General features: G+C 38.0%; 17 protein-coding genes and 3 pseudogenes across 24 annotated transcripts; 8 read left to right on the top strand and 12 right to left on the bottom strand.

Annotated features, from left to right (window-relative positions):
• The first annotated feature begins 17,190 nt into the window (after positions 1-17,190).
• On the top strand, positions 17,191-20,495 carry LOC114757349 (carotenoid cleavage dioxygenase 8 homolog B, chloroplastic). The gene is made up of 6 exons (XM_028946369.1): positions 17,191-17,591; positions 18,398-19,141; positions 19,253-19,446; positions 19,556-19,745; positions 19,834-19,936; positions 20,034-20,495. Exons 1-6 carry the CDS (start codon positions 17,271-17,273, stop codon positions 20,174-20,176), a joined length of 1,695 nt encoding a protein of 564 aa, XP_028802202.1. The 5' UTR covers positions 17,191-17,270; the 3' UTR covers positions 20,177-20,495.
• Positions 20,496-20,911: 416 nt separating this feature from the next.
• LOC114757307 (probable transcriptional regulatory protein At2g25830) lies at positions 20,912-28,311 on the bottom strand. 2 transcript variants are annotated; one of them, XM_028946311.1, is made up of 7 exons: positions 24,978-25,256; positions 24,734-24,894; positions 23,914-23,975; positions 23,118-23,274; positions 22,738-23,015; positions 21,955-22,075; positions 20,912-21,333 (listed from the first exon to the last, which is right to left on the bottom strand). In XM_028946311.1, the coding sequence occupies exons 1-7, from the start codon at positions 25,054-25,056 to the stop codon at positions 21,241-21,243; spliced, it is 951 nt and encodes a 316-aa protein (XP_028802144.1). In that variant the 5' UTR covers positions 25,057-25,256; the 3' UTR covers positions 20,912-21,240. The 2 variants fall into 2 exon arrangements, with proteins under 2 accessions (XP_028802144.1, XP_028802145.1); XM_028946312.1 differs by lacking the exons at positions 24,734-24,894; positions 24,978-25,256 and adding an exon at positions 27,080-28,311.
• A 6,883-nt stretch (positions 28,312-35,194) lies between these two features.
• On the top strand, positions 35,195-40,516 carry LOC114757306 (protein unc-13 homolog). The gene is made up of 5 exons (XM_028946310.1): positions 35,195-35,863; positions 36,588-37,457; positions 37,826-38,281; positions 38,642-38,831; positions 38,944-40,516. The coding sequence occupies exons 1-5, from the start codon at positions 35,342-35,344 to the stop codon at positions 39,873-39,875; spliced, it is 2,970 nt and encodes a 989-aa protein (XP_028802143.1). The 5' UTR covers positions 35,195-35,341; the 3' UTR covers positions 39,876-40,516.
• A 785-nt stretch (positions 40,517-41,301) lies between these two features.
• Positions 41,302-44,877, bottom strand: LOC114757293 (ultraviolet-B receptor UVR8). The gene is made up of 5 exons (XM_028946293.1): positions 44,688-44,877; positions 44,203-44,376; positions 43,314-43,349; positions 43,041-43,189; positions 41,302-42,946 (listed from the first exon to the last, which is right to left on the bottom strand). The coding sequence occupies exons 1-5, from the start codon at positions 44,779-44,781 to the stop codon at positions 41,651-41,653; spliced, it is 1,749 nt and encodes a 582-aa protein (XP_028802126.1). The 5' UTR covers positions 44,782-44,877; the 3' UTR covers positions 41,302-41,650.
• An 818-nt stretch (positions 44,878-45,695) lies between these two features.
• Positions 45,696-46,533, bottom strand: LOC114757324 (mitogen-activated protein kinase kinase kinase 1-like; the record flags this gene model as incomplete). Its single annotated transcript, XM_028946330.1, has 1 exon — positions 45,696-46,533. A coding segment is annotated over one exon (720 nt), but the record flags the coding sequence as incomplete, so codon positions are not given.
• Positions 46,534-46,955: 422 nt separating this feature from the next.
• Positions 46,956-50,407, top strand: LOC114757295 (peptidyl-tRNA hydrolase 2, mitochondrial). The gene is made up of 8 exons (XM_028946296.1): positions 46,956-47,100; positions 47,630-47,833; positions 48,397-48,457; positions 48,618-48,654; positions 49,199-49,276; positions 49,363-49,435; positions 50,033-50,072; positions 50,169-50,407. Exons 1-8 carry the CDS (start codon positions 47,059-47,061, stop codon positions 50,216-50,218), a joined length of 585 nt encoding a protein of 194 aa, XP_028802129.1. The 5' UTR covers positions 46,956-47,058; the 3' UTR covers positions 50,219-50,407.
• Positions 50,408-50,995: 588 nt separating this feature from the next.
• LOC114757296 (uncharacterized) lies at positions 50,996-54,568 on the top strand. Of its 6 annotated transcripts, none has more exons than XM_028946297.1 (3): positions 50,996-51,323; positions 51,427-51,545; positions 52,561-53,232. In XM_028946297.1, the coding sequence occupies exons 1-3, from the start codon at positions 51,193-51,195 to the stop codon at positions 52,692-52,694; spliced, it is 384 nt and encodes a 127-aa protein (XP_028802130.1). In that variant the 5' UTR covers positions 50,996-51,192; the 3' UTR covers positions 52,695-53,232. The 6 variants fall into 6 exon arrangements, with proteins under 6 accessions (XP_028802130.1, XP_028802132.1, XP_028802131.1 ...); XM_028946299.1 differs by lacking the exon at positions 52,561-53,232 and adding an exon at positions 54,245-54,568 and having other exon boundaries at positions 51,000-51,323; XM_028946298.1 differs by having other exon boundaries at positions 51,000-51,323; positions 52,604-53,232.
• Positions 54,569-56,098: 1,530 nt separating this feature from the next.
• Positions 56,099-57,132, bottom strand: LOC114757294 (GATA transcription factor 12-like). Its single transcript, XM_028946294.1, has one exon. The coding sequence runs from the start codon at positions 56,933-56,935 to the stop codon at positions 56,210-56,212; it is 726 nt and encodes a 241-aa protein (XP_028802127.1). The 5' UTR covers positions 56,936-57,132; the 3' UTR covers positions 56,099-56,209.
• A 328-nt stretch (positions 57,133-57,460) lies between these two features.
• On the bottom strand, positions 57,461-57,840 carry LOC114757323 (uncharacterized). Its single transcript, XM_028946329.1, has one exon. The coding sequence runs from the start codon at positions 57,833-57,835 to the stop codon at positions 57,461-57,463; it is 375 nt and encodes a 124-aa protein (XP_028802162.1). The 5' UTR covers positions 57,836-57,840.
• A 2,282-nt stretch (positions 57,841-60,122) lies between these two features.
• On the top strand, positions 60,123-63,564 carry LOC114757297 (thioredoxin-related transmembrane protein 2-like; annotated as a pseudogene).
• Positions 63,565-69,154: 5,590 nt separating this feature from the next.
• Positions 69,155-75,372, top strand: LOC114757364 (homeobox-leucine zipper protein ATHB-8-like; annotated as a pseudogene).
• A 4,434-nt stretch (positions 75,373-79,806) lies between these two features.
• On the bottom strand, positions 79,807-83,372 carry LOC114757299 (probably inactive leucine-rich repeat receptor-like protein kinase At2g25790). The gene is made up of 3 exons (XM_028946303.1): positions 83,269-83,372; positions 80,509-83,114; positions 79,807-80,422 (listed from the first exon to the last, which is right to left on the bottom strand). The coding sequence occupies exons 2-3, from the start codon at positions 83,030-83,032 to the stop codon at positions 80,079-80,081; spliced, it is 2,868 nt and encodes a 955-aa protein (XP_028802136.1). The 5' UTR covers positions 83,033-83,114; positions 83,269-83,372; the 3' UTR covers positions 79,807-80,078.
• Positions 83,373-88,235: 4,863 nt separating this feature from the next.
• Positions 88,236-89,262, bottom strand: LOC114757302 (uncharacterized). The gene has a single exon (XM_028946306.1). The coding sequence runs from the start codon at positions 89,085-89,087 to the stop codon at positions 88,512-88,514; it is 576 nt and encodes a 191-aa protein (XP_028802139.1). The 5' UTR covers positions 89,088-89,262; the 3' UTR covers positions 88,236-88,511.
• A 5,523-nt stretch (positions 89,263-94,785) lies between these two features.
• Positions 94,786-98,966, top strand: LOC114757300 (monoglyceride lipase-like). The gene is made up of 7 exons (XM_028946304.1): positions 94,786-95,227; positions 96,150-96,188; positions 96,434-96,504; positions 96,768-96,832; positions 97,510-97,599; positions 97,693-97,785; positions 98,340-98,966. The coding sequence occupies exons 1-7, from the start codon at positions 94,848-94,850 to the stop codon at positions 98,748-98,750; spliced, it is 1,149 nt and encodes a 382-aa protein (XP_028802137.1). The 5' UTR covers positions 94,786-94,847; the 3' UTR covers positions 98,751-98,966.
• A 293-nt stretch (positions 98,967-99,259) lies between these two features.
• LOC114757304 (lachrymatory-factor synthase-like) lies at positions 99,260-100,315 on the bottom strand. The gene has a single exon (XM_028946308.1). It carries the CDS (start codon positions 100,145-100,147, stop codon positions 99,653-99,655), a length of 495 nt encoding a protein of 164 aa, XP_028802141.1. The 5' UTR covers positions 100,148-100,315; the 3' UTR covers positions 99,260-99,652.
• A 498-nt stretch (positions 100,316-100,813) lies between these two features.
• LOC114757303 (lachrymatory-factor synthase-like) lies at positions 100,814-101,345 on the bottom strand. The gene has a single exon (XM_028946307.1). The coding sequence runs from the start codon at positions 101,336-101,338 to the stop codon at positions 100,814-100,816; it is 525 nt and encodes a 174-aa protein (XP_028802140.1). The 5' UTR covers positions 101,339-101,345.
• A 614-nt stretch (positions 101,346-101,959) lies between these two features.
• On the bottom strand, positions 101,960-105,839 carry LOC114757301 (protein SAWADEE HOMEODOMAIN HOMOLOG 1-like; annotated as a pseudogene).
• A 1,273-nt stretch (positions 105,840-107,112) lies between these two features.
• On the top strand, positions 107,113-108,788 carry LOC114757288 (leucine-rich repeat receptor-like serine/threonine-protein kinase BAM1). The gene has a single exon (XM_028946289.1). It carries the CDS (start codon positions 107,134-107,136, stop codon positions 108,568-108,570), a length of 1,437 nt encoding a protein of 478 aa, XP_028802122.1. The 5' UTR covers positions 107,113-107,133; the 3' UTR covers positions 108,571-108,788.
• Positions 108,789-109,654: 866 nt separating this feature from the next.
• Positions 109,655-114,248, bottom strand: LOC114757365 (protein cereblon). Its single transcript, XM_028946392.1, has 10 exons — positions 113,765-114,248; positions 113,536-113,621; positions 113,372-113,449; positions 113,171-113,283; positions 113,010-113,075; positions 112,569-112,670; positions 111,886-112,453; positions 111,055-111,260; positions 110,714-110,877; positions 109,655-110,409 (listed from the first exon to the last, which is right to left on the bottom strand). The coding sequence occupies exons 1-10, from the start codon at positions 114,010-114,012 to the stop codon at positions 110,274-110,276; spliced, it is 1,767 nt and encodes a 588-aa protein (XP_028802225.1). The 5' UTR covers positions 114,013-114,248; the 3' UTR covers positions 109,655-110,273.
• Positions 114,249-117,430: 3,182 nt separating this feature from the next.
• On the bottom strand, positions 117,431-122,173 carry LOC114757263 (3-isopropylmalate dehydrogenase 2, chloroplastic-like). 2 transcript variants are annotated; one of them, XR_003741544.1, is made up of 12 exons: positions 121,855-122,173; positions 121,272-121,401; positions 121,062-121,173; positions 120,527-120,602; positions 120,241-120,329; positions 119,367-119,453; positions 119,007-119,123; positions 118,773-118,880; positions 118,617-118,670; positions 118,383-118,535; positions 117,941-118,160; positions 117,431-117,774 (listed from the first exon to the last, which is right to left on the bottom strand). XR_003741544.1 is itself a non-coding variant. In XM_028946256.1 (11 exons), exons 1-11 carry the CDS (start codon positions 122,075-122,077, stop codon positions 118,086-118,088), a joined length of 1,224 nt encoding a protein of 407 aa, XP_028802089.1. In that variant the 5' UTR covers positions 122,078-122,173; the 3' UTR covers positions 117,431-118,085. The 2 variants fall into 2 exon arrangements, 1 of the variants encoding a protein (XP_028802089.1); XM_028946256.1 differs by having other exon boundaries at positions 117,431-118,160.
• Between the last annotated feature and the right edge of the window lie 2,388 nt (positions 122,174-124,561).

Below are 124,561 nucleotides of genomic sequence, written 5' to 3'. Positions count from 1 at the left end.
ATAGAGAGAGAGGTCAATTATTTACAGACATGTCAATCAGACAACACACAGTATAGAGGACAAGCTCGGGGGGGGGGGGGGCATAGGGTTTTGAAAACATGTGGCGGGTTGAAATTTGTAAGGTGTTACTTTCAGTATGCCAAGGGAAAGCCGAACAGTGGAGAGACAACTGCACAATGAAAGGAGGAGAAAATTTATGAACGAGGAGCCAGCCATACATATATGTTGAAAGTCAAGGAAATATAGAGAGGGAGGCCCCTATATAGCTAGCCCTACCTGGGGGGTGGATGAAGTTAATGAGTGAATAATTGGGAGAAAATATGCACTTTGAGTATATATGTACGTAGGGATATATAGAGAGATAAGTATGGTGTTATCTATAGAATAGTAAAACAAGAAGCGGATGTTGGGGAAGAGAAGGGTGATTTTTGAGGACATGTTTGGCAGGGCACCCACACTAATGGGGTCCGTACGTACAGTGTTTCAAGACCTGCACTGTTCTCTCCTACGTTCTGTTATTTTCACATATTTTATTGCATGCACATTGCTTCCCCTGTTACTTCATCTGTTATCATACATGCTATTCTAACCAAAACCCATTTCCTGAATTTAACTGCTGTTTTGCTGGAGGCGAAAAATTACTGGCTTTCGTAAAAATTAATTACGGTTTTAGTGAATTTGAACGTAAATCATATACACGACGGTACTACACTATTAATTAACTCATTCGTGTTTGTTATTACGCCATGCATGCGCGAGTAGTACATATATATACGTGCTATTTTCAGGAACATGGGGTTTGTTGAATGAGGATGGTAGGTTCCAGAGATCGGCGGTATTCACACGCGCGGTATGGTTTTAAATATCTTTCAATATTTGTGCCTCTAAAAATTACCACTAGCTGATCAGTGGCTTCATATATAAGCTGATTCCTGACTGAGAAAATTGGCTGGTTTGATGTTGTGTTTTGTACTAGATGATCTGCGGTATTCATTGTTCTGGTTGGCACCCGGCCGGTAAAGACGTGGTTTTTCCAATATAATCAATTCAGCTGATTGATGTTTCTTTTTCTGGGTTGGTCCTGAAGGGCTCGTACAGTGTTTTGACAGATCATTGACAGTTTCGCAATTTCGATGATGCGTACATTTGATATTTCTCCTCTCGATTAAGGATTCATGTTCTGTAAATTTTGATATTTCTCCTCTCAATGATGCAATATATATGTGTATATATAAATATCATGTACTCAATTCAAACGTGTTCATCATCAGGCGATCTATTTATTTTACTGTTTAATTGTTCAACGGAAAAGCACAAACTTAATTGCTGTTAATTTTTTATGGTTTTATTGCTCATTAATAAACAGAATGCTATCCCCTTCGGAGAAAATTAAAGCCATGGCTGTTGCTGGGCTCCATTTTATTATAGGCCACCCAACTTCAAGTTTCCTATGCAGATCATTCAAGTCCCAATTATTATGGCTGGACCTTTTAGTAGTTTGGCAACTTTTCACAGGATTCTTACATGCACACACACACATGTGAATTTAATAAGGATATTTATTATGTTCTGATTTTGCTGTGAACATAATGCCCAAATACTGACTGCTGAGTGCCAGAGCGTCGGAAGAAAACGGCTTAGCTTCAATATTACTGCCAATTAAAAAATCTGTTAGTAGTATTAATTAGTTCTATCTAATTATGATCTCAAGTTTAAGGGAGCGAGAGGTTAGGAAGCTAGCTAGTGCGATGGATTTACGATTGCGTGGCTCCGCATCAAAACTCTCTTAACGCTGCTGTGTTTGGCTCGATGGAGGGAAGGGGAGGGGAGGGATTTTAATCAAGGGAAGGGGAGGGGAGAAAAGGGGAGGGTAGCTACAAAGGGGAGGGGAGGGAGGGGGAAGGAAGGGAAGGGATTTTAATGATCTCCTGTTTGGATTGAATTGAGGGGAGGGGAGGGAACAGTTTTAATAATACCTTATTTTGTTCTAATAAAAAATTGACTATTTTAGCCTCATAAAATTTAAATGAATTTTCTCACTTTTTTATTTTGTTAAGATATAACTATATATATAATACAATTCACCAATTTTGATTTACAAGACATAGTCACACACTTATAGAATATCAAGATAAAAAGTCACGAGTGATAGATTTCAATCAGAGAAAAGACCTTGAAGGTAAAAGAAAATACCAACAACCTCTTGGAATTAGAAGAAGAGAAAAAAAAAAGTTTACAAATGCTCACTAATTTTGGAGACAATTATCTTAATAACCTCTTGTTAGATGCTCAAAAAAACTCTCTTATGTAGAAATGTTTACGACTGATTAGAGATTAACAAATCAAAAAGGTATATAAGGAATTGAAATATTATCTCTCATCTCCCCTCCAAAAAACCCCACTTTTGGAGGGGAGGCTAGAAGGGAAGGGGAGGGGAGAAGAATCCCTCCTCTCTTTAAAAAACATCTTAACCAAACGAGGGAAGGGGAGGGGCTCCCCTCCCCTCCTAAAAAATTACACCAACCAAACAAGGGGAGGGAAGCAACTCCCCTCCCCTCCCCTCCAAAAATCCCGTACCAAACATAGCGTAAGAGTCCATAACACTCTGTTGTCTTTGTGTTTTAGGTTGTATTTACAATTCACTAAACCTTGGTGTTAGATGTATAATCTTTTTTTAAATATAGTACAGCCAATACTAAAAGATACTCCTCCAATCCTTGGTTTAAAACCTAATTTGAGAGTTGATGTTGATTCTGTATATACAATATATCTCACATGTTTATCAAGTTTTCCAAAATTAACCTTATTCCCTAACAACAATCAAGTAGGAGAGGAAAGAAGGGAATGAAGAAATTAAGATGATTATGATGTTTTTAAACAAACTATATCACATTAACTAGTTTAAATAATATCTTTAATCTATTTAAATTAGTTAACTATATCTTACATTAAAGGCCATAAAAGTATAAAATTTAATTTATAATTCAACGCAGTGTTTATACATGCCATTTTCAATTAAATTTCTTAGCTAGACATGTGTTGTATTGGTTGTAAACCTTTAAAAAAATAAATAAATAATAGTACTCCTCCTGTCTTTAATACAAGACATAATTATTGAGTTGATTTTAGTTATAAATATAAGACTTATTTATTATATTTGTCAATTTTTATACTCTTTTGACACTCTTTCATCAAGTAGAAAATAGAAGGAGAATATTAAGAAAGATGAATATAGTATTTTTTTTAAACAAAAAAATTATATTTTTTATAATTAATTAACTCATTTAATTTTTTTAATTAAATTAAATTAGTTAAATAAGTCTTATATTAAAAAACGGGAAATATCTAATTACATTATCAGTTATAAACTACAATTGATGCACAATTGTATCGCACACCCAATTACGATGATGGCAGTTGCAACTATGACTGTATGCCTATTAAACATTTTTTACCAACGAAGGCCACTCACTTATCTATATGTGTGTTGAATAATTTGAAAGTTCCAAATAAAACTGGCAGGAATAGTGGTTTAACTTGGGTTGAGAATTGTGATCAACTCTACAAAGCATTAAAGGCTCAACTCACAACATATAAAAACAACCGTTGATGCCTTTATTATTACATTTCCGGTTCTTAATATAAGATTTACTTAACTAATTTAATTAAATTAAGGAAGTTAGGTAAATTAATTAATTATAAAAAATATGACATGTTTTCCTAAAATACCATAACCATCTTTTTTAATATCCTTTCTTCCTTTTTTACTTAATTATAGTTGAGAGAGTATCTATAAGGGTAATTTAGAAAAAATTAATAAATTTGAAAAATAGGTGTTATATTTAGGAACAAAAATTAATTCAATAATTAGGTCTTATATTAAGGATAAAGGAGTATTATTACATGCCCAATAAGAGAACACTGTACTGGGCTGTGTAGAAATTAGTTAATTTATAATCAAATACAGTGTCATTGTATTTGCATTCTTATCGCGTTCATTTTTCATAAATTTTTACTCCAATATTTACGTAATGAAATGTCGGCATATTCGTCTAAACTGGTGCACCCCAACAAATTTGGATGCATCCAATGGATACTTGATGAAAAATTATTAAGTAGCTATAAGAAGATAAATATTTTATAGTACTGATGATTCGTGCAATTATTTAAAAAATCATAGAACTCTTAATTTGTAAATTGGATAGTTGTAATCCAACCAAAATTTTTATTCTGGCACAACAAAAACGAAGTAGGCGCCCCTTGGGCTCGGAATAATAAGCTGGATTGATTCGTTTAGAGTGAACAATTTATTATGTAACACTAGTAACTCCTGTTCTTAATATAACATCTTGTTTGATTTTTATTTTGATCTTAGATATAAGATTCCAATTCATTTTATTTTTCATATTTATGTGTCTTTTTTTCTAAAATAGTCATTGTAATAATGGTAGTTGTAGCCAACACACTTGATTAGTAAGTATATTTTAAGAAAGATAACACTTATTTATTACAAATAACTAACTTATTAGTTTTATTAATTTACTCAAATTAATTAACTAGCTCTTATATTAAAGATTAGAGGTAGTATATATTTATATATATATATATATACTTGAACGACAAAAATTACAGAAAGTGTGCGGATAAAATGGTTGGGAAAAAGGGACACATGGATGAGAAGAAGAACAAGAAGGTTCGTTGGCCAATTAAAAAAAAAAAAAAAAGGAGTGAGTACACACGGATTATTAGAATTACTCATAAATATCGATTTTTTTTTTATCACAACGCTTAGAAAGTTATGAAGGGTCCAGATTTACTTTTTATCCGGTCTGTGTATGACCGGGGCGGTTGACCCATTAATCTCCTATTTTCCCCCCCTACGTTGAGGATTTTTGTTCCACTAAATTTTAGAAGTCACTCGCATGTTGAATTAGGGATACCGTAGCTTATAAAAATTTATATCACTTTTTATCTTAATTATAAAAACTCATTTATAATTTATAAATAAAATTTTATAACTACAACCGGACACAGTATATATATATATATATATATATAAATTTCTTCTCCTACCTAACAGAAAGCCAGCGGACCCAATGAATTCATATTTGTCGTATGCATTGAATATTTACATATTCATAATTGCAAGAAAAATTGTAGTACTATTTGCATTTAAAATATAAAAAATTCAGTGATATTTTGTTAATGGGGAGTTGAATGATTGTGGTTGGTGGTCACTGTTTAGGTTGAAAGCGACTGTCGGCATCACATGGGATAGCCACGTGTCCCGCTCGATCACCCCACCCCCAGTCTTTCCCCGGTGGCTCGGGCGTAGCACATTTCTAGCTTTAGGATCTTCTAAATAGCAAATACTGAGAGGTTAATAATATGGTTGCGCTGTCAATCTGGGTAAGTGAAGTTTAAACTTATAAGAATTAATATAATCTTTAATTTTTTTATTTAAAATTATTCTCATTTTGATTTTAATTCTTAAAATTTCAAATTATAAGTTTTCGTCTTCTAAAAAATAAAATAGTCCAAATTTTTATTGGATTATAGAAATAAATATTTTAAATAAAAATAAATTTGAGAGAATAAAATATATGATATAAAATTTAAAAGATCAAAATCAAAGTAAAAATAAATTTAAAAGATTAAAATTTATATTAACACATCTTACGAGAAATTTTTTTTTGGCTGGAGCAAAACAAGCACCTACTATTACGAGTAATGCGCGGGTGGCTAAGCCAAAGTCGCTTCCCTATCTTCCGAATTGTACACTTTGATACGTGCAAAATGGGGGCAGGGACCCGCATTTGAGTTATTTTTATTTTAATTGTATGAGTGCTGTAAATTTAGAATTAGGCGAAATGCTAAGCATGCTAAGTGTGAATAAAGCTAAAGTTATTTATTAAATATTCTGGCTGTTTCGTATAATAAGAACTTACTAACTAATTCATACGTATTAATAAAAACAAAGAAAATTGAAATAATTTTAATATTACATCTAATTTAACGTGATATTGATTTATATTCTCTTGCTGGTTTAACTAAATACTAACAAGGGGAAGGAGGAAGCAGCGCTGGATTTGGAGGGGTGTGAATGAACAATACTGAAGTGAGTGTGAAGTGTTGAAAATGACGTGTACAAACATGATGTTCATCTCAAGGGATTATTCCATTGATTGGGCATTAATCAAATATTTGATTGGTTGGTTTGAGGTGGCGGAAGAAAAATACAATGACCCGTGGTCTGGCGGATTAGGATTATGCGGGCATGAGAGAGAGAGAGTAGAAGGCCGACACTCGATGATGAAATATGGTGAGTTAATCAGGCGAAGGAAAAGAGATAAGGCTGAGGAATTATGCATAACACATGTAGGGCCGTAGGGGTGACAGCATAAAACACCCCTGTGCCTGAGGCTCGAGGCTAGAGCGAGAGAGGGGGTTAAATCCCAAAAGCGTAAAGCCCATGGGCCCCATCCTTCCGTTGCTTTGTTGTTAGTTGACGACGTCACAATCTTCCACAGAGTCTACCCGGACGCCAGGCGCAACCCCATTGTGTTGTCTCCTGCTTCTTCGCTCCATATCCAAACACTACCTAGGGAAGCTTAACAGGGTGATTGGGCCTGAGGCCCAATTGGGCCCACTGCAAGCGCGGAATGCCCATGCCCCGTTGTTGGCCGCTCTCCGCCACCGTGTTATCATCTCGTCTCTGGTGATCATGACGCAGTCCACCTCCCAGTCGTGTGTTATCATTTCCCCCATTCACCAGAACCCCTCCTTCTATTGAATCGATTTGTCTGATGATTTAAAAAAGGAATGAAGGGCAGAATAACAGAATGAATAACGAGACGAGACGATAAAACTTAAGAGAGAGAAGAAAGTAGTGGGTAGGATGCGTGGGGAGAGCAAAGAAGCGTGCAGGTCACGGTAGATGTAGAAGGTCGCATTCCCAAACATAAATAAGCCCTCCTCCCTCCCGCAATGATGTCACTTGTGTTCCAATATCACTGCAATCATCATTTTCCGAGATTTCGCGTTCTTTTGAAACAAATTACTTTTCTGATTTATGAAGCACAACTTTTCTTGTATAACTTCACATATGAGCCAAAGCACTGTTTGATTGGAAATCATACTATAATTTGAAAAATAGTTTTATGATGTATAGGAAAAAGAGGTTTTCTTTTTCCCCTCGGCTTTTCTAATTCTACCCTAACAAACAGGAGATTGGGTGGGGGGTGTTAGGACGACAGAAAGGGGGTGAGGTCAGCGCTGCAGAGGAGAGGAAAACGACAAAAATGAAAGAGTAGCTTTAAACGTTGGCACCACTCTCCAACGCAACACCAACGTAGATCACGATGCACATCCCGACAACGATGTCTTCTCCTCTCTCCGCCGCTCCTCTCCATCTCGTCTTATCTCCTCTCTCTCTCTCTCTGCGCTTAGCTTTCATCTCCTGTGTCAACCACTTCAGTCCTGAATCTCTTTTTTTTTTTCCAGCCCAAAATTTACACGCTTCCATATAACTCATTTTACATGATATTTTGTTTTCTTTTACTTATTTAATGCTTTTTTTTTCAGAAATAATCTTTTAGCTTTTATTTCGACGCGTTGGTCAAAACCCCGCGACACTTGAGAAACAGAGACAAAAATCAAAAAGTAGTAGGCTCCACCACGTAATATTCCAGACCGCCACTGTGCTTTTCCCTCAAAAAACTCCTATTTATAAAAGTGGACGCCCAATCTTCCCGAGCTCTTGTTTCATCAGTTACCGACATCAGCTCTCTCTGGAAGTGAACAGCTGTGGAAAATCAATCTCATCCGGTGCCCATAAACTTGGATGTGAGTGGCGAACCCAAATCAGCTCCTTGCATGCATTAGTGTATGCTTTAAGAACTTTACAGCTTATTGTTTTCTTTAATTAAAGATTAAGAAGGATTCTACGCGTATCATAAATCATTAATTCCATTACTAATCCTTTCATCGCTTCGCTTTCATGTCACTGCACTTTCAAGTGATTTTCTCCTGCACCTAATACAGGAAACTTATGGCACCCGAGTCCCCCCCAGTCTATACTGACATTGCATTGTCATGATTTTTAATTAGCACATTTTTTATATGTGTGTTTCGTATATATTCAATATTTTTTGGCACATAAGAGCCTAAACCCAAAACAAAACTAAGTGGGATTAAATCCAAAGCAATCTTTTTACACCGGACTTCTCATATTAGTCGGACAGGTATGAAGATCGGAGGGAGACAGATTCGACTAGCGCATCAGCAACTTCACTTGCATGCCTTGCAATGTAGCGAAGCTTGATGTCCCAGTCATACTTCAACAAATCATGTATCTGCGTTATCAAAAGGCTACAGCAATAACTGGGATTAGTCTCTGCAAAATTATAATCAATCAAATTCTTTGCATCACATTCAGAATGATCTGCTTCAAACCAAAATCGCAGGCTAACTTCAAGCCCTATGTACACAACTTACACACACACACACTCTGCTATATCTATTTAGGTTTTGGCATTTAATTTCGCAAGCCCGCGCTTGTATTGTTTGGGCCTAATTTACGGAACCCTTTATCCCTCGCCTCGCTCGACCCTGGATGTACAAGTGTGTGTGTGTGTGTGTGGGGATTTTGGACACCTTCGTGGCATTATTATGTCTTCCGGAAAACTATGAAGAAGATGCCCCTAAATGGGAAGTCTCGATAAAACACACACACTGATGTTGAGTTGTAGTTTGGAGTATTTCAGGATATATATTACGGAACAATTGATTCCCTTTGCCCACCGTTTAATATTATTTAATCCCGTCTTCGGCTTAAGCCCACCGCTTCACCAACCCTTGTACACACACATACACACATCACTCACAGAACTAATCGTACCAATTCAACGTTTCTTCTTCTCTGCCAATCAAACTCAGCACTGTTGAATCCACTGGGCCTCTCTCTCTTCTTCGTCTACTCTCTCCATTTAAAATAAAATCGCCTCCTTGTCGGCTGCTTTTGACTTCTAACCTTTTATTATTAAGAAAACTGCGTGACACTCACAAATTATAGTTAAAATAATGGCATCACTAGATGAATAAATAATCATTTTTGTTTATCATCTTGCCTCTCTTCATCAGAATATTCTTCCATATATACTTTTCGACTTTCGTAGTGATGACGAGTCCATCGATTAACACGTGGACATGCTTATCAGCTTCAAATAATTTGTGTATGCTATACAGTCTAATTTGTCAGCATCTCTTACACAATAACTACCAGCAAACATGTGGAAACTGAAGAAATCAATATTTTACGAGTTAATGATGAAGATATTTCACGGAAGCAATAGACAGAAAAATTATTTAAGCCAACTGCGGTCTGTTGTTAATTAATTCCATGCACAAGCTAGTAAACGCAGAGATAAATAATCAATGGTGGAGGAGATATCAGATCAGATCCCACATACGATGAAGTTAAATTGGAGTATATTTTTCTGTGACTTTGAAACTGGAAGTCTGTAATGGATTGGTGGAGGGAAAGGCTTCAAGAAGTTGGTCATTAATTCTATTCCTCATAAACTTTCCGACCAGGATGTATGATTGGCCATATAAATATACAATACACTAATTAAATTATATTAATCACTTAGCCATTTATAGGCTATAATTGCCTAACCTTTAGCCCAGTATAGATCTGAAGGGCAAGTCAGGGATGACCCACTCATGCTGTTTCAAATTAAATGATAAATTTGATGAATAATAAAATAAGGAAGATATAAAAATTTGTCATTATCGAATTCGAATCCCACAAGATGTCAACCAGAAAGACACTCGAAAGCATTTTGGAAAGATCAACAGAATGTTGGAAGGTGGCATCTGCTGGTATTAGGTATAAGAGGCACTTGAACGTAAAATAATTCCCAACAATTCCCACATTCAAAACCATTCATTATTAGAAGGCCATATACTAGTAAGCACTTTTGTTTTGTTTAAGAATTTCCATATCTCTCCCCACTTCCATTTGTTCTGCGTCTACCACAGGGACCAGTAGTGGCTTTATTGACTCTCGCTTCCAGTATAAGGATATATTTACATATATATATATATATGTATATATATCCCTTGTTAGAAGATACAATCCGCGTCTTACAGTAATTATATATGCAGATTGATTAATCAGAAAATCCCATTTATTACCTTAAACAACTAATTAAAGGGCTTGAGATTGTGCTAAGTCAGTGCGCATCAGCACCGCCCCCATGTTTGTTTATTGGTTTATGGACGACCTCCACTAATACGTTAACTAGTTGTCTAGTTTAATTGAACCATAATTAAGAAAGGTGTAATTTAATTAATTACAAAGATTAACTGTTCCCCTTTGTGGGAAAACCCTAATTGTGTCTGCCACATTGAATCGAAATTGTACATCCTGCGATTGACAGTTGTAGGAATCAAAGAGGGCATGAAGCGACGCAGGCAATTACAGAGGCCTTCGTTTTCTCTCAGTGCAAAACGACTACATAGAACAAGTAATTATTAACTATATATATGTTCCACTTAAGAATCTGTGAGTGTATTACCATTATTATTTTCGAGAATATTTCAAGTACAGAAACGTAAGACTTGGTAAGAGGAGAGTTTAATTTTGGGCGGGTCGAGGGGCAGTGAAAAATGAAATTGAAGAAGAAAGAAAGTTAATTTTCGAAGCTAAGTGGGAAGCATGAGGACCCAGAGATGGGGGAGGCACAACAATATTAAATACTAAATAGAGGTGGTTTCTTCTTGCGAAGAGGCAAGTGGCAGCAATGCAGTTTCCCACTTTCCCAAAATGGGAATGAACTAAGAAGTAAGAAAACCAAATATTTAAAATATATATATGTAAACACAAATCATTAAAAGTGGTATTCGACCTATAAAAATGTGAAATGGCTTCGTGGAAAACATCATTATTTGCCTTGATATAATTCAAATGCTCCAACCAAGGTCACCTCTTTTGTTTTTTTTCCCTCCACTTTCGACGGCAATGTATATATTCCTTCATTTTCACCTCTCGTCTTCTTCCCCTCATATTTCTTTGTTTGCTTGTTTGTTTTCTCACCCTTAGCAAACCTCTCTCGAATTTAAATTTGTTTTGACTCTATTCCATCAGCCACATGTAGAGAGAATATAATTCCAAGTAGTTAAGAATATTGTGTGCTGTATTTTGGGGGGGGGGGGGACGTACGAAACGATTATTTTGAGGCTTCCAGAGTGGAGGCAGTAGCCGACAAGGGCAAGAAAATGTAATTTTGGAGTTAAGTAAAGTGAGGTTTGTGACGTCAAATTTTCTTCAAATGTTGGGAGCATAAACATAATGATATGTTTGATTTTGAAAGACTATACTGTGATTTTAAATCAACAAATGAAGACAAAATTCGTGGGTTATTGGTACGATCATATTGAATTGAAGGTCAAATGGGGCATTGATGTGCATTACATATGCAGAATCCTAGTTGATTTCTCGTGAAATCAATTTGCTAATTATATGATTTTAATTAATCAACCGTATTTAGACCCCAAAAAACAAATCAAACCCTGACACACACGCACACACACGTGTGTGTGTGTGTGTCTAGTGTATGTTCGTTTTCATAATTTGTATCAAGGTATTTTTCTTTTTATCATAATACAGATGTTTTGGCGCGTTGCGAGAATGATTTAAGCTTCCGTGACTCTAAATAAAGAGTTAATATATACCAGCTCATGTCCTTAATATAAGACTTCGTTTGACTTTTATTTTGATTCTAATTATAAGACCCCAATCCACTTTGCTTTTCACGTTTATGCATTTTTTTAAGATAGTCCCTCTAATAATAGTAACTATAACTAATAAACTTGATTAGCAAGGATATTTTAGGAAAGACAACACCTATTTATTACAAATAACTAACTTAACTTTTTTTGTTAATCTTCTCAAATTAATCAACTAGCTCTTATAATTAGGACTGGAGGTAGTAACATTTAGTATTTATAATTTATTCTCATTTTAATTTTAGTCTAACTTTTTTTTTTGCCAAGGTCCCCATAGTTTTAAGAAAAAATTGCAAATAAAGACCCCCAATATGTAAAATCACTATTTGGGATCCTGAATTTGGAAAATAGCAAATAAGAACCCGATCTCACTTTTGCAAATATGAAACCATGGTAAAATATCTAAAATGTCTCTCAGCCAAATGACAAGTTGACTATAGGAAATGACAAGTTCACTTTAACGAGTGACAATTTCAATAGACTAAATCACAACTTGACTGAGAGTATGCCAAATGACAAGTTGGCTATGGGAAATAACAAATTCACTTTAGCGAATGACAACTTCAATAAACTAAATCACAAATTAGCTGAGGAACATTTCAGACATTTCACTCGCATTTCATAGTTGCAAAAGTAGGACTCAGTCCTTATTTGTTATTTTTCAAATTCAAAATCTCAAATTGCAATTTTACATATTGGGGTCTTTATTTGTAATTTTTCCTAGTTTTGAATTAAACCATGATCCTTTGAGAATAAAACGGTCCTAGTTCTTATTAAAATATAAGAATTAGCATTTTAAATGAAAATAAACCTAAGATCAAAACTATAATAAATTGATACTTTGACAGATATCTATGAGAAAGGGGGGCAATATAATTAGCTTCGTAATTAATTTCTACACAACAATTCATGAGGCCCCAATATTTTAAGTTGCATTTATAGAATAATGTAAATTGTAAACATTAATCGATTCATGAACACGAGGTCAAAATCGATTCATTAACAGTGTGTTCATATGAGATTAATTTATTTCATCGATCTGCACTAGTACTGCACATGAATGTCACAGTATTATTTTTCCCCCCTAATCAAATGATGACACTTCAGGAACAAAAAGGCCATTTTAATTTCAGTTTCAAATAAAAAAATTGGAATGTCAAAATAGTTCACCAAAAAAAAAAGATCAAAGTGATTGATTCGTAAAAATTCAATGTGTTACTTTATCTTCTTCTTTTTTTTCGTGAATGTGTTATATTTATCTAGTTATAAGAGTTTCACATTTTTTTTAGCTAAAGTATATATTTGGTCCTTTAACTTTGTATAAGATTTCAATTTGGTCCATTAACTTTAAAAAATATACTTTTAGTCCTTTAACTCTAAATTTTTTTGAAAAAATAATGACATTAAAATCTTAAATGTTGATAAAATATTCTCAAATGCCAATATATTGAGTTTAATTTTTGAAACATCTATGATTATTACAAAAAATCATCATTAGAGCCTAATGATTTTAGGGTTAAAGGACCAAATGTATGCTTTTTAAAATTAAGAGACCAAATTAAAATCTTGTACAAAGTTAAAATACTAAATGTATACTTTAGCCTCAGCTCAAAAAAAAAAATGTATACTTTAGCCTTTCTTTTTCTGGCGGGCATAAGAGTTTCACATTTATGTTTCGAATTTTCACCTTAACCGTAAAATGATTTGCAATGGATCGATATTCCAACCTTTAACAATTAAAAAAAAAAAAGATGTGCTAATTTATTCAAACTAGTTACAAGAGTTTGTCACTATCTTTTTCAAATTAGATATTAACTATAAATTCATTTACCTGTAACTTATGTTCCATATTTCAACAAAAATATTAAAAAAAATTTCCCGATGCTAGCTTCCTTGTCAAATTAAATTTGGGTAACGTCAAATTTCAGAAGACGGACATCAAGCAAAATTATTGAAATTTTACATTGGGAAAATGACGCAGTGACCTTTAGGTCCTGATTGAACTTTCAAATCGTTTTGGCATCAAGCTGATATTAAATTGATCTATTGATCTCAAATACCGATATTTCCCAGTCAATATATTCTTAGCTTGAATTAAATATTAAAAAACACAAAAAGCAATCCTTTAAAAAGCTTAAATTATTATCCAGGTCAAAAGAAAATAAATTAGCACACATTATTTAAATATCATATGAAAAGAGTATTTAAAATTAAAATCTCAGTCACCTGGCTAGTTAAGATAATAAGAGTGTAGAATCATTGTTGAATTGCTAAATTAGTAAAGCCGTGACCACCTTATAAGGCTAATTCAAGTAATAATAAGTGAGTTATAGCATAAGCAATGTCTAAAAGCCAATACTCCTAATTAATAAAAATATGCATGTGGGCCATCCATAATTTCAATTAACTGAAATACAATTCATATTGTATTTTTCGTAAAAACGAAACCTATAATGCACCCAACTGATTTCTGATATGTATACCGGACACCAAAGACTCGAGGAGGGAGGTTAAGCACTTCATTAAACTTCCCCAAAACTAAAATAATTATAGTCGCTTGATTGGAAAAAATTATGAACCTTCTGGAAGTTTATTTTCTAAAACTATGATTGATTGAACCAATATATCTTTCTCAGTAGGATAGTATGCGTGTGTGTGCATGTGTGTGTGTGCCACTAGCAGCCTTAACACTACAAAAAAAATTGATTTTCATCAGTGACTGAAAGTGAAAAAGCCCCACTGAAAGTTTTTAGCAGTAACAGTCAAGTCATTGCTGAAGCGATTGTCGCTGAAACTTATTAGTGGCGACAAAAAGAGTCACCACTGAAAGTATAGTTTCAGCGACGACTTCTTTTAATGGTGACACAAAAGTTGCAATTAAAGACGCGTTCAGCAATGACAATTGAAAGTGTCATTGGAGAAAATAGGACCATCGTCTGTCGTCGTCATATCACTCGCCACCTTGACACGCCATATCACCAATTGGATAATATCACCATAAATATGGCCTTTTTATGGTTCAAACTCCTGACCTCCTCTTTCTGCATCCCTTCTTCTTGCCATTGAATTAGAATGAACTTGATAATAATAATTGTAAAATCAAATATATATATGATAATAATAAAATAATAAAATAGACTTTTAGTAGTGACTTTACCCTTTAGTAGCAATCAAAAATGTTGTCGCTAAAGGTATAGTTTTAGCAGTGACTTCTTTTAACGGTGACACAAAAGTTGTTGTTAAAGACGCTTTCAGCGACAACAATTGAAAGTGTCACCAGAAAAAATAGAACCATCGTCGGCTGCGGCCAAATCATTACCGGCCCATCGCCATGTCGTTCACCACCTCGACGTGCCATATCTCAATTGGATATTATCACTATTTCATGGTTCGAACTCCTGACCTCCTCTTTTTGTGTCCCTTCTTTTTACCATTGAATTGGAATGAATTTAGTAATGATTATTGTAAAATCAAATATATATAATAAAATATTAAAATGGATTTTTAATAGTGACTTTACCCTTTAGCGGTGATAAAAATATCGTCGCTAAAAGTGTCTTTCGAGGCTGTTATATTAAATATTGTTAAATAATAATACTATTATTAAATATTTATATTTAATTTTCTTATTTGATTAAAATATTTATTTATAATAACCATTTTTTATAAAAAAAATATTTGTTATATTTTTTATTTTTAATTATTTAAGATATTATATTATTTCTTTTAATATTTATATTTATAATTATGAAATATGAAAATAGTATATAAAAATAATAAAATTTAATTATAAATTTTATCATGATTATTTAACTGTCACTTACACATAATTATAATATCTCACTTTCATACACACACTCATTCCTTCATCTTCCCCTCTCTTATTCTCACACACACACCATATTATCTTTCTAACCCTCTCTTTCTCTCTCTCTAACATAACAAGGTGTAAAAATTCTTTATTTTATCACAACAAATCATATTAATGAACAAAATTATTGTTTAAATATGATTTTTTTTATAAAAAAGTTAAAATAATAATAAAAAGTTAAAATAGATTTTCAGCAGGGACAAAAAGTTGCCGTTGGAATTACCTTTTAGCAGTGACTGAAAACGTAACCAATAAAAGGTGCTTTCAGTGGTGATATATTGAGTAGCCACTAAAAGTTTAAAGCGAACTCTTTCATTTTGAATTCTTTTAATTCGAAATGAATCAAATATTTCCAAGTAGGATTCGAACCTACAACTAGTTGGTACCATTCTACTACTGAGCTACTGAGGAACAACAAGAAATTAGATATCATAAAATTCAATTCCTATTCTCAACCCATGACCAATATGAGCTAGAAGCTTCCTTTGTAACTCGCAGAACTTTGCCACTGAAAGTCTTACTTTTAAAAATTAACTTCAATGGTGATCCTAAAAAATCATTGCTAAAAGTCTACTTTCATTGGCAATATTTATAGTCGCCGCTGAAAGTAAGATTTTCAGAAAGACAAAAACGTAGCCGATTGTGAATCTAATTAAGTGATAATTACCTCAAGCAAAACATAAATTTTAACTATTGAAAAAGTTATTTGTTACTTTCAGCGGCGACTCTTAATGTCACTGCTGAAAATCTTTTCGTTTTTTTGCACCGTAACAAATAACTTTTTCAATAGTTAAAATTTATGTTTCACTTGAGGTAATTATCACTTAATTAGATTCACAATCGGCTACGTTTTTGTCTTTCTGATTTATTAAACTACATGTTTGCCCTTATTTAGTTATTTTAGATTACATCCTTCATTTGGAGCGCCCAAAAACCAAATGGCCTACTCTCTAATTTGAAGAACTCTCTCTCTCTCTCTCTCTCTCTCTCTATATATATATATATATATATATAACACTCTAAACAATCAGCTTTTCTCCCTGTTATCCTCAAGAATCACACGGTTAAAGTTCACTGAAAAATCAACCTTCACGCTTGAAGTAGATTTTTGTTAGCAATGTCTTTTTAATAATACAAACTTCTGTAAAGTTCAGCACCTCATAAAATTGTTTATTCGGCCTATATTATGATATTAATATTTAAAATATACAATATTTTTGGCCTATGTATACAGGTATATAATATTTGCTCCCCACCAGGTACCTGCAACTAAAGTTGCCCCGCTAAGTAAAATACTAAGAATAAGGAATTATTAATACACAAAGGTATAATGAAGTAATTTTATATATATATATATATATATATATATGACATTTAGTATGGCAAGCAAAAAAAAAAAAATTGTGTCTGGTAGTGAAACGATATCCACCAATAAAGATTCCTCCAAGACACCGCATAGTTTGCTTTTCATTCTCAGATCAATGATATGCGTTCATCCATCCCTGAGCTGCTCTTATAAATACCTGACTCACACTCCCCCACTTCGTACTCAACCACGCTTACTCCTTCCTAGATCATCTTCCCTCGCTCCTTCAGAAACAATTTCATGACTTTCGCAAACTTCACTACTCCCATCAAAAACTCCATTCCATGGCCAACAATGGCGGTTTCCGATGGCAGCAAAAAGGGTGGGTTTCCGTTGTTTCCGGGAAACAAGGGCTTCTTCAGAACTCAACGCAGTTTCCTACCAGACTTGACTGTCACTAATGTTGCCAGTCCATCGCCTCCGGTTGCTCCGCCGCCACTGACGACGCCAACTGAGAGATCGGAGACCACCGGCGATCGCCAGCATCCTGCATGGACTAGCATCCCTCAAGAGAGATGGGAAGGGGAACTCCACGTCCAAGGACGGATACCATCATGGCTGGTATGCACGCTTATATATACACATATATAGACACACACCCCTTAAACTGCCTGGTCATCTCTATCTCTTTCTCTCTCTCAAAAAACCATTCAACAGATATGTGCGCAGAAGAAATTCTAAATACTTAAAACTTTGAAGATGTCATGCAGTGAATTTTAAATTTTAATTAACCTGAGAATTTAGATCTATCGTCAAGGGGTACAAATGAAACGCATAGTGAAGAGAATCGTCCTTGTCATCATCAAGAAACCTTGTTTTCTCCTGTGGCTTTTATACGTTCAACAGAGTTGATAGTGATTCACGTAATACGTGGGAATCGCATCGATTTCCCGGCCAGTTAATTTGTCCTCATTCTGTGTCATCAGGGAAGCCGACAAAGTTTTCTCCTAAATAATTATATTAGTTTAGTTCTACAAGATCAAGCAAACTGTTAACATATACTTTCATATATTCCTTACTTATTCTTTTTCTGCAGATCGTCTTCAGTTGTGTTATTTTAACACTCCATGATCCGTATGATTCTTCATAATATATAAATTCTCAAAATAATACTTTCAGCAATTACTTTAATAGATAAGTTTTAAATATGATATTTTATTGTTTTAAATTAACACAAAAAATCAAAATGTAATTTTGACGAGTCACGTAATTAACGTAACATGCAAGGGCAACAATTTAAGAAAAATGATAGAAACTAAAGGGGTTACTTTGTCTTTTAAATTCATAATCATTGTATTGACAATACAGAAATAAACCTGTCCTTTTGGATGTATCTGTATTATTAATCGTATTAAAATAACATGCAGAAAGGAACGTACCTGAGGAATGGTCCAGGGTTGTGGCACATAGGGGACTACAACTTCAGGCACCTTTTTGACGGCTACGCCACTCTGGTCAAGCTTCAGTTTGACAATGGCCGGTTGGTCGCCGGCCACCGCCAAGTGGAATCCCAGGCCTATCGAGCTGCTAAAAAGAACCAAAAGCTTTGTTATCGTGAATTCTCCGAAGTCCCAAAGACTGACAATTTCTTAGCCTACGTGGGTGAGCTTGCTAATCTCTTCTCAGGCGCTTCGCTCACAGATAACGCAAACACCGGCGTCGTGAAGCTCGGTGACGGACGTGTGGTTTGCCTGACGGAGACCCAGAAAGGTTCCATCGTGATAGACCCAAACACATTGGAGACGCTGGGGAGATTTGATTACAGTGACACTCTGGGGGGTTTGATCCACTCAGCACACCCTATTGTGACCGACGAAGAATTCCTGACGTTACTACCAGACCTGATTAACCCTGGGTATCTGGTGGCGAGGATGGAAGCCGGGTCGAATGAACGGAAAGTGATAGGACGGGTTAATTGTCGGGGCGGACCGGCACCAGGTTGGGTCCACTCGTTTCCGGTGACTGAGCACTACGTTATTGTGCCTGAAATGCCACTGAGATACTGTGCCCAGAATTTGCTGAGAGCTGAACCCACGCCATTGTACAAGTTCGAGTGGCACCCTAAATCCAAAGCTTTTATTCATGTTATGTGCAGGACTAGTGGAAAAATAGTAAGTTGATTATGTGTGTGTGTGTGTGTGTGTATAAATTGTCTGTTTCATCTAGTTTCATGGTGAAGGATTAGTTCTCACAGTGCATTGATGTTGATGACGACTTGGAAGGTGACAAGCGTAGAAGTGCCATTGTTCGTGACGTTCCATTTCATAAATGCATACGAAGAAGAAGATGAAGATGGAAGAGTGAGGGGCATTATTGCAGATTGCTGTGAGCATAACTCTGACACCGCCATTCTCGACAGGCTCAGGCTTCAGAACCTCCGCTCCTTCATCGGCCAAGATGTACTGCCGGATGCCAGGTGTGTCTGTGTGTCTCTAAATAAAGATATATATTGATTTAATACACACACACACACACACACACATATATGTGAGATTGTATTAAAGGAGAGGGATTTGAAATGACAGGGTAGGAAGGTTCAGAATACCTCTGGACGGGAGTGAATATGGGACATTAGAGGCAGCATTAGAGGCAGATGAGCACGGGAGAGGAATGGACATGTGCAGTATCAACCCTAATTATTTGGGCAAGAAATACAGATATGCTTACGCGTGTGGAGCCAAGCGCCCTTGTAACTTCCCCAACACCCTCACCAAGGTTGGTTTGCTTCTGTACTGTTTGATTTATTAAGGTGAGCACGCTCATGAGTTATAGCAACAGAATATGTAACAAATAACTAATGCAGCTTGACTTCGTGGAGAAGAAGGCAAAGAATTGGTACGAGGAAGGCGCTGTTCCGTCAGAACCCTTCTTCGTGGCTCGACCTGGAGCTACAGAAGAAGACGATGGTAACATCCTCGACAGCGATCGTCGTGTTTCTAATATTTATGTCTTAGATTGTGAATATATAACCTCTAACATCATGAATGAAATAAACCATGGCAGGCGTGGTTGTCTCCATTGTAAGTGGAAGAAACGGAGAGGGATATGCGTTGTTGTTAGATGGTTCCAGCTTTGAAGAGATTGCCAGGGCCAAGTTCCCTTACGCACTGCCATACGGACTGCATGGATGCTGGGTTCCTTCCTAGTAAACACTGAACCCTTCAACTTCCTCAAAGTCCTATATATAACACAATATGAATGCGCCAAGATCACTCCCACCTCCACGCTTCAATCTATGTATTGTGTAGCTGTGACCATAATGACTAGCATATGCTTAAATTAAGTGTGTACGATACAAGTGGCGATTAGGGATTCTTCTTCCCCATATAGGATAGCACTTTCTTACCACGTACCCTGTGTCATTATGGTGTCTCGGGGTATAAAAATCATGTACGCATGTGTTATATATTTTATCTTCCCCTAGAAGAATGTAATCAGAAATATGAAAGGAAGGTTGTCACTGCATGCTCAACTAGGCTCAACAGATGCCATATGGGATGTTTGGACTTCAAATAAAGAGTTAAGAAACCTTTCCAAACATAATAATCCCCACATACAATAATGGTTTGATATAAGCATCGACGGACCATTCTCCCGACTCCAGCAACGGATAGAATCGCACCGGTTGGCTTGATTAATTTTCATATGAATATATACACATCATACCTACCAAACAGGTGATCGACATTACTGAAAATATCTTAGCTTCTCGGTTTACCGATTGACAAATACAGACATTAATTATTCTTTAAAACATTTAATATATTTGGTCGACAATGCCACGACACATTTCGCAAACATCTTCAAGCAAACGAAACAGTGGACTGAAATCCAAGCAGCCAGCGGCAAAGAAAAAGTGGCTGAATATAATGAAATGCATAAAGAATGAAGAATAACATTTATTAATATATTATCATATAAACAACATTTTGTCATTCAAGATCACAATTGCTCAGTCTGAGCTTTAACTCAGTTGTGAGGTCCTGGGAAAGAATAACCAATGGCCCCCTCCCCCACCACAAAATGACCACCAAAAAAATGTGGAAGCCAACCAAAAAAAAAAGAAAAAGAAATTAAGGAGCATGCATGTGAGATCCCCGCATAAAGCAAGAACTCAAGAGAGTACCTAATGGTTTGCTAATGAAACATGTATGATTTCCCAATGTCAAAACTTGACTGAGTTGAGCAGCTTTAAAAAGCTAAGAGATGGCTATTTCTGGTCTGTATAAACAGCATCAACATCATCAAGCTCAAGTAACTTGCTCATAAGTTCCTTGTTCAATTCCATAGCCTCGTCATCTACCTGAAAACCAACAATAATTGAATGGTCAGCTTCTTTCTTCATTTCTTTCTGGAGAAGGAATAGGTAAACAAAAATTTCAAGGGGTAGATTTTACTTCAAAGTTAAATAGAGATACAGAAGACCATAAAATAATGGTTCAAATGAAAAAAAGAAAAAAAGGGAAAAAAATCCTTATTATATAGTTGATAAGACTAACAGTCTCGGTTCTTTTTTTATTAATGACTACTAGTTAGCCAGTTTTCATGTACGAAGGGAAAGCTGCTGGAGCTCTCCACAGCCACTTATCCCAAATGGATCGGTCCAATATTTATTGATATAGTTTTTCCCTCTGGGTTACTGAACGGTTCTTTATAATTTCAATAATTTGTAGTACCGCTAACAACATAAATTTGTAGCAAATTCGAAGTTAATAATCTTTATTATAGAAATCAGCCTGAGCAGAAAACACAATAGGGCTTGTGACTCAAAATGGAAAAAAAGTAATTAACTGATAGCAAGTCTATTATGTAGCCCCCAAGAAAGCTTCTTAAAAGACGATGCACTGGAAAATAGATCAAAGGGCAAAGGATAAAAGCGAAACTAAACCCAAAGGAAACAAATAGCGTATGCACTGAGACAAACCTCAATGGTGGTAATCGGTAGAAGCTCAGATCCGTTATCAGGCTCAAAATTTAGGCCTTCCTCTCGCAATCTTGATAGTATAGCTGAGTAGTTCTCTGATGAGCCCACAATTTTATAATACCTGTCAGGAGAAACAAACATTGCATCATGCATTCTTGGAGATCCAAATTTCACTGATCTCCAGTTGTATACCAAAAAAACAGCAGCGGCTATATCCCAACCACTGAAATAGGAATAGTCATAAAAAGGAGAGGGCCTACAATCTACATAGTCAACAGTCAACATATATCATGTCTTAGAGATCTTCAGATCAGCTATTGACTTGTTCAGTTTTTCCTCAGTCAATCAACAAATTCGTGCTATGCCGTTACTCATAAATATGAGATGAGAATACCCATAAACCATAGGGAGTGGATAAGAAATCATTGATTCACAAGCGAAAACATGGAGTTTCAAGGCAGCCTACCTGCCTCTATCTCCATGCATCTTAAATTTCATTATCCGTCATTTAATGAGACTAGACAGCTTTTTCTTCACTAAATGGAAGAAAAAATTTCTAAGCTGATAGGTGCAATCTCCAGAAGTGTAGATGTAAACGTCACTTGTACTTGGGTTGAAAATTCAATAACCTAAATGTCTGACCTCAGCATGGCTGATGTCTCTAGCAGTCTAGCTCCAAGTCCATGAGTTTGACCTACCATCTTCCAGGCAGAGCGGAGAACCCAGAAGAGAATATAAGAGCAGCTTATCTATATATTGCCCGGAATCACTAACAAGGATTACCTGTCCAACCTATCTTCCTCAGTATCATCTTCAGAAGTTGGAGGTTCAATCACATCCTCAGCCCCAGCATCTAAAGCAATCGCAAGGAGCTGATCTTTGTCAGCATCAGTGACTTTTATACTCACCACCCGAGCACGTTTAAACTTGAACATGACAGATCCAGAATCTGCCATCTTTCCTCCATAGTCCTTCACCACTTCTCTAATCTTTGCCACTGAACGATTTATTTTATCAGTAGAGACTTCAACTACCATACTAACTCCACCATAACCATATACCTGAAGCATAAAAGAAGCAAGTCACGAGGTTAAATAACATTCCCTGTATAAAATCACCAAATGCAAACCCCCTAACACCAAATCATGAATAATTTTAATAACCTCATATATTTTCTCAATGTATGTTTCTTGTCCCTTCTCAGAAGCTTTTTTGATGTTGCGCTCAACAATATCTTTTGGCACATCAAGTTCCTTGGCTTTCTCAAGTACAGCAGCCAAAACTGAATTTGATGTTGGATTTGGACCACCTTTCTTCACCCTGGCATTCAGTATGATGAAAATTGTGCCGAGTGGTATCCAAATCAATAAAGTAAATTAGGACACTGCAGAACCCTCTAGTTAGAACTTGAAACCATTATAAACTACTCACCCTGATCCTAATTATATGGTATAGTTAACTAACTTCACGGTTCTTAAGGAATGGTAGGTAATATCCTTAGACTTGTAGGAAAATATGTAACTTTTCAATTTTACCCTTCGATGATATAAATAACTACAACACAGTATTTCTAGAAATTAAAAAGCATGCTAATAATAACTTTGTTCAATTAACGAAGCACAATATGGGGAAAAAAATTAACTACTACATCTTTGCCTTATCATTAGGACCAAATAGGGTTTTAGAACCTTGCCCTATAATTAGGATGGAAGGGAGTACATAATAAATGTTGATCTACTGACAGAAAGGGTCCTGCACACAGTTAAGCAAAATCTAAAGAAGATAAAAAGATGACCAAATAAGCTACTTTACATCTATATGTACATTGCTTAGACCTGGCTGTTTAATGAAGAATGATTTGATAAATACCTCACTCATAAAATTTTTGCGCCTATAACAACATAATAAAGTTCACCATCTTGGCCAACTGAACCACATGTGAGTTGAAGAATGACTTACGCAGACACAACTTCCTTTCCAATCCGTGAATATAACTTTGCTTTCTTAGCATCTTGAGCTTCCTGCATACAAGGCAAATATGGTATTTCGTAAGTAGAAGATTTCAAAGAATGTTTTTGCAGATTAGCAGATCAAAATCACAGAAAAGTGTGCACTAAGCGCCAACTGCATCCTAAAAAAAGAAAATTAAGGGCACAAAGCAGCCATAAGTACATTTCCCGGAATAATTACAATCACTTATTCTTCCATTACAAAGTTCACCACTTTTATATGATTATTCGTCGAAAGTTACACAAATATCTTTATTTTTCCCCTCTTATGATGAACACAAATTCAGTTAACCAAGACCTAAGGGAGAAAATCACATATTTTTCTAATACAATACAATACAGTGAATCCCCCCCCGCGGGGGGGGGGGGGGATAAATTGTAAGACCAGGCCTCCAGCCTCCCTTGAAGCGTTATGAAAACTTCAACGATGTCATTTGTCTGAATTATCTTTTTTGGTGAACGAATCTACGACGAAAGAATTATTTAAGAATTAAGACAGTAAAATTGTGGCTTCAAGTAATACATAATGTCATAGGATTTTTATCAAACACATAGCGTACACAGAAAAAACGGGTCAGGTATGGCCAGCTTATTCCAAAATGAGTCAAGACGAAGAGGAAGCCAGAAAAGTATTTGCTAACTTTGCGGTGGAGACATCTATAATCAGCTGAATAAGCGGAACATCAAGTCGTAGGAGTAGGAGGAGTTTCTCCACTCATAAAAATGCGTTTGAGGCCAGGGGTAGGCATAGACAGAGAGATTAGAGCGACCTTTCTGCCAGCAATTTTGCTGGAACGTCTGCCCATACAGACGGGAGGGAATGTCCATATCGTTCTAGATTGAAAGTTGTTATTACAATTCACTTCTTGGATCGCATCCACCGATGACAAAGAAGATGCAGACGATAAACCTCTGCTCAGCAAATTAGTCCCTGAATCACAAAGGTCTCTAAATATGTTTCGGGAATCGCCATCTAATACAAAAAGCTCAGAGAAGAAGAGGCGCAGAGAATACTGTGCAGAAAGAAGGCATTGTTGCGTCTGGACAAGACGCCAATTGAGAAGCTGTGAAGCACCGCTCCAATTGCTCTCATGGTAAGGGATGAACCAAATTTATTTCCCGCCCTGGAAGGTCGTTGCTTAATCCCTGCGATTCAACAGAAAGCGGGACTGTGGGTGGGTGCAAGCGCCGTTCAAATTTATGCAAGATTTTGCTTACTTTCGTTTTGTAATTTTTATATTCGAGTTCTTTCACTTTATCAAGAGAAAATGACAGCCTCACTCTCAGCTGCCCCGGCGAACAATGGCTTAGCGCATTGTCGATTATTTCTTCTTTTTTTCCAAAAAAAAAAAAAAAATCCACATGGAAGGAATTTATGCTAATGTACAAGATGGCTGACCCCAAATTAGAAGAAAACTAGACAAATGGGGATTAAATCCAGACAACTGATGGTCCATTTTTTTTATTTTTTTTCTTTCTACCTTTTTTTTTTTGGTTCAGATTCTCCAGCTTCTTGTGATTAGATGGTGCCAAACCATGCATGCAAACTACAGATTAGAAATTGAGAACCCCCAGAAGATTTTGGCTAATGCCCGGAACAAAATAACCTAAATCCATGAGTAAACTGGAAATGAAGCGGATAATCATCTCAAACCTTCGTAAAGCCCTTGTCCCTAGAGCCGGTAATATGGGTTGAACCCGCGGGTCCAACCCGCCAACCCGCCACTACCTTGAAAAACATAACCCGCACCGCCATAACCCTAACCCGTGGTGGGTTGGCCCGCCAACCCGCGGGCCAACCCGCGGGTTAACCCACCTATTTTTTTTTTATAAAAAAAATAGATAACAAAGACAAAAGTAAAGCAAATTTTTACTTCAAACTTTATTGTCATTAGAAATAATTAGATAAAGAAGATTATTCAGTATTGCTCATTGGTTTCATTGAAAAAAAATGTGTGAACTTGTGTATTATCATGTTGGAAAATTGGACAATCATATACTATTTGTATTTTATTGTGTTGTAATTTTTATTTGGATGCTTATAATATTTTATATCATTTCTAGTATTTTTATTTTGTATTATATATAATTGCTAACATTTAAAAAAATAAGAAAAATTTTAAAAAAAAGGCAAGAAAAAAAAAATAAAAATTCTGGCGGGTTGGTGGGTTGGCCCGCCAACCCACCTTGGCGGGTTAGGGTTGGCAAAATGCCAATCCGCCAGAAAACGGGCCTTTTGAACCCGCACCGTATAACCCACAACCCGCCACGGGCCAACCCGCAACCCGCGGGTTGGCCCGTTTTACCAGCTCTACTTGTCCCTGTATGTTCTATTGGGTTGGTGGTGAACTGAAGCTGGTAAAGGGCCACTGCGATGGTGGAGGTGCCAGCTTCAGGTGTGCTTGTTTGGGCTTATGGAGTTGAATGACCCAGATGGACATTGATGAGTCCTTTTCAGTTTTTTTTTTTTTTACTTGAATAACGGTGAGGCTTAACTATTTGAAAATTCAAAATTCATAACATTACATCCCATCAAGGTGCTGCTGGATCTGTGCGATGATGGCTTGATTAATAATTTAGAATCAGAACTCAGAATGCCCTCACATGCAGAGAAAGACGTCAATCGTTAAGAAGTCACTTCAGCGTGAGGTATCGAAGTCAAATACTTCCTGAATTAAGCGTGGCAGTGAAATATCGTACTGACGCCTCTAAGTCTCTAATCATCGTCATCCATATAGTCTAGTTAACACTTTCACCCTCATACAGCTTTACATGACATATACACATGAACCTACATCGTTATCTACTAAAATAGATTTCACATATACCATGATCCAACATGTTCATTCATGTGACTGGAAACGCAGTTAAGGCACCCAAGTATAGAACAGCTCATAATGCGCGCGCACACTCGAGTACTCTAACTATCTAAGAGCTTTAACACAACCTTCACGTGTTGAAAAAAGGCCATGGAATCCACCTTCTAAGTAAGCAGTGCGAAGCGCCAAGAGAAGAAAGCGCAAGGTATCTGCTTCGCCGCCTTAGGCAGAATGACTCAACGAAATTGAAATGAACTATGCAAAAAGGTACCCATCATTTTTTCCTTATCCTTTTACCCTTTGAGAATTCATCTCCAATGCAACTCGCAGAATCTGCTAATATTGTCTTGCGTGGTGGCTGGGATCCACATTCTAAGTCCTTTATCAAGCACAATATATCTCAGTGACTTGCACCTGACAACCGTGTGCTCTAGATCATCTGCACACATGTTGTAGCAAGAAGCTAAAACTAGAACTTCCAAACTTCCATGGTTGGCAAAAGCACGAATGCCAGCTCCGGTTATCAATTCGCATCCTGTGAAATCGACGGCCAACAAGTTCTTGCTGTTCTCTGCCAGTGCAATCACTGTTCCATCTGATACGTTAACCATCCACAACAGATTCAACTTCCTTAGAGTTTGGATTTCCGCTATTGCAGAGCATCCTGTGTCTGTCACCTTAGGCCCACATTCTGCTAAGTTTAGCTCCTCCAAATGATGACTTTTCTGCAGAAGACACACGCCGGAGTCCGTGATTCGATCGCATTCTGCCAGAATCAACTTTTTCAGGGACTTAGATGAAGATCCCGATGCTAAATATGTTAACCCACGATCCGTGATCAGGGAACAGCCTTGCAGATTCAGAACAGTAATGCATGTCGCCCCAGAAATTGCTTCGAGGGCTTCGTCCGTAATTAAATTGCACCAACCCAAGTCCAAATGCCCCAGATGCTTCGCTGAATTACAAATTGAAATAACTCCGTCGTTCCCAATGCTCCTTCTTCTCCTGAGCAGAACTTCGGACAACCCGCTACACCCAGCGGCCAAAGCGCGCGCACCGTCGTCTCCGACGTATTTGAAACACGATGGTTCGTCCGAATAATCAGTAATTCCGTGTTGCTTTAAAATTGAGATTAATTACCTCGAGTCTGGGGCAAGATTGGGCTAAAATTTGTAGGTGATGGTCGGTGACTAACTTTGAAGATTCGAATTTGCGAAGATTAGGGAATCTGGGCAAGATGGTCGGCAGTGAGTCGGGTTCAAGTATCCGTAAGGAGGAACGGGTCAGACCTTCCAGACGCGGCCAGTGCTTGCAGACTTGGGAAAAGGACTTCCTGTCGTTTCCGTCACAAACCCATTTCAGCATCAAACCTAATTCGTCGTCACCCAAAGGAGACATCAGCCGCCTGCGTTCTTCGGCCACCGATCCCTTCCGCACAGAAGCTTGCTGTAAAATAAAAATATATGACCTTTTTTCGAGTGAAAAAATATATGACTTCTATGGACATGGCTAATTAAAAACAAGACGGTCAAAACACACACCATATGAATCAACGAGAAACTATTATAACCCTGCAGGAATGCCTGGGGTTAAGGAAAGCAATTTTTTTTTAAAATCATTTTTAGGCCAATTAAATTTATAATTTAGAATGTGGCGATATAGTATACTTGTGATTTATGATTTTACTTTTGGTGAATGTACATGAACGTTTGGAAGCAAAAAAACAGATATAGGTAATACAGAAATGAAAAAAAGAAAGAAAAAAAAAATCTCTCCATTGTTATGTTGTTAGCGTGCATTCGATGCCAAGGGGGAAAAGCGAATAAGCGATGACGTGTTTATGTTTAATGACAAAACTTTCAGTTGAAGGAAAGGTTAAAGTGCAGATATTGCCATTTAACTTCATGAAAAAACTTGATGTTTATCTTGAGAGCAGGGGACCCGCGATAATGATCGTGATAATCATGATTATATAATCAACCACTGCAATTCAACTAGCCAGCTCGGTTCATATGTACCGTAGAAAAAAAATTGGCTAAAAGCAATATAAAGCAGTACAAATCATACGGGCTTAAAACATGTTTGGTGGGAATCTTGGATTTTCCGAAAGCAAAAGTGATAAAGATGATTATGATAATGCGTGTTTCCAAGCTATAGCGCATTAACCAATTAACCTAATAAATTTACCAAAAAATAAATAAATAAATAAAGATACGATTGGGCACGTCATTTGATATCTGTATGGTAGATGAATTGTCTTTCTGATGAATGAGATATTTGCGCACACCTGAAGCCATTAACATTCACACTCCACCTAATTTCCTTACCATTCTCCGGTACTGCTGCGTATATATGTGTATTGCCCACCTAATGGGCAAAAACTCTGCATATGATACAAGGTACTAATCGCTAGAAAATTGTTAATTTCTGTAATTAAACTCACTTTAAGGTCTGTGTAAATGCCTTTCTTCACTCTTGAACTTGAACGCTATAAGCTTGTCATAACTTTTTCCCACTCAAGACTGAATATTACGTGAGGATATTAGCAGCAGTAATTCAACTAGTGTAAAGGGAATTTCTTTGCGTTGAAGTACAGTGCGGATATAATTTCATATGTTTTATCGGGGGAAATATAACATAGCTAGAATTATTTTAAATTGTATCACGTGATGAATAAAACCATTTTCTAAGATAAAGACGGCAGCCCGTTGTCCTTGGCGCACCCAACTTATTTCTCCTCATCAACAAGCTAAGGAGTCGTTTTAAATTAAAGCATATAGTGTTTTTATTTAAGTATGCATTTTCAATTTTCTGCGCTGTCATTTAGGATGAGTATCGTCGTATACGTACTTACCGATGAGGAAACAACGGGTTAAAAAGTAGAGTATGTGCAAGTTCGTGGCCGTTATGTAAAACATAATAAATGATTTTCTTCACAAGTTAATTTTTATTGCGAATTACTTTTGTTACGGAGGCAACAGAGGGGTTGATTTCCCTTCTACATTTGCCCTCTTGCTTGGTGAAACAGAAGATTAATTGATGAGTTACTGATACAAAAGAATTTCAGGCCAAAAAAAATAATGCAAAATAACGGGTCTTTGCAAATATTAAAAATTGATCATCCTTCACATCTTCAGTCCTGCAATTTAGGAGCATCGATTTGTCTCGGTAGAGCGAGAGTGATATATGGGTGGGTGGGTGTTTCAAGTTACATACTACACACATACATGAATACATGATTAAATTAAGGAGGTGATTCACTGAACATGTCTGGTTCCTGAAGAAAAACGAGCCAGCGTAGTTAAGGAGCTTAACTGAGGAGGCCATTAGCAGATTATGCTCTTTAGTACTACTTCTAGTCCTATTTATAATAACTAATTAACTAATTTAAAGAGATTAAGAAAATAAGTTAAGTTAGTTATTTGTAATAAATAAATATTGTCTTTCTTAAAATATCCTTACTAATCAAGTATTTTGGCTAAAACTATTATTGTTAGAAGAACTATCTTTAGAAAAATGTATAAATTAGATTAAGATCTTATAGTTATTATTAAAATAAGAATCAAATAAAGTCTTATATTAAAAATAAGAGATACTATTAAATAGACGCATAGAATGACTGATAAATAAAATCAGCAAAATGACTAAGGAGAGGAGAGGAGAGGAGAGGGCGACAAAAATGGGGCGATGGGGTGGGCACATGAAAGGTCCCCACCAGCCGCCCTATCTCCAGCGCATCTCACTCGTTGTATGACGCGCCCTCCTTTGTCCACTTTTCTTTTCCATGTCTCGAATCTGAACAATAACAAAACGTTCCCACTAAAAACTATTCCTCCGATCCTAATTATAAGACCCAATTAATTTATTTGAGGAGATTAAGGAAGTAAGTTAAGTTAGTTATTTATAATAAATAAGTGTTGTTATTCCTAAAATATCCTTGCTAATTAAGTATATTAGCTAAAACTATCATTATTAGAAGGATTATCTTGGAAAAAATGCATAAATATAAAAGAGAAAATGGATTGGGTCTTATAATTATGACCAAATAAAAAGTCAAATTGGGTCTTATAATAAGGACCGGAGGAGTATTATTTAACATAATTTATATAAGAGTTAGTTTAATTTTTATTTTTGTCATAAATAGAAAACTGCAGTTTATTTTGTTTCTCATACTTATTTATTTTTTAAGATAATAATAATAATAATAATTATAGCTAATACACTTGATTGATAAGGATATTTTAAAAAAGACGATACTTATTTATTATAAATAACTAACTTAATTAATTTTTTTTAATCTCGTCAAATTTGTTAACTAATCCTTATGCATAGGTAGTAATACCTATTATTAATTTATTATAGTTGTTATATTTTATATAATAATTTCCTGTATTCTCTGCATCATGCTTTTGCATGAGTCACTGCACCACTCGATTAATGTTCCAAGCAGGGTCGAGTGAATATAATATTTTTTTCCCATTGTTTGTTATTTTCATTGACAATACCAACTAATAAAATATAGGTGGGTTACCTTAATGGGTGTGAGGGATATACGAGGTCTGTGTTGCGGTCACTGTTTTTTTTAAATCCCTTTCTTTTCCCCTTTTGGAGGAGTGAGAGGTAATATATTTTTCGTTTCATAATATGTCGTCATGTGCGCACGTAAACATACGGCCATGTATTTGAACAATAAACCAGAAGAAACTTCAGTAGTAATCTGACCCCAGTGATATATTATACATTCATTCCCGTTAAAATAGTAGTATATTAAAAGTAATCTCTTCTTTTTTGGTACTAGATGGTTTAATTAAGCGATAATCAAGAAGCTTCGGTATTTGATTTATTCAAATTAGAATACTTGTAACCCTTTTAAATCACAGTCACATCAAATTATACTATAGTACTGTTGGTCGTAGCAACAATCCCAAATGTGGTTGTTGCTTCATCCTAAACTTTATTTCAAAGAAGGAAACGACATACGAAATAGAGCAGGGTGGAAGAAGCTGTGTACTGCCGACCAAAGCCGACACCCTGTGATCGCTTCATTTTTGACTTTGTCGCTTGTTGTAAGCTTAGATTTTCAGCACTGTGTATAAGGTAATACTTTCTATCTTTAATAAAGAGATTTAAAAAGTTAGTTATTTATTATAAATAGGTATTATTTTTTAAAAAAATATTCTTATTAATCATATATATTAGTTAAAATTACTACTTGATGAAACCTTAAACAGGTATACGTATTATAGAAAATGTTTTAAAATAAATAAATATAAAAAATAAAATAAAAAAAGATCTTATATTTAGTACTAAGTTGAAAATTTAACGATCCTTGTGTTAAGGGCAGGCGGTAGTAAAAGACAACAAAACTGTGCAAAGGGAAATAAATAAAACGCACATTCACGAGTACTCAATTTATTCGCCATCCATCGATAATTTTAGAAATTGAAACCTCTGCCCGCCTCCAAACACGGGACGGTGGCCATTTCACGATAGAAAGCGGGGGATTAAAATCTAGTGGTTGTTATTTTTTGTCTTAAAAATCATAAAATTAAAATACAAAACTGCCCTATTTCATGGTTGAAAAACACCATAATGACTCTTGTTTTATCTGCATGCCGATAGTAAAAAAGTTACTTGTCAAAGAATACCCAAAAGAAAGAAAAGAAAAAGAGAGAGATGTCCAAAGAGGGGCAGGAGACGTGATTTAACCAGCATAGCTGAGACAAGAGGACGAAGTAAAATAATAGTTCAATCCATCTTATAAATACGAAATATTTGTCTATTTCACTTCCCTGCTATTTTCATTCCGTGTAATCAAGAAACATAGTACAGTTAGTTAATTTACCCTCTTTATTTCTCATCTGTCTATGCAAGCCAGCGTCCGCATAAAATAATTCTTAAAATAAAATGTATCTCCCTAGTCAGATATTTTTAATTTTGCTGACATTTTTATATTTCATTTCATATCCCAGCCACAAGAAAATTTTTTTCTCCGAGACTCAAAAAGAGGACCCCCCCCCCCCCCCCACAAATCCACGAGAGAAGATATAGCGCCTTGCGGCAAGAAAAATAAGCTTTACAGATATTTTTTAATTTCTTAAAATATGAGCATATATACCCACAACGACATGTATAAAGCTGCCATTGACCTTCCCAAAACAACGTCGCATTCATCAGGCATTCAAATTCTCGCGATTTACACATACATGCTTTTACAAGGTCCAACAACTTTTAAATAATTACGTTAGTTGCTATCCTAATTTAATTTTGACCCCCCAAGATGCTGCTCTACTGTAATTGAATCATTCAATCCCTTACCTAAATTATGTGACTCTTGCGTGTTTCACAGCTGTGTAATTTACATCCTCTGCCCACTGGTTTCCATATCATCCCTGGACCCCCCCCACATGCTATAAATATTTATTTATTAATTAATATTCATATTAATCCATGGTGTTTGTTCGGAGCACCGCAAACAACCATTTTATACTTTTATACGTTCTGTCGTGTCCACACATATTACGACGCGCCTCACTGATTTTTCGGTAAATTTAAATAAGAAAGATATAAATTTAGGTCCCCACCATAAACTTTAACGTCAAATAACTTAATCTTTGTATTTTTTTTTTTTCAAACCAGAAGTAGTTCAATTCCTGTAGTTTTGCTTATCATTTCTTTGAATAGCATTTTACTAATTTGATATATTTGACCTGTATTGGGCAATCCCTTCGTTTACTCTAAGTTTTTGTCATGTTGTTTATTATTTGTTAAATTTAATAATAGGTGACTCAAAGTTTCTCGAATTTTGTACAAATTGCATGGCCTCGCTTATGGATGTATCAAAACGTATCAATCTTTATTTTCTTTTTTTGCTATTATTTCTTGCACTGGTCCTTATCAGTGTCATGACGATTATATTAATCCATTTGTCAATTTTAGTGCAGGGGTCAATTGAGAGGGAGAAAACCATTTTTTGATATTTAATTTAAATCCCACCTAAAATACGTGAGAAGAAAATAAAAGAATAAAGATCCCTGCACTTGCTTGTGAATAAGTGAGCGTGCCTATAGCTTGTGAATAAGGCACTTCCTCGAAAAAGAAAAGCATATCCTATGAATTGTATACTTTATACTACATCTAGTGATTAAACGCCACTCAATCAATTAATTCAGACAGATTTAAAAAAATTATTAAATTATTTTAAAGTATTTATATTTATTGCTTTTTAAACTAATTTGCTTCACTTATAAATTGATATATAATCTAATAATCTATTACCTATAGTCCTTAATAGAAGAGCTCGTTTAACTTTTATTTTTGTCTTAAATATAAGATCTCAATTCACCTTGTCTATCACATTTATCTATTTTTTCCTCAAAGTAACCGTTCTAATAATAGTAGTTCTAACCAGTACATTTAATTAGAAATGATATTTTAGGAAAAACAACACCTATTTATTACAAATAATTAATTTAATTAGTTTTCTTAATCGATTCAAATTAGTCAACTAGCTCTTATATTAAGGATCAGAGGTAGTACTTAATTATAATATATGTCACGTGATCGTTAGTTATTTGTAATAAATAAGTGTTATCTTTCATAAAATATCCTTACTAATCAAATGTATTGACTAGAATTATTATTATTATAAGGACTGCATTAAAAAAATGAATAAATATGAGAGATAAAGTGGATTAAAATCTTATATTTAGAATTAAAATAAAAGTCAAATGAACTCTTTTATTAAGGATCGGAAGTAGTAATTTAGTAACTTTCTTACTATCTCTAAATTAATTAACTAGATATAATATTAAAGAGCGGAATTAGTACTACCTCCAGTCCTAAATATAAAAGCCAGTTAACTAATTTGAGTAGATTAAGGAAATAAATTAAGTTAGTTGTTTGTAATAAATATATGTTATCTTTCCTAAAATATCCTTGCTAATCAAGTATATTGCCTAGAACTATTATTATTAAAAAGATTACATTGAAAAAAAAGTATAAATATGAAAGACAAAGGGAATTGGAGTCTTATAATTATGATTAAAATAAAAGTCAAATAAAATCTTATATTAAGGAGGTAGTATTTCTTATCGTTTTATAAATGCCAACTGCAATTCCGTTAAATTTAGTTTCTCTTTTTTTTTTAACTCCATGCCAATTCAAGAAGTAATTCTAAGATTCTGAATTGTGGAAGTGATTTTTTTTTTTGACCAGCAATTGTGGAAGTGATTTATAGTTGATAATAATAACCGAACAAAAATAAAATTCAAATACACTGTCCACCGTAATATTATTGGTTGAGGGCAGAATTCCTTGTAGGATATACTTTATATATACTACATCTTACGGAGACTAATTTCGTGAAAAGAAAACTCCTTACGAGTTTCGGAGATAGGATAGAGAGACAGAAGGAAAGAAAGTAATGAAGGGTGAAAAATCTCACTAATCCAAGAATGTTCTCTCGCTCTAACCATTAACCGTGTTTGTAATGTGTATGTAGTTTCTATTGCTTGACTTTCTCCTCCATTCTCCCTCCTCCTTTCCTTTCTCCCGGCGATGGCTCACCTCTTCCGAGACCTATCATTGGGCCACTCCAAGAGAGAGGCATCACCACCGACAATCACCGTCAGTAAATCAGCCATGGTCGCCGATGACCTTCCCTCGCCGCTGGGTCAGCTTGCCTCTAAGCTCACTGATGCCGAACTCAGGCTAACCGCTTTCGAGATCTTCGTCGCTGCTTGCCGCACTTCCTCCGGTAAGCCACTCAGCAACGGTTCTAACTCGTCCACTAACCATTCCGACTCTCCGAGCCACCACTCCACCAACTCCCCGAACTCCTCTGCCTTGCAGCGATCTCTAACTTCCACCGCCGCCAGCAAGGTCAAGAAGGCATTCGGCTTAAAATCACCTGGCTCGGGATCCAAGAAGAGCCCTGGCTCCGCCTCGAGTCCGGGCTCAGGTCAGCAGAAGTCTAAGCGACCATTGACGGTTGGGGAGCTCATGAGGAATCAGATGAGGGTTTCGGAGGCGATGGACTCGCGCGTTAGGAGAGCGCTACTCAGAATTTCTGCTGGACAGGTCTTTTTCAATTAATTCTATAGCAACTTCTTTGCCAATGCACTTCACACTTGTGCACCTATCCTCACAGATGCGCATTTTTGTGTGTATGCATGTAAGTTTATATGGAAGATGGCGTTTGATCTGGGTTTCTCGGTTGATTTTCTTCCCAATCTTCATTTAAATTAATTTTCCCATTTACTTTCGCTTACGAAAAAGGGCAATTACGTGGAGCTCAAGTTTCAGAATGGTCCTTCGGACATTTTAACTTATTCGATCTGCCATCGCGTTCTTCAAATTCTGTGAATTGAAGATTTTGACAACTCTTCCATTCGATAGAAATGATGATGCATATGACTGACTTTCGTTATTCTTATTGTTATACAAAGCTACATGACTTTTCTATACTCTCTTCAATTTTGAAATTATTTACATCTCGGCACTTGGATCGTAGTCTTTCCATGTGGACAATATTTGAGTTGTCATCATATATCAAATAATGATTATCAGGAAAAATTCTCAAATTATCCTGTCCAAGAACATGGCGAAATGTAAATACAATGAGGTTCTCATTTAAGCCCGTAAATTGTTTCATGTAGATAGATACACACTATTGCTTATGCTTTTAATTGCTTGCATGCATTTTTTTCTGAGAGGACGGGTATTTACATTGAAAACATAAAGCCAGAAAGAAATCAACTAAGTTAAAATAATCACGGCTAAGCTATTTGTTGATGTATTACAGGTTGGAAGAAGGATTGAATCTGTTGTAGTTCCACTAGAATTACTGCAGCAGCTTAAGCTCTCAGATTTTCCTGATCCACAAGAGCATGAGGAATGGCTGAAGAGAACGCTGAAGGTTCTAGAGGCTGGTCTACTTTTGCATCCTCATATGCCTCTAGATAAGTCAAATTCTTCTGCACATAGATTGCGACAGATTATTCATGGGGCTTTAGACAGGCCTATAGAGACTGGGAAGAATAATGAATCCATGCAGATTCTCCGCAGTGCTGTCATGTCTCTTGCATGTAGATCCTATGATGGGTCTTCCACTGATTCCTGCCACTGGGCAGATGGAATCCCTTTCAACCTTCGGCTTTATGAAATGCTCCTGCAGTCCTGCTTTGATGCTAACGATGAATCCTCACTTATTGACGAATTTGATGAGCTGATGGAACAAATCAAGAAGACCTGGGGGATTCTTGGATTGAACCAAACTCTTCATAATCTCTGCTTTACGTGGGTTTTATTCCACCAATTTGTTGCAACTGGACAGATGGACCTGGATCTACTGTCTGCTGCTGACGGTATGCTAGTAGAAGTTTCAAATGATGCAAAGACAACAAAGGATACAGAGTATTCCAAAATTTTGAGTTCTACATTAAGTTCTATATTGGGGTGGGCAGAGAAAAGGCTCCTTGCGTATCATGAAACTTTTGATCTTGGAAATGTTGAAACAATGCAGGGCATTGTTTCTTTAGGGGTGGCAGCTGCGAAGATTTTGGTTGAGGATATATCTAATGAGTATCGACGAAGGAGAAGAAATGAAGTCAATGTTGCCCGTGAAAGAATTGATACCTACATCAGGTCATCACTACGTACTGCTTTTGCTCAGGTAAGTTATCCTTATCTACAGTATTGGCTGCTTCCTCTAGTAGAAGGTGGTAGAATTGAGATAAATCTTTTCCTGGTCCAGCTGCTGTGGACATGGCAGTGTAGCCTTGTACGCTTCATGTGAGAGATTGAATATTATGTCTTAAGATAAATCTTTACCTTTCCTTTGTTTAATTTAACCTAAACGTGGATCAAGTTTCAGTTAGGACAATAGATTTTTCAAGATAAATCTCAAGAGATTTAATAGCTAAAATATTGTGATTCTCTGTACAGTCATGGCAATAGTTGTCTTGAATCACTATTCTGTCACTCTCTTTCTACAATTTACCAGACACATATTTGCTGAAATATGTTTTTTATGCTTGATAGATAATGGAGAAGGCAGACTCAAGCAGGAGAGCATCCAAAAATCAGCCAAATGCTCTTCCTCTCCTTGCGATTCTTGCCAAGGATGTCGGTAGCCTGGCAGTTAATGAGAAGCGAGTGTTCAGTCCAATACTTAAGAGGTGGCATCCTTTGTCAGCGGGTGTTGCTGTGGCCACTCTTCACGCATGCTATGGAAATGAATTGAAACAGTTCATCTCGGGCATAACAGAACTGACACCTGATGCAGTACAAGTTTTGAGAGCGGCAGATAAGTTGGAGAAAGACCTTGTACAAATAGCTGTAGAAGATTCAGTAGAGAGTGATGATGGTGGCAAAGCAATAATCCGTGAGATGCCTCCTTTTGAGGCTGAAGCTGCTATTGCCAATATGGTGAAAACATGGATTAAGACTAGACTAGACAGACTTAAAGAGTGGGTTGATAGGAATGTGCAACAAGAGGTTTGCATTCATCATCCTTTTGTATTTTGCTTCCTTTTGATGAATTTTCATCACCACTTATTACCAGGGCAAGGTCTTTATAGAATATAAATAAAGACATCATGATGTTATTGTTAAATATTTTTGTTTTACTGTCTTCTCTGTGGTAATGTAACGGGAGTAAACCAGCAATAAGATTTCAGTTCAGGCGCTTGGATTTACGTTGCATGAATTCTAGAGTTGGTTGCTAACTTGAAATCCTGCACGAACTGCAAGATTCTAAACCATAATCGCCTTTATTTAGTATATTATGTGAGTTTATGTATACTTCAATTGTTTACCTAATATCTTCAAAGTAATATAGTTTATTGTGATGATTAGGTCTGGAGTCCACAGACAAGTCAGGATGGTTATGCCCCTTCTGCTGTCGAAGTATTGCGAATCATAAATGAAACTTTGGATGCATACTTTCAGCTTCCAATACCAATGCATCCTGCATTGCTTCCTGAACTGATGAATGGCCTTGACAGATGCCTGCAATACTATGTTACCAAAGCAAAATCTGGCTGTGGTAAATCATGTTGAATTTGATAGTTGAGCTTTGATATTTAGTATACATAACAATTGGGTTTCTTTTTTGACCCCAAAAAAATAACTGGGTTAATTTTTCTTGATATATTCAGGATCACGAAATACGTATCTTCCAACAATGCCAGCATTGACCAGATGTTCTATTGGATCAAAATTTCAAGGCTTTGGGAAGAAGAAAGAAAAATCTCCTAATGTTCAGAAGAGAAACTCTCAGGTTGCAACCAATGGGGATGCCTCTTTTGGGGTACCACAACTTTGTGCTCGCATAAACACTTTGCAATGGATCCGGGGTGAATTTGATGTTCTGGAGAAAAGAATTATTACCCTTCTACGAAACTCTGAGTCTGCTGATGTGGAAGATTTTTCAAATGGATTGGCAAAGAAGTTTGAATTATCTCCAGCTGCATGTGTTGAAGGAATTCAACAACTTTGTGAGGCAGTGGCATACAGAATCATATTCCATGATCTAAGCCATGTTTTATGGGATGGTTTATACGTTGGAGATACATCATCTTCCAGGATTGAACCATTTCTGCAAGAACTTGAGCGAAACTTGATGATCATTTCTGATACAATCCATGAAAGAATTCGCACACGGATTCTTACTGATATAATGAGAGCTTCCTTTGAGGGATTCTTGCTGGTCTTGCTTGCTGGAGGACCCTCACGTGCATTTTCCCGGCAGGACTCTCAGATCATAGAGGATGATTTCAAATCCCTTAAGGATCTCTTCTGGGCAAATGGGGATGGCTTGCCTTCTGAATTAATAGATAAGTTTTCAACTACAGCAAGGTCTGTCCTCCCCCTCTTCCGAACTGATACAGATAGCCTCATTGAGCGGTTTAGAAGGGCAACCCTGGAGACGTTTGGCTCCTCTGCTAGATCTAGACTTCCTTTACCTCCAACTTCCGGACAGTGGAATCCATCTGAACCTAACACACTACTACGTGTTTTGTGCTATAGGAACGATGAATCAGCTTCTAAGTTTCTTAAAAAGGCATATAATCTACCTAAGAAACTGTAAGAATCTTGGGAACCTGTACGCAGAATGGAAACCAAGATATCATCGCTGGAAATGGCATTATGCTTATATTTCTGGTTCTGCTTGTATTTGGAGCAATATTGCTCAGCAGGTAACATTATCTGCATTGGCGAGCTAAGTTTACCACAGGGTGCAGCTGTCTTGTATAGTGTATTTTGTTCAAATTGGTGGTGGTTCTACTTCCATATCCAATGGGTCTGGAGAAGGGCAGCATGTGTGGTGGCCTTCAGTGTTCCTTGGGCAGAGGCTTTATTTGCGAAGATAGTTGAATATTCTTTCTGATTCGTTAATCATTTGAAGGTAGGATCATCTTAGTATTTCTGGACTCTGGTGCTTTCTTTCTCGGGTAGCCCTTTTCAACTTCTCTTCTGCGAGTTCTTTATATATGAAAAATTCTTTTGTTGAATTCCCTTGGAGTGGCTTGTCACATTTTTACTAGTAAGAAACAAAAGCAATGTATAGCATATGTTTATTGAAGTTGATGTCATTATTTATCATCATGTAAGTTGGGATCAATCTGTGTATGCGAATGCTTATGTTACACCTAACAAGTTGAACACATTCTAATGTTTGTATTTTTTTTTTTCCTGGTTGAGAATATGTATATATGATGCATCAGTGTATATTAGAAGCAGCAAAACGATGACAAACACTGAAATTAACCTTCTCATGCCATCAGTATTAGCATAATGTACATTGTGCCCTTACATTTTAACTTTTCTTGCGTAAGTTTTTAAAATATACATGGAGAAGTATACAGGGATCTATATCCCTTCAACTGAGGCTTCCCTAATGAAACCTCAATTGAGAAATAGTAGTCAATAGATTGTGATCTGACCTGATTTTATTGAGAGAATGAGTTACAAATTTTTTTTTTTTTTTTAAAAAGAAGTCTTTAATTACGGCTTTTTTTTGACATTGTTAGATCACAATTTAATATTATTTTCAGTTCTTAATATAAAAGTTAGATAATTAATTTGAGAATATTAAATAACTTAAGTTAATTATTTGTCACATTTAGAAATTATCCTTCTTGGTGAAAAAATTTCTTACAATTAATGTGTATATTTTGAAAAATATGAAAGACAAAGTTGACTCAGATTTTGTATTAAGAATAAAATTTACTCCCAACTAGCTTTATATCGAGTGAGGGAGTAGTTAATAACTTTGAATTGATAATTTAAGAGGAACAAAGCCAGCATCTAGTGCGTATGAGAAGGATAAAGCATAAAAAGAAGTATCCAGTGCAACGCAATAACTTCTAGCATGTTTGAACATCAGGATGTGCGCGTATTGATGATGATAATGCAAACATGGGCGGCGCCACAATGCAAACTTAAGCGATACCGGCGAAAAGGTTCTTGGGCGCGAAAAAGCACGTGGTGGCCACAATGTCCGAACTAGGAGATTTGACAATATTTTGCATATTTTAAAAAATCAAATTAAATGAGTTTTACAAGCAGGGCCAGATATACGGGGATTCTTCTTTATAAAAACAATAATAAAATAATCTCCACCCAGGATCATGTCTCGAACTACAAGTGAAATTTAACCTTGAATGAAGCTTAAGGCCTTGATCCAAGATACCCAACTATGGAACGTACCGGATTAGAATTGCCTGAAAATCGGAAGGTATGGAAGCTTAAGGTCTGTTCTGCTAAGAGTATATACTGAAAGGGCATGAGAAAACGTATGGGTGCATGATGTTTATTACGTTGTAAAGTGCAATCTCCTGTGCAGAATATGATGCAGCTTAGTTACTCGGGGTTCAGTTTTGGAAATTCTGAAGACTGAAGGCATTCCTTTATAATCTCCTTGATCCTTCTTTTCATTAGTTTATCTTTCACGCCAGCAAGCATGTTTTTGTAGAACATTTCCAACCTAATTAGCTTACTGCGATCTGCTTCCTCTAACATGCTCTCCCATTCCTTTGCAATGTCGAATACACCTGAGTTCTTCAATGACGCTGGGATATCACGCTCATCAAAAGGTTTTCCAAATATTGAACCATGAAGTATACTGGCATATCTCTCCATCACAGAAAGCCTTGTCTGAAGCAGCTTCAGTTCATTCAATGCTGAGGCTAATTTTTCATCCATTTCTGTGACCGCTTCAGCCTCTTTTTCTGTCATCTTATCTTGGTCTCCAGTACTCTTCTGGTCCTCTTGCTTGAAATCCTCTATCAGCGGAGGCCATAACACTAGTGTGGGAGTGTAAAAATCCACTGCCTTACCATTTCCGAGAACCCCACTCCTTCCCCTACCCCAAGACCAAATCTTATATCCCTCCTGTGCAACAACAACAGTATGCGCCGCCCCACAAGCAACTTGTATTGGTTCTGGAAACCGAGGCTGATGTGGTGTACATGAGATGAGAAGGGGAGAGAGTGCATCCCCAGAATCAGTTCCAGCAAAACTAGCATCAGGGCACAGACCAAGACCCTTCTCCATGCCCCATGACCACACATCCCCAGCTGATGAAATAACACTAGTATGAAACAAGCCACAGTCAACAGAAATTAGATGAACATGCTGTGGCAATTCTTTGACAGGCATAGGAAGCAGTTCGCTTTGCGTGGTTCCATGCCCAAGTTGCCCATTATCCCCAAGGCCAAACGTCCAGCACATGCTTGCTGATGTGTCACTGGGGCTTTTTTTGTGAGTGAGTAAAGCAGTGTGAAAGGCACCACAAGCTACCTCATAAATTGCCCAGGGGGACTCCTGGTCAAATGCTTTTACAACTTCTGGATGTGGCCTGCTCTCCCTATCCCCCAAGCCTAATTGACCATGGCTGTTATTACCCCAAGAGTAGCACACGAGGTCTTCACCTACGTATGATTCTCCTGCAGTAACTAGTGCCACAACATGCTCATTTCCACATGCAACCTTGACAACAGTATGGCCGTGAAAATCCCATACTGGTGTGGGAACGAAACTGCTCACAAGAGAGAACCCTCCTTCGTTGCTTTTCTGTGGGCAATTTCCCCACATCCATAGGGCCCCTAGGTTATCAATAGCCAGAGACATCATTCCCCCTGCTTTGACAGAACATATCTGAAAAAATAGGACGCACAAAAGCAACTTAATGGCTATCTCACATTTGGCTGTTTGTATATCAGCGAACAGAATGTATGCAGTTACGAAATACCTTTAGTGATGCCTTACTCTCTTCTTCTGGTGGATCTGTTGAAGAATCAGGAGGGTGCAACTCAAGGAACTTGTTTAATAGGCAGGGAATTAGAGACTTATCTCCGCTAGAGCCATAGGAGTCCTCTTCGTTGAGACCGAGTTGACCATCCATACAGTAGTCAAGGACATAGTTGAATAACACAAACCAACAAATATACAGAACAATAGAAGTAGAAACTAGTAATTTTTTGTATCCGACTTTCCCGAGGCAATACAATTATGTCAAGGATACAGATATTGTAACCCCAGCACCAGACTGATCCATCATCTGTCAACACACACAGCAGCAGAAATTAAACTGGAGGAATGTCCTTCAAATTTCAGTTTCATGAAGCAGCCTTAAGTTTGCCTTAGAGACATACTCAGTGTTATTATCAGACTGCAGTCTACTAGATATTGCATGTGTTTCATATCTCTTTTTTCCCCATCTCTATTCTGACATATAGAAGCGTGACATATACAAAATAAATTTACAAAATATTTACCCTAAAGGGGACCAATAAAGAATCTCTTGCAAGCAGGTAACAATTAAACATACATTGCACCGAAAGGCCGAATGTCGAGAAATTTTGGCCAACAATCCAACATGGTGAACTGTCATGCTTAAAAGTGAGCGTGCATGTATATTCAGAGGATCCTATATTCCGAGGATTTTACTTAGTATCATGCAGCAAAAGATGACGAACTTAGAAAATCGACCAAAACTTGGGAAGGGGCTGATGGGGCAGATGAAATACGGGCGATGGAAAATAAACCAACTGAAAATTCGGTTAGTAAACCACATCACACTTGTTTGTTTCCGGGAAAGATGAAGGACATTTGAAACTGAAATACATCTTTTTTTTCCCCAAAAAAAAAAAAAATTTGCTTACGGACTTCTTCCCATCTGGGATAATCATATTTGAAACAGGTTTGGCTCTAAACGTGGGAACCTCTTCCATCTTTCATCCACCTATAAACTCCTAGAAATAATAACCAAAATCTTCCCCTCTCCACTTATCTTCTTTTCCAACCTCGCATTTTTCTCGTTTTCCCACCACATCGAGTTCAACACCAACAAAATAATAAGCCACAGGAGAGGAGGAATAAAGAACAAATTCAAAGGTTAAAATTCTTACAACCTGCAAGAGCAAGACTATGATAGGCACCAGCGGCAATTCCCACAATTTTGATAGTGTCTCCTGATGAACTGGGGTTCTCAAACTTGACCTGAACAGGAAAAAACTCGTCCTCTTCTGAGCCTCGGCCAAGTCGCCCCAGTATTCCTCTTCCCCAAGAATATACACACCCATCCCCTACAGTCAGAAACATAAAAGTTCCCCAACATTCGTCAATGCAAGATGTCTCTAAAAGAAGTGTTAAAAATTACAGAATTAAAGATACGATTCCCTCCCGTAGCCATCATAATGGCAAAGCAAGAAACTTTCCAGTGGCGCCCAACTCAATGATCACAAAAGCTGGTTGGGCACCCCTAGATAAACATGGGCCGCCATTTTTATTTCAGCAAGAGATTCTGATTCTCCGGAACATATCTCACAGGACAATAAGGATCCGCCATATAATTGATAGCCCAAAACACTGTTTCGAAAAATTTGACAAGTCTTACCGGTTGAAGCAAGAGTATGTGCTTCGCCGGCAGCGACGGCGACTACTTTGCTAGATAAATTGCCGGAGTTAGGAAAATTCGCAGCGTCCTCCATTATCTCCTGCTACTCAATATTTATGTAGCAATGCCTGGCTTATGTTTGTGAATGCATAGAAGCTCTTTATATATTGAGCTTACAACAGCCGTCAAGTTGTAATGGCAGGCATAGTGGAGGAAAGAGACAAGATCGAGTTCATAAGAAAATAGACTTTATCCTTTTCCCCATCCCTATATAATAATATATATTCCTTCAGTTCCGCACCAAATAAAAATTTAAAAATAAAAAATCTACCCCTTAAATTTGATTGTTTGATTGTTGACTACATACGTGTTTAACTTTCTCGATTAGCGAATTAGGCAAGCCAATTGCTTCTTAAGCAGTGATTTGTATCCTTTCATTATCATATTACGATAAGCAAATCGCTTCTCTTTATTCAAGTTAGGGTAGTACCAAACCAAAATAACAATGATCGTCTATGCTGGGTTCAAAGAGAAGAGCGTCACGTATCTGTCTTTTGGTAATTTATACTTGTCGGCCTCCATCCTTATCCTTCTAACCCAAAGATTAAATGAAAATAAAAAAAGATGGGGGGAGGATTGTCTCATCCCCGGGTCTTATTCAAAAAAATTGATAGATTATAGTTGATGAAAACTTTATTTCTCGTGAGGCTTGATCGTCAAATACGACATTGGAAATTCGGGAATTGGTCGCCGGAAGTCGGATTACTCAAGCATATTAGGTTATATGCGGTGTTGAGTGGGGATTTAAGATAGTTCGCTAGAATTATGAAGGCGGGAATATGATTCGGATAAGGCATCGGATTAAAAATATATTCCTCCCACGGGTTCGTTACGTCGTGTGCTTACCATCGTACATCGTGCTTTCAACCGAAGCATTCTAGTCTGCATCAATCGAAAATAAGCTTGCAACCAAAATCCGTGGATCAAAATAACTAATTGCAAATCAACTAGAAACAATTTCTCGTCTTTCTTACAGTTTACATTGATCATGAATTTAAGAATGAGTTATCCTACAAATCTGCATTTTCACCATCTAACACAGGCATGAACAAAGCAATATACAGAATTAACCAGTGCAGGGACCTCCACTGGTCTCGGCCATATTGTTCTGACTAATGTAAGCAGAGAGATTTAGATACTGATCTTGATCATTCATGCCCCTCCATCTTGCCCTGCAAATCACACAACTAGCCGTTCTCCTTCCCCTGCTTCTCTTCCACTTCACCAAACACTCCTCATGAATTGGATTCCGACACGTTCCACAGGCGACGACCTTGTCATCCTTCCCCATTTCCTCCAGACAAATCGGACAAGTGGTCCCATCCTCCACCTCTATACGGGGTTCCTGTCTTCCACTGAAGAAAAGCTGGTGAAATCTCTCGCGAAGTGCGGCCCCGGCAAGGGAGTCCGGAGAGGTAGGGAGGTCGAGGAGGCGGCGGAGTTGGGAGGGGCGGATAGTTCGGCGGCGAAGGCAGAAGTGATCGAGGGGGAGGCCGAGAACCCGAATGAGGACGAAAAGAATGTGCTTGCAAGGGGTGGTGCGGTCGGGACAGGTGCAGGAGGGGAGGGAGGAGAGAGTGACGGTGTAGACATTGGCGGTGGCGCCCAATATGAAGAAGGAGGCATGGGAACGGTGGAGGAGGAGGAGAGGGTGGCGGAGAGCGCGGAGTATTCGATCGGAGAAGGGTTGGGAGGGGGAGAAGCGAGGATCGGGGGATACAGAATCCATGGACGATGAAGGCTGGAGAGAAGGTGAGAGATTAATGGTTATGTAAAAAGACAAGCGTTATGGATTCCTGGCGGAGAATTGAGGGGCACGTGAAGGATAGACGAAGAAGCAGGGAATCAATTCCGTAACCGAAACCGGTAACTTGCGCGCTTCTCACCTATTTGCATTTTGCAACGCTTCTCACACTTAACACAAATCGCAATGCTCATTTTAGTACCCACCAATGATCCTTTGCCTTCAGTTGACTAGATTGGCCTTAAAGGTAATTATATTTTCTGTTGCTTTAGCAGGATTAAAATGTGAAAATGAGAGAATCCTGTGAATGGACTGGAAATTAATTTAAAGGAGGGTCTGGTGAAATTACAAAATGCAAATTAATAAAAAGAGGTTTTTTGTGTGGGTTAAATATTTTTTGACACGCTGGATGGGGGTTCTCTGAGGGCGAAAGCGAACTTCCACTTCATTTATCTCTTCAATATCCTTTTCCTGCAGAGAAGGGGAGCCAAGTGTGGCACTCCAAAAATTTCATCTTTCTCCATTGTACGGCCCTCCCCTGGCTTTTGTACACCAAAGAGCCACTCGATGTTCCCTTCCTTCCAAAAAAATAGCCAACCGCGGGACCAGGTAATTTCCATCGCCCTTCTCTTCTTAAAACTATTTCCTCAACATGCTTTTGCCCAACTCCATGGTTGCTGGTAGATGAATTAAAGGGCTTTGGGCTTACTTGGTTTAGCAATCTACTGAGCCGACGATTCCTAGTTTCTTACCTTTTCTACGTAATTGAAAGAAATCGAATTGGTGGCAGTCGTTGATAAATGTTTCTAAGAAGCTGGAAATTGCTCCTTTTTCTTCCATTAGGCTCTCCTTTTTTATGAAACGGAGACTCCCAGCATGAATTAATATATTTTCTACTGATATACACTCACTTTATTTAGCTCTGTTTAATGCATTACACTTCCCGATTATCTCTGTTCTGACGTTTCCGAGAACTCTCTGAAAAGAGGACTTCCGAAAATTTTGTATATCGACTCACTTTCTTGACCCCATTGTAAAATTGAACATGTTTCTACTTTTATGATTTGATAAGATGTTGACTTTTGTTATGTGTTTTGTTTCGTTCTCAATATTTTCATTTGCCTGTCTGTGCACCCAGCAACAAAAGCAAGAAAGAGAGTGGTTAGGAGTAAGTTTCAAGCCAGAAAACTTCATTCCAGGTCTTGTCATCGGCTTCATTATTGGGTTGTTGTTTGATTTGTCAAAGCCCGGTAAAAATTACTCAACAAACAAAACCTTATCATCGGGCAAGATCCAACGGCAACTGTCAGTCCCAAGCAATGGTGATCAAGAGCTTAAAATGGTTTGTTACTTTGTTCTGTCACCGCTTTCTCATGTTGTGGGGTCTTTACATCGTTTTTTCCATTCCTTTCGTGCTTCTTCGGTAGATTAATTTTACCTCGTGTAAATAAGGCATTTTAGTTTGATGGTCATATGTACATAACTCAACTTGTGTCTATGCCGTCAAAGCCATTGAGAAGACAAGGTTGTGAGATGAGCACAACTTTATGACGCATTAATACAGTACAAAATGCTTTAATCATTTTACATGGGGCAGCTTTCATTGAACTTTTAGGGATCAATTACATGCACTGAAGCAAACGATACAGCATAAAATCCATGGCTGTAGCTGGAATGCCTATGAAATATGAAACATTTCCTAGTAATCGTGTTTCATTTATTTTTTGTTGCAGTTGATTGATCATTCAATTGCAAATGTAATAGAACCCCTATTTTTGTTTTGAAATTATGTTTGATGAGGTTAATTTGACCGTGAATGCATTAAATTTAATCTTATTGAAGCAAACTTCTTTTACCGGATCGCTGAGATATTTCTGGTTTCAACGTTTGAACTCTCTGCGCCAGGTTCTGGTAGTTAGACAAGACCTAAAGATGAAATCAGGAAAGATAGCATCCCAGTGTGCTCGTAAGATGCCTAACCATTCTTAAATTTGAGGATTTGCACTTCATCCTGATATTTCAAATTCAATCCTCTTTGTTATTATGTGCCGTATGAGCTTGATTATCCCCTCAGGCTTTGCCTTATCAGTTCATATCCTTTTTGTCTACATTTACTATTTTTACAGATGCTGCCACTGGAATGTATGCTGAACTAATGCACAGGTATTTTGAAGTGTATTTTTGAGCCTTGAGATTTCCCGGTTTTCATATGGAACTCGCCAACCCGGTCAATCCACTGACCTGCAACCCTTACACACTTTTGCCTTTAATACTCTGGAAACCAAATGCTTTTGCTTGTTGAATTTGAAAATTGAAACTGTAACAGTTGCTGATCTGCGTGGCCACTGTATGATTATTAATGTTTTCTGAAAATTTGGTGTCTTAGTTGGTGATAGTTCACTTTTTGTTATTCTTCGGGGAGCAAGGGGGAAGGAGGAAGGCAAGGGGAAAGTTCTTGTTGATATTTATAATGTCATAAGTTGGGCAGGTAGGTGGGGGCTTTGTGTGTGCATTCATTTATCAAACTTGTTATCTCAAACACGGAGATGTTGATCATTCAGCAAGGATTGTTATATCATACTCAAGAACATAGACATCACAATTTATTTTTTGAAGTGAATTTCATTTCAAGGTTCATATAAGCTGTTATATTCTCTTCTTTCACTTTTGCTGATGTGGTAAGCTCCACCAATGACTTCTTTTGCAGCCATCGATCCCTTTTGAGACAATGGGAGCAGTGTGGCCAACCCAAAATTGTTGTGACTTGCAGGAATCAACAAGAAATGTAAGCAGTCTTTTTATTGTCAATACTGTATTGTCGGTTTCCAGTCTAGTACATGGATTTATCCCCTCACTTTCCCTACAAAACAGGAATAAGCTGAAGGAAGCAGCTGAGAGTATTGGCCTTCCTACTTTTGTTGTTGCTGATGCTGGACGAACGCAGGTAACACTTTGCACTGTGGCATGATACTGGAATTTCTATTACCACAAAAACTACCTTGTTTGCAGATAGTAAGGAGTGAAACACCTCGTGAAATTTCATATAGTTTGTATTCTTAGGAAATGAAGGCGTTGAAGTTCAAGAATGAAGTTTCTGCTCTTTGCAGCCTTTGGTGCAAAAGCATAGAACGGTTGCAATGAATTGAGGCTTTGATGGGATACAAGGGCTAACTCGCAAATGCTTGATTTTTGTTTCTTGGTTTATTTACTCAGTTACTCTCACGTCATTTGGAGTGTGCTTAAAATCTGAGATTTTTGAGGATCAGATGATTGTTGTGTAGCATGAGAGAACCACCATATGTGTCTTGTACGTGATAAATAATGAGACACCAAAATCTGACGCGCATAGCACAAAAATTATTGTTTTATACATGCTGCTATGAATCAACGAGTTACTCACGTCAACTAAACTTCACATGTAACATGGGAGAGTGAGTTATCCTAGAATTTAGTTTTGCCTGGATGAGTTTGGATACTTTGTGATTGTTCTCTGCGAGTTCCAGGTTAAGGTCTGTTCTCCTGATGATTTTTGCTATTTCAGGTTATGGCAGGATCGAAGACCGTTCTTGCAGTTGGACCTGGTAAGCTTGTAATTTGATGCTTTTGTTTTGTTTTCAGAGAGAAACTGAATATGGGGTGTATTGGATCTGATACATGTGATTGTGAAATTGGAAAAGGTCCAAAAGCATATGTGGATTCGGTGACTGGGAAGTTGGCCCTGCTTTGACAACTTATGAGTTAATAATCACTTCAGCCTTCAAATTCATACTGCTCTGAGACCTTTCAAGCCATTTGCTGGTTAAGGTGGTTCGCTTCGCTGTCCCAAGGATTCAATTTTTCTTTCTGGTTCACTGTCTAACACAGAACAAACGCTCACCCAACTCTCTCTCTAGGATTTGATTATTTGTATGCCAATTTCTTTTTATGCCAATTTCTTTGAACTCTATTCACTTTTGTTTTTGTAGTTGTGTCAGTGGCCAAACTTATTAACTCCACACGCTGTTGGTGGACATTTTATTAATGACGCGCAGCAACAATGTCTTCTTTGGTCCCTCCTTTACTGCCATTTTCAGATGCTCGCCTCAAAAGAAAATGAGAAGATTAGTCCATTAAGGGGGGAAGAAAGGAAAGAAACATTATTATTAATTAATTAAAATTGTGGAACGCATCACTATTAATTATGAAACTTACATATAATTTTTTGTGACTTTACAATCGGGCTATTTAATATGGATATAATATTTAAAAAGTTTATAAAAACACTCAATCTTAAAGATCATTTTTAAAAATAAAAAAAAGCTGCTCATAAATTTATTAATATAGAAATATAAATATGCAGAAAAAAAAGTGTGAAGGATTTATTTATTTGAACAATGGAATAAAGGTGCGTGTGGATGAAAATTAAATTATAATTTTAAAAATAATTTTACAATATATAAAGTAAATATATAAAAGAATTTGTTTTGATTTATAAAAAATATTTTTAAAAAATATTTTTCTGAGAATATCTAAACATCCTCCTAAATAATAATCTCATGAGGTGGAAAACCTTCAAATGATCCGATTCTTATTACTTAAAAGTGAAAAATAATAATAAAAGCCTAAACCTTGGTAAAACCCTAGCTCCCTCTCTGGATTCTCTCCACACGGGCTCTCTCTGAAAAGGCTCTAATCCTCGGGGATTTTGGTGCTGGTGTTCAAATGGCCTCTCGTTGTAGATCTCTGTCGCAACCAGCATTCTCTCTCATACGATCTACGATTTCGAAACCATCAAGCAAGCCCAAGTCCTCAGCTTTTCTCAACCACACTCGTTCGTCTGCTACATTGCCGAGGCAAGAACATCTTCTTATTTCTGTGCTTTCCCATCATAAATTCCTTTTCGCCTTGTTGCCTTCCTTGCTGTGGTTTTAAAGAATTTCTGACTTCGAATTGCAGGGCGGTTCCTCATCTTGGTTGCGTGCAGTCCTTGCTTCCCCTCCACTCAGCAATCTCCTCAGCTCGCCTCACCTCTTGTCTTGGTATAGATTCAAGGAACTCCAGGTCGTTGACTCAGGGTATGCTCTGCAGTGCCAACCCCGGAGTTTGATATCTCGAATATTTTTTATTTGGTATTTGTAAGCAACTTTTACTCTATATAAGTGTTATACTTCTGTCTTTATTTTTAGTAAATTCTTTTATTTTCTCCTTCCTTGGTATTAAAAAGAGCTTATAGCAATTTAGAATTGTCTCGTGAGTTACTGTCTGTGGTCATTTCGCGTAGGAATTTTGTTATCGAATGTTCGTCATTCCTGTTACGTATAGAGATGCTTTAGATATTTGCGAACATTATCTAGTCATACATTTGCTTGCCACAAAAATTTTAGAGAAATAAAGATAAGGTGAAGAAAAAATAAAAACTTGAGCTAGTTGATACAAAGTCGACTACTTTAGTTGAAAAGTTTAAATCCCCCCCCCCCCTCTGTTCGAGGGGGTGAACCAGGAATTATACTTTAATCTTCTTATGTTTTTCCCATGTGTCAAAGTGTTTTCAAACTCACGCTGCCATCTTTTCAGCTGCGAAACGTTTTATCCATTTTAAGAGCTTTGTGTTTTCTGGTTGGCTATGATTGCATGTGGCCTCTTTCTGTTGATGATATAGGTTAAAAACGTTTTATCACTTCTTAGTAATCAAGATGCATATAATCAAAGTTGTTTGGTGGTTAATTCAAGAGTAGCATCTTGGGCTGCGTTATATAAAATCTGTGGAAATGGAGCTATTACTTGAATGACTCTTTGGTCATGTTTGTGGCATGAATTGTTTGTTATTTGTCAACGCTATAAATACTTTCAAACTTTAAATTCCTCTGCTTCTTCTTTGCCAAGATGTATTAGCTGTGTTCTTAACAACTAGGTCTTCTATATCCCTATTAAAAATACTACAAGAACTTAGGAATTGTATTGGAATGGATGCCTGGTGTGAAGATAATTTGTGGTATAACTATTATGTTGCATAGTTTTTAAAGTGTAAGAAAATCAAAGCATATTCTTACTTTTGTAGATTTAGTTATGTAGTTTTTTTTATCAAAACAGGAAAGTGCATCTACGTTGTCTTCTTTCTAATAGAAGGTTGCAGGTTTTGCTTACATTGTGGCCTGGCATCGGGAAGTATTGCATCACCCGTTCCTTTTTGCAATTTTTCCGCTTTAGAAATTGCAAGGACTTAGAGTCAGAGTCCATGTCTATTAGGTCCCTAATATTTTATTTTATGTTCTTCAGTTGTTTTAGTAATTTAAAATGTCTTACAATGCAAATGGTCAAAAGTCCCAAGTGTCAATGTCATTTTTTGTGAGCCATGCATTGGCAGGCCGTGATTTTTGCATGATTAGCCATCTATGCAGTCTGGATCATTTGCAGGGATGGCGTTACAATAAATGTTTGCAACTGCAATTCGAATGAGAAACTGTGTTTTGTGACCAGTTTTATTAGCTTAATGCTTTGATGTTATGAGGGATACAACTTAATCTTGCATTTGCTTGCTATTTTTTAACTTTGGATTCATGATGATACATTTTATGGTAGTCATTCTTAAAATTGCAAGTCTTTATGTTTATGTTTGAAGAGATGCTACGAGTTTCACTTGAGAATCATGCTGGTTGATTGAGCGGAAACTATATCACTTGCCTTGTTTAGGTTATTCTATTGTACAAGGATATTTTGCTTGTGTAAACAGATGCTTAAATAGTGTTTTTACCCCCCTATTTTCCACAGAAATGGGCCTCAGCACACCTCGATAAGAGTTTTAGAAGACCAATGATTGATGAGCTATAGTCATCAGTCCCGCTGCTGGGATGCTTTTTGCAGTGAACTGTTTAATTTTTGTTGAACATTTCAGTACAACGGGTGCATAGTTGGAAGAATCCTTCCATATTCCTGTAACTATGGCCGTGGATCCCTGAAAATTCTTATTCAATCCAGGTTCAATTGTTTTTAAGAGATTGACTTCAGCTGATCAGTAACAAATAAAGAATGCGTTCATGCACTTGACCATTGTTTTAAGCACCCTGTTCGGGAATACCCTAGCGGGAAAATCAGCACATATCCTCTGTTTGTTTCCATCTCATGGATAAGTGAGTTGTATTTGTTTTCGGCTTGCGCTGGTAGGTTAGGCAAAGGTAATATTTTAGTCACTGTGCGAAGTATGGAGTAGATATCATTTGCATAGAAAATCTTTCTAGGGTTATATGTGGTGCACGTGGGAAGGTGGATCCGGAAGAGAGTGGTGACCATGTCTCCGATTTTTTGTTCATGAACAGCCTTGATGGCAGACTTTGTGTCTCTCTCATCACAATACATCAGCATGTGGGACTCTGGATTAGATGCCGAGGGCCATGTGTTGGCGCTCTGTTTGACAGTAAGTACCGTGAGCTTTCATAAAAAAGGTGAAGTATGATCTAAAGTAACCCGGCCCTGGCATTGCAGTCGCTTCCCCCCCCCCCCCCCCCAAACCATGAAAAGGTTTCAATGGAACTTTGTATGCTTTAAATAACGGGCTGCTTCATCGGGAGGGAGGTTTCCTTGTAGCCCTGGCTGTGAGAGGCAAATACAGACATTTCGCCAACGTGGGGCTGAAAGAAAAAAACAATTGCAACTTCGTGAATCAAGTTAAGCCTAATTATGATTATACAAGTACTTATAAGCATATTATTTTGCGTAACTCTAGACATAACTCATCTTGTATTCTCTAATTCACGATTCAAAAGTTGTTTCTTTATAGGATGCGTTTGTTCTTTTCTTGGAAGTGTTTTCACGTTTTGTAATAAAGATGGAAGCAGCGGCAGCTAGGCAACATTTTCTTTCCACGTTGATGTTAAGCGGCGCGTCCATCTGAAATTCCAAAGATAGTTTGATTTCTTTTGTTCCCCAAGTAAAAAGTAATGCCACAACACATGTTGCAGTTCTTCAGCTTTGATTTGCATTGAAGCTTTAGGTTTGAGGGGTGCGTTATGTGCTCGCAGTTAAGAAAAATGGCGCAGGTAAATTATCCTATGTTTGACCTTCGTGTTATAACGCATCAGAAGTCAACGTCAGCGATCACTAACCTTTTCCCTCTCGTTCTGTGATACTACCAGTCACCGCATCATGAAACCATGTAAGAGTTTTCATGTGACCACCGCAATCTTGGCTTACCGCCCTGCCCCTACTCTGTTTCTCCCTACTTCTAGCTATTTTATTTAATGCTCTAATTTCCACTTTATTCCATCACCTATCCTCTTTAGTTTTTATAATACTCGTGCATCCTTTAATTAATGGGGAGACGTGTTATCTTCAGCTAAAAGAAATCGAACAGAAGCGTCCGACTCAGTGACTTCACGTATAATTCTGTCATGATAATACAAATAACTTGGGAAGACAGACGCCACCTGCTGTGTATATTATTAAATTAATAGTCCTAAGGATCTGCGTTGCTGCCTCGGGCCATACTTGCAATATTGTATTACAGTACAGATATTATAATATATATTCGTTCTGTTTGAAATTTATCTCCATCTTCTTCTTATTTAAATTTAATTTAATGCCAGAAAATAAAAATCTCAATATTGACTCACATGCCTGGGGTGGTGGGAAACTGAAAGCTTTCAATTTTCCGCTGCAACCTCACATGTTCCGTTAAGTTCATTCGGGACGCTTCAATGATTCTTTCACGTGCTTTCAGATCAATTCTCAGTACTTAACGGAGAAAACATAAATATAAACCCCCACCCAAAAAGGAAAAAAAGAAAGAAACTCGATCACTCTGAAACAGTGAACCAGAAGCAACAGAAGAGTTCGTAAATTAATCAGTAGTATTTCTTTCGTAATCGTAAACGTGGACTAACGTATATGTACTCCGAAACAGTGAAGAAATTAATGAAAGAGAAGGATTAGAAAAAGGATATATAGCATATCACAGCCTCGGGGATACAGAAGTGAAGAGACAATTATGCATGATGCTTAAAATGTGTTTAAGGAGATTCACTTTTCCTTTTTCTACCAACATTCTCTGTTACCCTATTTCCCTAATTAACCCAGCCAGTCCCTACATGCTTACTCTAACTCATCCACATTTTGATTATTCCGTTTTGGGATCTATGCCTGAGAAAAAGAAACTCCACAGATATGGAGGCACAAAAGGGCGAGTTCAACAATTAAAAAAAAATGGCGTTTAATTGCCGTCCAAGTTAACCATTAATCATTAGATAACAAATCGCACGTCTTATTATCAGAGATTATGACGCCAATTAAATACAGGACGTTAAGCTGTTTATGTATTATGAGTAATCATGTATATTGTAACCTAAGAGATGAAGTGTGATGATTTTGGCCAAGGTTTTGGATAAGGTTCTTATATATTGTACAGATCGCCACTTGAACAAACGGCCGCGCTGGTGCCATGCAAATTAAAGGAGAAGAAAGAGAACAAATTTGAAACATTCATGATTCGTGTGAAAAATAAACTGAATTAGAAAATTTTGAATTTGGATGGAGGGTTATGCCAATTTTGGCCTAAATAACGACTCCAAGAGGAACATTAAACATTAATTAGATGAAACTAGAGAAACTCAGAAAAAGAAAACGGAAAGAGGCCGGGTGTTGGGGAAAATAAATGAAAATCCCTATGAAAATTAGGAACGAAAGGGTCTAAAAAAATTGAAGATGTTTGCTAATTAATTCTCTCATAAGCTCTCTAGCTAGCAAACTACTAAATGAGCTGCCTGAAGTCAGGTCCGAGGTGTTGATGAATCAAGTAATCGTCCCCATTGGACACATGAAACTCAAACATCATATTCGGATGTTGCAGAAACTGATGATGCTGCTGCTGCTGCTGCATTTCCTTCTGGCGTCGGAGTTCCATCACCTTCCGGTGTGAGTTTGAATGCTTGGTCAGCACGAACGTTGGGCTCGCCGCCGGCCGGTATTCTGGCACCAGCCGCCCTGACTTGTACCTCACCCCGCACGCGTTGCAAAGCGTTTTGGGGCCCATGGGCCCGGTCCGCCATTGCGGCGTCTTATCTGTGGCACAATGCAGGCACTTGCGGCCCTCGCCGCCGCTGTCCTTCCTCCTTGGCGCGGCCTTCCCTGGTTTCTTTGCGGTGGAAAGGATGGCGTCGGGATCTGAGGAAGATGAGGTGGAGGATAGTGATGGCGATGGAGATGGGGACGGAGAAAGGAGGAAGAGGCGAGAGGTCCAGTTGCATGGAGAGCCACGTGAGCGCTTGCTGCGAGCTTTGGCCGGAACCGAGACTTCTGTGTTGAATATGGGGCTGTTGACGACGCTCCGGTTGGTTTCGGCCTGGAATTCCTGAATGATTTCGGATGTTTCGACGTCGTTACGGGCTTTTATACCAGATATCAGCTGCAGTTTCTGCAGGTCCTCGCTTGAAAATGATTCATCCACCACCGTCGAAAGCCATTCCAGCTCTGCCATATCATCATACTGTGTCTCTCAAGATTAATCAAAACCCACCAACAAAGCATGTATTAGTTTCATATATAACTGTGTTCGCATATCTCCTTTTTCTAACCTTTTCATTTTGTGTCATCGGCATCACCATGTGCGTGAGCAATTCCAAGTTTCATTTTTTGTTTGGTGGCAAACGCAATCACAGCAAGAAGGAAGAAAAAAAATTAAGCAAAAATAACGAAACAAACCTCGACAGATCAAGGTCAACCTTCTAATGTAATAATCCTAGTTTTATTATATGCACACACCGACACACGTATAGCCTTGGACATGTATTAGGAATTGAAACAAGCCGGAAATCATGATCAAGTGTATGGACGAAGTGAGAGAAGAACTGCAGTAGATTATACATATGGTGTGAATTGCATATACGCATCATTGTGTTTATGAAAAGGTGTGAGAGAAGCATATATATACCGGCACGGGACGCAGAGATCGCCGGAAAAATGGGGGTCGTGGAAATTGCGGGTGTCAATATCGGAGACAACATTAGGTTGGCTGCCGGGGAGGCATCAACGGCGGTGACGGTGGAAGAATTGGTTTATGAAAAGGTGTGAGAGAAGCATATATATACCGGCACGGGACGCAGAGATCGCCGGAAAAATGGGGGTCGTGGAAATTGCGGGTGTCAATATCGGAGACAACATTAGGTTGGCTAGCCGGGGAGGCATCAACGGCGGTGACGGTGGAAGAATTGGTTGAGTTGCCGGGAAGGGAAGGGAGGGAAGCGTCGTCGGGGAGGAGAGTTTCATCGTCGACGTTGGAGAAGTTAAGGAGGTCGTCGACAACAAAGGAGTCGGCGGAGGCCATGTTGTTGTCGGAGGTGGAGAGCTGAGGATTCTGCAAGAAGTCGGGAGCTTCCATGGGAGAGAGGAGAGGAGAGGAGAGGAGAGTAGTGAGGAAGTAGTGAGAGAAAGCAAGAGGAAGTTGGGGACAATGTGTGACAAAGTAGTGGCTTTGAATGGAGAGAGAAATGGAGAAAGGGGGGTTTTATTGCGTTGGAAGGGGACAAGGGGACTCCTATTTTGGACCATCTTTCTTTCTCTCTCCCTCTCCACCATGTAAATCCATTTTCCAGCCTCCTCAATTTTTTAAAATCAAAACAAAAGCTTCCCTTTCGCTTTAATTCCAACATGGACACTTTCTTATTTCCCCGCCATCTGCTCTGCTACCCACAGTAAAATAACAAGCTACCCCAAAAAACTCTGATCATTTTTCCTCAGTTTAATCCTAAAAAGAAACAGAGGAAAATGTGGAACAAGTTCACTTTGGTTCCCGTTTTGCCTTTTGCCGCTGCTCTTTTAATTATCCTTACATTGCATTTTCCCTTGGCATTGCAGGTGGTATAAACAATGGTCCATGCATGGAGTTAGTTTTAATTCTCTCTGGTGGCATCAAAATCACTTTTTTTTTTTAACCATAAAATCATTAAACCTCTGGACGAAAATAAATCGAGGCCCTTGTAACTGAAGTATATATACTATAGTAGTCCACTAATTCAGAATTGAACAGTTGATTACAAGTTGTCCGGTAAAAATTCAGAATCGCGTTTTGTTTTTAATATATCTCCAGAAATTGGTTTATTGGAAATGGATAAAGAGAGTGGGAGTAAAATGAATGACATTATGAGAGGAGAGTAAGTAGAAAACGATGAATTATTCTTTCCATTTATAATAAACCAGATCAAAAGTCAGTTTAAGGAAAAAAAGAGAGTTAAAATTTTCTTTAACCCTTCTTCATTTTTGCTTATATGGCAACAAATACCATATTGATGGAAGGATTCAATTGGCATTGCATGTGAAAATAAAATAAAAATGTAGCAATCAACATTGCTAAAAGCGAGCTTCGAATTCGGGCTCCCCCAACCTTCTTTGTCGCCTATTTTTGGATGATCCCTGTCTTTCTACAACACATGGCCGTTAACCCATCTCACAACATCAGACGTGAAGTGTTAGTTTGGTTCAAAGAATTATAAGAAATGTAATATAAAAAATGTAATGTCAGAAAACTGGTTTAGCATGCCATTCAGAAATTGTAGAATAAATTTATATTATATTTAAGAAATAAAATAAACATGAAATGATTTTTTAACTCGTCAAGGCTAAATTTGAGAGTATAAATGTCCAAATATTTGATTTACAGAAGATACAGATGTTCATATATCTTAATTTATAAAGTTCAATTCTATAGCTAAAGTTAATTACTGTCATTTACTGCAGAAGTCCTTGGTGTTGAATTGAATGAATGGGCCTTGGTTTTGTTGTATCACCTGCAAGCCAATATATCCTTGGGTATCCTCTTGGGCCTTCTTGCTGGGTTCTTTCTTCCACTACGGCTATCAAGTAGCCCAGGTTTGTCGTGGAAGCCCAAAAGAAACTCAGGTTGTCACCCAGCGATCATCATGTTAAAATAGAAGGAGAAAATTTGAGTTCCCCCCGAAAACGAAAAAAAAGAAAGAAAAGTACACTTGATCTTTCTTTTTTATGTTAATTTCAAGACATGAAATGATTTTTTAACTCGTCAAGGATAAATTTGAGAGTATAAATGTCCAAATATTTGATTTACAGAAGATACAGATGTTCATATATATCTTAATTTATAAAGTTCAATTCTATAGCTAAAGTTAATTACTGTCATTTACTGCAGAAGTCCTTGGTGTTGAATTGAATGAATGGGCCTTGGTTTTGTTGTATCACCTGCAAGCCAAGATATCCTTGGGTATCCTCTTGGGCCTTCTTGCTGGGTTCTTTCTTCCACTACGGCTATCAAGTAGCCCAGGTTTGTCGTGGAAGCCCAAAGAAACTCAGGTTTGTCACCCAGCGATCATCATGTTAAAATAGAAGGAGAAAATTTGAGTTCCCCCCGAAAACGAAAAGAAAAGAAAAGTACACTTGATCTTTCTTTTTTATGTTAATTTCAAGAGCATGCGATAATCTTGGGGTCTCCAAAGGGGGTTGTAAGATGACATTTTAGCTGATCGGCATTATTTAGAATGTGGAATTTATCCTTTATAAGAGGACATTTATGTATTGACTGATTAGATTCTTGCAAGACGAGCGTCCGCATTCCGTGCTCATCAGGCTGATGAGCACGGAATGCGATCCCTGCAAGACGATGGACAGAAAGAAAAGGACGTACGACACAGCAGAACGTAGAGATCGAAGTAGAAGAGGAATACTGAGATCGAATGAGGAAGGAGCTGAATTAGCATTGCAGTTGAAAGTAGCTTGCCATTTGTCCAGCTTTACAGGTGTTCGAGCAGCTCTCTGGCTCGGAATGGGGAAGGAGAGTCTTAATCCTGGGAAATGGTTGAATCTCCTTGTTTCAGAGCCCTACTATTTGTTCCATTTCTTGACTTTCTTCTCGTATTTCGTAATTCGTAGCTCCGCAGCTCATGCCCTTGCTCCTCACCTCGCTCATCATCTACTTCGTTGCGTAACGCTCTTTCTCTCCGTGCTTGTCTTGCGTATTTTCTTTCCGTTCCTTGCTTTCCCTTTCTAATGCGCTTGCTTTTGCAGGAAATCCAGACGCTGTTAGTCTTTGCCCTTTTGGCCTTCATCAAGGTACTGCTTCTTCGCCCCACGTATTCGACTGGTTTCATCCTCTTCTGATTGAAAGCTAACCAAATCTGTTGTCTTCTCACTTTAATTTAAACCCCTCTATCACATATATTATACTCTTGATGCGTCTTAGATAGACCCAAAGATCATCAGTTGAGGATCATGATATCAGTCATTCGCAGTCTATATGGAGAAAATTGCACCGAATAGTTCACATATTATTTGCTTATGTTAGTGTTCCAAAGCTAAAAATTATTAGACATTCATTATGAAGGATCACTGTATTACTCTGACTCTGGTGTATGTAAGCAACTTGATAACTTCCACTGACTCTGACATACTTTGCTGTGTCACTTTATAAAGGGTACCTAATTGACGAAATCTCGATTAATACACTCTAGCAACAACTAGTTTTACTGCCTATTTTTAGGAAAAAAGCATTTGGAACCACGAATCTTCAAACCTCTATCGGCTGTATTTTTTCTGGCATTGCTTTCATGATAGAATGTACCATCATTCTTGGTACTTGAACTTAAAAATTAATTCCGGTTTTGTTGCTGATTTTTGTTTGCAATTTGATTCCCTATGTACATGAAGAGGCTATTCATTTTGTTGACATCCACGGCGGTAAACCATTACTCACTTCCCTCTTTGCATATTTGTATGGACGTTTCTTAATTCTAGCATTTCTCTGTCAGGGAGTGAAAGAAGAACCATGGGAGGCTTTCATTCCTGATGCACTTTTTGCCAAGGTGATCAGTTTGACGCATTTATATTTTTTTCTCCTCAAAAAGTATTAATTGCTTCGGTCTCATTAAACGCCTATTAAAACATCCTGTGTTGGTTTTCTTTATTGTTACTGATTTGTTCTTAACTTCTTGTAATTGAACGCCTTCCTAGGACATGCAATCAATGAAATATTTCACGTGTTAAATTCCTTTCTCCATGCACATGACCTGTGATTCAGACGATAATTTCCTTTCTGTGTTTATTTGCTCTTGTTAGCATTTCCCTGTCTTAATGAACATTTTTCAGATTTGCCTTTTTGCCGTTGCCTATACAATGGATCGCTGCTTAGCTGTCTGGTATATTCTTGTGTTTTTAGGTGGGTGATTTTATCTTGTAATATGCTCTTTAACTGATCCACAGGTTTAGGCACGGGAGGATTGCTGGGTGGTGATTTTCTTTGGATAATGTTTCTCTTCTTTTTTTTGAAACACTAGTCGGTCTTAATTTGGAACCTTTTTTTAAAAAAAAAACAAAAGATATTTATCAGATATTTTCTTTACTTTTATTATATCCAGATATTCATTTAATCTTGGGAAACTAATTATCTTTTCATTACATTATGCTAATAGTCCAGGTAATACATTGCATATTTTGTGGATGTCAATCACATTAAAAACAAATTTATCGTGCTAAAATAACATTCATGTTTATATTATTGCTCTGTGATACAGTGTTGCATATGCTTACCCAGCAACCACCATTTGAAGAATCAGGTAGAATTGCTTGTTTTTGTTTCGATTGCTTTTATGTATGAGTAATGATTCTTCTAGCTTTTTATGGTTGATATTTGAGAATGCGAGTGCTACAAGAATTGTAAGAATACATTGCTTTAGAATCTGATCAACTGATAGATTCTGTTTCTGTTGAATTTATTCTTCAAGGTACTTCAAACAAGTTAACACCATTGCAACTGGAGAGCTTGCTGACAGAAGGGAAAACTTCAAGATTTTGGCTGGTAAATTGAACAGAAGTTCTTTCCGAATCTTTTATACTTGTTATTCAGATATCTGAATATGTGGGTTTTGGCCTTTGGGTGTGAAACCGACGAGTTAGTAGTAAATAAACCAGAAGATGAAAAGAAATTACCTGTTCCTCGTGTTGTGATGGCGAGACCATTTTAAACTTGTTCCTCATACTCGTGTTACAGAAGAGCCTGAGACTTGGTTGCTATGCCCTTCTAGTTTGTTTGGTGGATGCATTTGCAAATATATCAGCACCTAACATTCTTTTACTATTGAGACTTCTTTTTACTTGGTTGTGTGAGTTTGCAGGTGGGTTCCGTGCCTCATATTCATCTGCTTGCATTCGGTCAAGCCGATGCTTTTCTGAGCTCTCAATCACGTAAGTTTCTTCTTTCTTTTCATATTGAAGCTCCTTTCTGTTTTCTTACTCACCACACAAATTCAAGTATTTGCACTCTCTCTGGTTATTTTTGCGAGTACTTGTCCTCAGTTTCAAACTTCAAAATTTGTCAGTTGGCTTCCAAGTGCTGATGGTCTGCACTAAAATGCAATTCAATCTTTCTTGTTCTTCTATTTTGCTTGAATACGTCTAAATCAACATCAAAATAGCAAGGAAATGAGAGTGAAAAATCTGCTCTTTTGTGCATGGAACTAGTGTTGGAGGTATACTGATGCGGCCAAGATCTTACAACTATTTCTGGTTCATATTGCTGCATGGCAGATATTCAAACAAATTTGTCTTTTGGAATCGTTGATCTCGGACTCTTCCCTAATGCTGCAGAAAAGTTTGGAATCTCTCTAAGCGGTATGTTACATGAGACTACAGCCTTGTCAAATTGGTTTGTGACTTTTATTTCTATTTTTTTAGTTCTTTTTGTTATCACACTCTTTTTACAGTTGATGTGATGACTCGTCTCTCTCAGGAAGCATGAGCCAGCTTCCGACGTTTATCTTATTTGACAATGCCACTGAGGTCACCCGTTACCCAGAGTTGGACTTCGAAGGAAAGTACTTTCAACCTACCATTACGAAGGTACGATATAACGTAGAAGTAGGGCTGTTTCGCAATCAGATGAATGTCTTGAAATAAGGGTTGCATGTTTATACTCTTATAATTTCATGCATCTTTCCACTAATCAAGTATCTTAAGTTATAATCATGGATTTTTTGGATTTCAGGGACTTCTTGCTCGGCATTTCGAGCTTGATCGGCACCTGCTTGACTATGTGAATGGAAAATAGCCATAGGCCATTGCTAGGATGTTTGTCACACTCTAGATTTTCGGTTAAAATCTCTATGATCTTCCTGTTTTTGTAATTTCGGTAGCATACAAAAATGCATTATAAGCCCACTAAGAGCAAGCCTGAATTAGCGAGTTTCCTGGAAGCCACGCCATAGCCACGCCGCGCCAGCATGTGGGAGGGTGTTTCTTCATGGGGTCCAACTTCATTCAAATACCCTGAACAGTATTCCAACTTCATTCTTCATGGAGGTGCCCAAAGTTCAGAGAACCCATAGTTTGTTCCCATTATGCCCTAGTCCCCCGACTGTTTCAAATTCAGTGCCTCCTAGAGCGTGACGTTCATCGTGGTTCAGTGTTGGAAGACCACCCCAAATTGAGAGGCTGTGTCTTCCGCCACGCTTGCTTCTTTGATCGGCAGCCAATATTTGCTGATGGGTTCTGTTTAATTTAGATTTTAGGGGATGTTTGGGTTATTTCAGAAGTGATTTTACAGTTACGAAACAAACATGTGAAAGAATTTATCTTGATTTACAGAAACAAAATACTTCTGGGTGTTTCCAAACATCCCTTTATATTGCAGAAATTGATTCTGCTGTGTTGAGTTTGTTGATGTTTCTGCTGTGTTTGAGTTTGTTGATGTTGGTGCCTGTATCTCATTGAAAATATGGTATGATGTCCGAAGGGAGTGGGGCGGCCGGAATCATGGGTCGCGGAGGCCAAACCGGGCACGAGACATGAGGCGAGGCTTCCCAGAAGATGTTTGGGAATTTTTGTTTTTCAATTTTCGAGGGCGGTAGCAGGTGTGAAGCTCAAGTTCTGATGCGGGGCCCACCATTAGAAAACGACACGGCACGGCCACGTCATAGCCGCATGATGATTGATGGGCTGTCCTGCTGCTTTGCTCCCGAATATTCTTTTCTAGGATCTCGTTACTTCAATATTCTAAATGCCAACCTTACTTTACTTTTTCGGCTCCTTTTGACATTTAGTAAATTTTATTTTAATGTAAATCAGATGCATAAAATTGGTGAGCAGAATGTCTCGAGATAAAAGTGGGAGACTTTCGAACCCAAACATCCTCCATATTTTACATAAGAATAGAATATAATTGACATGAAAATATCACATGTTTTGTTTTTTACGCATAGAGAAAGAAGAAGAGATGAAGCCAGTATTTACGGAAATCAAACTAAATTTGAATATAACTTTTTGCCAAAAACTTGAATATAACATATCATATAAAGTTAAAGAGATAATGAGTTGTATATAACTGATTAGGATGTCTTGGCCCGCCCTGAGGGGGAAATTATAGAGTAACTGAGTAATATATTTGTTCAGGGAAAATTAAAAAAAAAAAAACCAAAGATGAGGAAAATAAATAGCGGAGGAAGGAAGGCGGAGAAGAGAGACGGCGCGTGGGGAGGCGATGCGAGTGGGAGCAAGTGATTGAAAATGGGGGGAGGAGACACAGAATGACATGCTCTGTCTGATGTGATATGAAATGTCTTCCTCGTTCACCGTGATTGCCTCCTTATGTTCTTACTCCATCCCTCTCACTCCCCCTACGGCTTATTATATTATTATTATTATTATTCATTTTTAATTTTTTTTATGTCTCTTATATTTTAAATATATATATAAGATATAAAAACTTTAAATTTTTTGCGGCGATAAAATTTTATTTTATTTACTTAGATTATAAACTCTGGCCTCATACTTTATCTTTTTAAGTTTAATCTTGTTTGTTATTAAATGTTTTATAAACATATACTCCTCCGGTCCTTAATATAGGACCCAATTAAAAGGGTACGATGAGAGAAGCCAGTGAATTGACAATTAAAAGAATATTTATTTTTAATCTAATTTTTAAAAAATATGATTAAATAAAATTAGATTACACAATATAATTTGTGTTTAGATTGGTTTTTATAAATTAATTTGTAAAATAAAAATATGTTTTAATTATCATTGAATAAATAAGTTTAGTTTTTAGAATGATCAAAATAAATGATTTTTTAATAATTAAAATAATTAAAATTATGAACTTAGAAAATATAATTTTAAATTCTTATAATGTGAAAAATTATATTTAATAAATAAATATATTTAAATTAAAAATAATAGTAATACGAAATTTTTTAAGCAAAAATAATATTAGTAGTTAATTGGATAATATGCTATGTATAATTTATGTAAGTAGTAAATAAAAAATAATATTAAAGATTCAAAAACTTCTTAAAAATTGTTTAAAATGATTTTTATTTAGAGAATATTAAAATTAAAATTAAACCTAATTGAGAAGTATAAGGGATATACAGAGAGAAGTATAAGAACAACGTAATCATAAAGATAAAAAATATCTTTTAACTCTAAAAAGTTATTTTTACATAAGTTATAAGTTTTAGGTGTTTTTATAATCACATTTGAAAAACAGAATTTTTGACTCAAATTAAATTAGCTAAAATTTATGATAAATAACTTTCAAATTTCAAATTTGTAAATAGACTTATCATGCCTGCAAACTATTTTTTTTCCTCTCAAAACGGATTGTTGGACGAGGGTCGCCCCAAGCAAACCTTTTGCATTTTTATTATTGGCACCGTTGATCTAATCTTGCGCATTTCAATTTGACACGTGTTGAAACTCACTCTGTGTGAAGGGTTACTAGCCGCACCCCGCACGGAATCCACACTCGCAGAAGGTGGGGTCACGCGTGCAGTGTGCAGCCCCACCCTCCCATGTGCTCTCTGCCATATGGAAGCTTGTTCTATGCAACAGGTCATCCCCACACCCCCGCTTGGGCCCCACCTTAAAAAAAAAATTCTCAAAAACGATCGTGGGTGTTTTCAAAAAATTGAGGTTATCAGTGTAATGACTATTTTTTAAATCTGCGGAATAATTTTAAAAAACAAAATTGAAAAACAAGAAAGGAGGTGGGGGCGCCAGATCGTTGAGGTGACATGCAAATGCTGCCACCTTATCTTGCAAGTTATGCAATTTCAAATTGCTTTTTCATCAGTGGCCCTCTTTTGCTCTGTTTAATTAATTCTATTCTGTCGGTATCAAATATATAAAATCAACCTTTTCGTCCTGGACTCTTTCACCCAAAACCACATTATTGTTCATATCTTTCAAAAGTGCCATCTTTAGCTGCCTTTGTGTGCATTTTGATCACCCTCCCTTGTTTGATACGGCAATTAATTAAGATTCATATCAATCATTTAGTGGACCAATCAATACCAATTCAAGTTGGGTTGGGTGGATTGAGGAAAAAAAACACTCCCATTGTTTTTTTTTTAACAAGTGACTAATTAAGATAAAATCAATTGTTTCGTCTTATTACAAATATTCTGTTCGTTTTACAATGTAAGTTATTTTAACTAATTTATCAAAATTACAAAATGGTAGTTGATTCATTATATCAAATCAATTTTTTTTCCCAACGTTACTCATACTAAATGAGATTGTGAGGAAGGGAAGACAAATATAAAAAATTATATTTGAGCATTAATTTTAGAGATAAAATTAACAATCAATCATTAACTACTACTCCCCAAGTAACTTACATTTTGAATCGGTCATTATTCTAAAAACAACTTATATTATGCGCCCGATGGAATATAAGATCTACTAGGAAGTTTTGATTTAATCTTAAATGCAAAATCTATTTATATTATACTAATAATTTAATAAAATACATTAAATATGATGACCTATACATGCTAATTTTATTACTTTAATGTAATTATCTGTTTATTTTACTAATAATTTTTTATTAAAAAAAAAAAACCCCAGACCCTGGTTTGAGTCTAACTATCTAGAGATGCGGAGTGTTGAAGAATGGAGGTCCACTTGGAGTGGTTTGCCATTAATGCCGCATTTGAGCCGCTCACTTTTGGCCGGCCGTGACCTTCTTCCATACTCTCTCGCTATCTCACTCTCTTTCCCTTTAATCCATGTTGGACAAGTTTGCCAAACAAGCAAAATCCACCATAACCCACATTATGTTCTTCCTCCATCCCCTTTTTTGAAAAAGCAAAATTGACCTTAACACATTCATTAATTTTTATTTTTTTTTTTGGACTCAACATTCATTAATTTAATGGCAGCAACCGGCGGAATTCTTAGGCACGTATATTAGTTACGATTAGAGAGATCCATTCATTTGCTTGCTTGCTTTGACTATTGACTCATGTTTCATTCCTTAATTCTCACTACATTCCAATGCCGTAATCTTCAGCGTGCCTTCCTTTGTATAAATTAGACTTTTGATCTCTTTGCCAAATTCTAATAATATACTACATCTGACCTTAATTATAAGAGCTAGTTGACTAATTTGAGAAGATCAAGAAAATAAATTAAGTTCGTTATTTATAATAAATAGGTGTTATTTTTTTAAAACATCCTTACTAATCAAGTGTATTGGATAAAACTATCATTATTAGAAAAACTATCTTAAAAAAATGTATAAATATAAGAGACAAGTGGATTAGGATCTTATATTTAAAATTAAAATAAAAGTCAAACAAGATCTTATATTAAAGGCCTGAGGTAGTATTTGATTATAGGAACACAATATCCGGCTGACAAAAAGTTTCTTTTTTTTTTTCTTTCTTCCTTCAATATATATATATATATATATATATATATATATATATATAACGTGTTAGGGAATGAAGAGAAATTTTCAATACAATGGGCGCAGCGAGTCATACGAAATTCATTCCAGCCCGCATGCGAGCAACCCAATTATGCTGTCTTCTCTTTTCTTTCTCCCTCATACCCCCAAAAGAAAAACAATTAGTAAAATGAGCTGGTTTTATAAAAACTGTGAAATGGACAATTCTTAACAGTGCGTGTCTCTATGACTTGAACCACACATGGCACAAACTCCTCGAAACGCACCCGAAGATGAAGTTTTGTTGATCAAATATAACGAATGCGTCACAAATTTGCATGATTTTGGATAATATATTAAACCCAGTCCCATTGCTTGTGTTGCACTTCAAATTCTCATCATATCCCCGCGTTGCATCTCTCTACTTTTTTTTTTTTTTGTTTCCCGCAATTTCTCATGTTGGCTCCAAAAAAATTTTTATTTGCCCATTTTCAACTAATGACTGTCAATTCACTGTACTGAACCTGTTTTCTGTGATACTCTCGTTACAAAATGGGGATCACATTCGAACTCAAATCAAACCACTTGGATCAAAACGTAAATGATATGAATGTTGGAACTCAAAGCGAACAAACACATAAAACAGAAGTAATTCCCAGACAACAAGGGACCAAAGCAGAGGGAGGCCAATCATGTGAGAGACATTTTTTAGTGTCTCGCCAGAAATGAGGTGAAAGCGAAAGAAGCAAATAGTCCACCACGATGGCTTGTCTGTGTGGGGAGCAACACTTTACACAACGCACGCGTCGTGAGTGCGAGTGTGGGTCGCAATTACCCACTCTGATTACAAGCTCGAAGGAGCCAAAACAAAACAGAGGAGTGCATTAAAAGCAACGAGAAAAGCGAAGCGGCACAAACAGCTAAAAGGAGGTAAAAGAATGACGTGAAAACAAGTATGGTGGCTTATTCTTATTCTCCTGTCTGGTATTTGGGGTTTCTCCTATAACCAAAATCCCAATCCCGATATACCCAACGCTGCTTTTCCTATTCACTCCTCTGCCCGGCCCTATATCTCATTATTCATATCCAACTATTCCCCAGACATACTCTGAGCCCTTCTTTAAACTCTGCAGTTTTATTCCCTTTGCATGCCTGCTGGTGATCTCATGCTTAGTTAACAAAAGGCCACAGGTAGGCTCTCCTGGCTATTTCCCCATTAAAAATGTCAGGCTCTCATCAGTTTTTGAATTTCATGATATAATGAAAATGTTGGTTGGGTTCTGAGAAGAAGGATGATGGCTGTGAGTTCTGGGTGTAAGGAGGGAAGCAAGGTGGGGATGGACAACGGAAAGTATGTGAGGTACACGCCAGAGCAGGTTGAAGCTCTGGAGAGGCTTTATCACGAATGCCCCAAGCCCAGCTCCATGCGTCGCCAGCAGCTCATCAGAGAATGCCCCATTCTCTCTAATATCGAGCCCAAGCAGATCAAAGTTTGGTTCCAGAATCGAAGGTATCCCTTTCGACTTTTCACATGAGTTTCCCGCTAAAACGTCAATTTCTCTTCAATATTCGACTTGCTTGAGTGAATTTAGTTTGTGAAACTAGAGAAAGTGATGTGTTTTGACTCTTGCGTTTCCATTACTTTCTCTTAAGATCCCATCAAACTGATTTTAAAGCGAAATCATTATAAGTGAAGATTCGGCTGTGCCTGACTCGTTACAGACTTGCAGTAAATATTTTCCACTCCTCCTCACCTCTCTTGTTTTCTTTTCTTTTTTTTTTTTCTTCTTTTCCTTCCTGCAACCATTCGAGATATATTTCCGTAGTATTTAGCTTTGCATCAGAGGACGAATACATTGATTCTTCTTCATCTTCTTCTTATCCTCCGTTGTTTGAGTGATAAATGGAGCATTTTGCATAGTTCCCCAACTGTACTGATCGTTACATATGAACTTTTTTTTCACCAATGGCTCGATGAAATCATTTCTGATAGAAGGAAGGGTGCGGGTTTGATTTTCGCCTGGGCCGGGCGGGGTGTGTGTGTCTGTTTGACTTTTTGTAACAAAAAAGTTGAATTTTTTTTTTATTATGTTGACTATAATTGCAGATGTAGAGAGAAGCAGCGGAAGGAATCGTCACGCCTGCAAGCCGTAAACAGGAAACTGACGGCCATGAATAAACTACTGATGGAGGAAAATGAAAGATTGCAGAAACAAGTGTCACGGCTGGTTTATGAAAACAGCTTTTTCCGCCAGCAGCCGCAGAATGTAATGCTTCTCTTCCTTCTTTACCTCTTTTATGTTTTGATTCATTTCCGAGTTAGTTTGGTTACGTAACGATAAAGATTGTTGAACAGACGACCCTTGCTGCGACGGACACAAGCTGTGAGTCGGTGGTAACCAGCGGTCAGCACCATGTGACGCCTCAGCATCCACCAAGGGATGCCAGCCCTGCTGGGTCAGTTGAAATAATCTTCGTTTCTTGGCTTGATTCCTAATTTCCTATTCTTCGCCTGAGTTATTCTCTGTGGCTTAATCGGGTTGTCTCTATTGTGTGTAGACTTTGTCCATTGCAGAGGAGACCTTAGCAGACTTTCTTTCAAAGGCCACTGGAACTGCTGTGGAGTGGGTCCAAATGCCTGGGATGAAGGTTTACCCCTCACCTCTTGTCATCATCGGAATCTGTTCACGCGAGTACACTGCATTATTCTTTTCCTTTTCAGTATATGAACAATATTCAATTAAATAAAGTACATCATCAGCCTTACTAACATTCTAGGCAACTTGCACAATACATGATCCGAATCACTAAGCAGTGATACATTATCAATTCATCATCTTACCCTTATTTTCTGTATTAAGCTCATTTTAACGATCCAGTAATTTCGAGCCATTCAGGAAAAAAAAACAGTCCAGTAATGCTAGACTATTGGTATCTGTTTTTTCTTTTTTTGGTGTTATTCAGTAATATATATATATATATATATATATATATATATATATATAAGTTCCGTGTTTTTGCATGCGCGCAGCCTGGTCCGGATTCCATTGGAATCGTTGCTATTTCTCATGATTGCCCTGGAGTGGCAGCACGAGCCTGCGGCCTTGTGGGTCTGGAACCTACGAGGGTAAGTTCCCCTCGGCATGTCTGAGCATGTTAAAAGTAGAGGGAGATTTTTCTGTTTTTTCTTCTGAAATGGAGACACATTGATTGAAAATGTATGTACAGGTTGCGGAAATACTCAAAGATAGGCCCTCGTGGTTTCGTGATTGCCGAGCCTTGGATATTCTGAATGTGATGCCCACTGGAAATGGGGGAACAATTGAAATGCTTTACATGCAGGTACCACTACTAACCATAGATGATATGTTCTCCGCCGCTTGTTTTGTATATTTGGAAGTTTACTTAATGTTTTTTAAACATTTCCCACCTGGGCTAGTTGTATTCGCCGACAACTTTGGCTCCTGCTCGTGACTTCTGGCTGCTGCGCTACACATCTGTTTTGGAGGACGGCAGTCTAGTGGTATGTACCCCTGATTCCTCCAAGTGAATTCCCCACTTTCTTCCTTTTCTGTCCTTATGACATTTACTTGGGTTGCTTTTTAAAAATAAATAAATAAATATTTATGATATATTTTCAGGTATGTGAAAGATCGCTTAACAACACCCAGAATGGACCTACAGTGCCTCCAGTGCAGCCCTTTGTTAGGGCAGACATGCTGCCTAGCGGGTATCTGATCAGACCTTGTGAAGGAGGTGGATCCATTATTCATATTGTTGACCATATGGATTTAGAGGTAGGCACCCTTGCTCTATAAATTGAATCAAACGCATTATAACTCATTAATTTGACTCGTTGGTTGTTTGAATTTAGCCCTGGAGTGTTCCTGAAGTGTTGCGCCCACTTTATGGGTCATCAACGCTGCATGCGCAGAAGACAACAATGGCGGTACGCCTCATGTTTCTATCTGATGGCTTACGCTATAACCTTTACATTGGTGTTAAGGGCTGATAGTTCCTTATATGGGAATTTTGCTTTAAAGAACTCATGCTTCACGTAGTAACCTTTTGATTGTCATTCAGGCCTTACGTCATTTGAGGCAGATCTCTCAAGAATCTTCTCAACCAAATGTCTCCGGATGGGGGAGAAGGCCTGCAGCTCTACGTGCACTTAGTCAGCGATTGAGCAAGTTTGTCTCATTCTCCTGTTCATTGTTACTACTACAAATAATTGACTGTGGTAGTCAAACTTATTCTTCTGTTTTTGGCAGGGGATTCAATGAAGCAGTCAATGGGTTTGCAGACGATGGCTGGTCCATGTTAGAAAGTGATGGCATTGATGATGTTACCCTTCTGGTGAATTCATCTCCCAACAAGATGATGGGAGTGAATTTTGTCCAGAGCAATGGTTTTCCTTATTTGAGCAGTTCCGTGCTATGTGCCAAAGCATCAATGCTCTTACAGGTATACTTTGTGATGCTTCGCTAAGTTGTATACGCATTTTGATCTCGGACCTTGTTTATTAACAGTTTACTTTGAATTAAAATGTATAATTTGAATTCCCGATCAATGTTGGTGGCAATTTCTATTTATTTGTTGTTATTTCGTAATTTTCTGCTTATGCTCTCTTCCTATCTTTTGTAGAATGTCCCTCCAGCAATTCTTCTCAGATTCTTGCGGGAGCATCGATCAGAGTGGGCAGATAGCAGTATCGATGCTTACTCAGCTGCTGCAATCAAAGCTAGTCCCTGTAGTTTGCCTATAGCCCGAACAGGAAGTTTTGGGGGTCAGGTTATTCTGCCTCTGGCTCACACTATTGAGCATGAAGAGGCAAGTTATATGCCAATACTCTTGAATTAACCACGCATATTGCCGTTTACCCTTTCTTTCCTTTAATCTTCATTAAACATTAATTATTCTTGCCTTCAATTCATATGGAGAGTATCGTTCTCTTGATTTGCTTACTTTTTCTATACATTGTGAACTAAAATGCATTTTGTTTTCAAACAGTTCATGGAGGTCATCAAGCTTGAAACATGGGTTACTATAGGGATGACATGACTATACCTGAGGATGTTTTCCTCTTGCAAGTGAGTACTTCAATTAGTTGCGAGGATGATGAGATCTGCGTATAGTTATACAAGGTTCTTTTCAACCATACCTATAAAACTAACAATTATTTTGGCTGCACTTGTCCACTTGTCCCCAGCTCTGTAATGGAGCAGATGAGCATGCAAATGGTACCTATGCAGAACTCATCTTTGCTCCTATTGATGCTTCTTTCTCTGATGATGCACCTATTTTACCTTCTGGTTTTCGTATCATAGCTCTCAACTCTAACACAGTAAGTCTTTAGAATAACATAAAGTTTGATTGCGCTGGTTTTGAAGTTTGTTTCCCCTGCTCCCTGTCGTTCTTTGAGCAAGGCCTGTGACATTTTCTTCCTAAATATGGCGTAGGATGCTGCCAGTACAAATCGTACACTTGATCTTGCTTCTGCTCTTGAAGTGAAAACCACAGCAAACAAAGCAGGCAGTGACAACAACGGTAACACAAAATCGGTGATGACCATGGCATTCCAGTTTGCATTTGAAGTCCACCTTCAGGATAGTGTAGCCTCTATGGCCCGGCAGTATGTCCGCAGTATTATTGCATCTGTTCAAAGGGTTGCCTTAGCACTCTCCCCTTTACATTTTGGTTCTCGTAATGGTTTGCATGCCCCGCCTGGTCCTCCTGAGGCACAAACACTTGCTCGTTGGATCTGTCAAAGCCATAGGTGTGTTCTTAACTCCTGTTCTTTGCATGAGTGGATTTATGATCTGTACATCTCAATCAAACTCTTGGCTTAACGCTGTAATCCCATGCTAAACAATATAATCCAGGAAAATGTCTGAAATTCCAAGAAAAACATTACTAACTACGTCTTGAAGCAAGTTCTGCCGAAAGAGCTAATATTGTTACATCTCTGCTCTAGTTCCATTTGCCAGTATCTGCTTAACGTCACTAAACTCCAAAAATTGTTTTCACAAACACAGGCTTGGTGTGGAATATTATACGACCAAACTGCCTTTGGCATTAAGGCTGAACCACGTATTTTATAACTCGTGGAAATTTTATACATGATGTGATGACCTTATGACTTTTTTGTTCTTTTGAAAATTGTGTAATGAGGACCATTGTATTTAAAACGTTGACATTCCTTGCAGATGCTATCTAGGGGTGGAACTGCTAAAATGTGAAGGTACTGAATCCATTCTCAAATCCCTTTGGCACCACTCAGATGCGGTGCTTTGCTGCTCTTTAAAGGTTATTCTCTTGATCATTATCATCTTCAACTTAATACTAACAACTTTCTCCTCTGTCTATTAGGCCTATACTGTATAAGCTCCTGCGATTGTCTGCTGTGTTGTTTCCTTTCCTCTTGCTTTCTTTCACAACATTAATATTTAAGATGGCACAATTTTTTTATATGATCTTTCCAGGCATTACCCACGTTCACATTCGCCAACCAAGCTGGACTTGACATGCTTGAGACGACTTTGGTGGCTCTTCAAGACATCACTTTGGAGAAAATCTTTGATGACAACGGAAAGAAAACCCTTTTCTCTGAGTTCCCTCACATAATGCAGCAGGTATATATTGCCCTTTTTTTCACTAGATTGATGAAAGCCAATGTCTGACTGGTTCTGATAAAGCAAAGCGTACGAAGTGTGGGTATCACATGCTTCCACAAACATCTATAACTCGTGTTCCTTTTACTATAACATTTAGATACCATGTTATTACTGCGTCTGCTGGGACCATAGTTATCTATTTGGGAGATAAATGGACATCAGATGTTGGTGCTTTCAGATTCTAAAGAGGCATATTGCTATGATGATGCAGGGCTTTATGTGCATGCAAGGAGGCATCTGCTTATCCAGCATGGGGAGGCCAGTGTCCTATGAGAGAGCAGTGGCATGGAAAGTGTCGAACGAAGAAGAAATGGCGCAATGCATATGTTTCATGTTCATCAATTGGTCTTTTGTCTGATACCTTAGAGAAAAGTACATAGTCTAAGGAAGTAGAGGCTAGAGCAGGGTAGTATCGTCCTCTTATTTGAACTTGGAAGAATGTCTAGAATGTCGCATATAAGACTGTCTTACTTAATGTGGGCATGAAGCCCTTGCATGCTCCGATTTTTTGGCTGTCAGTTCCTATATATATTACGCCTCTTGGGTCTTCGTGTATTGTTCTCTATCCTTCCCTCTTACATTGTCGAAGAACCCAGTGGATGAGAGGCCCGTTTTGCTTCGTACTAATCCAATTCGAAGTCTTTGGATCGCAGACTCTGCTCCAAAATTGGCTTGGTTCCAACATGTAGAATCTATGTTGAATCACCGTTTAGCAGGGAATCATACGATGAGACGTGCGTGGCCACTTTAGACAGTTGAAATGAATCCGAGAGTGGGCAACCAGGCCGAATGACGTAAGGAACGAATCTTAATGATTAATATGATTCATCCCTTTGCTTCGGACTCGTCATTTTCCTACGAAGGAATCTTTGTCAGCTTTTGCTTCAGATTTCCAAAATTTTCAAGATTCCATTAATTGTTCTCTGCGATAATAAGAACATGTTTAATATTCTTCCGGTAATGTATCTTATATTTAGGACTAGAAATAGATTTTATATTTAATATCAGAAGAAGTAATTTTTATTGTCTAAATTAATTAAATAACAATATTATAGTCAGTGCAAGACAAAAAGATTCATTTTTCACTAGGGCACCGTTTGGGTGACACCCCAAACCATGGTTTGGGTGATAAGTCACCCAAACACCCACCTAATTTGCACAAATCGTGGTTTTGGAAAAAGTAAAATTTTTTTGCTTTTGGAGAAAAAAGGGAGAGTGTGAGAGCCTATAGAATATGTATCTTGTTATTTTTTTTATAAACATATTTTTTTAAAAACATATTTAATCTTATATTTTATAAAAGATTCATTTTTCACTAGGTGAATCTAATTAAAAACATATTTGTTAACCCACTATGAGGTGTGTAGAGCTGGTAAAACAAACTCAGCCCGTGGGTCCAACCGGCCAAAAAAGGCTGGCATGCCAACCTGTATCGTTTTTTGTTCGTTCCGTCACAAGCTAGCTCGCTTTCTTTCTTTTTTTTTAATAAATTTTTTATGAAATTTTCATTATATTATATAACATAGTTGGAGGATTTTGACCTTCAAATTTCACCATTACCTCATTTATATCATTGCATATATAATTAAACACTTTATATATGTGTATAATTATATATAGACTATAGAGAACATCATCATCTATCTTTTATTTTTCATCTATTTATCGTTACTATGCATATCTTTATAAGATTAAATAAATATATGATGCTTATATATATACACATACATGTAAGAGATCTACTTAACTAATTTGAATAAGAAAGTTAATTAAATTAATTATTTATAAAAAAAATGTGCTAGTTTTTCTTGAATATCTTCTTAAATTATAAATTAATTCTCAATTTATTTTATTACAACCTGCTACTCAAGTTCAAGACTCTAAATCTAATTTTGACATTTCAAACTAAGTCCAACTCGTATTAATAATAATAGTTTTTTCCTTAAAAAAAATTAGGCGGGCTGATAGGCTCAGGCTGGCAAAAGGTGCAGATTACTTCAGCCCGCATCATTATTTACTCGCACAGTGATGGGCTAGCCCGTATCGGTACCGACAGCCCACTTTACTAGCTCTACAGGTGTGGGTGAACTATTTTCAGAACATGTAGTACTCACGAGACTTCTCAGAAATTATTCATGCGAGTGGAAGAATGAAAATCTAATCTAATTCAATTCGAAAACCTTGTTCATTCTACAATATAAATCCAGGAAGGACACTACTATTTTAGACATTACGAGTTAGAGAGTAAAGTCTGTCTCAGAAAATCCCTTTGATGACATGTATAATTAATTTTAATTAAAAAAATAAACGTAGAAAATTAATTAAAATTAACCCACTATTGGAATTAAAAAATAGATATGCAATCAAGTCTCTTTGTCAATGTATGTGGAATAGCAGATCTTATAATGGTAGTATAACAAGACCGGTCATAATAATAGGGTTGTAATTGAGCTGAGAAGAGTATTACTCCCCATCTAAAATATAATGTCCATTTAAGAGTTCTGGCTTGATCCTAAGGCTCAATTCTCTATTATTATCCCTTACATTGAGTGTTTTTTCATAATATATTCTTAGTTATGGGTTTTTTTTAATTTTTATGAATTAATTTTTAATCATTAAAAGGTAGGGTATTTTCGAAAAATCATCACAAATTTTCTCCAATTAATCGCAAATAATCATCTTAGCTTTTTTTTTTTGGGATCTTACGGATTGGTCAAAAGAATTTTATGCTTAGAAACGGAAGAAGTAATGTTTAGTTTTTCGACAACGCTAGCTAATTATTAGTATTTATTGCTGTTACTTGGTAGGAAAATAATATTGGCAGTAAAAAAAACAAAGAAGAAAATAATCTTTTGCATAGTATGATTGACGTGGGAAATCAAGAAGAACCGAAGAGAAAACAAATAAAAAGCGACTTTTAAGAAGCGTTTAAAGAGGATGACAAGATCTTAAATTCTTCGAGTAACCAAATTGAAAGACAGCAGATTGGCATAACCATGTGATGAAGTCAAAAGCGCAATCATTGGCTGAGCACCAGTGCTGTTCCATGCACCACAAAAGTCAAATTCACAAACTCCTCGTCCTGTTCATTTACCAACTTCACCCCCTTCCCTTTGAATTCTCTTGTGGGAAAATGTGCCAGCTTCCTGCAATATCCGATGCTGGTTTTCCACTTTGCACGTGTCCCAATCATTATCATTATTCATTCTGATTATGCATTGACATTCTAAATTACTAATAACCTCCCGGCTAGCTGTCTTCTATTGTTTGATTGATACAAGCACATATATATATATATATATATATATATATGTAAATCAATCCTCAAAGTAAACTAAAAAGGCAACTAGCTAGGAAGATGGGAAGACATATGGGCATCATCGTTTCTCAAACGTAACTCTTGCTACAGCCAAAGTAAACCAGAGAGGGGAGACTTTAACAGAAAAATATTCAGAAGAAAAGGGGCTTTTTCTGAGTCGAAAGGATGAAGCCAAAGAAGCTTTTTGCATGGTCTCCGAGGGTTATCATTGATATCTCGGGGGAGCTTTTGAAAAGAAAGAAAGCACTGCGAAGAAATCATATCTGTGCCAGCCATACGCAGCTAGTCCTTTCCTCCCAGCAACGTCTCAGCCACAGTTTTTATATCTTTACACTTAAACTCATTCTCATTGATGGAATCTTCTAACCGGAACAGATCGAGGATCCTTGCAAGGCCATCATTACTCAGCCCATGAAATATGGAAAATTATTTGTTTCTCGCAGAGAGAGAGAGAGAGAAGATGAGCAGTATGGATCATTAAAGCATACAAAGAAGGTGGGTCACAAGAAAGTGAGTTTGTGGTCAGCCTGTATGGGTGGAAAGATACCCTCTATATATATATATATATATGCACTCCTACTTTACCCCATGCCGGTGGACTTCATATATATTTTCTGCTTCATCATACACTAACACGCAGATCGAAGATATAAAGATTAATCGCTTTGGTTTGAACCCGATTCTAGCTAGCTAGGTTTTTCATCAGATAGTGTACTCTAAGGAAGAAAATCAAGAAACGTGGTGAGAATAATGTAATGAATCCATATATGCTTAGCTTGTAGGGGGTATAACAAGTTAAGTTGAGGAAATTACAGAGAGCCATGTCGTTTAGTGATGTGTGAAGAATGTGCAGTTATCATGAAATTTTCAAACTTTATTGCATCATCATCATCATGACAACAGGAAAGCGACAATGAGAATATATTTATAATCACTACTGCATCAATGATCAATCCTAATATATATAATTATAACCTCGCTAAAAGGTTTCTATTCCAGTTTTTTCCCCCCCTCATTCAACACAGAAAAGGAAAATATGTCGCCGTGTAGTTATATAATACTCCTCCGGTTTTTAATATAGGATCCAATTGTTGAGTTGGTTTTGATCCTAAATATAAGACCCATTTTTTATATTTATCAGTTTTTCCTAAATTACTCCTATGGATACTCCCTCAACCATAATCAAGTAGAAAAGGAAGATATGGTATTAAGAAAGATGATTATGGTATTTTAGGAAAAACGTGTCACATTTCTTATAATTAACTAACTTACCTAACTTCCTCGATTTAATCAAATTAGTTAAATGGGTCCTATATTAAGGACTAGAAGAGTAGGAGGATATCCCAGCTCTTCAATAATTTGTGTGTCTGCGCACGCCCTGCATGTTCGCCCATCAATTGGGGTATATATATTGGTAAGATACTTAGAATGTGGAACTTGTGCAGTTCCAATTACTCGCTGCTGCTATATATTCAATTACTATTCACAAACTTCTACCTAACACTTGTATGGTGCAAAGCAAGACAGAGAGAAATTAAATAAACAAAGAAATCAAGAAAGAAATTTTATTATTTTTTGTTACTCCTGATACCGGATACCTTTTCGTTTTTAGAAGCTTAGTATTTTTCTTTTAAAAAAAAACTCACATGTACGCGTAAGATTCTTTTAAATAAAATAAACAGAGACAATATAATTATGATATTATATTGTTATTATGATTTACACTAGTTCAGCATTGAATCCCAAATTTAGAAAAGAAAAACATCTTCCTAGCAATCCCTTGGTTGCTCAACATTTTAGTTGTGGGAAGCTACAACTTTCATCAAACTAACCAAAAAAAAGAAAGGTTAAAATCCATCATCGAAAACAAGTAAAAAAGGAAAAAACAAAGAGTAACATCACAAACAAAATATATATTTCTTGTGAAGGGTGAGGATGGAGGTTAAACACAGGGCGATGGGGAAGCTGTCACAGCGTTTAAGGTTTTGAACACGTGGCTTGCGCTCGGCCTAGCTGTGGGGTCGGTGGCTGTGCACTGGAGGGCCAGGTTCAGGACCTCAACGATGCCGTTTTGAGCTGATGATGCAATCCCGCCCTTCATGATCGGGTCGACCCATGTATCCAGATGACAGTCCGAATAACAATAACGGGCCCATTCCACTATGCTCTCGTGCTGCATGCCCGCTTCTTCGTCCACTGAACTTCTTCCCGTCAATAATTCTATCAGAATCACCCCGACTCCGTATATGTCACTCTTCTCTGTCACCTCCTTCCCATTTCGCGATTCTGAAAAGTTTTTTAATAACCCCTTAATTAGTCGCTGAAAAAATAAAAATTGAAAAGGGCAAAAAGGTTATTGAATTCGTCATTACCAGGAGCAACGTATGGTGAAGAAATGGAAGGCTTGAGAGGGCTCAACATGAGACGAGGAACATCTTTTGCGTCCACCAGAACTCTCTCCGGTGACATCTCACCGACCAAAGCAAACGGCGAATCATGAGCATGCAAATACTTCAGTGCTTTTGCAATTCCAAGTGCAATATTCCGTCGTCGTTCCCAGCTTAAACTCCCAAGGACATCGCTTAAATATTTTCCCTCCACGTATTCATACACCAAGTAACCACCTTTCCCACACCTGCATATTCCCTTCAACTTCACGATGTTTGGATGCCGAAGCTTACCAATGTCTTCGGAAAAGCAATTCAGGTCGCTCATCTCTTTCACCTCGAACTGGATTGTCTCTTTTCGTCCTTTAGGGATCATAACTCCTTCTTTTGCAGAAGATAATACGTCGTGGATGGTGATGAGTTTTGAAGCCTTGGAGTCAAAGTAGCGCATTTCCCATGTGCCGTCTTCATTTTCAGCCCTTGTGGTTATCTCCGAGTTCTGTCTTCTGCGTATGAAGACAATGAGAAAAGCAACAAGCGGGAACCCTACAAGCCCAAACAGAAAAAACCACCAAATTGGATTCTTATTATCATCTCTTTTGGTGCAGGGTGGCAAACCGCTTCTACTGTCAATATCACTATCACAAAGGTCGTTCCCAGCGACGCCACTGCTATTGATGGCAAGGAAAGCTCCTGTGGACGGTAACCTCCCGTGAAAATGGTTGTAGGATATGTTGAGTTCTACGAGGGATTCGGCGCTTCCTAAATTTTCAGGAATTTCACCCCACAATTGGTTTTCAGACAGATCAAGCATCCCTAGAACTGGCATCTCTCCCAGACTAATCGGTATTTGCCCGCTAAGCTGATTGTGACTGAGGTCTAAAGACACAAGCTTCTTGCACGAACAAAGTTCATTTGGGATGTTACCGGACAGCTTGTTTCTGTTAAGTTTCAACTGCACGAGCTCCGATAAGTTTCCCACACCAGGTGGAATATAACCAGAAAACTGGTTCTCCGATAAGTCCAGGTTCTCCAGTTCATTACTCCCGAAAGAGGTGGGTAACTCTCCAGAGAAATTGTTTTTAGCCAAATTCAGCAACTGAAGCGCCGGCATGTCCCACTTCCGATCATCAATCCTCCCGGAAAGTTTATTGCCAGACATGTCTAACAAGTATACCTCTGGCAGTTTGGTGAATTCCGGGGGTAATTGGCCGGATAGCTTGTTGTTCTGGAGGCGTACTCGGCGTAGGCTTGTACAAGCGCTCAAACTGTGTGGGATTTGTCCTTCAAGAGAGTTGGAGAAAAGAATAAGCTTGTAAAGATTGCTCGAGTCACATAAGCGATGTGGGATCTCTCCGGAAAGGTGGTTGGTGGAAAGGTCTAAAACAGTGAGGTTGCTATGCATTCCCAGCTCTTTTGGAATCTCGCCCGTTAATCTGTTGGACCACAGTTGAAGAACTTGAAGCCGAGGTAAAGCTGTCAAAGCCCTCGGAATCTTTCCGGTAAAGTTGTTTGAGAAAAGCTGAAGGATCTCCAGTCTCTGAAGATTAATCACAAGTTCAGAAATCTCTCCCCATAGAGAATTATCACTGAGATCAAGCGAAACAAGCTTTTTCAGGTCGAAAATGGAAGGGGGGATCGGGCCCATGAGGTTGTTTCTGTAGAGGAACAGAAACTCAAGATTGGTGAGGTTTCCAAGGGACTCGGGAATGAATCCCGTGAGATTGTTGTAAACAAGGTCGAGATGATGCAGAGACAGTAAGTTCCCTATGCTCTTCGGGATTTCACCGGAGAGATTGTTGTAACCCATGTAAATCCACTTCAAGCTCTTCATTACACCTATGTCACGCGGGATTTCACCCACCAACTGGTTCGAAGCCAATGTTAAGTATTCTAAACCTGTGATGTTGGTGATGGAATTTGGAATTCCTCCCACCAGAACGTTCCCTCCGACATCAAGATATTTTAGACTGGAAAGAAGACCAACCTGATGTGGAATCATCCCGGAAAACATGTTGTTTGAAAGATCCAAGGATTCCAGGCGGGAAAACGACACAGAAAATAAAAACTGAGGCAACGAGCCCGTTAGGTTGTTGTTGCTGAGATTAAGGTAACGAAGTGACGAGGGAGACGAAGGGAACGACGAGGAAGAAATTTCCCCAGCGAACTTATTGCTGGAGAGGTCAATATTATTAACATTTGGGAGCTGAAATATGGACGAGGAAATCGTGCCGGACATGTTTTTACCTGCGAGTTGGATGGAGTTAAGGTGAGAAGAGCTGTGGTCGCAGGTGAGGCCGTACCAGTTACAGAAGGTGGTTGAAGAATTGAGCCAGTTCGAAAGAGACAGACGTGGGTCCTTGGTGGAAGCTTTGAAGGATAGCAGAAGCTGAAGTTCTTGTTCTTGTTGATCTCCATGTGACTGTGAGCAGCGAAGATTGAACACAAGCATGACGAGGCACATGAACGTGAGGCTTTTTGGAAAGGTTTGACGAACTCCTTTGGCCATGTCAAGCTACCAGAGTTAGATTTCTCGTTGCGAATTATCAGTTGTATCTTCGCCTTGCTATGAGAATTCCTCGGATCCTAAGCTGCGAAATAAGAGAATAAAATGAGTAACATATGAATAACTTTCCAAATAATTTCTGTAGAATCGAATTATAACGGGTTCGAGACTTCAGCCAAAAAGAAATCAAAGTTAAATCATGACCAAAGAGAAAAAGCAGCCCGTTAAATTATACGAACCTAAGATTCATAATTGGAGAGACAAGTTAGTGTGTTGGCTAGTGAAGGGATGGAAGAGAGAGATGATATAGAAGTTGAAGAACAACAGTAGCACTATTTGAAGAGAATTGGAAGGATGTGAGAGAGAGGGATGAATGCGAGTTTAAATAGATGGAAGGTGGGGAGAGTGTAAATGGGGCATTGGTTTGGATCATAATTACGAAACTGCACCTTGACCTCTTTTAGATATAACTTTGAACACGAACGTTGAAAGGGTAACAGGGACACATGTTGGAAAAAGGCTCTGATTTGTCGGATTATGACCAAAATTCTCTTTTGACTGACACTCCGAATTTTCTGTAACCGTTGAAAACAAAGATATTCGAAGGTCGGGTTTGCACATTTCACAACGGTGAATATGTTTTTTGACCAAAACCCGACGTCAATGGCGAATATATTATACATGAAGGTGGGGAGATCATATATATATATATATATATATGTACGTATATGCCTTCTTTAATTTGTTCTACTTATTTACAGGACCATGTGACTTGTACATGGGAGAAGCCCAAACAATATATTTAATTAAACATCACGTTTTGAAAATGAACTGGTGGCTCCTAATATCATAGATGAACATGAGGGTATGTATAGCATATATGTGTGTGTGTGTAGAGAGAGAGAGAGAGAGAAGAATGAGTAATAACAGGATCAGCTTTTCTCCTTCATTTGAAAGTCAAAAGGAAAAAAATTTAGCAGCTTTCGTTTGGACTCTAGATACTCATGTCGATGCTCGCTCTCATAAAAGTGAGCAATACACAGAGAAGTGTAGGGGTAGAAAATAACAAATACAGAGGAGAAGTTTACGAAAGAGGCGAAGGGGAATGAGCAGAAGCAGTGGGGGCAGCTGGACAGTAAAAGAAACGAAAAAGAGAGGGCACAGCGGGGAAGAATATGTAAAGAAAAAGTCGCTAGTCTTTTACGTTACATACACTAGTACTCGTGCGCACATATATCCACTTTTATTAATTTAACCCCTCACTTTCCTCTTCATCACCTCTGTGCTTTCAACACTACTGGGGGACCTACCCTGTCTTTCTCGAAGGAATATACAGTGTGTAGTCTTTTTCACCCTCAGGCGTGCCTTTCTAGGGTTCTTCATCTATCCACTCCTCTCCGCCACGCCTAGCTACCTCTTCCCCGCTCCATCAGTTTCTTTCCCCTTTCAGTCTCTCCTTCATTTCCCACTTGCTACCTTCAATAATGGAAACCTTACCTGTTTAGCATATTCCTAATCTCACGTTGATTGATATTATTAATAATATATAGGGAAAATTAATCTTTAGTCCTTCAACTTTTAACCCATTTGTAACTCAGTCCCTCAACTATGACTTGATGCAACTCAGTTCCTGAACTTTTGACTCGCTTATAACTCAGTCCTCCATTTTTTTTTTGCTTTTTATATTATTATCCTTATCATTTTTATGTGCCAAACATTAATCCAAGTCAACTCCACGTGGCAAAAGTTCTCCCTATTCAGCTCCACTTCTGCAGCCTCTAGCTCGCTTGCCCTCCTTTTCTCTAAACTCACCCAACTTATACGCCACCTTGGACCTCTCTGACCGTCTCTCTCCTCCCAGTACCCATTTTCTCCCCCCGCCTCTCTCCTTCCCTCCAACTTCCAATCCACCCAAGGAGCGTAGGAAATCAGACAATGAAATGCCAATGTTGGGATCAGTAATTTTTTTTTTTAAACGTGTGTGAGGTCACCACACAGTACTCTTGCTGCTGGTAAATATGGATGAAGCACAATGTCATCCTCCTCAAACTCACTATCCATGGACCGGATCACCTTTCTAATCACAAAAGCCGTAATCACCTACATGCATATATAAATCAAAAGCTAGGTTCTTGGTTAGTCTAATGTTTTTTATTTTGTGAAGAATTGTGAGTACGTGCATAGTTGGTTCTGATTATAGTAGAGGCTGTCGAGAAGCCAGTCATTTGGCAGAAAAAAAATAGATTGATGGAAACAACGACGAGTTCCAATGCAATGTGGGCGTTTGGGATGGAGTCTGCGGCTACTGATAGCTGGGCTAGGGAGGGTCTTTGAAGCTTGAGATGATCGGAGGTGGGAACATCCTCTGACGCAGGGGAGGCCGCAGTCGCAGACACTGGAGCTGAGGTGGAAGAAATTTTGCCATGTGAAGCTGACTTGGATTAATGTTTGACACATAAAAGATGATAAGGATAATAATATAAAAAGCCAAAAAAAATGAAGGATTGAGTTATAAGCGAATCAAAAGTTCAGGGACTAAATTTCACTGAGTCATAGTCGAGGGATTGAGTTACAAGTGGGTTAAAAGTTGGAGGACTTAGAGATTAATTTTTCCTAATATATATCATATAATTGGCTTAATTAATCATCACTTGATTTTGGCGTGCATATATACGCACCCACCATCTGAAATTCTGATCATGACTGTCCATTGTACTCTGTCTGGCGTATCGCCCATTACTTACCATAATTAAGTTTTTTGTGTGCTTTTATCGAACTCTTGTTGTGTTGTGTATTGGGGTGAGCATTCACTCAATATAAAATACATTTGGCCACTTCACAGATTCCTAATATAGAAAAGTGAATATATGCCAATATGCTGTAAAGTGCATTACCGTCCAAGACTAGGATTAGTGCTTTCGTTTTTGGACTTGTGCATATTGATTAATGTGATGTGTTTTGCCAGCATATACATATTATCTTCTGCGAAAAAGAATAGTACATTGCTTCGTCCTTAAATTCGTTGAGGTTTGCATGACGTGGAGCCGACCAATTCCCCTTGAATAAGGGTCTGAATCTCTCTTTTGATATTTGTAGGGCTTCATGTTCTTTATGAACGGTCCGTTCAATCACTTAGCTATATCTTTAATATTGTTTGGCAGATTGAGCACTATTATTTGGCATAAAAGGTCTTATGCACTTTCAAAGAGAATATGATGAAGTTAACCCTCATAAAATATGTCTTTTTAAAGGAGCACTACAATCTATAATTGTGGGATAAAGGGTTTTCCGAGATGGTGACTAACTCGCCAATCACAGAGATGGATTAGTGGGAAGATAAACCGACTTGTGCACCACACATGGCGTAAGCCCTTGTCCTTTTAATATAAATGGGTGTCGAAACCCCAGAGGTTCGTCCAAAAAAGTGCTGAATTATAGTCCCATATCTCTGTTAATTATGCACATGAGACCCATCCAAAAACACTTCTCCATATAGTCGGACTTTAGGCTGGCCAGGATCCACATGCAAATCAATATATATATATATATATATATATATATATATATGATCGACCCAGCAAAATGAATCAACAAAAGTTAAAGTAGTGCATTATGATCTTTCACATGCACGCACACATTTTGATGTCTATAGTACGCCTCCCTTAGCTTTGTTTAGATCGTGCCGAAATATTTAATTGCGTCTTGCATCTTATATAAGTCAGAAAAATGGCAGCCAATTAAGTTTTGTCGACTTATGTGTTATTAATAATGGAATTCACCAGAGCTGACTCTCCACGTGCCTTGATTTTCCTCGTAACCTTATGTCACTGTTTATTACACTTTGAAGCTTGGAAAGATCCAGTCGTCGGCCGTTGCCCGGCCCGGGAACGATGCTTGAGCTTAACGTTAAAACGTTGTTATCAATTGTATTATGGGGCGACATTCGTTAATAATAGACTGAACAGAACAACTAGTGTAGCAGTAGCCAACTGGCCTGCCTCTTTATCTTATCTCTACACCGTACCCCCTGCAGAATAGAATAGCTAGCTATGACATGCAGCATATGAGCGTCCCCATTTTCTGTTATATATGTGTACCTTAATGATAAAACTTATTTAACAAGTGTATTATTAGCTAATTAACCATTGTATGCTCCAGACTTCTGGGGTCGTTGTTATTATTATATATTGTTCTATAGAGCCAGGACGTGTCAAACTTGCGTAGTGGCACGTGAACTTCGGGCCCAATCCACCTCACTGGTAGTCTTGACCATTGACAATTATTGCGGCCTCCATGCAATAGACGCAGGACCACCTGATTTTGACATGATGAAGCCATATTTGCCTTTCTTTAATCAACTTCGCTGCTAGTTCTGTTTGTCTGCATGATGGCTTGTAAATTAAACCCAGAGACTTGCACCCTCTCTAATTGATCACTTCCCAGTGATGTATAGCTCACTAGAATCAACACAAAACAGCTTCAGAACTGCCCTTACCTGACTATTTCGCTATTGAGATCAGCTTCAAATAGAATCCACAGTATTGAAAAGTGGCATATGCATGCGAGACCACTACTCTTGGCCATTTGCTTTTGGGGAGACTGCTACTGTGCCTAGCTAGAGCGTGCATGCGCAGAAAGACAAGCAGAGTCAGCTGGTACCTCCCCACTGAGTTGCTCCGCGACAAAACACATTCATCAAACTATGACGCAACCAAGCAACTGACATACACATACATTTATTATTTCTTTCTCTGCGCAGCAACAAATTAAAAGAGCCCCATCATCAGTGCGTCATGTGCAGCTTCTGCATCAGTGTGATCTCTAAATCATTGAGACCCTTTTTGTTCAGGCTAGCCTAATAACTTGTGCGCAACTGCACATTGGGTGGCTGAGATTTGTTCATGCTTAATACATCAGGTCAAGTTATTTGATATATGGCATTTACTTTCTTACTGGTATTCTCTCTCCTTTTCTGAAAAGATATTAAGTCCCCAGATCAAACTTCGTCTGAATAACCTAGTTTAATTTATCTACTGGCTTTAGCGTTCATGAGAGTTCAACTCTTTCGTTCTGCCAAATTCGTACATACATTTTATCGTACGTACTTTTGATTAATAAAGCATATTCGTTTCTCGTTAATTCTAATAACAGATTGAAAGTTGAATTTCTGCGAGAGTTTTCAGATCAGTACGTACTTTGTCAGGGATTATTGAACTACCCTCGGCGTGCCAAATCTATGGCCTGCGCGCCAGCTGATATTCCATGGATAAACACAAAAAGTGATACATATGATTACTTGTGTACACGCAATATACATACAAGTGCCAACAGCTGAGAGCAAACAGTACAATTACCCTTGAAGTCCGAGAAAAGATCAGTTATATAATAAATCTTCCTAGCTATCAAGCCATGAAGAATTACAATTGAAACAGAAACCTAATAGACTAATTCCAACGTGAGGGAACAATTAACATGGTGTGGATCAAGAAGCGACATTGTTGATGGTGCCTCGAGTGATTGCAGGGATACAGCTGGAACTCCTGACGATCGTCCCACTACCACTCCTGTTATGAGCAGCCTCACGAGAAGGAGTCACAGACCTGCAGGCTGATCTGCTTCTTGATGCTTTCTTCAAGATCTGCTTGATGGCCTCAGCCTGGTACAACACTGGATACGACCTGACCATCTTATTGAATTTGACGCATGCATTGATGTGCTCTTCCATTGCTTCCTTTCCCTTCCCACCATTCTTCTGCATCGTTTCTTTCACAGCTTCCCCACACAAACCGCATATGAATTTTCCCCAGAACCTGCGACGCACGTCCTTTATGTACTCTTCGCTGCACTCCTCTGACATTCCGCAACACTCGCACTTCACATTCTTCACCTCCCAAATGGGGGAGGCCGCCACCCCTTCGTCTTCCAGGCCTTGTTGGTTTAGTTCCGACGTGATGTCAGATATTGTTCTTTCAAGACCATCCTTCGGGCCTGCGTGCTGATCACTGCTCTTTGTGTACAACCCTACCAGTTGATTTGCCTTGTTTGGGTTGGGAGCCATGATGATGATGATGAGTATCTATGTCAGCGAAAATATGCACAAGATATAGTGTAGCTAGTCACTAATAGCTTGTGAGAAAATGTTAGGCAGACTATGACATATATGTTCAAGCAGATTATGAGCATCTATATATACACATTAGATTTCTCGTGTGAAGAAGATGCATGTGGAATCTAGCTATGCTGAGTCTAGTAACTAATGAACATTACAGAAAAACCCGGACTAACCCAGGTTTTTCACGAAGCCAAGTTGGGGGATAACTACTTCCCGAAATCTTTATACATCTCGTGAACACACTTTGTTTTCTTCTCATATATCCAAAGCAGAAGTGTTGGTTATTCGTAACAGGGCCATATGAGTTTTGGCATGTGAAGGGTTTGAATTGGTTATAAATTGCAGACAAATTTAACGATATAAGCTTTAAAATGCACATGATTTTTTTATCTCTGGACAAGAAAACTATAAATTAGACAAACGAGACGAGCACACTGGAAACTGCTGGTATACGTACATGTCCTTGCCTCCCAGACACGTAACACTAGAAGGATGAGTCTTGTTTAATATGATCGCTTTTAGGTTGAAAAACTATGGTTGCGGGACAAGCTAACAAAAGCAACATAGATATGGGAAGATGTTACAGTGAGGAGATAAAAATACCAGATCATCCTACGGAAATCCAAAATCACGAGAGGGAAGAGAAACAGGAAGTCATGTGAGAGAGAGAGAGAGAGAGAGAGAGGAAAATAAAGGCAGATAACGTTCACATGGATCTGTTGAAGGTTGACGATAAAATTCCTACTTTTTGGCCTCTCTTGAAGGAAACAAAGCAGCTTCTGTTTTTCTTAGATCGGGAGATAATTCTTGATTCTCGAAATGCGAGATCTCATCTGTCGTTTTTACATTCGTCTTATACGTTGCGAACGAAGACATTTGCGACAAAATTTTCAGTGGGACTGGCTAATTTTAGAATTAAAAAAACAGACACTAAGTTAGAAAACAATAAAATATCCGGCTTAATGGGGGTCAAATATCCGAAGTCAGAACTCATACTCCACGGGTTCAGCACCATGAACCGCACCTTTTCAAATCCCATCACACCGTTTGTAGAGGCATTCTAAAACGGTGGCGTATAGATTAACGCCTAGATTCGCGAAGCCTTCAGCCTGAGCCCTGCCTAAAGATTTTATATAAAAAGAAAATATCTCAAGTCAGGCACATCACTTCAAGGAACAAAAACCTAGACTGGACACTAAATCGATTGAGATAATGGTTTAAGAGTCAATAGGTTAGATCGAGGTCAAACCGACATCAGACTGGTCATATTAAAATAATAAAATTTAATTAATAATAACAAAATATAAGGAAATGTAGCAATAATTTGATTGTAACAATGACAAAATACAATAACATTGAGAATTTTAATCCTTATGATTCCTCAATAACTAAAATTAATAATCATTATTATTAAAATTTATTCAAATATATAATGACCGAAATATTATGAGTTGAATGAGAAAAATAGAACCAATAACAAAATAATCATTCAAACCGGTTCGTTATCGGTTTACACCGATTTTTGCTGGTTTGACTGGTTCAGTTTCTAACTGGTTCATTGTTTGAACCAAATCGGACCACTAACTGGTTTATCAGTTTTCCTATTGAATCATTTTTTTTTCACTTCTTTCTACATAATTTATTTATGCATTTTTTTTTTTGGGTCACATATTTATGCATGTTATTCTAGATATAAGGATATGCAGATATGCAGACAAATGGGTCTTGTTTATTCTGGACGGCCGTCGGCTACAAAAAAACAGGACCCAGAAGGAATTCGTGGGATGAAGTGTGGTAATGGGCAGCCCATTCTTGTAAGCCCATGCAACAATCCGGACGAATAATGAGATCCACCAGTGGCCTGAAAGTTTTTTTTTTAAAAAAAACAGAAAGAGAGAGCAAGAAGGGGCCCCGTAAAGCACTCGATTGAGAATGATGAGGTGAAAAAAAAACAGCAAAATTAAAAACTGAACAAACTTGGATGTTTTGTCTGCATATTTAGATAGGTGCGTGCAGGATTTATAACACTTTTTATTGGAGCTGAATGAATGGTTCATAGGGTGTACACACAGTCCCCATAAGTTATGGACTGCCGAGATTAAAGAGACCTATAGAGGAGAGTTAAAGAATGTTGTCTTACTTCTCTATGTGATTGTTTGTAATAGCGATAGGATTTTTTAAATACAGCTTTTCAATCAAAATTCATAAAATACAAGATAAAAAATATGATAAGAGTATTGTCTCGAGTTACTTAAACTTAATTATAAACACTTAAATATAAGCAACTCCAAACAAGTCTTATATTGAGGAGCTAACTTATTAGGTGGATATGTGTGTGCATTAAGGAGATGAGGGTGATGTTGGCAGTTTGAGATTGACAGGTGAGGAGAAGCGAGAGACAAGTTAGTTCTTCTGAGCTACCATGTCGTATTGTTTAGCCACACACTCTTTATCTTCCACCACTGCCCACGCAGGCCTTCCACATGCCATTCACATCTTCGTAATTAATGTCCAACTCTTTCCTTGTCATGAAAATAAGCAACAACTTATCCATTCAGATTTCCCCGGGGGGGGGGGGGGACTGTAACTCATATTGACATGGAATTGTACATGCGAGAGAACAAATTTATCAGCATACACCGTGTTTTTTTAAATGATTTGTTATTTGGCTGTCACTGGTTTATATTATGTAAATTAAAAGCTGATCCTATGGGGGAAAAAATCTCTAAAGTGAATGGATATCATTATTCTCAATTTTATTCACCATACATCCACGTTGAAAATAACATGTACTCCTTCGATCTTTAATATAAAGACTTATTTAACTAGTTTGATTAGATTAAGAAAGTTATATAAGTTAGTTAATTATAAGAAATATGACATATTTTTTCTAAAATATCACAATCATCTTTATTAATATATTTTTTTCCCTCAATTACTTGATTATGGCTGAGAAAGTATCCATATGAATAATTTTAAAAAATTAATAGATATAAAAAACAGACCGGAGGAGTATGTCTTAAAAAGTGGATGGAGAGGAATACATATTTTCCAGAAGGAAGCCAAAAGGACATCCATTATGTTTCAAGCTTGATTCGAGGTTTCGTTGATACTTATGCTTAACTCCTATGAAGTCGTCATCCTTATATAATTTGTTCCTGATTTCGTAGTTTCACGCTAAACAAGCCCGAGCCACACCTATATTTTGGCGTGTCTTGATTTTAGTCTCCACCACACCATATTTGTTTACTAATGAACAAGGACCGCATATTTTGTATTAAAAGTCCCTTTTGCATCAAATCAGAGGACTCTTTATCAGGACAGACTCTTTATCCCTGCGTATTATGCCCCCATCTTTGGATATTTCGAGCACACCTTATCTCAAATCCACCCCCCGGGGGGGGGGGGTTGGTGTTCTCAACTGTCATGTCATGAGGCTATTGTTCAAGAGACTTGTCCCAGGGAGGGCATTAGACTCTCTGTTTATCCATATCCACCATGACATGCAACCCACAACTCAGACGAGGGTCCGTTGAATACTAAGTGCCTGTGTCCAGATTCTAGGTCAAGCTTACAAGTTAATTATCATACTGACTGGCTTTCCTGGAAACGTGGCTTCTTAATGTTGTCATTTGATGCTTTTAATGATGTTCTTTACGAGAGAATCAGTATAATTCTTTATAGCGAAGTCGTCAACTTTACTCTTTCTCGGTTGGGAAGCATTTATTCAATACGATAAACATCAAAATCAAAAAATAATAATTTTTAAAAATGGTTCCTGGAGGATGAGGAGAAAAATCTTGATGTTGACTTGTTTCGTGGATGGTTGTGGTCCAGACAGGCTCGAGGTCAATTCTTTCTTTTAGGAGAGATCCCTTTGGCGCTTGTTCAAGAGACCCGTTGCTTCGTCTTTTATGGGGGCCTCCGTATTTCACTTGCTGCTTTCCAACGGGACCCCATCCTTTTTTTTTTGAGTAGAATGGTATCGCTAACTCAGGGTATCCCAGCTTATCGGCCAGACTATTCTCAGGATGTCTCGCACAGGTATCGAGCCCATGACGTGATAGGAAAGACGTCTTGCGTTCCCGTTTGCGACCAGTTGGACCCGACCTTTGCAGGCAGGGGCCCCATCCTTTCATCGCTCAAAGTCATCATATTGTTAGCCTAACAGGGACCCCCTTTCAACGATGATGTCTCCTATCTTCTTCTCCCCCCCGCGCCCGGGGCCCACCCCTCCTCATCCGCTACTTCCATTATCAATTTCATTATTATTATTAACCAATCCACTTTTATAATTGCCAACTGCTCCTCAGAAATTCAACTCCAGCAAAATCAATAGTACTCATCAATGAGCTCATGGCCTCCATACGCGGATTCTCGATGCACACAGCTCCGTATATAATATAGCTGTGAAGAGTCAAACGGTAATGTAATATCTTATATTGCCTCAGCTCATTTTCTAACTTTGATCAATTGAGAATTTAGTAATAAATAAATATATAAAGAAAGGGTGCTCTGTTCACACCTAAAAAATCGTCGGGCGGTGTGCTCACTTTTGTGTGCTCAAATGAATGAAGGGAACTAAGAACGTGTTTGGATAATATTAGAAGTATTTTTTTTTAAATCGAAATAAATTCATTTACATATTTACTTTTTATACCGTAAAAACACTTTTAAAATTATGATTTTGATTCTATCCAAATACTTTCTAAAACACCGCCATTCTGCAAGAGAAACATCAGCAACTGCCTCCGGATGATTGATGACACGTGGCCCACTTATATATGGACGCGAATCATTAACTGTTAGCGTCAAACGGAATGGAATGGATCGATGACCCGATGCATGGCTCTTGACTTGGGTGTTTGGTTGTGGGTTGTTACAGCTCAGCCTTGGATTTCTCTTCAAACCCATACACAAACAGAGGGCACAGAAATTACACGGTTAAGGAAAAATGGCCGTGGCCCCACTCGCTTTCCGTCCCCATTTATTACTTGCGGGGTTTTTTTTTTTTATAAAAAAAAACGGACATATTGTTTTTAAATCATTAAGTAATGCAATGTGCGGCTCAAGTATTGGAAAAAAAAGAGAGGCTATGTTGCTCTCTCCTAAAGTGAATGGTTAAAATGGTATTTTGAGCTTTTATAATAATCAAAAATTAATTTCTTGGCATTTATTTATAATTTTATGGGATATTTTCGGTTATATTTCCGATCAACAACTAAAGGATTTTATTTGAGTTGAAGTTTTGAGTTCAGATAATAATATTTTTTTTTTCCAACGAACCGCGTGGATTGTCGCCATTTCCACCTCGTCTGAGGTAACATCGCAGAAAATAGCAGAGATACAATTGTGATCTCCAAGAAGCACTCTGGCACAAGCCCAACGCTAATAATTTAACTAAGCCAAGAAAGATCAGGTGTGGACCTATTTAATCGCACCTGCTTCTCAGCCCCAACGACCTCGTAAAAATAAGACGGTGTCAAGCAATAACGCGCTTCTTTTGACCAATAGCATGGCGCCACGTCCTCCTTCGTGAATCCCCGATCCTACCACGCTGCTGGCCTGTTCAATCCGCACCGTTGGTTTTCCTTACCCCAACGTTTCCCCCTCCTCGGCGTCGTGCTGTTAATAAATGCCACCGCGATCGCCTCTCGCATTTGTTTTCTTTCCCTCCCTCTCTCCTTCCTCCGTTCCATCTTTGCCATGCCTTCCGCCGAGATGGACCAGTTGACCTCTGGTGCTAGCAACCGCATCATTCCCATCCTCAAAGCCCTCAGGGCCTCTTTGATTTTCGTGTACACCGTCTTCCTTTCCTTCTTATGGTTCTTTCTCCCTCGTCCTCGTCGCTTTTCTTCTCCTCCCTTGCTCGGCACTCCGCCTTCTTCTCCTAGGAAGCATCGGAAACGGAGGTCCTTGTGGTTGATCCGAGAGGAGGATGACACCCTCCGGAGAAGAGCTTTAGCCGAAGATGTGCGCATGGCCCGCGATGATGCCACTTGCCGATGGGCAACTTCTCTCTTCTGTGGCCTTAGAAGTAACGCTCTGTTTTGCCGCTCCTGGTTTCCTGTTTCTGATGATATTAAGTAAGGTCTTCTAATATTTGTCCTGCCTCGTCACTATCTTTGGTTGGCTTTTTAGTCTTTAAGTCCTCGCCTCTGGTTTCTGAATGTCGAGTTCATTTTTCAAGAGAAGGAAGGGTTAAGAGAGTGAAATTTGCGATTGCCAATCTCCATCTAATAACTACTCATGCTGTTCAATGAACTCGCTGATGGTTTTTTTTTTTTTTGTGGCGAATCTTATGTCTCTGGAGGAGTTCTATATGTAACGTATAAAAGGTGTTTTTTTACTGGCTTGAACAGATTGGAAGTTAACGATGTTGTTTTCCAGTTTCACGTTGGAAACCTGTAGAATTGAAAATAACTTAGCAGGTGGAGGAACTAAGTTCTGAATGAGCTGAAGAGAAGTTATTTGGTCATCTTTTTGGTGTTCGTACGAAGTTGAAATACGCTAAATAGGATATGGGCTTGAACTGGCCCCTTGCTGTACTGTTCATTGTGAATGTGAATGAAAGTGATTGAAACGATAACCCTCTTTTAGAGAAATGTTAATTGGGTATCCCAACTTTCAAATTATGTGGCTCTGTGATCTCTATGTGGATTGCGTGCTGTTCTTTGATCTCTATTTTGGGAGCGTCCTATTGGACAACTATCAAGCAACAGTGTAATACAAACTTAAGCTTCGTGGAATGTAATTGTCGTCTTCTTGCTAAGATAAAGTAGTTGTGATGTCAATTGTGTCGAGACGCTATTTTTCCTTTTCTCGATTAGTTGAAGAGGCATTTTCAGATGACGATATTAAGGTTCTGGCTTCTTGAATTTTTCCCCTGGTTTTCATATCCTAGATCTTTTCTGATTGTCATGTACAGCTTTCCGTCCCCCATGGCTGCCTTTGTTCTGCTGCTCTGTTTTACATTATCTAATAATTTTTCCTCTTTTGTTTTTTTAGGGGAATTCTCGTAATCATTCACGGGCTTAATGAACACAGGTAAGCTTAATTTGATCAACTGACAGAAACTTCACTATGTTGAAGTTAATGACGATTATTTCTGCTTGAGGGATGAGGCAGATTTTATTATTTCAGTTCATCATCGCTACAATTAAAGTCCCCTATGCTTGTTGGCAAAATCCACCCCCCCAAAAAAAACAAAAATTGACTGCCCTTGTTTTTATTTTTTTGGAGCATATAAAAGTTATGGATAACTTTTATCTGACACAGTGTTCATTTGTCAGTGGAAGATATGCTGATTTTGCAAGGCAACTGACATCGTGCAACTTTGGTGTCTATGCAATGGACTGGATAGGTATTTACTATCCTTAAGACCGGTTTTTAATTCTGTCCGTGTCATTGCTACATAACACTTTCCTGTTCTCTAGTATATCTCTATCTTGTTGAGATAAGAATTAACCTCATGTTTTTGGATAATGTAGTAATAGGAATGGATACCCCCCCTTTCTTTGCGATGTTTATTTTTCGTCCTATTTATGAGCAAGGATAAAGTTTTTTTCTGGACTTTTTCTGCCATTCTCTTGTCTGAAGGTTTACACTTATGCTTTCTTTTTACAGGTCACGGAGGGAGTGATGGATTGCATGGTTATGTTCCATCACTTGATCATGTTGCTGCAGACATAGTATGTTTGACTGCATTTCCTGCTGTCTTCATAAACAAAACTTTAAGAAGTGTTCTTTCTATAATTGCTATTTTTCTCTGGTGCCTTGCAGTATTTATTTTACTTGTTAAAATAAATTTATATTTAGATATCCATGTTGAAGGTTTCACGTCAATGTTTGGAATGATGGACAGCAGTACAACATTTGGTTATAATACAGTATGAAATTACACCATTAGATAACCTAACTGTAGAATGCAATTTTCATCAGTCCAACCATTAGAACATAAAGCAACTACCATGTCGATTGTGTAAGTGATATTGTAAAAGTTAGCCAAGAATAATTATGTAATTAATTATTGGATAGTATATAGCTTATCATATTTGAAATGTCTTCTGTCTTTAATCAATATTAAATTGATGAAGGACAAAATCTCAAATTGCTGTGAAATTTTACAGGCACGATATTTATGATTAAAGCTTTGGACTGAATGATAAATATTTTCATAAAATACATTGTACAAAGAGCTATTTGATTGCATAAGATTGAATCTAATTTTCACCGGTGTCGATGGAAGTTGTCACTATCTCTTGTTTCTCTTTTAATTTGAGCATGCCTGGACATGGACAAAGTTCTTCATTCAGGTTCAACTTTGTTGCTTGATCGTTTTGATAGTGAACAGCGATAATGTAAACAGGGGGCATTCTTGGAGAAGATAAAGTTGGACAATCCTGGGGTACCATGCTTTCTCTTTGGTCACTCCACTGGAGGAGCTGTGGTTTTGAAGGTAAAGGACTGTTTATCTTCTGAAAATCTCCATGAATTTATTTCTTTCTTTTTTTTCTTTTTAAACTTGAAAGGTCATGTACTTTTTGTGTAGGCGGCTTCCTACCCTCAGATTGAAGAGATGGTGGGAGGAATTGTATTGACTTCACCAGCTTTGCGTGTTAAGCCAGCTCATCCTATTGTTCGGGTAAGCTTACTTTGATATCATACCAAGTAACTTCTTAGTGTAGTACGTGTAAAATTTTCTAAAGAAATGGAAAAGGGTGTCAAAAATAGGCGTGGTGAATGCTCTTGTTATTTCCTTTTTGTTATTGGAACTAGAATGGACAGACGGTCACTAGTGGTGTATTACTTTGGGAATGCAGCAGTTAACTTTTTAGAGTACCAAACATGGATATAGACATAGTCAAAAATGGACATGATGATTGATGAATTCTCTCTGAGTACTTCTCGTTCTCTTGGTTTTATAATCACTATGCTTGTATAGATAGAATTCCCTAAACATGCTCCCTGCGTGTCAAGTTTTCCGTTTCAAACTCTCAGCCAGAACGATGTTATAGTTGAAACTTATTTCCTCAGTCTTATGCTTTGAAATTTGTATTTTTTGTATGACCCCAATTGAACGTGGTACATGGGAAAGAGAAGGGGTGAAAACCTTAATATTATTGCATTAAAATGTGTTATGTGCTCTATAACGTGTTTTTTGCTTTTCTTCATCATCAGTTTTCCGGATTCATGCAGGCTGTTGCCCCAGTTTTTTCCCTGGTTGCTCCAAAATTGCAATTTAAAGGAGCAAACAAAAGGGGGATTCCAGTTTCCAGGGATCCAGCAGCATTGTTGGCCAAGTACTCTGATCCTTTGGTCTACACAGGACCCATAAGGGTCCGAACAGGGCATGAAATATTGCGTATCTCTTCCTACTTAATGCGGAACCTAAAATCTGTGACAGTACCATTCTTTGTTCTCCACGGAACTGCTGATAAGGTGACTGATCCGCTTGCCTCGCGAGAGCTATACAACGAGGCAGCTTCTCGGTTCAAAGAAATCAAACTTTACGATGGCTTCTTGCACGACCTTCTGTTTGAACCTGAACGTGAAGGGATAGCCCAGGACATCATTAATTGGATGGAAGAGAGATTAAATAACTTATGAAAATGTTGATTAGTACTGGGGAATAATTGGAAGTGGGATTAAAAGAGACGTTGAATTTGGTAACCACCACTCAACAGGGCTCTTGGGAAAAATGGTTTGTAGGAGGCAGATAGGTAATTCATTTCATGTTGGATGCCATATATGTGTGATTGTTTGTTACGTCAGGAAAGTTGTATTTATTTAGCGAAGTTATAAGTAACGTTTCGTAATCCTGTAGTCCTGTGTTCGCCTCTCGTTCGCCTTTCGTGAAGGGATGCGATTCAATTTCATCGTTCATGAGGCCGGTAGGGCGGTTTTCTTGTTTGCTTATGCTTTGCAGGTTGAAACAGACGAGGAAACAGATCCGTTGGGAAAAAGAAACCGCTTTTACGGACACATAAATAAGTACATTAACAGTGACTGTTTGTTATTTATACAAATATATATATTTTTTAAATGTTGACGAAAGTGCCTCTCCACGCTGCACTTCAAAAACTAATTTGCAATTAAGTTTATACCCACTTCAATAACACAAACAGTGTAAGTACTCGTATCATTATATTCTTTCCAAACTACCAGGAAAATCAAATGGACGTACAAGTAAGCTGGAATCAAATTTATCATGTCGATATTAAGTAGAAATCGACCTGCTCATGTGGCAGTTTAGCATCTGAGATCACGAACTTGATATTTGTGGATGAGCCCAGATTTATGTTTTCTGGGTTTGAGCAACTTTATCCGAAGTTTTCGAAGACGATAATTGACAGTGATGAGAACGTTAATTGCAACAAAAAGGAAGCTAGGAGTCTTGGCGAAATTATTAAACTACATATAAAAAGCGATAATCAAGAGATGGTTGCAGGTAGACAATCCCGTGTAGTTGGCTTCACTTTTACGCGGTCCTCAGCTCGTACTAATGACTACTAATTAGCAGAGCATGCTTGCTGCACCTTAGTGGCCATGTAGTGAAGAGAGGAGTCAACATAAGAGACCAAATCTTGAAATGCCCATCCTTCCACCGGATCACTCTCAAACGACCATTCGATCTTGCATCCTTGAACATCAACATCACTGGCCATGGGCAACACCTTGATTGTGGCCACATATGACTTGAATCCGATGTTGTTATCGGAAACCTCGTAGGTCAAACAGCGCTGGATAGGATCCAAGGCAAGCAGCTTCTCTTTGACCCACTTGACGGTGGTCTCAGCCTCCCCCTGGCCTTGAACGGTGGAAGCGCAGTACCGGACGAGGCCAGGCTGACCAGGAAAGCCCTCTACTTGATAGCACGTGTCTATGGGCATCAATCTGTGCAGGTTGCAGAAATCCTCCAACAGACTCCATGCTTGCTCTGTGCCTGTGTGTGGGATCTCAACGCAGGCTTTACCTTCCCACTTAGAATTGGGTTCCTCTGCCATTCGTCTCTGGAACAGAGCGCGACGAGTAAAAACAACAGAGAAGGACGAAGAGTTTTTTTTTTTTTTTTTGGGGGGGGGGGATTGGGGTTTTGGGCTCTGCTGTTCTATCTTCGTTGTATGAACGCAAGTTCTTAGAGCCCCAAAGAATGCGTGAAAGAATATCAATAATGGGAGAGGCGCTTACTTTTCACCAAAAAAAATATCTATAGAAAAATGAGTAGTGGAGTGGTAATGGCAGACAGATGTTGCTCGTGGGAAGAATCTTAGCGTGGAGATCCAAAACCCTTGAATTTGTCCAGTTTGAAAAGGATGGTGTTGACGTTATCTTCATAACGGGTTTGTTGACTGTACTCTAATAAATGCATTCGTACGAAGAGAGATATGCATGAACTTGTATTGTAGTATAATTATATAGCATGGAATCCCTGATTGACGATGTTCCCTTTTAATATCCGAAAATAACCCCTCGTCTCTCCCTCGGACACTTCCTAGCCCAAGGGGGTGACTGGTTATGTTTGAGGTCAAATCCGAAAACAATTGGAACACGGAAAGAAATAAAAGAGAACAAAGACCAAATTATAAGCTGACATAAAATATTTTTTTTGGTCGGACGACGAGAAGCACAGAGTAGCAGTTTTAATCACGGATTTGCAGAACCAATAGCCGTTAAGCATTGGGCGAATTTGCAGAATGAATATGATGGTCCATTTTGGCAGCCATGCGTTGGAGGCCAAGATCGTATTTGGCGATCAAATCCTGCAGTACCCAACCGTCGATAGGATCAAGGGAGAAATGCCACTCTATCAGAGAACCGTCGTGACCGTCGGCAGCCATGGGCGACACCTTCATAGTTGAGCGGTAGGAATTGAAGCCGATATTGCTCTCCACGATTTCATAGACGATGGTGCGTTCGTCGTGATCGATGGCCAGAAGCCTTTCCTTGGACCAGCTGAGGCGTTGATCGGCTCCGTCGGAGGGGATGGAAGAGCCAGAGCAGTATCGGATGCAGCCAGGCTCACCGTTGGAGCCATGGATGCCGTAGCAGGTCGCCAGGGTGGGGAACCATTTATGAAGGTTGAAGAAGTCCTTCATCAGCTCCCATGTCTGCTTCGCCGACGCATTTCTCAGCGTCGCCGATACTTTCCCTTCCCATTTCTCCTTCGGATCTTTCTCCATCCTCGAAACCAACATAGGCCTCACAGTTCTCAATTCTCCACTTAAATTGAAAAGCCCACACCCGACCATTGGTAAAAATTTGGTCATAAAAATTGTTGGGAAAATCATAATTTAAAAACTTGAAATTTAAAAAACACAGATAGAAACCCGTAACAACTTCACTATATTGCCAAAAATCATAGTGAAATTGTCACGGGATATGTCAAAAATTATAGTGAAGTTGTTATGATCCCTATCTGTGTTTTTTAAATTTCAGAATCTTTTTTTTGTAATTTCTCCAAAATTGTTAGGTGATCCAATAGACATTCATTCATCTGTTTTTTCTTAAAATAAGAATACGCAAGTAATAATAAAGGAAGCATAATTTTTCTAGATCAAAATACAAACAAAACACTAATCCCCGTACTTCTTATAAGATGCAGATGACCAAATTTTGTAATAATAAATTAGTTAAAATTGATGTTAAAAACTATAGCTTATTTTTTATATTAAATAGAAGGGTGGTTTTTTCAAAAAATAAGTTAGTTTTTTCACATTAACTTTAACTATTTTTTTTTAATATTACTTTGGTTATCTATAATCTATAAATCTAAAAATAAGCAAGGGTGGTTATCTACAACTTTCAAGCTCGTACAGTAAGATATAAATATAAGTTTTTTTTTTATATTTGATTTAAAAATACACTTATATTCAATATTCTTAATAACATACCATAAAAACTCACAATATTGCAATCAACATTACACTATATTCCATTTTCTACTATTCCAGTACGACCCTACCATCCTATCATTGAACCAAGCGAGCCACTAAACTGGACATGTGCTGTAATGAGCATCTAATAAGGGCCCAGTTCAATATTGGCGGGAAACCCATACCAAAAAATGTCCTGGGATATTTTAATTGGAACTGAGTTTCAGAAATCGGCGAGAATTTCGCAATTTGCATCCTAATTAAATTGGCAGCGAACTGAGTTTTATCATGTCAGAGCCCCCCTCTCAATGCAAGACAGTGTAAATCATGTTAGCTTGTCTCTCACTGTAAGATCGTGAAAGTTGTATGATCGCGAGGCAGCAGGTTGATTGGTTGATTCTCAAGTTAAACTGATGGTTTAAGCAGCTAAACCCTCGCGCCCAACAAGAAGTGAACAAAATTCCATGTTTCAGCAATTAAAGTCATATGAACAAGCCAAAACACAGAAATATTCAGCTTGCATGCTGATTCTCGCCAAGTATACCAGGCCGTTGCCGACGCCCAACTGCTGAGGCTACGCCGCCTGAATTTCAAAAATTAATTCATATTATATAAACCCAGGATCTCTTCTCTTTTCCGGACAAGAATTAAACCTTAGATTTTGGCCGGCGGCAAAGTCTCCTCAGGCGAACCCTATCCTGGAAATGGGGAAATGAAATTCAAAATTTTGCATTACCCAGTAGCCTACCAACCAGTTAGCACAAGCTAACAAAGGAATAGTACGTACCTCGCTATTGTCATGATCATACCGAATCAAGAAGAGACACCTGCAGCCTCTGATATCATGGATTTTTCTTTGGATCTCTAAAATACGGGCATCATAATAAATTGCTTGATCTCTCCTCTCCTGGAATCAAAATGATTTTGTCAAGTGAAAGCAGAATACACTGAAAGGTAGAAAACTATATATGATCAGCACGCTAACGTCTGAGTCACCTGGAAGCACAGGACAAGGTCTCCAACTTCTAGGTTGGAACATTCAGTATTTTCTAAAGGCACTGAGCGTTCTCTCACAGCATTTTTTATATTGACCCACTCGTCTTCCTCAGCTCCAAATCCAATAAATCTAACGCGGACTTCCTTTAACAAAGGGCAAAACTCTATCAAAGACGAAACTTCTCCACTCTTTTTGTTGGGAGTGTTAAAATGATCAAATTCAACATCAACCCTGGCAGTACTATGCTATGGAACTTGGAGATGATGAAAACTTACAGCTTCACCTGTGCTGAGAAATCTGTGGCAATAAACTTCTCAACATCATACCTGCAGGGAGACAGCATCATGTGTCACCATATACTCACAGGCTTAAGTTCAGCAACATCAGCGTAGCATGTGATTGTCAGTCTTCTTCTTCTTCTTTTTTTTTTTTTCCTTTTTTGAAAAAAAGGAGATGGCCGATATCTTCAGTTTCTATCAGTATTAAATTACAATATCTGAGAAGGCAAAGGCATCATATTGAGAACTAGCTTATAGCAGAGAAGCATCTAGTTTAGATGTTCCAACTCTGGGGGCAGAGGGCTAAAATGTGGTTCAGTACCATTGCTTCAGCAATTTCCGCATTTCTAAATAAATTCAAAATAAGCTGGCATATATGCTCACCATGCTCCATCTTTTGATGACCTCGCCTCAAATTCCAACTCTAATGGGTCTCGGATACCTCCAAAAGGGTGAAAAAAACCAAGAGAATAAGATAAATATGCCAACACATAAACAAATTTTACATAGAAAGGTGAAACTGAGCAGTAGAAGGAGATATGCTAAAGATCCCTTAGGCATCCAAGACCTCTCACCTTCCTTACTTTCAAGGCCTTTTGTACGAGTAAACTCATTTTTAGGGACTTCAGGCGATCCTTGAAGCCTTGTCTGAAACCAACTGTGTATCTAAACATACTCCCCCAAAGGAAAAAAGGAATAATTAAAAATTTACAAAGAATGACTGAACTAAAAGCCACAAAGCATGTGAATTGGAACTGGAATGATATACATGGGAATGATATACATGATATGTAAGAGAACTGTATTTACCTCAGTCCATTTTATGACAGGTTTGCCAGCACGGCCAGAGGAGCGGCTGCACAGAGATAATACGCAAACTGCTTACTCCTCAGGATAACACAAGTATCTTATTTTATTACCAGAAGAAAATTCAACTTATATTGAAAATTATACCACTAGAGCATCCAGAGTGAAACTCACTTAAAACTTTTAGTAAGTCTCTGACAAAATTCCTTGCCCAGTGATTCTTCCCCAGCTTCTTGTAGTGCTTTTTCCATTTTCTCGATCTGTCCACCATGGCGACAAAAAGTTAATTCATTTTAACAAAATAAGTCCCCAAAGTAGACACATATTTACATGCTGAGAAAGGCCACGAAGCCTTAACGACACTAACAACAATATCTGATGCATTGTAGAAACATTATGCAGTGTTATCGAAATGCTATCACACCTTCATGATTTTAATATTATTTTATTGATGTTACCACATCAAAAAATCTTTGAAGTTCATTAGACAGGAACCAATTTGCCAAGAGTTTCAAACCCCCAGGAACCAACTCTTCCAAATTTATTGAGAGAAGCTCTTCGCCAAATTTTAGGGATATAAGTCTCACAAAGTTGCTTCCCTAGTAATCACTCCTCATTGAAACGCATGAATCTTATTAAACACGCACAGAGTTAGATATAAATAGGACATCAAGTATGTGAAGGAAGATTACATAAAGAGGGAAAAAACAAAAGAGGGGGAAAAAAAAAAAAACAAAGGCAGAACAATAATCACTTCAGGCATGCCTAACAGGTGATAGGCCCAGACGTGATTTTGGTATCAACCAATATAGGACACTGAATCACACAACTTTGAAATGGAAATGTTCTCAGAATAAATAAGCCAATAGTTAATGCTACATGTGTTTATATACGCAAATGATAGAATAGCCATCTTCGCGATTAAAATCCCACAAACATAATTAAACTCACGTTGACCCGCTAAGAAATGATTACTGGTGAAAACTTACTCCAGACACGGATGTATCTACCAATTTCCAAACAACAATTAAATATAGACTTCTTCTAAAGTCCATTGGTTGCCTTAGCTTATGCTTAATTTCAAACATTAACACAAAATTTAAAGGAAAAAAAGGGAGACGAGAGTAATACAATTATACCTCAGCATTGGTGAATCCGAAAAAGACGGGTCTGTTCCGAGGACGCAAGCGGTCCATGGAAGCACCTCCGTCTCGCGAAGAAAATAGCGATAAAACTAAAACGCTGGTATGATTGATTGAATTGCTCCCTTTTGCTCCACCAAGCCCCAGAGTGACTCAAAACCCTAGCAAGGGATTTCCACTGTTGTTACCGTATCTTCGCATTTATAAGGGATACTTGCATAATGAAACTGAAAGAACATCGAGAGGCGAGCCGGCTGCTTCAGGCAGCGGTGGGGATGATCAACCGTCGCCTTAGCAGAAGAGAATGTCAGTTGGCCCGTAAGTTAATAACTTTGGGCCTTTCGTGGCTTTGGGCCGAGTCCTGCCGAATGGTTCGTCTTAACCATACAATTTAATGGATTCTGATGCTAAGTGGTTAGTGGATAATCTTGCAAAGGATGCTCCGATCCAGAATTGCAGCAATTTGTTCACTCAGATTAGATCCTTGCTCCATTATTCTTGGGAAGCAAAACTGGTCTCCACTCCTCGTGGGTGTAATAGTGTTGCTGATGCTTTGGCTAAGAGAGGATTATCAGAGACTTTACTCTTCGAGGTATGCCCTGCTTTTCTAAAGGAGCTAGTGGCAACAGAGAATTTGGGGAGGTGATCCCCAGCTGGTTTAATTTTTGTAGTTGGGCCTAGGCCCTCTTTTATACCAAAAAAAAACATCTCACTGTTAGTGTCAAGCTGTGTGGCTGAGGCTACCGCCTTGCGGGGTTGTAGTACTCCTTGTTTGCGTATCACATTTAATTTTCTTTGTTTTTTTTTAAGTGGAGTTCAAGTTTTACTGTGGCTCTTGTTTTTAATACATTAAGCACTAGAGGCAATATATATAATTATGTCTAATAAAAAATAGATCATAAAATATTATTTTACTTGTATCGACTGGCGTGAGTTACGAAAAAATCAAAAAATACTTGGTTAGTTTCTCAATATTTTTTTTTAAGTCTTGGCATATTTTATACTAGAGTGAAAGACAGTTAATTTTGAATTCAACAAGGAGACAGATGCTACTTAACTGAACTTATTTTTAGCATTTACAGGACTTGTTGCGAGTCATTGAACAGTACCTGAATATTCTTGTTCTTTATGTGACACTGATGAAGAATACCATAATATGGTGGCTATAGGGAATACTATAACAGAAGCCGTTCTGTTCCTAAGCCAGAAGAGAATGCGAGGGAGTCATCCATGTTTCACAGAAAATGTGGGAGACCATCTAAGGCAGACTCGGGCACTGCTGTAATTATCCTTCAGGGATCTTGTACCAAGTCGTTTTTATTGTTCTGACGTTCTTCAGACTAATCCTGCAGGTTTGATTTGGAACTCCAGAGTCCTTGTGAGGCAAAGAAGTTTTGGAATTTGCCATGCTGTCCGGCACACAGTTTATTTTTTCTGGTTGCCAAAAAGCGAGTGAAGATTTGTACTCGCAGCACCATGGCATGGTCATGTTTGGAAGGCGGACACATGATTAGAGGGAAGGCAGATGAATTTGACATTTGACTATTGATGCCCAAAACTGTGAGCTGGTCCAGCTGAAGATGAACCATAATCAGGAAAGGAGGCGGAGAATGTGCATTGTTATCTATGTACCATATCTGTGAACCAAATCCTGAGAGCTGAGTTGGATGCATTAAATGATCCATCATCCGTAACGTAACTGGCGACGTTGGTTTAGTCAGCAGTGGTGGCTGCGTCTGACTACATGCCACGAACCTATCCTTCCCTCCCCCAAGTGGGCAACATTCCCGCCTTTTGTGGCTGTCCTCCTCCCCATTCTCAAAACTATAAAATCCAAGTCCTTCTCCTTTCGTCTACAGACACTATCCTTTCCTTCTCTGCCAACGAAGCAATATGCAATTCTCGTCCAGGCCACTTCTCATTCTCCTCTCTATCTCTACCCTCCACTGCCTCACTGTCCGTGCTTCCACTTGCCACCCGGATGATGAATCGGGCTTGCTGGGTTTCAAATCCGGAATCACGTCCGACCCGTCCAACCTGCTCGCCTCATGGAAGTCGGGTACCGACTGTTGTGCTTGGACCGGTGTCACTTGCCTGAATGACGACAAGCGGGTCACTAGTCTCTTCCTTTCCGGTCAACCCGACGTCCCCACTAGCCTTTTGTCTGGCATTATTTCGCCTTCGCTCTCAAAGCTCCGATTCCTTGATGGCATCTACCTCCTGGATCTCAAAAATATCTCGGGCAGTTTTCCCGCTTTCGTTTCCCACTTACCCAACCTCCAATTCATTTACATCGAAAACAACAGACTTTCTGGTCGGATACCCGAAAATATTGGCAATCTTACCCGATTAAGCGCGCTTAGTTTGTCAGGGAACAGATTTACAGGACCGATACCCGTTTCAATTTCAGCGTTGACACAGCTCACCCAGCTCAAACTTGGTGGAAACCTTCTCCGAGGATCGGTGCCCAATGGAATTCGCAGGCTCCAGAGTCTCACGTTCCTGAGTCTAGAAGGTAACCAACTCACGGGAGCAATACCTGACTTCTTTTCGTCTTTCCCCGACCTCAGGATTCTCAGACTTTCCCGGAACAAATTTTCCGGTCAAATCCCTCCTTCAATATCATCGCTTGCCCCGAAGCTGAGCTACCTTGAGCTCGGCCACAACTATCTCACGGGACAAATCCCGGATTTTCTCGGGAAGTTCAAGGCACTCGACACTCTCGACCTCTCCTCCAACCGGTTCTGGGGGACCGTGCCGAGAAGTTTCGGGAACCTCACGAAGATCTTCAATCTCGACCTGTCCAACAATTTTCTCGTGGACCCATTTCCGCAGATGAATGTGAAAGGCATTGAATCGCTTGATTTGTCCGATAACAGATTTCATTTGAAGGAAATACCAAGATGGGTCACTTCGTCCCCGATTATCTTCTCTCTGAAGCTCGCGAAATGTGGGATCAAGATGAAGCTGGAAGATTGGAAGCCAGTAGAGACTTACTTCTATGACTATATCGACCTTTCTGGTAACGAAATAACGGGAAGTCCGGTTGGGCTGCTGAACAGGACAGAATATTTGGTGGGCTTCCGGGCATCGGAAAATAAACTGCGGTTTGATTTGGGGAAGTTAAAGATAGTCAAAACATTGAAGTATTTGGATTTGGCGAAGAATTCGGTGTTTGGAAAGGTTCCTAACGCCGTTGCTGGGCTTGAGAAACTGAATGTGAGCTACAATCATCTCTGCGGTCAAATTCCAAAAACGAAGTTTCCGGCCAGTGCATTTACCGGTAACGATTGTTTGTGTGGTGCTCCCTTGCAACCTTGCAAGAGTTAACAGGAGCCCCTGAAGAGCCCATAGAAATAGCGCAACGGTTTTGGCAGACGCCATAGATTTCAACCTGCACTATCTTCACACTTAACGGAGGGACTTTATTCGAAGAATAAATGTGATGCGGGGGCTCATCGTTCAAGCATAAATCTGAAGGACATTTATTTTCAAAAAATTACGTTAGGAGGGTTTGAACTTTGAACTGAAACTACTTTTATTTATATATGATTATCTGTTTTCAAGTAGAACGCGTATCCACTGCCGAAGATGATTCTTAGCGTTAGCGGTCTGCGAAGGCTCCTATAGGCAGGATGTGCATGCAAGAAACTACAGTTTTATAAAGATTAAACATTGGCACATACACGTATAAGTAATTAAAGTTTGACTCCAGTCCCCAAAACACAAAAAAGTTTGACTACTTTGCAGAATTTAATTTGCCGTGCGGAACGTTGACTCTCATTTTATTATGTCACTCTATGTGAGCATCCGCTATATTGTAATTATGTCACCATTTTAAAATACTTATCACTTCGAAAATTTACCTTTTTAAAGAATTTCACTTTAAAATTTCAACAAGTTAATTATGTTTTGTAATTTAAGGTTTCATTAATTAGATAACAATAAGATACATCCCGAACCAAAGTAGCGGGTAGCTTTGTTTAGACTACGCGATTCAGGCCAGCAATGGTTGCATGTTTCCTTCCCGGTTTAGACCTCGGTGGCGATCATTTCGGAAGCAACCGTGTGCGTGAGGGACTCTCACCAAAACTCTCTGGGATCCCTGCATCCCACTTTGCAAACTCTTGTCATCCTTTAATGTAAACAGATTTGTTTACTAGTGGAGAATATTTTAACGGGTTGCTGCAACACTAGCGGTCATGGTCAGCACATCCAATGACATGTTCAATATCCGATTCTCTCCGGCCCCCCCCCCCCAAAAAAAAAAATCTCACCCGATTTCGGCGAAGTCTATCAAGAGACAATGCCCCTCACCCACTATACGAATAAATAAAGAATGAGCAAAGAAAAAACATGACTAAAAACTCTTGTTATGAAAGGATTCTTCATGTATAAATGACTAGCAAACAAATTAATTTTAAATATAAATAATATTAATAATTTATGTAACCAGGCTACATTATATATCAACATATTTCATACAAAAATGAAAAAGGCAACAAATTTTATGAGATTAGAAATAACCAAATCCTCAGGTTAACAAGTCCTCTCATGAATCTCCTTCGAAAGTAACATGCTCCAGCCCGATTAAAGATCGATCGGGTGATGAATTGGACATGCTATCTATGATTCATGCCCAACCCGAGCCTCTAGCTCTGAGGCAGACGGTATCACAAAGGAGGCAGCTAATCTATGAGAACAGAACACGCAGCAGCAGCTGGTACGTGAAGCTGCCAGAACTGAAAGATGCTGTAGGTACAACCTCATGCTTACCAATGAACAAGACATTGCCTAATAGACACGAAAGAGATCTAGAATGATATCACGTCTTCTACAGTTGGTACATAAGAACAAGGCTATAAAAGAGGTTAAATTCATGCGTTACTTTAGTTCGCAAAGCTGTTACAATGCAAGCATTATATGCCTATCCAGAAGCATTGTATACATCGCAAATGGATGCATGAGGCCATCACAATGGACAAGTGCTTCAAACAGAACGAAGATGATTGGTATCCACATTAAATACAGTTTTAGCGCATCTCTTCCGCAACTTGACTACTGCGTATCGCCCAAAATGATCTGGGTTTCAGTTTTCTGTTCGTTGCTGTAAAAAGCCACCCCATTTGGCTTTCACATGTAGCACAGTTGGCGATTGTCCATGCATATCTGTCAGAAGTGGCAAATTACTCCCATTATCTTCCCGTAAAAGTAACACAGATATTTGAAGTTACTTCTGAGTATTAATACCCTCACATAAAAGCAACCACGGAAGAAGTTAGTATATATAACTGAGCGATAGAAGTGTATTTTTCCTTCAATTAGCTGAGCTAAGTACTAATGATAATGATAATATTCAAAATTGCCATGAGGAATGAATAGTTATAATTTGGACAATTAAAGTCATACCACATAAACAAGTTGACATCTTCTAAGCATCACACAGAGGATAAAAAATTGACGAACAACTTACCCAGGAAACCAACTGTATTGTGTATGTGCTCGCCCCACAAGTGCTAAGCCACTTGCATTGTGCAGAGTCATGATCTCATGGACATGACCACCTGGATTAACATAAGCCCCAAGAGGACCCTCTCTAGACATCACCAACATATCACTCCGCCTTGCAATGATAGTCTGAAAAATACAAGTGAGATAAGTACATTATTTTCTGCATTTGATGAAAGTGCAGAAGAAAATTCCAGTTGAAGAAAATATCTGTACTAGAATCAAAATTTATTCCGAACAAAAGGAATATTTTGTTTGCACAAACAAGTACCAAACAGCGTGAAGCTTTGATGGGACGAAGCTTACCTGGCAGTTTCTACATCGAATAAGATTAACACACTCTAGTAATTCAATCTCCCTACGCAATCTATATGAGATGCCATCTATCTCCAAAAGCTCCTGCCTTGTACATTCGGACACAGGTATTTTACTGGCAATATAAAATGATAAAATATCAGGCTTCTTCACAAGACCATCCATGCTTGGTGTCCCAACCACATTCCTCCACAGATCTACAATTCAACATAAGCATTAGTTTTTATTCTTACATGAACGCATTTAGACTGTTGTACAATAAAAGAAATTTTAGAAATAAACGAATTCTGCTTTGTTTAAAATGAAATCTTAATTTCAAGCAGCTAGTATATAACTTCCAATTAAAGGTGTTCTACAAGATATTCAATTTTGCTTTTTAATTTTGATACCTTAAAGACATTTTACTACTTACCATGCTCGATCATATGACCTAACCCAATCTCCATACACACTAACCGCTCAAAAATCAATCTGAATAAAAAGTGACCTCAAAAAACAAAAATTAAGATATAGACATAGGCTTAGATAAATGACCACCAATATAAGCCTAGATGAAAAGCACAGAATATTCAGTATAATAATTGGGGTTTCATTAAAAGGGCCCTGCATAAATGCATTTGTGAAGCACAAGTAACTCATTGCAAATAATTCTCTATTCATCTATATTTATAATCTAAAATCATACAAACCAGAATGCAGAAAAAGAAAAGCAAGGCTTATTTTATCCAATAATATTCATTATACGGTAAGAACCACACAAAAAAAACAAAACAAAAAAGCTTGCAAAGAGTCTCGGGTTAGTTGAAGGTAAAGCAAAACCACCTGCTGCCCTCTGCGCAAGGCAATAGGAGTCAAACATTCGGTATACCCAATGGGGCCAGAATGCCCTTGGAATTCCATGAGAGAAGTTGGCACTTGTACTTTTACACGATGCCTTTTTGCAGGGTTGCTTGCCTAAACCTGAAGTGGAACAGCTGCCCCCAGTCAAGTCTGTATTTACAGTTTGTTTTCCACGCTCAGAGAGCAATGACCTCGTCATGTCAGAGTCATTTAGGCTAAATCTAATTTCACGATCAGACTCATGTATACATTCTTCATAATCACTGTTAGATGATTCATCCATGATATCATGCCCATGACCAGAACCAGTGATAGATTGGTGGATTCTCCTTTCTGTTGGTGAAAGTTCCTCCTCAAAGCTCTCGAAGCTGTCATCTGAATCATCATCCTCATTTTTGGAACCATGCAATTTAGCGCAAGAAAAATTTGAAGCCATACGTGAGACACCACGGTTATGAGGCAGATTACTTAAAGGAGCTAATTTTACAAAAGCATCCTTGGGAGTTCTTGATGGTAGATCTTCCTCTATTATTTGAATATCTCCGCAAGGCTACAAAATATCACAACAATTCACCAAGAGAAGAACATCAAGATCAGCTTTTGCTTACATGGCGATTGCTGAGAATATTGAAAAGAAGCAGCAACAAACACAATAATGTACTAACCACTCCTTCCACATCAAACCAATGGCGTTTCAGTTGAAACCGTTGTTGTCCACGGGTAACCACATTAAGGGAACCATCCTCTAGCCGCCTGTATTGTCGAATCTGTAAGCATTTAGCAAATAATATAAGCCAAAATACAGTTTATTTGATATTAGAATATGCTGCGCAAATTCTAACTAGCACATACATATTTCTTTTTTTATCAAGGAACAAAATGCAGTGAACAATTAATTTGGATCTCACAATACACCATCTACGTTGCACCAGAAAAGTTTTCAGAAGCAAAAGGAGTTGCTCATCTCTTTATCATGTCTGTTACGCACTTGACCCCTACATCAGGGTGGATACCATGCATTGAATTTATAACTGGAGCAAACAGAGTAGCACATGATACTTAATAGACTATGCATGTACTCAAACAAATAGCAACGCAAATCATACCTCTGCAGTTGTTCCAATTCTTGCCAATTTTGTCCTACGATTTTCAGCATCCCTATGAACTCTAATCTGGAAGAAGCACACACATGAGCTTCATAAGAAAAACCACCCGCAAATCCCTAGCATTGACATACTTTTTAAGCACTCGTGATAAGTTCACCTACCACACCAATAGTGTAAGGAACATCAACTTGGCTCAGTGCTCGTTCAACAGCGGCAACAAAATTGGGTTGAATAACTCTCAGGGGAAGAGTAGCCCCAGGAAAGAGTACAACTCCTGAATGTTGCAGAAACTAATCTTAAGCTATTCGCGTAACTAAGAAATTATAAACAGAATGCATGGCATGATGCACAGATGTGAATACCTTCAAGATAGAAAAGTGGGAGGCTTAAACGAGCCCCACCGTCCAAGAAGGCAGTCCTGTGGTGCGTGTCCTCAACCTCTGCGACATGGAAGTATGACTGAGCAATATGGAACAATAGCTGTGTCAAAGAAAGGGGCGAGTATTGCCAACAAATGAACGCCTACCACCCAGATATGTGTGCAAAGACGTTATACACGTATCGAAGGTGAAATCATCGGATGAGGCAGGCCTAGCACGGTCAGTACGGCCGCTGGGGGTCCAAACAAGATGATCATAAGATCATCAGCAATTTACATAATAAAATAAAATTGCTCACGAAAAGCACATACAGAAAAATCAAAGAAACCAATGGCAGATTAAGAATAGTAGGGATGACGGAGAACGGTTAATTACTTGGCGTCCTCGTCGGATGAGTCTCGGAGGTCATCGACTTCCTCAACCTGCAACTCTTCCAGGTCGAGCTGGCGAATTTGCTCGATCTGAAGCCTCTCCCTCTCGAGTATTCTCTCGTCACCCATTACCACCTGCATTCTATCGTCTTCTAGGTCATCAACTTCCTCAACCCGCAATTCGTCGTGATCGAGCTGGCGAATCTGCTCGATCTGATGCCTCTCCCTCTCGCGTATTCTGTCGTCATCCATTACTCCTAGGGTTTCGTCTAAAGCAGGTTGATGAAGAAATGAAATGAAACTGTAGTAACGAACTAATGGATGTTCTTTTTAATTACTTGGCACGCTCTTAATCATGACGTGGATGAAACCACACAAACTTTCTCCTTACCGTTTGGCCAGACCTTCCCTCTGCTCAATTTCCTCCCTGTCTCTCTCTCTCCGTTTTTGGACTGTTCGTTTTCTCGTTTCCAGCCCCCACCGCTTTCCAGACGCAGTGACGCGGACGCACGGCTGATGTGGCCAGCAGACCGAAAAACGCTAGAAACTTGGATTGCTCATTTGCCCTCTAGGGCTTTATGTTTTTTTTTTTTTGAGTTAATATAAATTTGATTCTTTAAATTTGGACCCATTTTAGTATTACTCTCTGAAATTTAAAACCCATCGTATTGATCCCTCAAATTGTATTCGTTTTTTGCTGTTAGTCCCTGGTAACTTTAAGCCGTCAAAATGGTGTGGGTTGGCACTAACTTTGTTATATTGATAATGTGTACATAAAAGCTGACATGTATGTAGATCTTATATGGAAAAAGGAAAAAAAAATAGATAAATGGATGTTTTAAAACTTAGTGCTGATGCAAGAGAAATAAGTAGCACAGATGCAAGGGAGACAAGTTACCTGAAGAAATTGACGCACTAGCAGTTGAGAAAGAAAGAGGGAAGGGGTTAGAGATTTAGGTTTGGTACGCTGCACTAGATTTTGAGAAAATGGGAATAGGATTGGTATTGGGATTAGTATTAGGGTTGAGATTGGGATTAGATTATAAAATGACATTTGGTGTGTCATGGGATTGCTTATGGGATCAATGAATTAGAAAAAGAAAAAAAACAAAATAAAAAATACAAAGTGCCTAAAATACCTATAAAAAAAACTCCATCATCCTCTCCCTTCCTCACACCTTTCTTCTTCTTCTTCTTCACTTTAATCTGAAACAAGCTTTAGATCTAACATAAACTCCAAAATCCAAATTTGTCTTCAAAAGTCCTATTGTACTAGATTTAGGTGCAAAAAACCAAGATTTAGATTTGTTTAGAAAATCACCTTTGTCAAAGAAGCTGGTGACTGTCAACAATGGAGGACGAAGGCGGTCGCTGTCAAAGATCAAAATCTATCTTCAAAAAATTAATTGTACTAGATCTCGATTTATATGCATAAAACCAAGATCCAAATTTGCTCAAAAAATCACCTTCATCAAAGAAGCTGGTCTCGGTCGACAATGGATGACGAAGGTGGCCACCATTGTCTATAGGATGGTTGTGACGAAGTTAGAGGTAGAGGAAAAAGTTAGTCGCCATCGATAATGGATAGATTTAGAGTAGGTACTCTCATAATCATTAACATCAATGAATTCTAAATACTTCATGATATTAGTTGTTTGTAATATCCTGACATCGACCTTTGCTAGCAGTGGAAGACGAAGCTAGCAATGGAGGTCGAAATTAACGGTGGGTTCACAGTTGGGGGGGAGAAGAGAAGGAGGGAGATTGAGAAGACATAGGGATAATTGAGAGACAGGGATGGGTGAGGGATAATTTGGTCCCAAAAAGTTCAATCCCATGATTGATTTTCCAGTACTAGGGGTGGGGTGGTACTGGGCAATCCCATTGAAGGTGGTACCCAGAAGTCCTGGGATTACTGAGGTCTTCATACCAAACATCACAAAATGAGCAATCCCAATACCAATACCAATGCCAACCCCTTCAGTACTACGTACCAAACAGAGCCTTAAGATTGAAGGGAAGGTCATCAGTGACGACAAGAAAGATCCGACACCCATAGATAAGGTGATTGAGGAGAAAGATCGGACGAAGGCAACGAAGATCCAGCAATTGTAAGGAAGGGCAATTGGTATTTGGTAAGTTGTTGGTATAAGTTTTTAATTTTTTACAACATCTCTCCTATCCCATCTTCTACTTATCTTCAACATCTCTCCATTAAAATTGTCTTTCTCTAAACTGTTTTTCTTCAATATACACTCGAGAACTAGTCTTTTCGAATACATATTTAAGAACTGGTCTTTGGTCTTTTTGAATATATATATTCGATACCTAGTCCTCTTCACTATTCTCAAGGTCTAAGAAATCAGATCCTGAGTTCGTTTTACTCCCTCCCTCTCCACTACTTTCACAACTCTCACTTTTCTTTTCCTCCCCATCCATATTTAACCTGTAGAGCAAAATAATAATCTAAAACAGAACACATGAACCAAAGCATACATTGTCAACAAAGCAAAAAACCCATCCATATTGGTCCACAATAACACAATCAAAAGCTCAAAGCAATGGGTTAATGCTCCAAAATACAACCAAATGAAATAAAAATTCATCTAATCATCATACTGATGTCTTCCCATTCAAGAAATGAGAACAGAGCATACTTGAACACACAGCACGCAAGAACGGCAACATTGAACAACTTAATGGATAAAGATCAAATGCACCACACCTCTCAAATGTACAACAATCGAACAAAACTTAACAAAAACAAACATGCAGAGCTCACTGAAACACCATCACGGCTTTAACAAGCATAACTCGGTGAAAATCGACCTTTGTTTTCTCACATTGCACGAGTTACTACTAGAACGCATTAACATATGCGATAGATTCTCACCTTTCAACTAGTAAAACTCACCAAAATTACTGTTATCGTTTCTTCCCTCGACTGCTGTCGACAAATCACATTCCTCCAGTGATGGACACATCATAGTTCTCCAATAAGTGTAGGTCCGCTTCACTATTGACCTAACCCTTTTTTGCCTTTCTTTTCTCGTGTTCTTGGTCTTTTTAAATGCTCTGTCCATGTGTTTTCTTTCAAGTCAGTTCTTTTCTTTTTTTTCTCGCATTGTTTATATATACATGTCAGCAAGCCACATTATCAAACTATTATCCACCTCATTCTCTTAAGTTAGATGCCACATCATAGGTTAAAAGAGTTAGTGTCAACTCAGATGGTTTTGATGGCCTAAACTACCAGGGACCAATGGCCAGAAATGGATACAATTTGAGGAATCAATACCATAGGTTTTAAATTTAAGGAATCAATACCAAAATGGGTCCAAATTTGAGGGACCAAAATTTATGTTAATCTTTTTTTTTCCCCCTTACAAAACCACATCAAAATGATGGGCTGAACTTTTCATCTAAAATCTCGAGTTGGGCTTTTCCCCTTTTGTTGTCGGCCTAATATACTACAGACAGATGGCCAGTCAGGAATTGTTTCTGGTTGCCGGATTTAAGCTCGTGTTGTGGGATGGCACGTCCAAATCTCCAGAGTTCCCATTTGGGCTCTTCTGTTTTTTTTCCCAGAATTCCGATGTCGGTTTACACTTTGGTTTGGGCACAGTTGCTGATTGTGCCCAACACCGATTATATTTACATGTTTGCTCCATCATAAAAATATATAATTTATTACATAATTACTCTGCTAAACATTTCTAGTTGATCATCATTGACTAACTGTTGGTTATATAATGACCATGTATAAAAATACAAACCAAAATCATGGGTGCTTGTTGAAGAATGGAGATCAAGGGTGGCGATTCTAAGAGTACGTTTGTCGGCGTAAGATATCTTAATCACTTGCTTCAACACTTGACCCCAAAAAAAGAAAAAACACACTTGCTTCAACACCAAGAACGCTATAATCATTAGGAACTACTTTATCATCATATATTTCCCACTCAAGTGGACTCCTATATGCCTTTTACTAGTGGAGTGCAAATCGCCACTTGTCTGTCAAAAGTCAAAGCAGAAACAAAATTTGCAGTTATGGCTCCGAAATCCCCAATATCGTCTCAAAGTGGGTTTTCATCGTGCACGTGTTTCCTGACAGAATGACCGTGGATAACAAACTACATTTCAAATGCTCCATTTTTTCACTTGAATAACATTTTCTAACCTCACCAAAAGGAACCTGAAATTCTCTTCGGTACGGGACAATTCTTTCTACTTAGCATTAAGGAAAGCATTGATAATCATAGTCTCGCAGACGAGATCCTCGGGCCAACCCCAGCACCCAATTTTCGTGGATGTCTACGTCTGATTTATGCAGTAGCAGGAACCTGGGATTCAACTGACTTCATAATCTCTTCACCTATCTGTTTGCATCCTACTAGTTTCTGCATGAAGAGACAATGAGCATTACACAGTGCGAATTCATTGGGCAGAAAGACAAGAATTACAAGATCACCTAGACAAAAGCTCATATAAAGACGCGTAGACATATCAAAGACATCATGGACAAGAAGTGATAACATATAGTAGGCATTAGGCTTCCTAGTCCGCTCCAGTGCAATGAAAGAACTTGACATAAAAGCCAAGGGACCGAACAACACGCTTACCGTTCCTTCAGAATAAATGTCAGCAGTTCGAAATCCCCTGTTCAAGGTGTCCGAAACTGCATTTTCTATCCTCTCAGCAGCCTTATCTTCTCCAAGACCATACTTCAAAAGCATAGCAGCGCTAAGTACAGTGGCGAATGGATTTGCTTTGTCCTGTATAAAGATAATTATGCCGTTGTAATGGATGCTGCCCAAAGATAAACAACCAATAAATGGAAAGTATAAAAAACTAACCTGTCCGGCAATGTCAGGAGCAGAACCATGTATAGGTTCAAAAAGCCCAGGTCCCTAAACCAATTCAAACCCAATATGGTCAACTGAAAAGTCACTAACCTTAAACACACTCATGATCTACAGTAAAATAACTTTCTTTTTTTTCTGTCCCCATACCGAATCCCCAAGACTTGCAGAAGGAAGCATCCCAATACTTCCAGTGATCATTGCAGCCTCATCTGATAATATATCCCCAAATATGTTGTTTGTCACAATTGTGTCAAACTGCAAAATTCAGCATCAAACACGGTAACGCTTGCAATGTTTTTCATTCAAAGAATTTTCCATCTGTGAGTTACATTTAATGTACAAATGAAACACAGATTATGCTAATATACTCCAAAAGCAGACCTGTTTGGGATAGCGAACCAATTGCATTGAGGCATTATCAACATACATGTGTGATAACTCGATATCGGGATATTCTTGTGCTATTGCGAGAACTCTTCTCCTCCAAAACATTGATGCCTAAAAATAATAGACAGACCAAGCACATTAACATATGTTGGAGGAGGACCTAAATTTATCACATACATGTGTATCATTTTCAGTATATAATAAAACAAATGTACATAAGCACAAAAATTTTCAGTATATCACACAACCTCACAGCCACAGATTAGCCAAAAACTCAAAGTGATGATTCAAACAGTTCTATAGTCAAATCCCAATTTATGAATAAATATCTTAATTGTATCCAGCAATAACTACCTCTAACACATTGGCTTTGTCAACAGAGCAAAGTTTCCCACGCCGCTTCCGAGCAATCTCAAATGCAAATCGTGTGATGCGATCAATCTGGTGTAAGAATTAACATACGTCAAAAACAAATAATCATGGTTTCAGGGATTATATTGACACTCAGTGTAGGGGCAGGAAAGTGTCAGGAGATCTGAGAAAAATAGAAGTTCTTTTTGGAGCGAAAATAGAAATGTGAATGCCACAGCTTATATACTCCCATATACTTTCTTTTAGAAAAAGCCAGTTTTCCGAAAGTAACATATTTATTCTTCCAAGAGACAAAAGAGAAAGTCCATGACACAAAGCACGTGATGGAAATTGCATTGCTACTACCATCTTCTAGCAAAATTTGAAGATTTTTAATTTACTAGAAAAACTAGCCAGATTTCTTTAATTTGTCATCAATTTAGATCTTGAGTGCAGTAACAACTTAAATCCTTCAAATGAATTCTATTTCACAAGCAAATTTATTTTAAAAAAAAAAGAACATACTTTCATGTGTAATCAAATTTTTAAATACACTTTTGAATCTAGGGATTAACATAATATCAAAATGTTTTGGAGAAACTGGAATTTAGCAATAAAAGAAGGATAAACAACGCAACATCTTTCATCAAGCTAAATTAAATTATGGCGCCAAAATTTTCTTTAAAGAGATTTCAAATTCAAATTAGTCATAGGTTATCAAATTGTAGAAGCAAATAAATAGGCAGACAAGATGAAATAAATTATTAAAATAACTTTTCACCGGAGTGCATGTTAAGTAGCAATAGCATGAAAAAATGATAACACCATGATATCACAGATGCTTGATCTAGAGAACCAACTGGGACTGGCAAGATACCTCATGTGCAGTATAAATCTCAGTATTGAAACCAGCCTCTTCACCACTTTCATCAGTACGAAAGCCCCTGGGCTTTCCAAAGTAAATACCTAATTCAACGAAGCAGCAACAAACTTAGTTATGTGTGATTTGGCCACAAAATTTTAAGTTTAGGTAAAAAGGAAAAGGATGAAGAATTAAAAAAATTAAATTTAAAAGCTGCTTAAAAAGTTGAAAATTATTATTTCAAAGATCATAAAAGAAAATTAAATCCACTGTACAAAGTCAAAATGAAACCTTGACAGACCTCCAGTGAGTTCCCTTACAACCATGAGGTCAACCCCTTCAACAATCTCTCTCTTCAAAGTTGAGGCATCCATTAACTATAGGGAAACTCACAAAAAGTTAATAGCATTATAGAATGCTAAAGCCAACTAAAAAACTAGTACAGAATCGTAGATACAAGGTAGGGGATATCATTTAGTGTCTGATATACAAGACATGAAGCCATGCTCTATGATATTATAATATTGGATGATTTGATAATTGTTGCACAAAATGATGCTGTTATTTCACCAAATACTATGCTTAAACTCATCCAGTAACCTAGCCCAACCACAGAATTTCAAAGATTATCAAGTGAAATAATTGCATACAGAGAGGAAGTTTTTGTTACATGGACCTTCTAATGTTCTTAACAAAATTGATAGATGTATTTGATAGCAAAAGGAAAGGCTGGACTCGGCTTCTGTTTAAGTGCCAGTTTATATGATATCAGGGTATGAGATAAACGGGAAGCATATCCCTGTGTTTCAAATTTCATAAGCCAGCATTAGGTTTACCTGTGGGAATACAATAGCTGGTCTCAAATTGGCAAATACTTTAAGACCTTCCCGAAGCTGAAGCAACCCAGTCTCTGGCTTTAGACGCTTTTCATTGTTATCCCATTTATACCTTTAAGTAATAAATGAAAGGACACATGATGTTTGGTAGAGAGAAGAATTAGAGGATAAAAGTTATTTCAAACACAAGAATGTGAAAGGAATAGCTACCCTCCAATTGCACCAAGCAGAATAGCGTCAGATTGCTTTGCTACAGACAGTGTCTCATCTGGTAATGGTACACCTGTCTCATCCAATGCAGCTCCACCCAGAAGCATCTCGCGAAAATTAAAATTAATTCCTGGTTTAAGAAAGGAACAGAATAGTGCATAAGATAGGAGCTTAAAGTATATACAGAGGCACTGTACTCACTAATGCTTGGGCGTGCAGAAATTACAAAATTGTTAATTTCCTGTATCTGATCCAATTTTCATCTTGTAATGCATTACCTTATAGCATGAATTCTACATGGGACAAAAACAAGAAAGTAGCCAGTCCACTGTGCAAAACGATTATTTCCAGAGAGAAACAGAGAGCCTTTGCACCAACCCCATCCAACAAAATTTAAAATGCCGTCGATTATCAACATAACCAGTGGAAGATCATCAAATCCAAAATACAAGAATTACAGGGAAACTAAATTACGCAACACAAATCAACGAAAATAAAATTAGGAGAATAAACAAGATTAAAAAAACAGTGATTTTCTACGCTCGCCACAAAGCAGGCGACCCTGTTTGGGATTCAAACAGACCTTCAAGCGAGCCAGCGACATCCAGCACATTCTTGGCAACAGTGGTGACCTCAGGGCCAATGCCATCACCAGGAAGTAAAGTGATAGAGTAACTGCGTTTGGAAGTATGGGAGGCTGCCGAACACCTGACAAGGCCAGACTTGAATGATTTACTGGATGACAAGCGAAAGTCTTGAGGAGATGACCTGAAAGCCTTCAAGTTGAACTGAAGTGAAGCCGCCATTTTAGGGATCAGTAAGAAATGGAAATGCAAAAAAGCAATATAGCGTTGGGCTTCTCTCCGCTGCCTCCCCCATGCCCAGCCTCTCCTGTTTCTGCTGCCTGAAACGACGCCGTTGCTGCCTCATTTACACTGGAGAACGAGGGGGACTGGCATAGCATTGATGAAGTCAGACATGCAATTCTTTTTTTTTTTTTTTTACCAGAGTCAGACATGCAATTTTGGCATACACGTTCTGAATATTAAAAATGTTAAAACTTAAACGTATGAGATTGGATATTGCAGTTGTCTAGGCTTCTTAGCTAAAGTGGAAATGATCATTTTCTAAATGGATGGAATCTAAACGTTGAAAATGCTTGTGAATAATTTTCAAGTAAAAAACGTCATGAGAATGCTAGGTGTATAACAAAACAATTTGTTATGAGAATTCTAATTATTCTAACTCAGAGTCACTCCATATATTAAAGATTAAGAAATTGTGATTATTTTATTTATTTGTATTTTTGTGTGTTGCAGTTTATATTTGAAATTCGCACTTTTGAATACTTTAAAACTTTTAATATCATAATTTGTGTTTTCTTTGTCTATGGTTAATAATTTTTATTTGAAAAATGAAAGGGAAAAAAGTATACAGGTTTATAAACTGAAATGTAAGCCCATGTGTAAAAGGCTGAGCTCTAGCACCAACGCCTGATATAAGCAAACTGTTATATGGGCCTAAGCCTGTATCGGTGGACCCTGTACAGGCCAACCCATACGGGCTGGGTCAGGCTAACCTAGGTTTTTTTTTCACCTCTATAATTTTTTTTGCCCAACCTCTGTCTATTGACAATAGGGACTAATCAGTCAAAAAAGTCCGTCAGTCAACATGCATTAGTAAAAATGAGTTGATAAATCTTTATACGTGAAAAGTATAGACATTTTGCAAGTTTTAGACATAACATATCCGATACTTTAATTTAGATTTTTTTTTATTAATAAAATTTTCGATATAAGTTTTCCCGATCGTTTCTCGAAAGTCGAACCAATGAGAACTTCATAGTAATGGAATGCAAATCCCTCCCCTTGCCTGGTATAATGTCAAAGTGGCGACAAATTTTCCCAGGGTCATCTTTTTCACTATCCTCGTTTTCGATGAGACCATAATATGCTGGGTTTGCCACCCCACCACTTGGATGAGAGAAATCAATATTCAGTGGCAGTTAGTGGTTCAAATATTAGTTTGAACATGTTTAGCCTAGTCTGGAGGATAGTGCTTGTTAGGACTGTTCACGGGACGGATCATAATCGGGACAAGCTTGTCCCGGTTCTGTCCTGATGAACAGTAACGAGACAGACTTTCTATCCCGTGTTCTGTTTCGGTCTCGATCAGGAGGGGACGAATCCGGGATGGGATCGGGACGTCTCAATATTTTTTTTTTAAATTTTGTTATTTTTTAATAAAATCTTATTCTTTTAAATTATAGTTTTTTGGGTTTATGCTTTGTAAAAACATTTTTTTATTTTCTTTTTTATTTGTTTGGTCACCCTTAAACAAAAGCTAAGAGTATTATATATAATAGTTATTAAAAATTCTAAACAAAAGTTTCTAACACGATAAAAACTTACTAAAAATTCTAATCATCAATAGTCTCAAATCATCAACAAATATAAAAGCTCTAAATAAATATATCCATGGTTCCATACAATAGTCTTAAATCTTAAAAAAAATATAAAAAATAATATTATATAAATATGATAAAAATTAAAAGGGACCAGGACGGGATGACCTCGTCCCGTCCAGGTCCTTTTTTTTGTCCTGTCCCAAAAAATGTCGAGACGGGCCCGTCCAGTCCCAATAACGTTGAGACTGGAACAGGCCGGCCTTAAACACCCTTAGTGTTTGTGATAATATAGCCACCACTTCGACCATGGCAATGCCTGTCTTCATTGAGTTTCTTGCATCCTGCTGGGAGCTTTTGGGCTGTGGCCTCTCGTGCTGTTTTTCACTTTTTCCCAATACAAATGCGCATCACCCAGAGAGACATAAAGATGCTCTTACAGAAGTGGTGTGCGCTCATAACATGATGAACCAAAGTTTGAATCCCTACTGGAAGATGTTCCCACATTTATTGCCTGACAATGTCTTGAATAGGATTGCCTCTAATAAATAAAAATACTTATGCTTTGGGGGGGGGAGAAGAAGAAGTGATGTGCGCTACAACTATTGAATCTTGTTTGCTTCCTGGTTTCATTGGCCGCATCGGGTGGCGCCAATGACGGCATCAGCCACAGTCTCTCCAGATACAACCCCTTTCATGTATATTGTATAGACAATGTTTCACTTATGTCACGGACCCAAAGGTTCCTGTCTGCTTCCCCTGATCTTATGAGCTTTGTAGTCGCTTAAGATTTTGACTTTGTGCCTGTTTGGTTGAGCTTTCAGGGATGAAAACTAGTTTAAATTGGATAGAAACTCGATTGGAAATTCAGATGATGTTTGGATGG

Source organism: Neltuma alba, unplaced genomic scaffold, assembly GCF_004799145.2.
Source record: "Neltuma alba isolate B1F8T4 unplaced genomic scaffold, ASM479914v2 tig00010592_pilon, whole genome shotgun sequence".
NCBI lineage: Eukaryota > Viridiplantae > Streptophyta > Magnoliopsida > Fabales > Fabaceae > Neltuma > Neltuma alba.
The sequence above is the reverse complement of the archived record's forward strand: the minus strand, read 5'-3'. Positions and strand labels throughout refer to the sequence as shown.

Bases quoted from the DNA above. Each gene is read 5' to 3' on its own strand.
- LOC114757349 (XM_028946369.1), top strand. From the start codon at position 17,271: ATGACTTTCGCAAACTTCACTACTCCCATCAAAAACTCCATTCCATGG. The intron at 17,592-18,397 runs GTATGCACGCTT...AATAACATGCAG, and splicing joins GACGGATACCATCATGGCTG to AAAGGAACGTACCTGAGGAA. The intron at 19,746-19,833 runs GTTGGTTTGCTT...TAACTAATGCAG, and splicing joins TCCCCAACACCCTCACCAAG to CTTGACTTCGTGGAGAAGAA.
- LOC114757307 (XM_028946311.1), bottom strand. From the start codon at position 25,056: ATGAGAGCAATTGGAGCGGTGCTTCACAGCTTCTCAATTGGCGTCTTG. The intron at 23,976-24,733 runs GTCGCTCTAATC...CCTTGTATGCAG, and splicing joins GCAAAATTGCTGGCAGAAAG to GAAGCTCAAGATGCTAAGAA. The intron at 23,016-23,117 runs GTTATTAAAATT...TTTATGCTTCAG, and splicing joins ACATTGAGAAAATATATGAG to GTATATGGTTATGGTGGAGT.
- LOC114757306 (XM_028946310.1), top strand. From the start codon at position 35,342: ATGGCTCACCTCTTCCGAGACCTATCATTGGGCCACTCCAAGAGAGAG. The intron at 38,282-38,641 runs GTTTGCATTCAT...TGTGATGATTAG, and splicing joins ATAGGAATGTGCAACAAGAG to GTCTGGAGTCCACAGACAAG. The intron at 38,832-38,943 runs GTAAATCATGTT...TGATATATTCAG, and splicing joins CAAAGCAAAATCTGGCTGTG to GATCACGAAATACGTATCTT.
- LOC114757293 (XM_028946293.1), bottom strand. From the start codon at position 44,781: ATGGAGGACGCTGCGAATTTTCCTAACTCCGGCAATTTATCTAGCAAA. The intron at 43,350-44,202 runs GTTGTAAGAATT...GTGTGTTGACAG, and splicing joins TCATAGTCTTGCTCTTGCAG to ATGATGGATCAGTCTGGTGC. The intron at 42,947-43,040 runs GTATTTCGTAAC...CTATTTTTTCAG, and splicing joins AGAGTAAGGCATCACTAAAG to ATATGTTCTGTCAAAGCAGG.
- LOC114757295 (XM_028946296.1), top strand. From the start codon at position 47,059: ATGTTCCCTTCCTTCCAAAAAAATAGCCAACCGCGGGACCAG. The intron at 47,834-48,396 runs GTTTGTTACTTT...TCTCTGCGCCAG, and splicing joins GTGATCAAGAGCTTAAAATG to GTTCTGGTAGTTAGACAAGA. The intron at 49,277-49,362 runs GTAAGCAGTCTT...CCTACAAAACAG, and splicing joins TGCAGGAATCAACAAGAAAT to GAATAAGCTGAAGGAAGCAG.
- LOC114757296 (XM_028946297.1), top strand. From the start codon at position 51,193: ATGGCCTCTCGTTGTAGATCTCTGTCGCAACCAGCATTCTCTCTCATA. The intron at 51,324-51,426 runs GCAAGAACATCT...TTCGAATTGCAG, and splicing joins TCGTCTGCTACATTGCCGAG to GGCGGTTCCTCATCTTGGTT. The intron at 51,546-52,560 runs GTATGCTCTGCA...TTATCAAAACAG, and splicing joins CTCCAGGTCGTTGACTCAGG to GAAAGTGCATCTACGTTGTC.
- LOC114757294 (XM_028946294.1), bottom strand. From the start codon at position 56,935: ATGGCAGAGCTGGAATGGCTTTCGACGGTGGTGGATGAATCATTTTCA.
- LOC114757323 (XM_028946329.1), bottom strand. From the start codon at position 57,835: ATGGAAGCTCCCGACTTCTTGCAGAATCCTCAGCTCTCCACCTCCGAC.
- LOC114757299 (XM_028946303.1), bottom strand. From the start codon at position 83,032: ATGGCCAAAGGAGTTCGTCAAACCTTTCCAAAAAGCCTCACGTTCATG. The intron at 80,423-80,508 runs GTAATGACGAAT...AAAACTTTTCAG, and splicing joins TTCACCATACGTTGCTCCTG to AATCGCGAAATGGGAAGGAG.
- LOC114757302 (XM_028946306.1), bottom strand. From the start codon at position 89,087: ATGGCTCCCAACCCAAACAAGGCAAATCAACTGGTAGGGTTGTACACA.
- LOC114757300 (XM_028946304.1), top strand. From the start codon at position 94,848: ATGCCTTCCGCCGAGATGGACCAGTTGACCTCTGGTGCTAGCAACCGC. The intron at 96,505-96,767 runs GTATTTACTATC...TTCTTTTTACAG, and splicing joins CTATGCAATGGACTGGATAG to GTCACGGAGGGAGTGATGGA. The intron at 96,833-97,509 runs GTATGTTTGACT...TAATGTAAACAG, and splicing joins ATCATGTTGCTGCAGACATA to GGGGCATTCTTGGAGAAGAT.
- LOC114757304 (XM_028946308.1), bottom strand. From the start codon at position 100,147: ATGGCAGAGGAACCCAATTCTAAGTGGGAAGGTAAAGCCTGCGTTGAG.
- LOC114757303 (XM_028946307.1), bottom strand. From the start codon at position 101,338: ATGTTGGTTTCGAGGATGGAGAAAGATCCGAAGGAGAAATGGGAAGGG.
- LOC114757288 (XM_028946289.1), top strand. From the start codon at position 107,134: ATGCAATTCTCGTCCAGGCCACTTCTCATTCTCCTCTCTATCTCTACC.
- LOC114757365 (XM_028946392.1), bottom strand. From the start codon at position 114,012: ATGGATGACGACAGAATACGCGAGAGGGAGAGGCATCAGATCGAGCAG. The intron at 113,450-113,535 runs GTAGGCGTTCAT...TCCATGTCGCAG, and splicing joins TTTGCACACATATCTGGGTG to AGGTTGAGGACACGCACCAC. The intron at 113,076-113,170 runs GTAGGTGAACTT...TGCTTCTTCCAG, and splicing joins TTCCTTACACTATTGGTGTG to ATTAGAGTTCATAGGGATGC.
- LOC114757263 (XM_028946256.1), bottom strand. From the start codon at position 122,077: ATGGCGGCTTCACTTCAGTTCAACTTGAAGGCTTTCAGGTCATCTCCT. The intron at 121,402-121,854 runs GTCTGTTTGAAT...TTCTTAAACCAG, and splicing joins TGTCGCTGGCTCGCTTGAAG to GAATTAATTTTAATTTTCGC. The intron at 118,881-119,006 runs GTCTGCTTTTGG...TGAATTTTGCAG, and splicing joins TGGTTCGCTATCCCAAACAG to TTTGACACAATTGTGACAAA.